The sequence below is a fragment of the Scaptodrosophila lebanonensis genome, unplaced genomic scaffold (assembly GCF_003285725.1).
Source record: "Scaptodrosophila lebanonensis strain 11010-0011.00,11010-0021.00 unplaced genomic scaffold, SlebRS2 tig00000098-arrow-pilon, whole genome shotgun sequence".
NCBI lineage: Eukaryota > Metazoa > Arthropoda > Insecta > Diptera > Drosophilidae > Scaptodrosophila > Scaptodrosophila lebanonensis.
The window spans coordinates 1,665,798-1,809,976 of NW_022060568.1; the positions used below are offsets into that span (position 1 = coordinate 1,665,798).

General features: G+C 39.5%; 10 protein-coding genes and 1 long non-coding RNA gene across 15 annotated transcripts; 4 read left to right on the forward strand and 7 right to left on the reverse strand.

Moving 5' to 3' along the window:
- Positions 1-5,364: 5,364 nt before the first annotated feature.
- LOC115627961 (nucleoporin Nup37-like) lies at positions 5,365-6,363 on the forward strand. The gene has a single exon (XM_030523854.1). It carries the CDS (start codon positions 5,365-5,367, stop codon positions 6,361-6,363), a length of 999 nt encoding a protein of 332 aa, XP_030379714.1.
- An 8,160-nt stretch (positions 6,364-14,523) lies between these two features.
- LOC115627962 (DNA N6-methyl adenine demethylase) lies at positions 14,524-78,244 on the forward strand. The gene is made up of 8 exons (XM_030523856.1): positions 14,524-14,599; positions 14,657-15,247; positions 25,839-25,886; positions 38,181-38,413; positions 74,104-74,278; positions 75,804-76,494; positions 77,866-77,947; positions 78,023-78,244. The coding sequence occupies exons 1-8, from the start codon at positions 14,524-14,526 to the stop codon at positions 78,242-78,244; spliced, it is 2,118 nt and encodes a 705-aa protein (XP_030379716.1).
- On the reverse strand, positions 51,833-52,528 carry LOC115628043. Its single transcript, XR_003995736.1, has 2 exons — positions 52,251-52,528; positions 51,833-52,184 (listed from the first exon to the last, which is right to left on the reverse strand). It is a non-coding gene; the product is annotated as an uncharacterized LOC115628043 (long non-coding RNA).
- A 3,201-nt stretch (positions 78,245-81,445) lies between the features above and the next one.
- Positions 81,446-87,012, forward strand: LOC115628036. Of its 2 annotated transcripts, XR_003995732.1 has the most exons (4): positions 81,446-81,464; positions 85,713-86,408; positions 86,487-86,734; positions 86,794-87,012. XR_003995732.1 is itself a non-coding variant. In XM_030523981.1 (3 exons), the coding sequence occupies exons 2-3, from the start codon at positions 85,733-85,735 to the stop codon at positions 86,495-86,497; spliced, it is 687 nt and encodes a 228-aa protein (XP_030379841.1). In that variant the 5' UTR covers positions 81,446-81,464; positions 85,713-85,732; the 3' UTR covers positions 86,498-87,012. The 2 variants fall into 2 exon arrangements, 1 of the variants encoding a protein (XP_030379841.1); XM_030523981.1 differs by having other exon boundaries at positions 86,487-87,012.
- LOC115628032 lies at positions 81,537-83,343 on the reverse strand. The gene has a single exon (XM_030523974.1). It carries the CDS (start codon positions 83,293-83,295, stop codon positions 81,724-81,726), a length of 1,572 nt encoding a protein of 523 aa, XP_030379834.1. The 5' UTR covers positions 83,296-83,343; the 3' UTR covers positions 81,537-81,723.
- On the reverse strand, positions 83,663-84,654 carry LOC115627963. The gene is made up of 2 exons (XM_030523857.1): positions 84,436-84,654; positions 83,663-84,368 (listed from the first exon to the last, which is right to left on the reverse strand). The coding sequence occupies exons 1-2, from the start codon at positions 84,633-84,635 to the stop codon at positions 83,663-83,665; spliced, it is 906 nt and encodes a 301-aa protein (XP_030379717.1). The 5' UTR covers positions 84,636-84,654.
- A 1,123-nt stretch (positions 87,013-88,135) lies between the features above and the next one.
- LOC115628033 (N-chimaerin) lies at positions 88,136-90,403 on the reverse strand. The gene is made up of 5 exons (XM_030523975.1): positions 90,350-90,403; positions 90,154-90,255; positions 88,897-90,042; positions 88,727-88,832; positions 88,136-88,671 (listed from the first exon to the last, which is right to left on the reverse strand). Exons 2-5 carry the CDS (start codon positions 90,209-90,211, stop codon positions 88,512-88,514), a joined length of 1,470 nt encoding a protein of 489 aa, XP_030379835.1. The 5' UTR covers positions 90,212-90,255; positions 90,350-90,403; the 3' UTR covers positions 88,136-88,511.
- A 1,126-nt stretch (positions 90,404-91,529) lies between these two features.
- Positions 91,530-94,727, reverse strand: LOC115628037 (myosin-2 essential light chain). 2 transcript variants are annotated; one of them, XM_030523983.1, is made up of 3 exons: positions 94,620-94,727; positions 94,450-94,477; positions 91,530-92,518 (listed from the first exon to the last, which is right to left on the reverse strand). In XM_030523983.1, the coding sequence occupies exons 1-3, from the start codon at positions 94,620-94,622 to the stop codon at positions 92,106-92,108; spliced, it is 444 nt and encodes a 147-aa protein (XP_030379843.1). In that variant the 5' UTR covers positions 94,623-94,727; the 3' UTR covers positions 91,530-92,105. The 2 variants fall into 2 exon arrangements, with proteins under 2 accessions (XP_030379843.1, XP_030379842.1); XM_030523982.1 differs by lacking the exons at positions 94,450-94,477; positions 94,620-94,727 and adding an exon at positions 92,611-92,698.
- Positions 94,728-95,451: 724 nt separating this feature from the next.
- Positions 95,452-97,810, reverse strand: LOC115628034 (protein will die slowly). Its single transcript, XM_030523976.1, has 4 exons — positions 97,665-97,810; positions 97,066-97,348; positions 96,369-96,994; positions 95,452-96,303 (listed from the first exon to the last, which is right to left on the reverse strand). The coding sequence occupies exons 2-4, from the start codon at positions 97,319-97,321 to the stop codon at positions 96,115-96,117; spliced, it is 1,071 nt and encodes a 356-aa protein (XP_030379836.1). The 5' UTR covers positions 97,322-97,348; positions 97,665-97,810; the 3' UTR covers positions 95,452-96,114.
- A 1,488-nt stretch (positions 97,811-99,298) lies between these two features.
- LOC115628035 (E3 ubiquitin-protein ligase RNF185-like) lies at positions 99,299-104,224 on the reverse strand. Of its 3 annotated transcripts, none has more exons than XM_030523978.1 (5): positions 104,055-104,224; positions 101,989-102,835; positions 100,727-100,744; positions 100,400-100,566; positions 99,299-100,302 (listed from the first exon to the last, which is right to left on the reverse strand). In XM_030523978.1, the coding sequence occupies exons 2-5, from the start codon at positions 102,654-102,656 to the stop codon at positions 100,202-100,204; spliced, it is 954 nt and encodes a 317-aa protein (XP_030379838.1). In that variant the 5' UTR covers positions 102,657-102,835; positions 104,055-104,224; the 3' UTR covers positions 99,299-100,201. The 3 variants fall into 3 exon arrangements, with proteins under 3 accessions (XP_030379838.1, XP_030379839.1, XP_030379840.1); XM_030523979.1 differs by lacking the exon at positions 104,055-104,224 and adding an exon at positions 103,765-103,783; XM_030523980.1 differs by lacking the exon at positions 100,727-100,744 and having other exon boundaries at positions 104,055-104,223.
- Positions 104,225-115,799: 11,575 nt separating this feature from the next.
- On the forward strand, positions 115,800-119,808 carry LOC115627964 (transcription factor btd). The gene is made up of 5 exons (XM_030523858.1): positions 115,800-116,533; positions 117,162-117,968; positions 118,182-118,420; positions 118,508-118,581; positions 119,785-119,808. The coding sequence occupies exons 1-5, from the start codon at positions 115,800-115,802 to the stop codon at positions 119,806-119,808; spliced, it is 1,878 nt and encodes a 625-aa protein (XP_030379718.1).
- The last annotated feature ends 24,371 nt before the right edge of the window (positions 119,809-144,179 follow it).

A 144,179-nucleotide genomic window follows, 5' to 3' on the forward strand; every position in this document is an offset into this window, starting at 1 on the left:
TATTCTGAAGAAAAAAAAAATCAAGTCTTGTTCCTCCCCCTCCCTGTTGTATTCCTCAAGTTTCTTAGAGTTTCTTACATCATCGTAGCTCCGATCTAGCAACCGAAATTGCCTTCAACCCATGAGGAATTGAAGGCTTTTCCCATTCCATTAAACATTTCATTTAGTGTAGTATTTATTTTAGGAATAGGCTCCATTGCACATTCTTCGTCACCTTTGTCCTATCAATAGCTGTGAACATTGATTGTGCTTCCTGAAATCCTTGTTTCTCACACTCGCCAGCCTCTTGGCGGCTCTGCGTTTTGTGTGTGAAACACTTGCCATTATTATTGCATTTCAACACTTTCTGCTCAATGGCTCATTAGCAAAGCCATAAAGCAGGCAACAACATCAACAATTGTGCGAAGAAATGAAATAAATTGAAAGAGAGGGAGCTTGAAAGAGAAGCTTGAATATTTAACGAGCAACTCTCCAGCCCGATGTCAGTGCTCTGGCAATTGTGGGCCCCATTGGCATGTCACAGCTTGAAGGCGACATAATCAAATTTAAATCATGTCGCACTTCAGCACCACCAGCCCCACCCCCTTTTTGCAACCCAACCCATCTCCATCTCCATCCCCATGCCCATGCCAATGCCTCTACGCACCACGAATGAATTTGATTTGAAAATTAACAAATAAAAAAATGCCACAAAAATATTTAAATGTGAATGAAAAATGTCAACAACAAAAAGAGCGCGCGCTTGGAATAAAACGCATGCGGCGCAGCCATTGACATTGTATGTGCGTGTGTGTGTGTGCGTGTGTGTGTGCGTGTGTGTGTGTGTGCGAGCATGTGCAAGCGAAGTGTCGTTAATAAAAAACTCAAGTAATAAGTAATGATGGCAGCCGCTGAGCGCGCCGGAAACGCCTGCAATTTGCCACAATTGAAAGTGGCTGCCGCCGCCGATGTTGCCACCGCCCATGCCCATACCCATAGCCATGCCAATGGCTCTGCCCCTGCCCCTGCCCCTGCCCCTGCTCTGACATTGCCACGTTGCCAATCCTGTGTCCCTCGCCCTGCGCCCGCAACCGAGCGCACAATTGTTCCAATGCATGAGGCTGCTGGGCTGCCATGTTTTTCTTTATTTTTCTGTTTTTTTTTTTTAATATTCTTTTCGGTTTGGCATTGACGCGCGCCCCTTTTTTGGTTGGCTGCGGTGTTGCACCCTCCTTGCCACCATTAGTGGCAGCAACAGCGACATCAACAGCCTCATTGTCGCTGTCGCTGTCGCCGACGACGCGTCATCTAATTGAAGTCATTGCTGCTTTGCATAACGGCTTGAAAAAGCAACACCCTGCTGCCTGCTCTCGGGGCGGGCATTCTGCCTCATGCCTCATGCTTCGCGCCCTTGTCCCATGCCTCGTTATCAAAATAACATTATGAAGAACAACAAGAACGAACAGTGGCAACAACACAAAAGCTTGCACACCCTTTGAGAGGCTACAACAAAATTATATAATGTGATTAACTTGCTTGTCGAGCGTACTCTCCTCTTCCCATTAACATCCTAATGACCATCACCATCATCATCATCATCATCATCGGCATCGGCATCACCATCATTAGCGCAAAGCGGCGGCCACTTCTCTCCTTACACTTCAATTGCATTTCAAGAGTCGCGCGCGCGTTCCTCGATTCGCAGCCATTTTGGAAATGTTTGCAGCCCTCGTGTCTGTCGCTTAGTTTTTGTTACGCAAACTAATTTTTCACACCCCTATGCCGGCGACCGATCGACCACCACCACCTTAACCCTCCCCTCCCCCTTCCCTTCCCTTTCCCCATCCACCATATTTAAATGCTAACAAACCTTCAAACGCTCGTCAAACACTCGCACCGTGGTGCAACATTCAAATTTCATTTTAAAGGACTTCGATTGTCATTCAGAAAACAGAAAAAAAAAAACAATCATTCAATCCTGCATGCACTCTTCAATTAAATGTTTTCTGTTGAGGAACATTTGTTCGTTAAATTAACTTTATTTCACTGTAATTGTAAAGATTATTGACATTAAGACGACTAAAGATTGTTATAGAGAGAATGGAACAAATTAAACTCGTAAGCCAAAAACTCTGCTCGCGGAAATTTAATAAAAATATCGTCTTTACTTTACTTTATTGCCAGTAAATCAGGACAGGCAATAAAGTCAGTTCTCCCCTGCCCTAGAAACATGTTTTGAAATCAATATTAGTCTAAATTCCCACTTCTTTACGTTCACGTCTCCCTCCCATCTTTTAATCCTTTAACATGAATAATAAGAAACATTATTTGTTCCAATATCTAGTACCTTTGTCAGCTTTTTTGTTTATTGGCTTCCGCATTTGTCTTAACCTACTTCTAAGTTCTCCAAATTGTTGTACTCTAAAATGTGTCGAGAAAATGTTCGCACTTCAACCAGTAGTCCACGTCCAGTAGTATACTTGTATGTTTCCAATTGCCGATATATAGTATATATCTACGTGTTGGACAATTTTTGGGAAAATATCAATATTATTGCCACAGACATGGATATGGCTGCGTACATTTGTTTGGCTTTCTTCAATGAGTCAACTGAGAACTATAATTTATCTAATTAACATTTAATAATAATCTCCATCATATTACTATATAACATGTCCTTTAATCAAAAGTTTTTGATTGGTTGTTTGGGTGTTGGGCTTTTAATTGACTTCGTATTAAACTTGGGACCACTGTAAGTTTCCAGTTTATTGTGTTTTGTTGCTGTTGCTGTTGCTACTAATTTGTTTTTGTTCTTCGCTTAACAACCACCAGCAACGGCAGCAGCACCCCTCTGGCTGTATTTGCTTGCTGTTGCTTATTTTCTAATTTGCTTGTAAATGCCTTCCCAGCCCTAAACTGCCTCAAGTCCTTGGCAAAAGTTGGCCATAAAAAGCGTTAGCTCGCTTGGCTCGGTTGCTTTCAATGCTCGCTCGTATCTAGTGTTTGCTTTTTGGTTTGTTGAAGTACCTTTTTAGCACCCGTCCGTCCACCAGTCCATCCGTCCATCCGTCTGTGCGTCCGATCATCTGCAATCTGCCCTGCCTGGCCGGGCTGTCCTATAAATTGGTTCGTCGTCGTCATTAAGCACACACTTGGCCACTTCGTATATAAGTAGACTTCCATATAGACACACACATACACACGCACACACACACACACACACGCTCACACACACAACCCTTGTCAAGCGCGTCCTCATTCAAGTGTTCTCAGATGATAAATCATTTTTCTGCCCTTCCAACCCGACCCGTATTTAAAATTCTCGTCAACTTTTTTGCTAGTTGTTGTTGTTGGGCGACGAGGAAATTAGAGCAAATAATCCTATTAACATATTTAACCATAATAATGGCTGTGTATTGCAAGGTTTTGAGGACGGATTGCTTGTGAATTTCCCCACTAAAACAAATAATTCGCATGCGTTTTTTTTCTTTCTCTTTTGTTCAATATATTTTATGAGGTAAACTTTTCCTAAAATGCTGACAAAATCAACTTTGAAGGAGTATTATGAAATGGCAGCTAGCCCTCATTAGAATCTAACCAATGTTCGAAAAGTTGATTGACATTGATTGACCTCTGGCGCATGCATAGAAAGGCCATTTGCATTCCACAGTACCAGCCTCAGTATCAGCTTGGGTCCGCCTGAATAACTCGGTGATGATTGTGCTCCAAAGCTGGGGTTTCTGGCGTTTGTTCTTGTATTGGAGTATTATTGCTGCTGCTGTTGAAGCCAGCCTGAGCTGCCTGAGCACTGCAATTGGAGGACCATAAGGACATTGACTGGAGAACGCTGGATGTGGAGATCTGGCTGAACTGGGGGCAGTTCTAAACTGACCCGATGTGACCTGAGAGCAGTTCTAAGCTGCGAGGGTAAATGTTCAAGGTATAGACGAGTGAGGTACTAGATGAATTCAAATCTCAATTAGGTACTACAATACAACAGAAAATACGAGTCTGGAAAGCCAATTTTCTAAAGCAACGACAAATTCCATTGCTTGATTTTATATCTTAATCTGAATTGTATGTGACAATTATTATTTAATATTTCAATTTAAATATATCACTAATGTGTAATAAATTAATACATATATTACATGTGCTAAGAAAAAGCAAGAGAATGGCTTTAAATCGTCAATAAATATTACTGTATGTGTGATTATAATTTAAAGTAAATATACAGTCATATCTGATTAATATCTGTTTAATATACTCAAGTCCTCTAAAAAAAATGTCACAATATGAAGTCGACCACACAATTTATTAATATAACGCACAATTTCGTCTTCAAATGGAACGGAGTTGCATTTGTTGAAGTTTTTCCATGGATCATATGCATAAATTATTTTGTAATACAAATTTGTTATTTCATTAACCCACCCCCCTTCGGAAAAAGCTGCGCATGCCCTTGAATATACTTTTGTTCTTTTCTGTTCTTACACGGTAGATTGCATCATTGATCAAATGTTATTTTAAATCGTGCTAAAAGGAATAATGTCGTGTCACCATGTATAAAATTTGTAATTTTCCAACCGTGTAAAAAAAGAATTAAGTGTACACCTACTTCTGTTTTTACACGGTAGATTGGTTCCAGAAACAACCGTATAAAAAAAGACATTGATTATATTCAAAAAATAGCAATACTTGTATATATGAAATTTTCAATTTTCAAGCCCTGTTATATAAAAATCGTGTAAAAAAACCGTTTAAAAACAGAATTAGGTGCACACTTATTTCCACAACCTTGCTTCTGAAGAGCGGAACTAAATTTCGTTTGAGCTGTGAATCGAACTGGTTCACATTTTCAAAAATGAAAGCAACGGTTTAAGAACCGTTGAGGCAACAACGCAAGCTATTTTTCCAACTATGCCCATTATCTGTTCTAAGCGTGCAGGCTTACACAAAACACAATGCGCACGAGCGGGACAACAGTATGTATTAGGCCACCTGCAGCTAAGGCGACAACACATGCGCCATAGCAACTGATATTGAAATGCACTTGTAAAGACATCTAAAGACGACTGTACTGATGAGTCAGGCAAAAACAAAAATTTTCTTTCGGCAATATAATGTGTATATGTATGTGGATTGAATTATCGAGTGCATTGCTGCATGAGCAGCAGCAGTTTGTTTCAGTATTGGAAAATTCTGCAAAACCAGAATCCTATTGTGGAGCACTTGCGTCGCGTGCATTTTTTCTTGCATTTAATAAACGTATTAGGTGTGGAGTTTGTGCCTAGTAAGTATGTTTGCAGATGATTTGAGCTGATGATGAGTGTTAGTTAATGGCTGATGTACTCCTGCAGACATTATTTATGCACATTTTGCAGCATGAAGCACATGGGAACTAAGCCGAACCACATCATCTATTTGACTGACACGATTATTAGCCAAGCGATTTGCAGAAATGAGGCAGCTTACAATCTGATTTGTGTTGCTTTCGAGTCACGGCTCTCGCTTTTGTCGCTGCAGCTGCCGGAGGAGAATGGTGATGAGTTCAATTGGAAATATGTGCAAGATATTGAGCTGCTGCCGCGCGGCACCCGCTGCCATTTGATGACCTTCTCGCCAGATACTTCGCTCGTCGACAACCCAAAGAGTGTGACAATTTGTGCTGCCGTTGATTTGTGCGAGCTAAGGATCTACTACACCGACCTGGCGGGTTCCACCCGTTATCAGCTTCTGAAGGACCACACAGCCTACATTAATGACATTTCGTGGGTTTGCGGGGGCCGGGCGATTAGCTCGGTGAGCGACGACTGCACCTGCAAATTCTGGAAGGTTGAAAAAGACTCGCCTGCAGTGACCTTTACCACATTCTCCCTAATCTCAGCTGCTGTGGCCGTTAGGCCCCATCCCACTGATCCCGAGATAGTACTGGTGGCCGAGAAGCAGGGCTTTATTCACATATATAATGTGTTGAATAATCAATCGATGTTTACGGTTAGGACGCCAAATTATCCGCTGATGTCTGTGGATTGGAGACATACCCATCGCTCGCTTATAGTTGCCATGGCTGACAGAAATATATTCATCTATGATATGAACCGACCCCCCAAGCCGGTCAAAATAGTTCCTGTGCATGAGGATATTGGCCGCATCGTTCGCCTGGCACCCGACCCCAACCGTCTAATGTTTGCCAGCGTCGGGAGCCCCAACTCCACAATGAAGGTCATGGAGGCTAACTCCACCGATCCTGTGTTGGACTACGAGCTACAGCAGTTCAGCGGCTTAGATTTCCATCAGAAACTGCCGTACATAGTTGCACCGTGTGATAGGCGCATATTCTTCTGGAAATTGAACTTGAAGTCGATTCCCACCAACTTCTAGTCATGAATTGAACTTCAACAGTGCCTTAAACTTTTATTTTGATTTGTTTTTAATACCGAATCGCCTAAAACAATAGTTGATCGAAGAACATTTTTAAATGTTATGTTAAATATGCAAATTTTTATATATATATTTATACATAGCATGATATCGGCTCACAAATTGTTTAAATATCATTTATACACCAAAAGCTAAAGAAACACAAGTCTGTAATAAAACAAATACCAAATGTGTTCATTTCAAACCACAATACTTTGCAGTTATTTCCAAATCTAACGGCTACAGTATTTAGTGAGCGACTTAAATTAGTGACGAACTGAATTCTTGGCAGAACTATAGCTTAAAGCAGCCACTAACGGTAGTCGCTAATTAGCAAACTTTTAATTAACTTTCAAAATGTATGCTGCTCCACTAGCGAAGACACAAACCAGGCGCTTGCCGCGCCGAGGACGTGTCGATTGCCCTGCTAAATTAGCTATAAAGTGCTGTAGGCGCCATCTGTTGGCCTAAAACAGCACAACATGATAAATTGTTGCATTTGAAAGAAAAACATGGCTGGAAAAGAGTTTTTTAAAAATATACTTGTATGTATTTATTCAACAAATAATCAAAACTAAAATATTGCAAATAAAAATAACAACAATTTGCTACACATATAAAAAATATAAAAATACATACATATGTTTGTGTGCACAAAAATGCAGTCAGGCAGAGAATTAAAGAGTTAGCTTTTCGCCAGAAATCCGCTCTTAGCCTTAGAGGTGGACTTCAGCCGTGCGTGATACGAAGAATCACGAATGGCAAGCAAACAAGAAAGAAGAACTCTAACAATAATTCGAATTTCCTGCACTAAATTGAAATATTGTGTAAAAATTGATGTTACTGTTATTTCATGGAAGTTCTAGAAAATTTGGTTTGAACGACCTCGATGAATTGGTTTAAGTTATTCAAATTTTAAGTATGTTCGACTCTTAAAATAATATAATATTTAAGTACGAGAGAACCAAATATTTAGAACTACATATATATATCATTCATAATTTCGAACTATTTTTGCAGATTATTGCTATAAATTTATTACATGCTTGTCTTAAAGAGGGTTGCTAATAGTTGGGAGTTTCTATTTGTAAAATAATATAATATTTAAGTACGAGAGAACCAAATATTTAGAACTACATATATACCATTCATAATTTCGAACTATTTTTGCAGATTACTGCTATAAATTTATTACATACTTGTCTTAAAGAGGGTTGCTAATAGTTGGGAGTTAATTAGTTGTGTATTTTCTTACCATTGTTAGAAAAAGTAAAGTATTGTGTATTGGGTGTCTCATTTGCTTTTCATTATTAGTTGCAACAGAAAGACGCTACATGCCTACTACAAGTATATAAGTACATATGTGTATGTACATAGGAGTATGCATTGATTTAAGGGGCAATATTTTGTCTATCCATAGGTATCGTAGGTTGCGGGTGCGCGTGTCTAAAGCTCGATCCATGCACAGCACTAACCCTGTCGATCCTACTATATACATAGGTATGTATGTAGATGGGCACAATAAATTGTAAGCCTTTTATTGACCGACTCGATGGCCAACTGGCTCGAGTTGAAGCATACGAGTATAATGTGTTGGCCGCCTTTTCTCGTTTTAGCACTTCAACTTTCTATTATCTATGCGCTCCAACTTCGAAGATAGCTGTTTGTCACGACTTTTTTTCGACTCTCCGTTCATTTGATTTATTTGTTTTTCATTTTTTTTTTTTTTAGGCGAGCCATTCACCTCGCTGGTAAATTAATTTTCTCACGTTACCCAACCAGAGAGAAACAGCGACAATGGCAAACGAATAATGAACAACAATAATAAATAATAAACAACAAATAACAATGCTCACTAGCTTAACAGCGCAGGCGAAACAATTAAATAATTGAAAATTAAACTTGAAATCGGCAACAACAGCAATAGCAACAATAACAAGAATAACAACAATAATAATAACGATAATAATAATAATTTGGCGGCTAATACAAATTTGTTCAACACTTGTACGGTAAATGTAATGTTTTCCTATTTTTTCACCTATTTATTGTTTATTAATGTTTGCCATCATTGTGCCATTGTGCGGCAATTAAGGCCTCAGCCTAATCACAAGACAAAGCTGACAGCAACAACAACAACAGCAACAACAACCAGTCTGCCTGTGACAATAATATTGTGTAAAAATGGCCAGCACTTGCAATCATTATGTTGTCGGTGTCGGACAACGAAACAACTTAATTACACAACAATGGGCAGCAGCAACAGCAACAACAACAACAATAGCAACAATTGTGGTTTTGGCAAGTGTTACAACGGTCTTTAAGCCATTTGACAGTCAAGATCTCAAACGCCTCTCCCCGTCCTCCTCCTCCTCCTCCACCATCACCCTTTTGGACAGCAATCGCTTCAAATGATTGCCCGAAAAATACAAAATAGGCAACAAAGTAACTGAACTGTAATTGCTCATAATTAAGTTTGTCGGATTGTGCGCTTTGCAGTGCCTTAAACAATGCATAATAGGTAAATAAATAAATCCATTCAAAGACACGCTCTCGACACTCATAATTGACATTCGAACACTCTGGTCTTGTTTTTCTTCAATCGCCTTCTCATATACATACCTATGTGCATATGTATAGTATGTATATATATTTTTTTTCTGCCTTTATGGGGAGCTCGCAGCGCGCAACTTTCGCACTCCACATGGCCACTTGAGGCGGCAGCAGCAGCAGCAGCAGCAACAACAACAACACATGAACAAAGAGGTGAACACATCATAGCCAGATAATTAAATCATTCAACGGCTTTGGCTGCCACAACTCGACTCTGATGTCAGTTGACTCGCTTACCAAAAACAAGACTGCCACGTCTGGAGAGGGGCTTGGAGAGGGAGAAGTACTAGTGTCACAAACGTAGAGCGAAATGCGTTCCAAAGGATCTATCCATCTCTAAGGATAAAGTCTAAAGTTGACATGACTCTATGTCCACTGATGTCGAGAATTGTTGGAAGCAGCTGTCAGGTCCTTATGGCTGCTAAAAGCACCTCATATAAATGTTATACGATTTAATTGTCAATCGGATAAATAAATACACTGTTTTTATTTGAAATAGCTTACTAATAAGGAGCGCAGAAATGGATATCCAAATCGTTGTATCACATTATTAGAAGCTGTAGTCTATTGCGGTTTGAGATTCGAAACAATAAGCCCTAAATACAATTGTAAACAGAATTATAATATAATGTATAAATTTTAATAAATTATGATAAGTAAGCTATGCATACACGTATAGTTCAAGCGACCGTTTAAAAAGTGGTCTCTAAACGTTTGAAAGGGGATTCCAATTTTAGAGACAACAAAGCCTAACCACACATACAAGTATGCACAAAATACCCAATTTCTTCGGACCATCGTAGTTGTTGTGGCTTTCATTTTGAGTCGATGGCTTTCTATAGAATATTTGGGTGTGAAAGAAAGGATTTGCAGTTATGAAATGAAAAAAGCGACACCGTATTGCTATTTTATCCAAATAAGAAATTAAAATGTTTCTTATTTAATTATATAAGGAATAACTTTATACAAGTCGTCTACTCCTTTGAAGCAGGCTTCGAAAATCTTGCCGGCCCCCATCTAAAGCTTTAAATGGCTCCGAACAACTCAAGTGAAACCTTGGAAAAACGAAGAGTTAAACAGAATCTTAATTATACTGCTATTTACTGAGACTAATCCAAATTATTGTTAATGGTAGTTCTATGTTCTTAGTGAGCAAAATTTCCTGCTATTCAGCATAACCTTAAGGACTTTCCTTGTAAACAGTTCAATATGAACAAAATAAAAAGTAATCTAATCTCTAAATTTTACAAACTTGCTCTTATTTATATCAAGCAACGCCAATATTGAAGCCACTCTGAGTCTTTAAAGCTACATCGCTTGGATAATAATGTTGCGACAGCATTTTGTGCCTATCACAGATTAAAATATTAAAAATAGACAAGACACTTTAGCAACCAATTAAATTGAAAAGAAATGGTTGCATTTCATAAACATTGTTTGAAATATGGACAGCAATCCTATACAGCTATTAATTGAAAAGCTTTTGGGGCATTCGACTCCAATTAATAACTCCATTGCTCCGAAGAAGACGTTTCGGTCTTGAGTTATTTTCGTTCTCAAGTAAGGACAGAGCTGAGAGCACAACAAGCCCCCCTTTTAAAGCTGCTTTTTGTTGTGCGATGGCTGCAGTCGATAAAATGCACCCTGTATCCAGGATTTGTTGTGGCTGGGCTTGTGTGAACAATACGTCAAAATATTGGCAAAACAATGATAAAAATATCGCTCTACCTAAACGCGAGCGTGAGAGATGCTTGAAAAGGGCTTCGAGTTGAAGGACATTTGGCTGTCTTACGAATCGCAGGGCAGACAGCGAGGCAATGCCATTCTTTTTGGAGCCGTGCCACTTATTTGGAGCATAAACTATAGATACTGCCTCTCTTACAAAACTAGGCCTTACAAAACTAGACTGCTGCTAAAAACACGAAACTATGTCAGCGTATCGCATTACGAATGTGGATCATGGAAACCCAATATTTATTTTGACAGCTATAAGTTTTCTTAGTTTCCTTTTTGTTGTGGACTTGTGTGTGCACCATCCTCGTCCTGGCATCATCGTTTTATTGGCAATGCGCAGCGCAATTGTAATTGCAAGTTAATTAACAATAAAAATCAGTAAACGAGTCGGTCGATCGAAGAAATGCGAAATTCGCATTAAAAATCTTCCCTCTATGATTCATCGTCATCCCCACAGAGTCTACAAAAAATATCGTATTACCCAAACAAGCGAATTCCTGCGGCACGCATCTCAATCCCATACCCAACCAGTCTCTCTACCTAGCGGCGCGACGGCGATCCCACACGATCGAGCGACGGCAGCGCTGCCTATTCCGCGCTCTCTCCCTCTCTCTCTCTCTCTTTCTCTGTATTGCTCTCTTAGTCTGCCTCGTTGGCGACTTGCCGTGTTCATGGCAGACTGCGTGGCCGCCGTCGCGCAGCTTCTAAAGCCATGTGCCCCTTGAATAATTATTAAATTATTCCGCTTTACGATTATTTATCCGCGCTTTGACATTTTAATTGTTTAATTGCGAATGGACGGACGGACGAGACAGGCGAGACTGACGATTACGCCGAGGCCTAAAGTACCGCGTGGGCCGCGTGGCCGCTCTCGAGAGACAGAGATGCGTGAGAATTCGTTCAGCATTTGTTGCCCCAATTGGGGGCAGAAGTTCCTCATGGAACCTCGCTTGCCAGCCACGACAATTGACTTTGCCATTTGGGGACTAAAGAATATAGAAAAGAATCTCTTAAGTTGACAATAACTATTAGAAATAACGTTTACTTAAAAAAAGTAAGTATTTTGTAATGAAAACAAAACTTCTTTAACTATGTTGCTGAAGCATAATGAATTATATAGAATTTATTAATTTATTTTAATACATATCTCAACTTGGACGTGAAGTCCAAGTCGTTCCAAGTAATAGGAAAACCGAATACAAATATTTTCGAGTGTAAAACAGAGACAAAAATAGTGTAGTATTCCTAAGTCGGTTGCATATGTAAGCATATATCGTCGGCAATTCTATTAGTTATTTAAAATCAATGTTGATCTGTAATTATCAATAGTAACAGATTTAAGCGGAAAACGACTCCCCAAGCAATGGAAACATATATATAAATAAAAAATATGTCCAAAGAATAGCAAAAAAAAGTACTTGTATTTACGAATTAAAAACAAATGTTTAATTGAATCGCTCAACATTTAACCTGAAATCTGGCAATCCCATGTAAACAATATCTTTAATGTATAGTTAAATTATATATATTTATAATGAGAGAAATGCCTTGAAACCAAAGGAGTAAACAACCGAACTGAACTGAGCCGACATGAGAGCCGTTTTGTAAAATCCATTAGAGGAAGAATCTTATGAGAGTCTGAGGAAACGAGCCGCCAGGAAGTGCAGATGAATTTAAAAAACAATAAAGCTATATGTGTGGTATATATTTTAAGCCATTTACCTATATCTACAAAACTAATAATTGCTCCTGAGTGAAATATTTGTAAAGAGAAAACTAAACTCAATATTGGGAGTTCCATAAAGTTGCTGCTAAGTGTAGATCCATTGAACAGCCCCACTACTTGTATAAACAAAATCAGACGATTGTTCAAAATTTGGCAAATTAAATCGAAGCCTGGCGAGCACACTCAAAGCTCCGTTTTGGCCAAAGAAAACTGCAAAGCTCTCTCGCAGCAAATCTAAAACATAGTCATAGATGTATATCATGTGTAGTAAGTATTTCTGCACACACACACACACATATGTGGACACAACATACATACTTACATACATACATTAGCTTCAGCTGCAGCCCCGCAGTTACAGCTCCTCTCGCCTGCCGCCTGCCGCCTGCTGCATTCGTGTAGCGCAGTGTGGATGCTAATTTACGCGTTTTAATAGCAAAAGTTCTACAACATTTTAATTAGACTGCTTTTTGTTGTTGCAGCTGTTGTTGTCGTTGTTGCTGCTGCTGCTGCTGCTGCAGATACTGCCACCGTCAACCCATACTCCCATACTCAAGCACCAGCAGGCAGGAGTGCAACAAAAACAACTAAAACAGCAACGAGAGCGTGTAGTTTTACTTACTACTCCAGCACATCGTCGAGAGCTTTGCTTTTTCCTTTCTTTTTTTTTTGTTTTTTGGCTATAAATTGGCGTCCTTCATTGAACGAGCAAGCGCGCGGCCCAAACTCTGTCTCGGGCTCGGGCTCAGGACTCTGCCTACCCACCCCTTCGTTGCTCACAAAATGGGTGCGCGCACACACACATGCAAAGAAGCGCTCGAATGCGACACGCACACACTCAAAAGTTGTGGCACGCACACTAACAAACAACACCGGCTAGCTGGAAGCATTCCAGTTCATATTGGAAGTACGGCATGCGTTCGAGCAGTAGTGCATGCTTGCTATCGGCAAACACTAGTCGCTCTCCTCTAACCACAGCGACAACAGCAGCAACAACAGTGCGCACATGCGCCATGTTGCCAATCCATGGCGGAGGGGAAATTCCAATGGGCGCGCTCTCGCTTACTCTCGCATGTCTGAGCGACGCAACTGATGACCGCAGCCGTTGCTCCGACTGACGCCGCCCATGCCGCGACCAGCAATTTACCGTTGCTGTGCTGTGCTGCTTTAGCCAGAGGCAGCGCAGCCACAGCTACGTCGACAGCAGCGTTGACGACGACGACACCGGCGCGTGCGAGGACTACTTAGAGCTTGCTGGTGATGCCTTTGCTGTGTTGCTGTTGCTGTTGGTGTTGCTGTTGCTGTTGCGTTTGCTCTGGACCGATGCCAGCGATGCCGTTAGCCAAGCGTTTTAGTCCCGTTGCCGTTGCCTGGCGTCTGTTGTCGTGCAACACTTTTTGGCTTGGCCCAACCACCAACGCAGCCATCGATGGCGACGACGACGATGACGGCGACGACGACAAAACTCTGGGTGCACATTAAGTCAGGCAACAGTTTAACGTGGAAATTATTGCGAATTTGTTGTGTGTTTTTGCGACAAACGACAAGCGCGCGCCGTCACGCAACAGCAGCCCACAAAACGGCGAGTGTTGCATGCAACAGCCAACAGCAGCATTAGCCATTTGCCATTAGCCATCAATTGCACCAACAATTGCAGTAACTTTAATTTTTTTCAGTGCAATATTTTATAGTAAAAAGAACGTGCGCCTATAAGCGGCATACAAAACAAAAACATAACTCTCACGTACACAAAGCACACACACACACACACAAACGCACACACACAGCCATGTACATACACAAATACGCACACGCATCATACGAGTACACAAACAAAATGCGCTCACGTATGTATGTTTGTATGAGCTTTTAATTGAGTGTGAGTGCGAGTACAATGTTTGGGCTCCCAAAACTGTGTAATTAAGCAAACAAAGAGCGGAGATAAGAGCCGCCGCAGCGGCAATAGCTAATACGCAACTGAGCCTGTTAGTGCGAGCGCGCGTGAGAGAGCGCGAGCAGGCAAGAGAAAAAGAGAGCAGGAAGACAAAATGCCGCAACGTTCACCGTTTGCCATACAGGAGTTGTTGGGGCTGGCTGTGGCGGCAGCGGGAGCGGGAGCGGGAGGTTCCACGACAACAACAACAACAGCAACAATAACCACACCAACAACTGCTGGAACAGCAAGCACATGTGAAGCACCAACCGATCTGACAACAACAACAACAACAACGACGGCAATCGGTACAGCAAAATCAACAACAGAATCGCGGCAAACGCCAACACCGCCGAAACCAACGACAGCAACAGCAACTGCAGCCACATCTTTGGCTCAATATACAGCAGTTGCCAGTTCGGTGGCAACAACAATAACAACTTCCAGTCCCAGCCCTGTCCTAAAAGTGGAGCACTATCGCGACCAGCAACAACAGCAACAGCAACAACAACAACAACATCATCAGCAACAGCTGACCATGGCAGCGGCATCACGTATGGCCTACTTTAATGCTCATGCAGCGGTGGCTGCCGCCTTTATGCCCCATCAGCTGGCGGCCGCCGCAGCTGTGGCCCAACAACAACAGCATCAGCAGCCACCGTTGCACCACCAACACCACCACCATCAACATCTTCATCAACAACACCACCCAGCGCATCACCCACACCATCATCATCACCACCAGCATCATCATCAGCTGCAAGGAACCACAGTGCCGGTGGTGGCAGCACCACCGCCAATGCCGCCGCACCCGCATCATCCGTTGCTGCATGCACAGGGTAAGCTTAAACGTGTCGAATGCTAGACTCCCGCCCGTCCAACTCCTATATATACATATATATGTACATATCTATATACTCACCACTTCGTTATATAACAAGCTCCTTTTTTTAATTTTTTCCACAAGTTTGTTCTTTTAAAACCTTGTTCCGAATTTTTTTAAAATTGCTTTTAATATTTATGGATGTAGCTTTAGAGTAATTCTCATAAGCTTGTCCTTCCTGGTACTTAGGAATTCCTTGATACTGAGTCTGGTGATTCTAGCTCGTTTACTTCGTGAGATCCATGCGTTGACTGATTGCAAAAAAAAATAATAATTTGCGGGGCCTGCCTCTGAACGATTTCATAATAGCATTATACCCTTCGGTTACAGGGTATTAAAGCCACCCAACCACTACTCCGATCCACTAAGCCACTGAGTCACAGCCACAGCAGTTACAGTTTAAGTCTCTCTCCACTCGTGCAACGCAATTAGCAGTCGCAACTGGTAGACTTTGTCACCTGCCATCCGCTTAGTTTGCATAAAAAATAAATTAATCAGCGAACCATCGACAATGCCCGGCCTGGCCCGGCCCGGCCCCGCCCGACCTGGCTCCGACTCCGACTCGGGTTGACTCGATTTGTGGTTCGGCCATCCAGCTCCCAAATCCACTCCATTGCCACTCAAGTTGAACTGCTAATTGCAATGGCAATTGCTGTACACACATACACACACGCCACACTCACACGCACACACACACACACAATAACACATCGAAAATGAATGCAATGAGTATGTGCGTGTGAAACAGCAGCAACTTTACCGTGGAACATAAGCGATTTGATACGGCCTGCCCTACGCCCTTCTAATGGCAAACAAATTGCCAGCATTTTGTGATGCTCGTTTGATAGTTCAAATTCTCTTGGCTGCATAAAATTCACTCCACAAATCTGTATTAACATAAATAACAATAGATTATTAATGAATAATTTTGAATTAAGGATTTATTCTTATTCACAAAATATTATAAACATATAACAACAAAACTATCCAAATTCAAACTTTCGAATATAATTTCCCCCTACAATATGGTAGAATAAAAGAGCGCAAGACAGTTGGAAAAGTGAATAAATATATTTCATTATAAATATACCAATTATGCTCTTGGTTGATGTATATTTTCTATTACTAGAAGAAACCTTGCCTAGTCATGTCCAAAGTCCGACACCCATTTGTATATAGTTCTTATCAGTTCCGACTATTTTTACAACTTGAAGCATAGACATGTATTTTGGATATTTTAAAATTATATTGCGAATATATTTCTGAACATCTTTCTAAGTACTAAATTTGGATTGGAAAAGTTGCCCATATTGAACAAACTTCGGCTTCTTGTTTTCAGTTAGCCTTAAAATACTTTTTTCTCAATATATTGATGAGATTATGTGATAGTTGGTAAAACATTTTCCTTATTTGAAAAACTGTAGTTGATTCTACTTTAAGGCTTAAAAACAAATACAATTTTACGAAAACCTGTTTTTTTTTAATCGATGGAAATCTGTTGTTTCGTTAATAAAAATAGGGGAATGTTTATAGTTCACTTAGAGTGATTAAAATTCTGCCGAAGTTTTCTAAAATCCATCATTTACAAGTATTGATAATTTGAGATCAATTCGAATTTAAAATACACAAACAACAATTTATTTTCTGTAATGTAATGTATTGTATTACATATGTATTACATATGTATTACATAATGTATTACATATTTCATTTGAAATTATAAAAAAAAAACAACATATTATTTATAACAAAAGCTTCATGAAAAATATATCTTTTAGCTGTTTTAACTATTTCGTAGTTAATATTTTGGTTAGCGAAAGGCAACATAGTTTTGTTTAGTCAAACATACATATAAACTTAAGTTTTCTCACTCCAATTCAACTCGCAACCAAGCATATGAAAGAAATATAATATATCGATATAGCTTCATTACAGAAATAGCATTTCTGTAAGTCGTTCTGATAAGACATGGAAGAAATTATGCATACATTCTCAATTCTAAATAAATGTATGCACTGCTTGCTGATATTAAAATAAATTCAAGCTCACTGCCATCAAAGGGAAAACCAAATAAAAGCCAAGATACTTGTAGATTCATTAAGAAATATCTGATTCGTTTTCAAAGCTTAATGTTAATAATAAACTTTGAACCACAGTCGGCGAGGTGCTAATGTGGCGATCGGCAGAAGGCGAACAATGTGAAGCTGGAAATGAAGTGAATGAGAGGGAGAAAGAGTTAGGCAAAGAGAGAGAGAGAGAGAGAGAGGGGGGAGAAGAGGGGGAGAAGCTTAGCTTGGCGGCTTATTGAATTGAGAGCAAGTGGCAATATCAGCAGAGGCAACAACAAATGAAGCTCGCACAAGCACACAAACACATACGCGTACATATGTAAATGGGGATACATACATACATACAGATAATCTTGCGGTTTAAGTGCCGCGCACAGCTGTTGAGTTTTCTGCTGCTCTTGTTGTTGTTATTATAATTAGCGTGCAAACAAGCGCTGGAAGTTTCTGCGTGTAATTATGTTTGTGCCCCACTGTGCCTTGTTGTTGCTGTTGTTGTGCATCTCAGCTCAAATTAAAATAGCTTTTCTTCGCTCAGCTCAGCTCACACACACACACACACATATATATATAAATACGTACATACTCGTACAAACAATTCTTAATAAGTTCGTCGTTGCGCTAGAGTTCGATTTGATTTTATATAACTTCCGTTTTGACGGGATTTTTTTGTTGTTGTTTTTTTTTTGTATTATTATGAATGTTGTGCGGGTGGGTGTCGTATTGCTTTCTCTTTTGCACCGCTGTAATAAGTCGGCTTTACATTGTTGCTGTTATTTTAATTATGTATACACATGTATGTATATACATATGTACGCATATATGTATGTATGTATGTATATTTTTCTTTATTTGTCTACGTATTTATTTATCGCATTTTCCTGCGCCGTCGCGTAATTTGTTTAATAAATGTGAGAAAGAACTTTGCGCAGCTTTTTTAACTGGATTGTTGCGGTTGTTGTTGGTGTTGCTGTTGTTGCTGCTTTTGACTTTTTTATTCGCGTCATCTTATTTAATTTTGCATATTGTTTGCTTGCTGCGTTGCCCCGTTCTGCTTTTGCTTCTACTTTTTTTTTTTATTTATATTTTGTTGATTTTTCCCATTTTGCCTTTCGTCGCTGTTGTTGCTATTGTTGTTCTTGTTGTTGTTGTTGTTGTCGCCGTCAATTAAAGCCGCGTCAAGTTTTGGCAACAACAACAACAACCAAATAATAATAAAAAAAAAATAAAAATAAACCAGCGGATTTCCTGCCAAGTTGACCAAAAAGGGGCCAACAAGCCACCCCAACAATTGGCGCCTCTTGTTGCCGGCAGCTAGCTAGCCAGCCAGGCCATTAAGTGCCTTTGATCTTTTACAGAGTAGCAGAAGCAGCAACACCAACAACAACAACAACCACCTTGTTAAAAATAGCGTCAAATCGCCAAATTGGTCACACACACACACACACACACACACACATTTCTTTCTTTATTTCCTCTTCTTTACTTTCTGTCACTTAATTGACAATTTTCACTTTGGCTCTCTTTGTTGTGACAGTTATTTTGATGTGTTTGCACAATCACTCACCAAGCCCAACCACAGCACACCACACACGCACCTTCACACATACATATATACATGCGTATGTATGTACCTATGTGTATACATACATATGCAAATGTATGTAGTATGTATGTTCGCCTATTTGCTGTGCACATCGATTGCCGACGCATCTTTCCTTTCTTCTTTTTGTGTGACAAATTACTTTTAACTGTAAATTAACCATTTAGTGCGCCACATTTTTGCAATTCATGACGCCACCTGGTTGTGAAATGTTCGCAAAAAAAAAAAACAACAACCAAACAATCGCAGCTCAACTATTAGCGCTGCACACATGACTTGATCGATTAATTGATCTAGTTTTATCTTAAGATGTGGGCGAGTGGTCCGCAATTATTTCGTTGATTAGGTAATGAGATCATTGGCCATGCCTAGTGACAAATTCGTAAAGTGGTAACTAAATTAGTATCCAAGCGAACTTTCGGGAACTTTAACGAAACATCTTTTGTCCTACAAACTTGACTGTTTGGGTATTTTTGATGATTTGTTTAGCTTCTCATTCCCACCTCCTGCAGATGCGATACACTTCGACTTTTTGACCCAGTCATCCATTTTCTTTCCTTAAAGTATAAATGCAAATTTCGACAGGACTTGATATTGGAATTTCCATATACACACGAATATACAGCTATGTACATAAGTAAGAATGTAAATCCTCTATTTAGATCTTATCGGCTTTTCCCAGAACAAAGGCATTTCTGTTTCTTATCCTCCCATACCAAAGAAATGGTGCCATCATAAAAACAAATCAGATCAGATGTTTGAAAAATGTTTTATTAATAATGTTTTTCATACTTAAACGGATGTACACTTACAATTGATTAATTTATTAGTTGACTTATCCTCTTATAAGTATCGTACGCCTAAAACGGTTTGATGATGTCAACAAATTGTTTGTCAAATTAAAGAGGCTCTTAAATAATGAAAATGTTTTAACAATGTCGATTGAAAAAAGTACAAGAAATGGTAATAAAAGAGAATGTTCGCCAAACAACTGTTAATTAAAAGGGAATAGGAGTATCTCTCTGCACCCTCTCTTTTTCAGTTATGGAACTTATATTATAGATACAGATTATTATACGAGACTAGCGAGAAAGAACTCTTTTGGCTACCATATGAATATATATACATATATGGCTACCAAAGAGATCATTTTTGAAATTCAGTTGCAGCTTTCATACTCTATGTCTGCTTGAGAAGATACTTTTTTCATAGCACCTCTATTTCCGCAGCCCTTTGATATTTGAGCCACTTTGCTAATAGCCCCTGCCTGCCCATTACTTTTTGTTTTTCCTGGTCGTCGTCATCGTGGTCGGATGGAACGACCTCCATGGCATCGTTGATAAAAATATTCTTAATTGAATAGTTTTGAAGCGGTTTTGAATTCATATTCCTATTCAGCGCACTGGCAATGTGGGCGGTCGTTCGCGGAGCCCAGACCCTGAGAATATACAAAAAAAAAACCAAAAAAAAAAAATAGAAAACGAAAAAAATTGTACCTCGACACTCGTTTTTGTCACTCGAGTTTCGCGTTTGCTTTGATTTTGCGTTGACGTAAATTAGAAAAACAAAATTTTTCTGCTCTGTGCCACACAAAGCGTGTGAGCAGAATGTCCACACGCCACCCCCTTAACCCATTGAACCCCCCATTGCCCACGTTTTATAGAATAGCCGGCCACATGCCACTTGTGTTCATTGTCTGAGGTGTGAACATTTTTGACGACGTTGTCGTTGACGGCTTAACGCGCCACGAGTGCAACATCAGCAGTTGCTCTTGTTGTTGTGCTTGTTGCAGTTTCTGTTATTGCTGCTGGTGTTGTTGTTGTTGTTGTTGGCTGCACTTTAGCCCCGGCACTTTGTCACACTTTTTCGCTTTGATTTTCGTGTACTTTTCTTCTTTCTCTTTTATTTATTTTTTTTTTTTTTTGGCGAATTTAAAAGTCAATTAAAGCAACTTGACGTGCCTGAGTGCCACTCAAGGGGTTAATTTTTTTCAATCACTCTCACCCCCTCCCCGCCCGCCAACACTCTGAGAGTGTACTCGTATGTATGTGTGTGTGTGTGTGTGTGTGTGTGTGCGACTGAGCCAGAGGCGTGCGCACATTAAACAGAATTAGCCGCAATTATTTTGAATAATTTTCAATGCATCAGAAATATAAAATTGGAAGAAAGAAAACATCAACAGACACATTTAGGAACAACGGAAAATAATAACAAAAAAAAAAAACCATGATAATGACAAATAAGCGAAATCGTGGTCAGTCAAATATAAATATGAAATTTTCTGCCTCGTCACTGGGTTTGATCGCCGGCCAAGCCTCGCACCCCAAGCACCTCACCTCCCTCTCCATCGCCCTCGCCACACAAATCCCAACAACACCAATCAGCACACAATCGTATACTATAAGCTGAGCTCAAGCTACAGATATATATACTTAATATATGTAGATACAGATACAGTTACAGTCAGAGTCACAGAGAGATAGACAGACCTACACAATTGAAATTCGCATTTGTAGTGGTTCCACTTCTCTTCCCCTGCCCCCCGCTTCACCTCTCGAGCTGACTGGACTTGGGTCTGCGCTAATTTTATAACAAAAATAAACACGATTTGGCACTTGAGCTTGTCGGGTGTTCGACTATTCCTCTGCTTCTTCAGCGGCTGAGTGAATTTTGATTATTTCTTACTACACAATTGCCATTGCCTTTGGCTCCACTTGCCATGCCCTGCCAGACTTTCTTTCCGACTATTACCTGTTAACTGTTACCTGTTACCTGTGCCTGCTAATTATTCATACATACATACATACTCGCACATAAATAAGTGTACATGCATACTCGTATTTCCACTCTAAGTGGCCACTCAGTCGTTTGCCTGCTGATTAATGACAAAAACCAGTTGAAAACTATTGAGAAATTAAGAGCAGAAGCTGAAGATGCCTGAAAATGAATGAAGGGCTGGCTAATGAATGCACTCACTTGTGCCACACATCTACTCAAATCAGTGGTTGAGTACATTCAAAAAAAAAACCTATACTTCCCTCACTATTCACATTTATTGTAACTCGAAGAAGCGCATTTGGTTATGAATGTAACATAATATCGTTTATTAATCACAAAATGATTCAAAAGCTTAATAAACTAATTGAATATACTCTACAAATGAATAGTTGAGTTTCGTCACAATTAACAGGCTACGAATGGACTTAAATGATTAAAGTAGAATTGCTTTCAGAAATAAATATTTTTCTTCTATAATGAAAGATTACTTAACGTACTAGAAATGAATTACTTTACATATTTATAAAAATAAAAGTGTTCTGTGAGTAGATGAATCATGAGTATGAATTAATTCAAGTGAATGAGCATCTCTTTGTAATATATTTCACTAACTAGGTTCGAACAGAATTACACCAAAAGAATGCATAAAATAAATTTGTGCGATTCGGAATATCGATTACTTCTACGATAATATATGAATGCATTCAACTGAAGGCCAAGTACTAAAATGTTGGAATAAACTTAGCATGCAAGTATTTCATTTATGTATTTGTTTGTTTTCATACGATTCACTTATATATATATTGCATACTTACAGCTTAATTTTTTCATAGATGTATTTTATGGCATTTTTTGCTTTTTTGCATGGAACTCACTTGAATTGTATATTAATTATATTATTTATTCGTACACTTCAGGAAAAGCAAGTACTGGTGATTCACACTCTTCACTCTGATTTTTTAATTCTTTAACTGTTTTAACTGATGAACTTGATTGGTTGATTTCCTATCCCAAGCTTGAATCATTGCTGCACTCATCGAAACCACAGCCGTGACCCAACAGGTGTATTTTGATTTTCTTCTCCCCCCTCCCTCCGCCACCATTCATTGCACTTGTTGGGGCTACTTTGCATAGCTCCGGGCACATAGGAAAGCAATCAACTATTATGAGTATACAAGTATTCTCAGTCGCCCTGTGTGGTCGCTTGAAAGGCGAGCTAGTTTAGAAACTCAGAGACTCAGTCTGGCGATAATTTTGAATTCGAATGACGAATTCACTTGGAAAATTTTTTGTTGTTCATTAACTTTTGTTGTTGTTTTTTTTTGTTGACCCAGCAGCCGGAGAGCCCCAACCCAAGTGCCGGAGACGTTGAGCGACCCATATCAGCTATTGTTTAACGTTAATCAGTTTATAAATACATCGTCACTTGCATTTTCTCTTCCGCTCCCCTCCTGCTGCCACCAGTTATATGATGAAACGGCTCTGTGTGTAATTCTTTAGAGAAATTTTGCGCAATATCAAATTTCAATTGCGCTCAGGAATGTGTGTGTGTGTGTGTGTGTGTTTGTGAGGAATTCTTAGTAAAGCTGTAGTTGGCTGATTGCCGCTGACGTGCCTCCGTCCCCTTCCCCTCCCCCACAAGCCCCTTTCAAGCCGCAGTCACTAAAAGGGGAAAGCTAATAAATGTACTCGTAGTTTGATGTGATGGTGATGATGATTGTTGTTGTTGTTGTTGTTGTTGCTACTGCTTCTGCTGATGCTGGTGCTGGTGGTGGTGTTGTTATTGAAAATGAGCGGCGCTGACGACGCAACGTCCTCATCATGTCGAGCATATGTCGCGTCATCGTCATCGGCTCGAAATCCCATTTGATTTTATTGTTTTTGCAGAATTTTTGAAATGCGTCAGCGTGCGCGTTTGCCGCTTTAAACAATTGAAAAGTAATGCCATAAGCGAGTAGTAGTCGACGTCAACCCCTTGGTTTAAAGCTGTGAGTGCAGCAACCCAGAACTTCTGCCTTCCCATCCCATTCGGCTTTGGTCGGACCGTCGTCCGTCAGTCAGTCAGTCAGTCAGTCAGTCAGCTGGTTGGTTGGCTGGCCGAACGAACAAACGAACGAGCGAACGCCTTGAAACAATGAAACATCGAGCAGAAATTAGCGCGGTTGTCTGTCAAATTTGATTTTGCTTTGATATGTCACTCGGAGGCGAGTCGAGGCAGTTGCCACAGCCACTGCCACTGCCACAGCCTCAACCGCAGCCACCGCCAGAGCCGCAGCCGATTTGCATTTCTGATGTGCACTCCAAACAGCAACAGGAGCGATCAGACGGGCTGGAGGGGAATGCCACCGCTTTTGTATGGCTAATAAATGAGAATGGCAAAGCAAGTATAAAAATTATTTGCTCACCAGTATAGCGGTATCGGTTCAGGATTTGCCATCAGAGGCACAAAAAGACAACAGCTGCACTGTACAGGCAGTGGCAACCAATCTCCAAAGCCACTGTCTTCTGAATTGAAAAAAGGGAGACATTCTATAAAAGCATAACGTGCATATATTACGCTTTATTGAAACATATCATACTCGTAGTATATGAAATGAAATGCTGGTTAAATGACCGACCATTTCTGGCAATGCCTTATGGGCAACTATTAGCTGGGCTTGGCACTAGAGATGTGCGCGTGAAAAAACTGTCATTACAATCAAACAAACTTTTGTAAAATTTCGTCTTTTTGCAATCATTCAAAATTATGGCTTCATTTCTATTTATAAACCATCATTATTCCTCAAAGATGTTGGTTCTTATAAGTTATACTCAAAACTAAAAAATAAAAATCGTCTTAGACCTCTTCAACTTTACGTATCCAGCATACATATTACGTTTAAAAAGCACACTTCATTAACGTCTTAGTTCGTGCTTACACAAGTTGTATTTATTTATGTTATAAATAATATGTTATGCACGACATAAAACACACGAAATATGCATTCGAATATTTAAAAAATATTTTAAAAACACGAGCGAATAGTTTTATGCAACAGTTTCGAGAATTGGTGAAAAGGAGTCCACGAATTAATCGGTAGCACACGATACCAGCCTGAAGACTTATAAGAGGCATATAAATATGCCCTCTCTGGGTTATGAAAGTTGATTTTTTTTTCCAATTATTAACAAGTTTTCAGAAAGCCACTATGTAATTAGACATACTTTATAGTATGAACTTCAAAATATATATACTTCAAAATAATATAACACTTTACAGAAGTTTAAGCTTACAATTAATTCAGTGGAAGCTATCTAAAGCTCTCTCTCTCTCTCTCTCTCCATTACTTTTCCAACAGGAAGAGGCTCGTTTTTATGTAAGCAGTGAACTAAAATGGTTTTGTTTGAAGCTTATATTAAAATTATAGACTGGCAAGCTTGTTCTCCGGAATTGCATAAATCCCTGAAAGAATATGTAATAATCAGCCACAAATCAGCATTGAAGAGCTTAAGACGTCAGCTATTGCTGAATGGGCTAAGCTTGATGTCAGCCTTTTGATGAACTTATCTGAATAAAAATTTTAAAAAACGCCAAAGACGCTTCTATTGATTACTCACTCAATTACCTGCAAAAAAAGTTGAATCGACAATAATAAGTGTCTCATTAATTTACAAACTATCTTTTATTCTTGCAACATACATTTATTTTCCTTCAACAAAAACCAATCTCTTAAAATCGCCGAAACTTATTTCATCAATAATTTTTGAATATCACAGCAGAAGGTTTGATATTATCTCTTTATTTTACCTCTCAGAGATTATTCGCTGCCTCACTTCACTTCACTTAAAACGAACTTCAGCGTTGAAATTACAAAATTTTTGTCAATTTCGGGCTATTCTCGGTCATCATAGCATCACACAAAATAATGTTGTCACATATAATTTTTCTTTAAATTTCTTATTTCTTGCTTAGCCTTCTTACCTATGTACATACTATATATAAACATTAAATGCCTTACTTCCCCCTCCTGAATTCACTCTGAGTTGCCTTAGTCTTACTAAATGCCATCACTATTAATATTGCTTAACAATACGATTTTTTTGTGAACTATTTTGCACAGGATTCCCGCAATTGAAGAGCTTTGCAGGCGCTGGCACATGTTTACCTGGTAAGTAAGGCCCAAAGACTGGCCCCTATCAAGTAATTAAGCACACGCCTAAAGGTAGGCAATGCAATGCCGCAAAAGGACATGCAAATTAAAAAGCAAACCTGCCCGGAAATGGCAAGAAATCGAATTGTCCAACAGAGGGCAGCACCTGAATGCGAGCACATGTGTGCCTTTGTGTGTGTGTGTGTGTGCGCACGTTTGTATGTGTGCTTGGGAAGGGGAGGGAGAGCCCCGCAACACAACGCTAATTAATGGGAATTCCTGCGCTTCATTTCGTTTCCTGTAGGCGTCAAAGGGTTAAATGCGTACATTTTCCACACAGAGGTCATAAATTTTCGAAATTGCTAATAAAATAAACAATTTAGCTAAAAACAACAAGTGAATACAGCCAGAACAAAAAAAAAAAAAAAAACAAACAACACATGCACTTACATGTGTGTGGTTGAGTCTGTGTTTGTGAGTGTGTGTGTGTGTGTGTGTGTGTCGGCAAGTCAAATAATGAAATTTTCATTTTGTTGCATTCGCAACGGATAATAAATATTTTCAACATACGCTTTTATACGCAATTTTCACGCGCATACATCTCACCACTGCTCGACAAGGACATGCACACACACACACACACACACACACCAACACATACACAGAAATACACGTGCGCGCACACACACAGACCAGTTAGGCGAGCAGATAACCCTTTCGTCACACATACGCTCAAAACAAAAGCGAAGGAGTGCGGCCCAGCCGAACAGACAAACATAAACTTGTCTAATAAGAAGAGCAAAGCGACTATCCGTCTGACTGCCACGAGTGGCTGTGTGGCATGAGTGGCTGGGGCAGCATTAGGGGCTGGGCTGCTGGCAGACACCGTAATCAATTGCAGTAACACGCACAACTGATGTGATGAAAAGGCAGAGGCAATAAATTGAAATGTTGGCCTAAAGCCGTGTCTGAGGTGCGATACTGTTTTTATTTTGCAAAGGAAATTCAAGTGGAATATACTTGTAGACTGTATGGCAGCTGATGGAAAAATGATCCATTTCAATCTACAATATAACAGATATTCAAGTGTTTTCTAATTAAAATTTCAAATACCTACAACTTAAAACTATTAAAATACCTTCAATAAAAAGCAAAGCAAAAACATTTAATGCAGCGTTGTTGGAGAACTCTCCTAATGGTTGGGCAATATTTTTTTATTTATGATCAGAAAGTAATATTAGTGCTTAAAGTTGTTATTATTTAATTCTTAAACCATAATCTTGGGGTGAATAATCAATTTGTAATTGCAATCTGAACTCTCGGCTATTAATGTATTTGAACTTTAATATCTTTTATATTTATTTAGAATAATCGATTTACTAAATAAATATGAAAGTATTGCTTGAAAACATGAAAAATAATCAAATATTGCTGGCAAGCAATCTAATATATAACTATTTTTTAGCAAAGTTATAGCAATTTAGTAGAAGTCTGTAAATGCAAGTGCAGTTATATTTATACAAGGAACTTAAAAACTAAATTATTTCTCACATCCATTGAGCAGTTCTTTTTACGAGTATATAGAATACATTCAAAGAATGTGTCTATTGCTTGCCTTTGGCTTCATATAACTCAACTATTAACAAATTATCAATTGAAGCACCTAAAAAAATAAATATATTTAATGAACACATCTAACTACTTGCGTCTATTCTGCCTGTTTTTAAGCCTATATATCGACCCATAGCCGACGATAATAGGGTAGGCGTGAAAAAGCTATTTCTGCAGAAGAAATTTTATATGAAAGTTCTATTCATTTAAGTAATTCCACTTAGGCTTGGAGTCTGCAATAAATATTTGGTGTCAATTGTTGCATTGGCTTCCACAAGTTTCTACAAAATTGTTGCACGGCACATACATTTTGAAATAGCTTTTCGATTTGCCGCTCCAGCAAATATATTCGATCTAGCCTTTGCTGTGCTTTCAAATGGCGTTACAAATAGAATTTCGAACGATGCCATTTCTGGCCATCTAACTGGGTTGGTAAGAGGGCTGTGTGCTAATTAAAGCTGCTATTTGGCTGTTGCAACAAAATTATGCTGCTGTCGTTTAGTTAATTGGCTCTTTTACGCGAAAACAGCAACAAGCACGAACTTGGCCAACACTTGCAATTGCATTCTTTGCCATTCTGATGTTTTTATGAGAGAAGTGGCCTGCTTAAGTCTTTAGTAGCAGGCCACTTCGCTTGTGCATTCTTATGCAGCAAGAGAGATAGGACTGCAGCAGTGGCAGTGGCAAAGGCAGTGGCAACTTGAGGCAAGTCAACAGCGATGGCAGCAACGAGAGCCACAATAACAACAAGAAGAAGAAGAGCGCGAAGCCGAGCCACTTTGAGCCATTCAGTCTAGAAGATTGCAAGACGAGATTACACAACAGCAGAGACGCTGCAAAAAATGAGCTGAGACTGACAAGTGAGGCAATTTGCTTTGAAAGTCGAGTAGGCGACCAGACCAACCCAAGAAACTCCCACGGAACCGCTACAAAGCCGCAAAACCACCCAACCGCCCACACAAATGTCTATTTGGATGTGTGCGTGTGCGTGTGCATGTGCATATGTATGTGGCAGCTTCTCCTTGTCATGGCTAAGATTTTAATTGGCATTTTTCCCCCCCACCCATCTGAGAATCGACGAGTCACTCCGTTGAGTTGGCAATCAGACCTGCCCACGGCTTTAACCCTTACGCTTGCATGCGTGTCTAAGTTTTATTTGCTGGCCATGGCGAATGCACTGCCCCACATACATGTGTACAAGTACATATACATAGCATGTATGTATGAATGTGGCCCTTAATCCTCATGCCACTTCCCTACCGCTTCATTGCCGCATCTTTGCGTTTAATTGAAACACAGCAGCCCAGCAGCCCAGCAGCCCAGCAGCCCGGCAGCCCTGCAGTCCTCCAGCCCTTGGCATGTCACAAGCCTCATTCATGCCCAAGTATTCACACATGTGTTCTAGATGCCTGGAACCAATCGCATTTCGTAGCACCCGTTCGATAAAAGTCAGTGTGATGAGCAGGGAAGGAAGGTCTGATAGCGGGTTGGGGGCTCTACATTTTGGCAACCTGTGGAGAAATGGAAATGGTAGTGAATTGAAAGTCATTGTAATGCCGAATTTGCCGAAAACAATAATACTATAACTATCAGTTTCCACTCGTTTTTAATTTATGATCATCACATTGAATTCAAATACAAATATTAATACAAATCAAACTTTCTACATTTAAAAATGCAAGCTATTTCAGTTTATTATGACAATTTATGTGAAAATTAATGTCAATAATTTTATAATTAAGAATATAAAAAAGAAAATCAATATGCAATACATAAAATGTACATGAGTATATATTAAAAATAATAAATTTAAGCAATGTTTTAGAAGCGGAGAATAAAAACATTCAGTTAGTTTATAGGGAAAGGTAGGTGCAGGTCCTTGAACTTCTTCAGTTTTGATTGTTGTCGACCAGGCTTACGAGTGCCATCCGCAAATAATAGTTGAATATAGTTGTAGATCGTTGCTATGCACAGATCCACAAAAGAAAGTTGACATATTTGGAGCGTGATCTGAAAGCAGGGACTACAAATAAAGGGACTACAAATGAGGAAGCTACTCAGAAATAGACTTACCTGCACTTTTTATTTATTTATTTAACGTGAATGCTCAATGTATTAATGATTCATTTCGCGTTCGCTCACAAAAATACTGTTTTGTATAAATATTAAGACAAATTTTAATAATAATTCATTGCTATTGCTTTAACATAAATTGGGGAAAAACTATGAAGGGGCTATTATCGTTCACTTGCAAATTCTCGAAATACTTCTTCCCTTCCTCTGACTAACAAATTCAGTTTTTTTTTGCCGTCTGAGAGGTGAACAGATCGGTGGACTACAGGTAGTAGCATAGTTTCACTGGGGAGGTAGACTTTTCTGTTTCTTAGAGAGTCTCTTGGCCTTAAGAAAGCACTTGCTCGCTGCTCGTCACTCGCTACTTCCGGCCAGGGCATCCGTGTTATTTCCTGCACTCGTTACCGCAACAGTTTTCAAACGAAAAAGTGAAAGAGCAAAAAGTTTAGTGCAAAAATTGCGCCGCTTTCGTTATCGTTGTTGTTGTTGTTGTTGCTAGTGGTGTTGATGTTGCTGCTATTGTTGTTGTTGTTGTTGTTGTTGTTATTGTTATTGTTGGCTCAAAGCGCTTTGCACTTACAGTTCGTGCGTTGGCTCGGTCGGTGAAGCGGAAGGCAGCTTGAAACAATTAGATGACAGAGCGAGAAAGAGAGAGAGAGAGAGAGAGAGCGGTGAACACGGGCAGTGGCAACAGCAATCACGTTAACCAACTTTGACACAAAGCTGGCTAAAACGCTGCAGTCGCTTCAAATGTTGCGGGGAAAGGTGTTCGAGGTGGAAGCGTCCTCATGACAATGGCTGCTCTGCTGCCACTGCCACTGCAGACGAGAAACGACAACGAAAGGGACGTTGCGGATGAGGACGAGGACGAGGACGAGACGAAGTCACACGGCAAGCAAGGAATCTAATTAACAATTTTCCATTGAGTGCGCAAATTACGATGTACAGCAAAGCAGACATGGTGGCAGGGAGGGACGAAGGGACGGCTCCGGCACCGTACTGGAGGACTCTGAAATTGTGCAGCTATGGGGAGAAATGGCGGCGTATGGCTGCTGGGGCTGATGCTGAAGCTGATGCTAAAGCTGGGACTTCGTTGTCAAAGCGAATTTCGGTACACAAATTTGGGCAGACAGGCTTTTCAGCAATACACACAGCGATATAAAACTTTTTATAGGGTACATCGTATACACATACAAAACTGGTTGAAAGACAAGCGAAGCTCTGACCTAGAAAGCTCCGAAAAGACAATATGCCGGTTGAGCATCTTCAAGCTGTGAGGGAGAAGAGAAAAGTATATTCTCGTATGTAGTATTTCCAATATTAGTTACAACTTTGAAAGAGGCTTAAATACGAGTACATATAAATATTAGGAACGAGACCTGGGTCTACAAGTAATATTGCAGTTCAAATATAAACATTTTTTTCTTACATTCATTTAGTCTAAATGATATCCAAACAAATTTTAGTAAGTTCTTCTATTATTCCTATTTCTTTATGATTTGAGTGTGTGAAGCACATCGCGTCGCTTTATAGCATCCTACGATCAGTACGTTCTCAGGCAGCCAAAGATATGCAAAAGAAATAAAATTGATTGACTTAGATACTTGTACAAATAATAATTTCATCTCATTTATAAAAAGGACAAATGAACAATGACAAATAAACAACAAATAAATCTGTCGACTTACGGTTAAAATGCGTTACAATTCCATTTGAAAGCAGAAAAAAACCTGATAAAAATCTAACAAATTCAGTTAAATTCAGTCACTTTCGCTTTCTATATTAAGTTTATTAGTATTTGCAATCCTTTCTTTTTAAGTATGACCACGTTCTTCCCCAACCTTTTGCCAAACATCGTCCTTAATATGGGCCAATTGTATTATCGACACCTAATGCTACAAATATGACTGAATTCTGTAAAGTAATGAAATATATACTTATATGTACTTATTAGAAAGATCTTTTTTCTGCAGCCTGCTTACTTACTTTTTGAAGAGACTTTTAACGTTGGTTCCTGCTTGCTTCGTCTTTCCTATTAAACAAAAAATAAAAGTCTGCTTAGCATCAAGAAAGCCTCTCGCGAAATTTGGTAAGAGGCAAGAAGCGTTTTCAATTTTTAAAAATCAATGTACTTTTAATGCATTAGTGGTACAATCAGTAGTACAATCAGTTATATCAGTGTAACAATTTTTATGAAACAGAAAATATAATAGAAAACAATTCATCATATACTATACGTACATATTTGTGTCTTTCTTTAAAGGCCATAGCGTAATTGGGGAAAATAATAATAAACATTTTCATCTGCAGCCTTTGTACCGAGGATTTAGTTATACTTGTAATGAAGCTAATTACTGAAAATTCCCAATCAGCATTAAACGTACTTTTCAGAAAGGTTTGCTGCATAGCTGTCATCTGACCCGAACAGACCACTGTAGATAGAACTATTTGTAAAGTATAATTCTGTTGGAACTAAAAAATGTACAAATATTTATATTTTAAAATTGCAATAATTGCCAAAAGATCTCCGGTTACAAAACTACATAATTGAATACATAACTGCAGCAAACAAGCCCCAATCACAGATGACTGTATGGTTGTATGGTAGGGGCAGGGGTTGTGTTGGGGGGGGGGGGGGGGGGGGGAAGGATAGGGGTTAAGCGCTTTGCGTTTCTTATACTCGTATGTATTTTATTGCTGTCGCTGTTCCCATTTTGGTTTTTGATTTCTCATGCAAATAATTAAATTAAATTTCTAATTGGGGAAAAAAGCAACGAATGCAAATAAATTCAAATGGCAAATAAAACCAACTCATGCACACACACTCGCACACTCACACGCACACACACCCGAACACTCACACCCACAGCCACATGCACAAAAACGCAGCCACTTTGGTTGCTAATGCAAATCGCAGCAGTCATGATGCTGAAGCTGAAGCTGACTTTGCCGTCGACGCTGACGCTGGCGTAGACGTCGACAGCGCGTTGGCAACAACTCAGCCACTTTATTAGCGTATTTTGCCTTGCAACTGTTTATGCGGCACACACACACACACGCACCCACACACACTCGCGCTCACACATGTGCCTTGAATTAGTCATTTTGTTGGTTACTTGATGCATGTTTCTTTCTCACTCTCTCTCTCTCTCTCTCCCATACTCTCTCCTGCCTGGCTGTGTGTGTGTGTGTGTGTCTGTTTTGGTTGCTTTTAGCAAATGCGCATATTCTAAGCATAAAATTAACGCACGCCCAACATAGAGAATGGAGCTCTGGCTCCGGGTCCGGGTCTGGGTCTCGAACTGAAGCCAACAAAAATGGCGTGCATACAAAATGAACAAGCAGTGCGAAATACTTTGTTGTTGTTGTAGTTGTTGGGTTGGGATAAGGTTGGGGGGCAAGAGGAGCAACGAAGCAACGGAGCGACGGCAACATTTTTTATGCGCTTTTGAGCAAATTAGATTTCCTAATTAAATTTTCTAGTGAAATGCGCATAAATTTCATAAAATTCTCTGCTACGCTTCGGCGTCGACACCATCCGGACGGCAGGACATGGACGGGGACGTGAACTGGTACGGGTACTGGGACTGGGACTAAGACTGTGACTGGAACTGGAACTGGAACTGAGGCTTGGGTCTTGTGGGTCTGGGTGTTAGGTTTTGGGCCACTGTATTAAAACTTGCAAATGTACAGCGAACGAACGACCTGGACACACAAACACACACACACACACACACACACACACACACTGGATGCCTTCAACTTTCATTTGTGCGACATTTTTAGCTGTGGAATTTTTGCTGACGTTGCCCCAACTGGCTGTTGTTGTTGTTGCTTTTGTTTGTTGCCGCCTGCCGCATACCGCCCACCACCCGCCCTCTACATTGCCACCATCATCATCAACATCAGCAGCGTCGTAGTCGTCGTCTGCTTAAAGTAATTAACTAAGAAAATTTTAATTGCTAATATGTTGTGATGCATGTGTGTTTCTGTGTGTGCGTGTATGTGTGTGTGTGTGTGTGTGTGTGGGCGTGCTTATGTGGGTGCTCCTGTTGTTGCTCTTGTTGTTCTTATTGTTGTTGTTGTTGTTGTTGCTGTGTGCTAGCATTCATGTTGGCATGCTGCCGTTGTCGTCGCTCTCGACAAAACTTTCAATAATCTTGCGCGTGCTTTTAATTCACATACATACTACGAGTATGTACATACATATATAAATATATACGTACAATTTTATCTGAATGATTGCGTTAGTTGTGCGGCTTATGGCTCATTAAAAGCAGCAAGCAACATAGTACTAGTAACTAAAAAAAAAACATCAACAATTTAGGACTCTCTACAGAGAGAAACACAATTTATTTCTGGCTTAAGACGCTAAGCGAAAGAAACTCGTAAAATGTCCTTTGAAGCAAATAACATTTCTCCAAATTATTTTACTTGTTGACTAAATGGGCTTACAATATAACCAGAAGGTCGTCAGTAATGTGGCTTTTCACTTATTAATTGGCTGGAGTTCCCGAATACTGGCCTCTTTTCTACTTCTAAGATCTTTTGAGTGCTCAAAGATATACCCTACGAGATATCAAATCTAGTGAAAATCATTTTAAATAAGTATCCAGTCCAAATTATAAGCAAGCCAGTTCCTTGCTGGTCAAACCCATTGCTTAGAGTTTTATAAAACGTTGATGTTTATTATTGGCAACTGCGATTTCTAATTCAACACTCACTGATTTCTCGACGATTATTAATTATGATCCTTCCATTTAAATAATACAACCGCACTTATGGCTGGTGAGTGGCAAGATCTGGGATTGTTTCTATGGGTCTGTCTGTGAATGAATGTGCCTGTCGGCTCTTGTAATTTGAAACGCCAAAAATCGCATTCATTACACGTTTTCACTTCAACGCTGCGCATCTTGAAGATATTTTCACGCACATTTAGTGGAAAATAAGTCAGTCGATTTACAGGACATGTACATGCGATGATTGTAATGATGATTGGAGTGAGATGATGATGATGATGATGATGATGATGACAGCGAGTACGAGTACGACCACGACGACGAGGATGACGACTACTCAGCGCCTCATCAGCAGCTCTCAATGCACTTCAATAGCTTGAAGGGACCGCAGAAACTGCGGCGGTGGTGGCGGTGGTTTGTAAAACAGCAACAACAACAACATCTAGTACTTCTACTTAATTTTTCATATCGAATTTCAATGCGAATTGGTTTGGTATTATTTTTTCTTAGCTTGTTTGCAGCTTGTTGTTGGTTTTTGTTTTTGTTTTTCTGTTGCTGTTGCCGTTGCCGTTTGTTTCTTGCACTTTCCCAAACTGCCTGCCGATCAACGCACGCCTGACAACGCAACGCAACGCATCGCAAAGATACGATGATGACGACAACGACAACGACGTAGACGTTGAAGTTGCATCTATAGAGTGGCCGAGGTTGTTGGTGCCATCGCTTTTACGTCTGCGTCTGCGTCCACGGCTGCCGTACTACAGTCCACTCCACTCCAGTCCACTGTACTGCATACTGGTTTAAAATTGATTGTTTTCTATATGTTGGCCTCTGCCTCTAGGTTGAATTGCTTCTTCTTTAGGCTGGTCCACGGCCATGGCAGAAAAATCAGCTGCAGTTCTTTTCATTCCATACTTATTTATTTTGAAGCACAGCAATTGTAATAAATTTCATGTACTGCAACGTGTTTCCAACCAAAATCCTAACCGCTCAACATTTGGTGACCCCGTTCTAATAGGCGCTGGAAGATCCAATTAGTTATTGCAAATCTTTACAACTAACAAATTGGCAACAGTCTGTTATTGTTGATGAAAAATATGCTTATACATTTTGAAAAAATATATTCTTTAAGTTCGATATTAAACAAGAATGTTGACAGTTTAAGTGATTTTCACAAAGAAACCAAATTAAAATCCCGCCCATACCATCCACAGTCGAACTATATAAATCTGGAACTCCTAAATTTGCCTAAAACGAAGCCCATTAAAATGGATTATAGTGTGTTTTTCAAAGAGCTATTCCTAATTTATTGCAGTGGACAATATTTATTTCGTATATAAATTGTTCTTCAGTTAGGAAGGTCACTTCTCAAACTAACTAAGTAGGAGTGCCCGCACGTCAGTCCGAATATAAGGCTAAATAAATAGATGAATCTATCATCTAAGAAATATACGAAATTATATACTCTTAACTTTTTTATGTCATCCCAAATAAATAAAATATAATAAACTGTACACTGTTTTAATGTTTTAAAAACTGTTTCGCAGCTGTTTATTATTTGTATTTACCTCGCAATAGCTATTGCACCCCATTTTAGTTATGAATCGCGCCGAGAGTTTGCACAAACCCCATCTTAATGAGAGTATCTTTGCGTTTTCTTAGTTATCCTTCCAAGATGGACGCTAAGAAACGCTGCATTGCTTGGAAATTCCAGACTTGCTTTTGGTCCTGCCACATTAAGTTACATTTATACCTTCTTATCCATAGAAATCTAAATCCCTATTCATTGACTTCTCAACCACGGTGCGCGGCACTTTATACGTGTATGCATATTAATGTATATATGGTGTATGGCGCTCGGTGCTGTTGATTTGTGTTTTCCGGGTACTTGAAGACGTTCGCGAGCCTTCTTCGATTTGCCTTTCAACTGCATTATAGTAGTATAGTATATTAACGCATCTTCAGTCCTCAGTTTTAGCAACATCTTGAAAATCCTAAGTGGCGATTTGCCGATTTGGCGATTTCGCTGCTCAAGTGTCAAGCACCTCGTCCATTTGTTTTGGAAAACAGGTTACTAAATACTGTATTGGAGCGAAGACAGCTCCTTAAATTATTTCGTTAGTGGCCTCACCTCACATTCCGGGCAATGTCGTTCATCCAAGTCTGTCAACAGCGGCAGCTTCTTCATCTTAAGATGGACTGAGTTACATTTTTCCTCTTCTCTCTCTTAGAGGAACTAAGCGCTTTCACTTTTCCCAGTCAGCGCATGTGGCTTGACAATGTCAAGTGGGGTTTTCCTCAAAATCAAAAATCAAAAAATCAAAAAAAAAAAAAAATACGACAAAACAAAGGAAAAATATGCAACGTCTCTCGTTCTTTAAAGAAAATTGATGTGCGATGACATTGACAGTGAAATAACAACACAAATGAGGAAGTTGGAAACTAGATACAATTATTAAATATTTAAAAAAAATAGAAAACATATTTGATTGCCAGACACTGTCGACAGGCACAACAACAACAACAACAACATAGCAGAGCAAGCCACTTGAAGTTGCGCTTCAGCGCCTACTTAGCCAACATGTGGCTACAGCTATACGCATATACTATATATACATATATATAAGCAACGATATATGCTGTGTATGCAGGGATGCAGGGAGAGGGGTAAATGAAATTGTCAACTAATTTCACGATGACAAGGCAAACGATTGAAAGGCCTATGTACGAGTATGTATGTATGTACAGGTATATTAATGATTGCATGATTAGGGGAATCGGGCCACACAACTTAATGCTAATAGTAGGTAATGCTTTATTTGAAACTAATTTGGTACTGTGTGCAACCGATATAACCAATTCACTCAATTATCCATCGTTTGTTTTATCGCAAATCATAGGTATATCTATTTCAATTTGTTTTTGATAATAAGACTAGTGATAAGAAAACAGTTACAATAAAAATGCAATACAAATTTACAAATATCTGCGTAATTTCCTTCTCTTTTTTTAAAGAAGTAAGACACTCGAATTTGCACTTTTACTTTTATGTAATATGCGCACCCCTTATGTGGATGTCGAATCATACTTATTTAAATGATATAAACAAATTTGATTGAACTACATGAATTTTATGAACTTTTTTTAATGATTGAATTAAAATCATAGCGCTCATCCGCTTAATTAATCACATATTTGTACTTTATATGCCAATATTAATGTCGCTTGGTCTGGGCGGAACAATTGTTAGAAGAAATTATTACTTATTTAGTTTAAAATTGTGGAGTGCGTTTTCTTTGTCTTAAAAAATCAGACCAGTTGTTCCTGGTTGTTTCTTGTTGAGCGATATAGCGATTTAGATATATAGATATAGCAAACTACTTACTATATATTTAAAATGTTTCAATAAAATGTGCCCTTTCAAAGACATATATTTCCAAGTTCTTATTAAATAGGAAGTAGCAAGATTAATTTGCTTAGCAGTCAGCTTCCTCAACTAAAATGCCCTTTCTATACTTATAATTATTCTGGCAACAACTTACACATTTATCAACAATTTCTTTGGATTAATAATAAAAAACATCAAATTCATAAAAACTATTGTCAATTTGTTTTTGTAATAAATTTACAGAATTAGAATTATGCTTACATCTAAATTGTCTGCATTTGTTAAACCTTTTCCTTAAAATCTACAAAAGCATATAAATTCTTAACAATACACAACAACAATAACAAACTGTGCTGCATTTTATAGGTGCAGTATTCTAGGAGCCTTTGTAACTGTCCAATCTATAAGCTCGTATTAATATCCTAGTATCCTTGTATTTGCACTCACCTTTGTGCCCTCATTTGCTTACCACACCCAAATACATTTCTTAAATTATTGCAGGCTCATTGGCTGCCAAAGACTTTGCCATGGATGGCCTCAATGGCTTTGGCGTGGCTGTCGGCGTTGGTGCGAACAGTAAAAAGAAGAAAAAGAAGCGTCGCCACAGTCGCACCATCTTCACCAGCTATCAGCTGGAGAAGCTCGAAGAAGCCTTCAAGGAAGCGCATTATCCTGATGTGTATGCGCGCGAGATGCTGTCCCTGAAAACGGAACTGCCCGAGGATCGCATACAGGTGAGTGAGCAGATGAGTGAGTACCTGGTAATTTGATATCATTATTGTTCCTCGGTCGACCGTTGGCAAGCCGAGAGCAGGTTTCCAACACAAGTACTTATCTCTAAATGGGTTTGTTAATGAATTAACGAACTAATTACATCCGCCGCGGCTCTTGAGCTGTCGACCAACTGCTTAAAAAAAGAGAGGGACAACTTATGGCAAGGTGTTTGCTGTTGGCAAAACACACAAGATTGTCTTGCCCCCCCATTTCATACTCGTATCGTGTAGAGCGCAAGGAATTTGCATTTCCTCCTCTATGTGTGTGTGAATGCCTGGATCTGCTGCTGCTTTATGATGGGCTTTGTCTTTTGCCCAACTCGACAATTGTTTGGATTTTTGTGCTCTGATTTTTCACACCTCTTTTTTTTGTTGGGCTCATTCACTTGCAGCGAAGCACTGTGGCGAAAATGCATTTCATATCATTTGTAAAAATTTATCATGAATATAAAAAGCTTATCTATTGAGTCTGCCAGATATTTTATAAACATATTTAAAACATTTGTCAGCAAATTTCAATCACTTAAAAGCCGATGCTCATTCATTCGTTAATATAAACAATTACCTCTTAAAGCGCTTTGAAGCTACATTTATAAACTTAAGTCATGTCTTTTGTTTCTAAATTTAATACTAACGGGTGATTCATAAATTCTATTTTGGTATGGCTTATAAAAACGATTTAAATGTTGATCGCCAAATGCAGCCAAATTTTGTAAGCAATACATTGCGTATTAAGCATAACAATTATGTCAACTGGTGTTTACTTTATAAAAATTTAACAAATAAATATAATTTGATATTGGTTCTTAAGTGTTTTAAATGAAAACTAAACATTATACTGTAAGAAAGTTGGTGAGGATATAATTGATAATTGCATCAACAAATATAGGCCTTAAGTAATTTGAAATATATGCGCGTACTTACTATTAACTAATTTGCTTAATTGTTTGTTCTTGAATTGTTAAAATTGCCAAATGGCTTAAAATCAATTGTAAGCCACTGTGCCGATGGCAGCTCCAATTTGGATTTGCATGCCACTTAATGGCTGCACCACCAACCTACCCCCTGCCCCACCGTGCCCCCTTCCTTTTCAAGCATCAACCACATGCTATTGTTTGCTCTACATTTGCGTTAATAAGCAATTTGAGCGCCAACTGCTTGGAAATCAACTTCAGGCCAGCCCAGCGCAGCGCAGCGACGACAACGGCAGCAACAGCAGCAGCAGAAGCAGCGGCGTCGACTGTCTCAAGTGGTGCGGCGGCTGCAGCGCTGCGGCTGAGCGGCTGAGCGAGTGCGCTGCTACGACCACAAAATCGTCAAGTCAATGTTTTCGTCATCGTCATCGTCATCGCCATAATCATCGGTAAAGCAATAACGTGACCCCCCAAATAGTTCATTTTGCTTTCGCTTTAAAATTACGCCAAAAGTTGTACGAGCAGCGCAGAAAGCAGCAGCAACGGCGTACAACTGCGTAGACGTTGGCGTCGGTGTCGGCGTCCGCGTCCGCGTCCGCGTCGCTGTTACCGTCACGCTGGGCGCTCAGTAATTACTGGATGTTGTCTGGAGAGGGGAGGACGTGGAGCGGGTAGATGCTGCTGAAGTTCGACGACAGCTACAGAGCTACAGCTACGCTGAAAAAATAAGCTACGTTTGCGAATTTATAATTAAGCATTTTAATGGCCGTTATTGTTCTAGCCAAACGGTTCTGCCAGCGAGTGAGCAGGACGGGGCGGCGCTGTCTCACTGCCAGAGCAAGGGAGAGAGAACTACACTGTGTGTGCGTGTGTGCATTTCAGTCTCTCTATGTGTGTGTGTGTGTGTGCTTTCATCGAGTGAACTTGAACGCCGCCAAATTGCCACCCTTAAAAAGCGCCCGATAAACTGAGAAAAAAGTGTGTTGCTTTTGTTTTTGCTGTGCGCCATCGTTTGTGTGTGTGTGTGTGTGTGTGTGTGTGTGTGTTTGATTAGCAAAAATAAAAAAGGCAAAAAATGAGTAATTATGGCGTGGTTTCGTTTGCAGCCTTAACGCCACATCAAGTGAGCCACTCACGTTCTGGGTTCGTCTGCTATCGGTCCGGATAAGTGAGTAATGAGTAGACACTGAATATCGCCCAATAGATAATGGATAATGGCAGTATCTGCGCCCCCCACTGTTCTAGCCGCTTTCGAGTCAGGTTATGAAACAAAAGCTTGGCTTAGATGGGTTCTATGGAAGTTAGAATTTATTTCAATACTTTCAATCAAATGGAGCAATGAATAATGAAGCTCGATCAGGGTTATTAGGGCTTTAAATAACTGTTTATAAGACTAACACATAACCCTTTTTTCTAAAATAAATACAGCAGGGACTCTTAAACACGTTTATTTCATGCTCTTGTAATCTTTTTTGTATGGGTCTAACAATGCAAAAAATCTGAAGAGTCAACTTATACCAAAATCAACTGCTATAAGTAATTCAAGGCATAGGAAAAATCAGAGAAATAAAGTACTTTGTAAATTAGATTAAGAACATAAAAATTGGTAATCAATGCTGCTGAAGACAAATATATATAAAGAGACATAATGCTCACTATTCTGTGAATGTTGTATTTTGTTGTAGTTTCTTTTGAAATAGGAGCCAACATAAGCATACATACTATATTCATAATTCTATAAAGAAAAACTACATTTTAAATCAAAAATCTATTCAATTCCAAATTCTTTTTAAACATAATCTGGTCAGCAACATACATATGAATCCTTAATTCTGTGCCATTGCGTTTATTCAGAATTAGGTGAAATTCGTATTTGCAAGATGAATGGAAAACTTTTAGCTCAATTACATTGTATCTGGAATTCAATACCCATGGACTGGACATTTTTTGTAGTTAACTTCAATTATATATAATAATACCATGGAACTGCAGCCCTAGCGTTTGATCGTCTTTTGTCGCAGGACAATGCATCACAATTTTCATCGACAAATGTTGTAATTTGAATTTCTGTTCAAAAAGTATTCGACACAGTCGCATTCTAATCCGTATTAGCCAACAAATTAAAGGGATTTCATTCATTTAGTAAATTCATAAACATTTGAATAAAGAGAAGATATAATTAATCGTAGAAAATGGATATAATCCGCAATTGTCAGATAATCTGGAATGCAGCTATATTTATTTATTTACAACTAGATCCTTAACAACTAATGCAATTAATTACAATCAGATTGGAGTTCATTGGTATCCCTAATTTAAATAGTTGACATTTCCCCCCAAAAAGGACGGCAGTATTTTCAAATATCGTATAAATTTTGCATTGCTTGCAAACATACATAATTAACAATCGATAATTGATAATGAAGTATTTCCATAACAGTTGCACCTAAACTTTGCGCTAATTAAAAGTTATATTAAGCAGCTAATGCCAGCTAACATATTCAAATGTCACTTACTTACGCATACTCCAGTTGTGGAGGGGCCTCAGCTCCTTCGATGCATCCACTCTCCCATATCGGCGCATCCTTACCAACAACCAGCAACCAACTACCAACATTCTATCCTGGCATTGAGTCTCAACGATGCTACTGCCGCGCTACTCGTAGCTAAAATTGAATTTCGAGTGTGTCAAATTTTCCAATTATAGACTTTGGAGTAGCACACACACACACACATACACAAATATATAGACACACACACACAGAAATGAAAACAGACAGAGTAGAACGCGTAAATGGGCGAGTGGGGAAAGCTGAAGAAGCCTTGCTTTCGGTTCGGTTTGTTTCGCCTTGCTTGGGGCCACATGACGCGTTGCTAAAAGCGGGTCCAATTAGTAGCATTACTACTAACACTTCAATTCTGGGCGAGGTGGTGGTGGGGCTGCCTGCCAGGATGTGGATGTGGATGCCTTCTAACCGGCTCTCTAGCTCATTCGCTTGCTCTTCAAAATGCTCCCTCCTAGTTTCTCGGGCTGTCTCTCTCTCTCTCTCTCCCACACACACACACACACACACACTTTCATGTTTTCTCTGCATTGTGGCTCTTTCGGCAATAACGGCAATAGTCATCAGCAACAACAACAGCAATAATAGCAACAACGATGGAGACAACTGACTAAGGCAATGGCGCCAAAGTACGGCCATTTTGTGTTTAGCTGTTTGTGTGTGCGTGAATTTGCATTTAAGGTTGTGTGTGTACATTGCTAGTGTTGCTTTCGAGCACGTGGGTGTATACACACACACACACATTTATAAATACACATATGTGCGTGTGTGTGTGTGTGTGTGTGTGTGTAGCTCAACAGTTAGACAACCACAAAATACTCCAAAGACCGAACGACCGCAACGACCCGAGCTAGCTACGACCCCAACATACACTCACACACATACAGATGCAGTCTGTAAATGTCATGCAAAATAACGGCACTATTTGCGTTTTTGTGTCTGTGCGTGTGTGTGTGTGTGTGTGTATGCGTGTGCGTGCGTGTCTGCAAAAAAGCTTTAGAAATTTGTCTGATGACAGCGGCGCCCAAAACCTAACAACAGCAACGGCAGCAACAACAACGATAACAACGACACACCCATAGAAACCACAACAGTTAGTCTATCCACACACACACACACACATACATAGCAAGTTGCTGCTGCTACTGCTGCTGTGTCGTGTCGAATGCATTGCATATTTTCAGGCACTTAAGCTATTTTCATGAAATGTGCACACAACAGACACACACACACACACACGCACACCTACACGTGACAGGCCAAATGTATGCGCATGCAGATTACCTACCCCGCCCCACCCGCCACCCTTACAAGGCTCGACCTCGACCACAAAACACACATACACTCGCTCACTCACTCACTCACACCCACTCACAAGCCATCGTCCTGTTCATCGTCGTCTGTGCGTTGCTTTTTGGCTTAAACCGAAAAAAGCACTCGGTATTGATTTTAATTGAAAAATTGTTAATTTTCCATGCCAGTAGCAGCAACAACAGACTGCCACGCCCACACTCACATGCTCGTACGCCTCGCCTTCACGTTTCGTCACCGTCGTCGCACAGTGGCTCACTCAAACGCCAATTACTGCAAACAATTTGCACAAATAGGATTTACACTTCATAGATATACATATTATTTCTGAAAGGGTATTAAATACTTAGTACGGAATGTAATTCGAGTCGTACTTAGATCATCTTTTGAAATCGCTTCTCTAAAAAAGTACTTTATTTTCGAGCTTTCGATGCACTTTCTGTTAAACAGAAATTGTTCTGCTTTGAATAAATAATATTTTTCTGCAGATAAATATGTAAGTAATAATAGATTAGTTATTTCAAAATAACGAAAGCTCTTTCCAACAAATTGTTGGTACATATACTAGCTCGCAATATTTTTTGTCAACAGCCTCAACTTTTATTTTTACAAAATATCCTAATAGCATGCGTTCTGAGAGCTACATTATATTAGTATTTTTTCATTCCCAACTCTTTTTATTACTATTGTTATTATTATTATTTTTGTTGTTGAGAAAAAATGCATTTCCAATTAAAGTCTATGTCGATTCTAAAAGTATTAAAAAATCATTTTCCAAATCCAATTTTGGGATGCACTCTTAGGCGTTATTGCTTAGTTTTATTATGATACGATATTATTTACTTTTACAAAGTATATTTTTTTTACAATTTTACAAGCAATTTATATTATTATGCAAAGAAAAACACTGACTTATTGGTTTTTAAAAGTGGCTAGTAGGATAATAATGGAATTCTAGATACAAGTGAAAACTTTTCAAACCATATGACTCAATTGTTTTCAACGGAAATTGAAATAATAGACGAAAACATGTCTGTACCATAAAGGATGGAATAACAGTGATAGTGTCCTGTATTTCAGTGAGAATTTTAAATACTATATGTATATAGTAAAAAAGGGGGAATTGAAATTACAAAAGCATTTATTACCTTTTCTTTTTAAGCTTTTGCATATGACTGAACATTTATTTGTCATTTATAATGCTTTTCAATTAGGTGTAGGGAGGTCATTTTTCCGTACTTTTCTACCTTGATGCTCTTTTATTATGTTATGTTGAAAATCGATTAACATTTTTTCTACCTGCAAGCTCTTCTAAGGAAATTGAATTATTGTGACGAATCTTTCTTGTCGCACTAGGAACTAAAAATAAATAAATAAAGAAATAAATAAAAAAGAATGTCTTTATCCATGATGCATCCATCTCCTTTATTGCATTTCTCTCAGCTCTCCTTTGCGCTTCTCATGCGAAACATTTTTGAAATATCACCCAATTTAAAAATTTCATCCGATTTTTAGGGCCTGCCGAGCCACTGTGCGTCGTCGCAACTCTTCAACTTTACCAACTGAACTTTTTGTGCTGCCAATTTTGCATATGCGTGTGTGTGTGTGTGTGTGTAAGTGTCTCTGTGTATGTGGGTTTTACGTTTTGGCATGTGTTTACTCATTCGTGAGTACACACATACATATACTTGTATACACGTTTATAAGTATATGCGTGTGTGTGTGTGTGTGCTGCTGCTCTTTGTTGTTGTTGTTGTTGCTGTTGCCTTAGTATTTGTTGCTGCTCTGCTGTGTTTTGTGTCTGGGTAATTACACGTTTATGTGTGAATAATTTCCAACCCTGGAGCACACACAAATTTCATCGCAAATTCGAAAATGTTGTTGTTGTTGTAGTTGTACTCGTATTGCTAGAATCGTTGCGGTTGGCATTCACATCCATATTCACATTCACACGATTTGTGCTTTGTAGTCTGTAAGATTTAGTTTTGTAAAGTTTTTGTGCCGCACATGGTGAAGGATAAAAATCTTAGAGTACCCTCTCCTAGGCTTGCGACACTAAAGGCCCAGCTGGTCATCCTCAATTTCAATAAACTACGGAGGCTGTGGCGGCAAACGAATGAATATTCTCCAAATGGTATTTGGTTTATTAGAAATAAATGCGTACGATTGGGTGGATACACATACTTGTACATATGTAGTGGCTTTAAGTTCAATGCCCTACAAATGTTTAAAACAGTCGCTGACATGCTCGTTTGTTTAGTTCTCGTCATCATTTGGCGCCTATCCTGTTAAGTGTGTAATGGACAGTTATTATTTATATCAGTCCATTATGAGCGCTCTTCTTGCTTCCATGGCAGATGGATTCTCCTTAGATTTCCAAAAGTACGTAATGCCCGGCAGAGCTACTCTTGCCTGTCTTCGTTTTATGTTGGGCCATATTATTCAATATCGATTCCTTCCAATCTTTCCATCGAGTTATATTATTTTACGTGCTCTTTAAAGTTAAGCAACTGTCTGGGTCTTTTTTCCTTCACAAACTAACTATGGGATATAGCTAATGAGCTATCTAATGAGCCATACGTCTAATTATTCCCGACACGTGTAATTTCGGCTATTATGTTCACACTATAAGGAGTTAAGTCACTTTCTTTCGTTTAAAAAGCTTTCCCATCTCATTAGGTTATAACTATAGTTATATTTCATTCGAAACAGAGCATTACAAAAATTAATTATTTACTCCAAAAACCTTTTCTGCATTACCTTTGCTTTTTACATTTCACTAATTAAGAGCTTTTTTTTGTAATTTGGCAATTTTATTTCAGTTTTGCATCAAATTATTAACTTAAATAGTCTGCCGTTTGAGAAATAGTAATAGCTTTTGGAAATAGTTCACACTGTTTCTTAGAGTTTTACTTATATACTTGTATGTATGGTGTTCAAAATATTAAACTAGATACAACAGAGATAGTTTTTGTAAAAACCAGAGACAAGCTACTCTTGAACCTGATTCAGTTTCAGAAACCCCTTAGCTTAGCAACTGCTTTAAGCAATGCCAACAAGTTATACCTTTTAAGCATACAAATTATATTCAAATTGTCTTATTTTTTAAACTTCCTGCAATTCTTATTATTATCAATTGGAGCAGCAAACGGTTCTTCTTCGGAACATTTGGGAAAGAGTCTTTATGCAGCAATTATTCCTTCTATTCTAGTGCCCCTCTGCCCTTCTCACGTGTAATATTGTGACTTAAGCAATATTGCATTTAGGCGGCAGCTGAGAAACAAGTTGAATCTAAGCTGAAGCCACAGGTTCTGCTTCGCCCAGTGTTACAAAAGTTATGGGGCGGCCTACAAGTTCTACGAAACTAATTTAGTGAAGTGCCGCCGGGCCGGACAATCGATCCGCAGCGAGAACATGTGCTTGACAATGGCTGTGATGGCTGATGGCTCTGACTGGACGACTGGACGAGTGGACGGGTGGACGGGCTGGTCCAAGCATGGACGGGACTGAATGAAGTCGCTCGCAGTCAAAGTGAATTCGAAGTAGAAAAATGTGCAAGCGTCATTGGAATTTTGGAGTAGCTGCGGTCCGATTGGCAGCCCCAACCGTGAACGCATTGAGAGCAAGCCTGGGAACCGCACGCTCACTTGCGCTTCAATGTTTCAATGTTTCAATGCTTCGATGCTTCAATGCTCCACTGTTCGATCGGGCATGGGGGCTTTCGGCAGACGGCGAGCAGACTTATGGCAGACAAATCGACTCGCTGATGCTGCCACTTGACGCGCAATGCCGTCTGCGGCAACTGATCAACGGCCGAGATCATGTTACCTACCTATGCACACGATCTTCCCTTCCCGTCCCTTCGCCATCCACCTCCCATCAGCACTCCTCCGCCCAACACCTCAACACACCGTTCCACATAAAAATAACTCGTTCGCTGCTGTATGCATTTTCTCATGCATTCGCCAGTGGCTCATCAACATCAACAGAGCATAGAACATGCATACATATGTACATATGTATGTTCTTATATAGTATATGTATGTATGAGAGATATACATATGTGGCAGACGTAGACGCAGACGAAGACGAAGACGATCTTCACGATCGGTTCGCCTTGCTGGAGAACTTCTTCATTTTGTTACCGTTGCTCAAGTACCAATTCGTTTAAAATGGTATCAGTTCTAAGAAAAATATTATTTTTTTATAATTTCTCGAGTGCGTTAATCTGTTGAAGAGTCAAACGAGCGACCGGCAGATCGACTTACTCTGACTCTGGCTCTGACTATGTGAGTAGTGAGTGGCTCGACTGCATCATTTGTTTGTTCGGTCGGGGCATTATGGCGAGGATTGTGCATAATCACTGACGTAGCTCCGTGCCCCACAACCCTTCTATTGAGTGAAAACACACATCCATCCACAAAGAAGATGATGACGACGACGACGCCGAAGACGAAGACGTCGACATGGTTGTTGGCGTGTTGACGTGCCCAACAAAATGAAACGTCAATTTCAAGCGTTTTTCCTGGTAATAATTAGTAGCTGAGGTGGGCATTTAAATACTTGTTAAGCAGTCCTCCTCTGCCACATTTCTCTCTCTCTCCCCCTCCCTCTCCCTCTCCCTGGACCACTCTCTTCAGTTTTTCAATGTTGTTGTTGTGTGTATATTCCGCGTATTTATGTAAAAATATAACAGCCAAATAATGCATATAATTGCATTTTAAGTAGTTGTTGCTCTCCGCCCATCCCACGCCGCTCGGCTGCCGTATTGTATTACCCATGGCTATGTGTCAAATCTGCCCTCCAAACGCAATTTGTAAAATCTTAATAGACATAATTTCACGACTGTGCGTGCGTGTGTGTGTGTGTGTGTGTGTGTGTGCACCTACATTTCATTATGCTCGGTTGAAATTCCGGGAATTTCGTTTTACAATATGTGGAAATGCGAGGCCAGAGAACGGAAATGCGCTTTGTAAATGGGTGGCTTGTGTTTGCAACAAATTAAATGGAGTAAATTGTTTCTTTCGAATCTGCCGCATAATTAGTGCAGTCCAAGTTCTTTAGCTCTCTCTCTTCCTCTTTCTCTGATAATAACTGCTCGCTACTTGTATATAGAACAGGTGAATTGAAATGAAGAGGGTGAATTTTTAGGGCAATCAGACGACCCTTTGAAAAACAAGAAATTGTTAAAGAAACTCTAGGAATTTCCGAATTTCTGTATTTCAAAATTTGCATTTCATTGCAATTTATCACGAATGGATAGCATTTGAATAAGCAATTTTCGAAAATGCTTCGCCATCTTGTTCAAGTACGAAGCAATTGTTGTAGGCGCATGAGCTTCAAATTATCATTAAAAATTGTACGCTACTCGATTAAGAGTCAGACGTAATTCGAATGAAATTAAGTCATCCGTTTGGAATAATTTATACAAGTATGTATTCTCATGTATTTATGTACATAAATGTCAAATAGTCAGTAAATAGCTTAGAATTGTTGTTGAATTGCACATTCAGTTGATTGCTCCAATAAAATCTGTTGTAGTTCGAATCAAAGCCCTTCAACGTATGCGCATCGAAAAGAAAACATAAACTTGTCTTTTCCCAGACTTGGAAGCATATGCATACCAAGTTTGCTGCTGATCGGCTTAATACTTCCCGAGATACTTGCGTTCATACAGACAGACAGCCGATCTATCCAGATCGATTCGTCTTGTCGAAAAGCTGAATGATTTCTTAATATTTTTTTTTAACGTCATCGGGTAGCTCTGGTATTGACATTAATATTTTCGAAGCTTTCAGAAGGCATTCGGACTTAATTATATATTAAATATACTTTTTCACCAATACCAAATTCAAATGACGATTTGATGCGGCTTTCGGTTTAATTCCACAAAGTTTAGTTTTCTTATTTAAACTCAAAGTTTTATTGAGTTGAAGGGATTTTACTGTTTTCTAGTAATGCTAAAACAGTGTGCTCTTTGGGTGAGATGTGTGTATCGCTATTCCGGAAAACTCCAACTGCTTCCTGATCAGCAGGCTCGGCTCTCCATTGACTACAATCAATTCCCGAATCAGTTGGGAATTATGGCTAAAGATTTGTGCAAAAACTAAGCACATTTTTGAGCCAAAATATTGTGTTTGCTTTACATATGCTAATGCAGAATTAGAAAGGTCTCTTCACATTCCATGATGGCAATAAAACCTGCAATAACTGAAAGATCTAACTAATTTAAAATTAAAGAAGCAAGCATCCAAAGTGTTAGATCAAACCATTTATTTGCCCAGCATTATCTCTGGCCCATCAACTTGGCTAAGCAGCTCATTATTACAATAAAAACTATGACGCGTGTGCCTCTCTCTCTCTAGGATATACAATGCTTGTAGAGCAAATCAAAAAAAAAAAACTGTGGACAGGGGTGTGGGTAGGGGTGGGGGTCGAGGTGGGAGTTGGGCCATGCTCAAATCTGCTGAACACATGTAAAAGTCAATGGCAACAATGTTGTTGAACAGCCCCAGCCCCCGCCCCCGCCCCAGGCGCAGAAAGCTGTGTGGTTTGTTTCTGAGCCCCTGGAATCAGATACGAATATGCGAGTATACGAGTGCGTTTATGTTTAGATGCGATATATAGGCCGGGGGTTGATTGCTGGCTGGGATGGCAAGTGCGTAACAAGTTTTGAAAGGCCGGGAGCAGACGATGCCATCGATGCTGTTGTTGTTGTTGCTGCTGCTGCTGCTGCTGCCTGCTGATGATGAGGTTGCTGATGACACGTGTAAGTGCAGCAACATTGTCGCAATTATCCTTTTGCGGTGGCAAGGCAAGAGGGCGAACGCCTGCCACTCCCCTGATGGATGTTTCTTTGCACATTGGGTGGTGGGCACAGCAAATTGTTTTTGTTTTTGTTGTTGTAACTGCTACTGCTTGTTGTTGTTGTTGTTGTAGTTGTTGTTTTTGTGCTGCTGATATTAATTTGTTGCGTTTTGTTTGTTGTTTATTTCGAGTGGATTTCTTTACCACCCACAGCGTGAAAACGTGACCTTAGCGCATTTCGCGCGCCCAATGATAATGATTTTTGCGTATGGCCGGCCAACGACCCACTACTACAACAACAACAACAACAATAACAATGGAATGTTGCTGTTGTTGTTGTTGCTATTGCTGTTGTCGTCGTTCCCATTGATGCTTTGCGGACTTATTAGCGCTAAATGAACACCACGCACACTCATTTTGATCTCATGAGGCGAATTCGTCATCATCAACGCTGCCGCTCGAAATATTTTCGTGCGCTTTGCTTTGCTCAATACTATACATACATATACAAGTATACATACTTATACTTATAAAAGTACATATATATAAGAGTATATAAATTTGTTCATTTGTTGCTGTTGCTGTTGTTGTTGCTTTGTTGCTGCTGCTACTTTTTTGTGCTTTGAAGTGGGAAAGTAGCTTGTTAAACACTTAACGCTTCCATTGGCAGGCATTGCGGGAGACGGACCCAAATTGTGGGTCCGGGCATTGGCCATTGGAGTGTAGTACTATGTAGCCCGAGATCCGCTCATGTAGAAATTGGTTTTGGCCATTGATGAGCATGAGCCGTCTATGCCATGCGTAATTGAGGCAACAAAATAGCGCAAATACTTGAAAAAAAAGTTACAAACACAAACTTTACAACCTTGATTAATAAACGATTACATAGTTCAAGTGTTAGGCGACGAGTAATTACTAAAGTATTAACTAAATAAAGAAAGAAACTGAATTTTGAAACCCGTTTTTGGAGATTTACTTACAAAATATCCACAATTTTGTTGAAAGATTTTAAGCAAAACTCGCGATATTTGAAGCTTAATAATACATTTTTAGAGTATCTTTAAATAGTTAGTTTATGTTATGTAGGAATTGTGAACTGAATTGGAAAAACGTCTGAAGAAGAGGAGGGAAAATTAGAAATAGGGCATAGGAGAATCTACATACGAAATCCGGACGTTCATATTAACAGAAAGGACAGATGGACATGTCTGGACATGTAAGAATTTAACAAGTGTGTTTCCAATTTAGTTTGACTTTTTACCCCTTAGGTGCTGGGCATACAAATCTTTTAATTTATCTAGCCTTTATCTTCTTTCAACAAAAGCGAAATCTTTAATTTTCTTGATGTTTATTTCCTGCATTTCTATTAAATAAATACCTATTGCCCACCATAAAATATTTATTCTGCTTGGACATTCCCACCCCATACGGCTCCTTAATACAATATTTGTGCTGTAATAAATACTACCATAAGGTTTTCCTTACATTCTTAACGTCAGTCGACCATAAACTAACCACAAATTGTTCAGCATACTTGCCATATATAGCCAATATCTTTCAATAGCCTTTTAAATCTAATATTTTCTGCAAATTACTTTTTTATAAGTGCATGAAGCAATGGCGATGGAAGTGCTTTGCAGAATGCGTCTTTTAATATTTAAAGAAATACTTACGCTTCAATGTTATGCATAAATAAGTAATTCATTTCACCTAAAACTTCCCCATTCTGCCTGCAGTGCTGTCCTGTAAAAGGATCTCAAAAAAAAACAACAAAGAGCTTGGAATTGGTTTTCCTTTATAAATATATTTCAACCAGCTTCAACAACACAGGAAATCAAGTCACAAATGTTCCTTTCGCTCAGCCATGTCTATCGCAAGTCCAATCCAGTCTATTCTGTGAACGCCTTTCCCCGGTCCCCGTAGTCGTCTCGAAATAGGCCATTTCCATTCGTGAACATACCCACCATGGTCGAAGAATCGCAGTAAGTCGGTGAACAGGTTTAGGGTATCCTTTTAGTATACAGAAGATGTTCTGCGAATACTACGACGCAAGGTTTTCAATTCTTTGTCCTTTGTCCAATTCTGGTGCGCAATAGTGTATAAAATGTCGGATGGATACAAGTATCCAGGCATTTGCTGTCAATTATAGTAAAACGTTAACAATTGCACAAATTTTGTCTTAACTCTGTTATATACACTTACAATGTTAGGAAGACACACTTAGAGATTAGAAGTTCGGCGAATTCTCAAAGTCGCCAAAGGAAGTGCTAAATATTTGCATTGCTTAAGCTGCGAACTGAAAATTCGAGTTTGTAGAGAAGATTTTACTTAATTTCCTATGCCTTTTCCATCACATACTCGCCAGCAACTTCATTGTCTTATGGGGACATCATTCTCCATAAAACATCTGAGCTGCTGTAGTCCTGTTTTCTGATTCCCTGTGACTCTCCGACCATGGCGGATAATAGTCCATCTTATATTTGCTATTTTTCGGCGACTACGTAGACCGTGGAAGGAATTTCAAAGAGAAAATTTGACGAAAAAACACATTTACAACATTTTCCACTACAAATTTAGCATTTCACTTTTTCACAAACAAAGAAATAAATGTTTTACATATTTTTTAAGAGACGCCCGACCCGGACGAGGAGCTGAATTAACTGAAATTAATGTTGTGCAAAGTCAGGCACATGAATTCAAACGCCTACTTTGCGCCCAGTGTAGAAATATTTCCCTAGTTGTGACAACAATACGGACACCTTAACTTTTAATCAGAATTAGATAGTAGTCTAATAGTTGATTTCAGTTCTACCAAATATTCAGTGCATTTGTCCGCCTTGTTCTACTCGGATTCTAAATAACTACCAACTCCATACGAGTGTGTGTATTGAAATAACAGCTTAGTCAGCTCGCATCGAATGAAGTGTTGCTTGGGTTGTGGTGGAAAGTACAAATTGCATGAAGAGGCAGCCGTCCCGAACAATTGACTCATCCAACCCACAATAACGATGAAAATAATTGAAACACTTTTACACATTTTGATTTCTGGAGGCCTCCAAATTGAAAACAAATCAAAACTCATCAAACAATTAGGCCGGGCTAACAAGCTGCATGTGTAAAGTGCTGTCATCATCATCATCATCATCATCGCCATCAGCCCCGACCCAAGGAAGTGGGCAATCTTGAGAGGAACGGCAGCTTTGAGCGGTGGCGCGACTCAATGAGGCCTATTATCGAATTTTGAAAAGCGTAATTATCGCATGACAAATCAAACGGAATGTGTTATATTTACTCAATAAACATTATCGTATTGAGTTCAACGAGATCGCGCCTGGGAACCCAAGCCTCTCTCCGTCTTATTCCCAAACTTGTATTTGTTTCGCTCACACATCCAAAGTATTATTATTACTCGTATGAGTTAGGCATCCGATCGCCCTACTACTCGTATAATAAATGAGTCATTCGAAAAGCGTACTACCTACTTCCTGTTGCAGTGCCCAGCACTATACTTTTGATTACTGAAAAGTAGGAAGTAATGGATAGCAATGGCAAATTTTAGCAAATACTTTACGTAATAGCAGTAGCTGGCATCGATAAATAGTTCGATGAATGTAAAAATGCAGCTGTTTGAAACCTTAACCCTTAACTATATTGCAATTGATTTTCATAAATGATAATCTAATACATTCAACTAAGCCCCAATGTATTTAGATTAGGGGCATTTAATTGAATTCCAAGCAGCTTCAATTTGCAGCTTGCAACTATCCAGACCATTTTAAATAGTCCATTTAAATAGTTATCAAACCTATCATAACATCCTATTCAAAATAAACAGATATTAGGCTTCTTCAGTTCTTCAAGGATTTGTTCCTTTGTTAAATGGAATCAACGACTTGTGCCGAGAGCCGACTATTTGAGGGGAATTTGCTCTGCAAAAATTTAGTTATAAAATTACGATTATATTTACGATTTATATTTGATTGTCGGCAACAAATATTCGTCAGGAATGGCGTTTTTCTTGGAGCAACTATTTGATTTTCGGAAACAGGAAGGTGTCTCAGAAAGCCACATCTGGCGAATACAATGGCTGGGTTTGGTCAAAGATTTCGCTAAAAATCATGCTGGAATGTATCGTCGCATTATCGTGATGATTAATCCACTGAAAAAATTACCTCATTTGCCTCACGACGATTTATTGACAGAATATACTTTACTAGTCCCATATTTTTCTTATTAAACGAGATGGATACACGAAGAGAAGTTTCCTACAACCCTTACTAAAGTCTTGATGCCACTCATCTCCCGATAGAATAAAATATTTCTGCAATACTTTCCATAAATCCGTACGAACTGCGGGTTTCATTAAAAATTTAACTAGCTAGCAAACTGCTTGTACAATTTTGTGTCCATTGTAAAAATTGTCTACCAACTTATATAAGTAACACTTCTGTATTAAATGATTTGTAGATGCTGGTCACGATTCAAAGCGTTTTAGATTAACAGCGTTATTCCACCAATAAAAATCAAATAAGTCTGTTAACAACTATAGTATGTGTTCTTTGATCATTTTTGAAACACTTGAGGCTAATTATGCCAATGGGTAACTGTTATAGATCGTGTCTAAAAAATGTAATAAGTATGCTCTAATTAAGCACAGAAAGCTAAAAATATATTCATACTTGTATGTATTTGCTATTTATGGGACCGACACGACTCAACAGTGCATTCAACCTAACCGCTTAAGAGACAACCGGCAAATGAATAATAATAGACAGGCACACATCCATACATATACAAGTATGTACATACATGCATACATACATACTTATACATATAAACAAAATGAAAATAAAGACCAAAGCCTTAGCTAAAGCTTAAGATGAGCAAAGCGGGGGCACAAATGCTCGAACAAACACACAAAGATGAATAAAATGAATAAACGGCCACAATACACGAACTGTGCACATAACAATAATAATAATAGCAATAATAATAGTGGATTGTCATGATCAGTCTAATTTCGCGCTAGTGTTGGCGTCAACCGCGTACTCGTAATCGTATGTGTATGAAAAATACAAATTTCGGTTAATTTGCAAATCGTCCAACAGCCTTTCACTTTTTTCTGCCGTCGCATTGCTGTCGCATCGCAAAATGGAGAGGCAAAAAATGCAGGCAGACAAACGCACACACACACACACACACACATGGATACATATACGAAAAATATACATAATTAAAAAGGTGTTATTATATTTTCACGCCTCGGCAGTGCGGCAGCAGTGGAAAAATCAACACGCTAACCGGGAATCGGCTCGCAGAGCAGCGCTCACAAAAAACGTCAACGACTTGGAGCGACCAAGCGACCAAGCGGGCAACCGTTTGACCGTTCGTCCGTTCGACCGTCCGACCGACCGACGAATTATTTGCAGAATCATCAAATTAAAGGTTTGATGTTGATTTCAACAACCTCCGCAAAGTGAGCGCGGGCGGGCGGCCATAAAGGGGCACTCGCCTCAACATCAGATCCCGGTCAGCTATGAAACTGGAAAGTCATGCGCTGCACCGCAAGCGGCACTGCTGCGCTGCTGCTTCTGCTGCTGCTGCAGTGGCAGCTGACTGCACCACCGCGCACAGTGGCTTAAATAGTACTTATCCAATTCGAAAAACTTGCAACAGTACAAACATCATTCTCCCAGTATTCAAAGCACACGTCCACTAATTTTCGCTTTAATTTGAAAAACGTAGCAAGAGCTTTAAAAAAAACCTCGCGAGACTCCTAGCAGTGATACCCACTATCCTGAGCGGCTCCAAAACAGTAAGTGATACAAAAGCAGTGTTGATAAATGCTTTTTGAATGGGTCTAACTTCAAATCGTCACAAACATTGGTGATCATGTCGAATGTAATAGCCATCGAAAACTTTGAGATCTCCGTACCCCGAACAACTTCGACCATAGTAGGAATACAGAGAAGAAGAAGAAAAAGTATGTACATAGCTTACAAATATTGGACATTATCGACGAAAGCCTGTAAAAGCCTGGTGAGGTGGAGAAAAATAAAGAAAATGGAATAAACTCGCGTGTTCCCTAGGGATAGGTTTGGTTATTTGCTCAGCATTTTTTTTTTTCATTTTAAGTTTGAAAGGATAGTAGTTTGCGTTTTAATTTCGCAAAATCAATTGCGATAGTAAAATTAGCGGTATACCTGCTTATAAAAAAGGTGTATTCTAATGAATTAGATAAAAATACAGTATGAGATATCTCATAAAAAATCGATTAAGACGTTTAAGACGTTTAAGAAAGGTCCACTTTTTCCACACCGTCTTACATGATTATGGGTAGTTGATTATTACGATAACGATTACGACAAAAAATTGACAAGAATGCAAATATGCTTAAATTTATAAGCAACAATACTTCTTCAGATTCTCGTATGCGCTTTTTATATTTATGTAAATGCCATTTCTGGTAAATATATTTCTTTGGTGCTGATCAGTTTTAAATTATATTATATTACAATTATACAATTATTCGAATACTTGTATTAAAGTCAATTCCTATCCTATTCAATCGTAAAAATAGAAATCACTTTTCATATTTTTAGATTGAATTTAGTCCTATTTGAGTAGCACTAGCGGCTTAAATATGTTTTCAGTTTATTATAATAATCAGATATTATAATAAATAAATTATTGTAGTAAAATTTAATTCAAAGCCAGCAACTCATCTTTTATATTTTATTTGCCTGATTTTATATCCAAAGTTTCTGCGTCAACTCCAAGGTCAGTCATGCCTTTTTTGTTATCGATAAACATCGATCTTATATTTTGTACCAAATAAATTTTTGTAGTAATATTTTGATCGAAGCCAACAACTTATCTTTCATATTTTATTTGGGAAATAAAAATCCTAAGTTTCTGCGTAAATTCCAAGGCCAGTCATGCCTTTTTGTTATCGATAAGCCCAAAATGAACCACTGTCATCGCCGTCATCGCTTTCAACACTTGAACGGCGAATGCCACTTTGGCTGCTGATGCGGACCGGGAACGCCGAACAGACACCGACGCGTTCACGATGAACAGTGCAGGGCTGCGAGTGTCTGTATAATTTTCGTTCGTTTTCTCGAATTGGCTGTCATAAGTTTTGAGTAGAAAATTGGTGTGCAACAAACAACAACAACAACAACAGCTATGTTGACTGAGCTGGCAAAGCAGTGCAACTGTTGTTGTTTTCAAGTGTAGCACAAAAAAAGGATTTCTTGATTGCGATAATGAGTTATACTTAATTTTCAAGCCAGCACCAAATTAAACTGGAACCAGCGAACAATTCAGGGACCACTTGACACAGCCCAAGGGTCAGGATTGGGGTACACAGAAGATACCTTTGACTGTGACCAAGATAACAAAAAATAGACAATGAATAGACAAACAACAAATCAACCAGGAATCAATTTAAAATGAACGCCAAACTACCTTCATAAAATCTCCCTAGAAGCTGCTTAGGGAACACCAAAGAAACTACGAATTCGTATATGTATTGTGGATTGAAATTCGGTGGCAGTAGTTGAAAAGTTGATTCTTCAAAAAAACAAAAGTTGTTGTCTTATAATTTTGAATCTTATTTGTAAGGCCCGATTTTAATTATGATGGGGGGAAACAAATAATGAACCAACACGCTTATGTTGAAATACATTTTTGAATTTTTTTCTACATAAAGACATATATAAAGACTCGACTCTTTCGAACAGTTCTTTAAAATGCTTACAACAAGCAACATGGTCGCGTTGCGGCCAAAGCCTTTTAGACACGCCTAAAAGCAGGCTACACAAACGGATGTATGCCATGCGTCTTCCTGTTCATGTGGCAACTTTTTATGTTACACATGTAGAGTAGTTGCTTTTGTTGTTGGCTGATTGTTAACCATTTGTTGGAAAAACAAAGAAAGAAAAACATGCACGTGAACTGAAGAAAAATTAAGCATTTTTATTGTTTGTCCAAAAGGGTTGCAATGTTTCGGCCACTTTGCATGAACAAGCCGTGCCCAGCGACCTCCATCCGTTGTCCTGCGTCCTGCTTCCTGTCATGTAAAATTAGGTGCGCCCGTTATGTAATTACGACCCAATACGTAGTGCTCTACTCTCGCTTTGATTGATGGTCGAGCGCATTTTCTCTGCTTGTGATTGATTGGTTTGTCTGTCTATGTGTCTGTCTCTCTGTCTGACTGAATGGTTTTAACAATTTTCTCCCTTTCATCTGTGTTGCGCGATATCCGTTCCTCTTCCAGTTGGCAAACTAATCTACACTTTCCACTTTCATCTGCGAGCCACGAGCCACGAGCTGCGCGAACTTTGAGCATATTTTTCAATTATGGCTAAGCTGCATCGAAACCACAGCCATACAATTGACATTATAAATCGCATTTCACGCTAATTTGCAACAACAAGTGCTGTCTATTGCCGGTTCCATGCCCAAGCCCATTCCCATTTAAAAGGAGCTGCTGCTGCTGCTGCTGCTGTGGTCGCTTCGTTTGGCTTTCGAAACTGCTGATTAGTGAAAGCAACTCTCGAGCCACAAAGCAGTCCCCCATCCTTACGAGTTCGAGTATGTACAAACGCTTCAAATTTAAAGCAGAAATATTTTACAATTTGCTGAAAATTTCGCTTTTAAGCATTTGCTGTGCGCCCAGCGTCCCATGGGATTGAGCAGTACTCGTTCATTCATTCATTCATTCCGTCCTTCGTTCAGTCATTCCGTCATCCAGTGAACTAAATAAGTGGTTACTGGAAGGAGGGCGTTTGGCAAACAAAACACTCGACAACAAGGCGCAAAAAGATTTGGAGAAAATTAATTTTATAGATTAGAAATGTTGCCATTGTCGGCATTTGTTGTTGTTGTTATTGTTGTTGCTGTTGTTGTTGTTGCTGCTGTGTGGGCGTGGCAACATGCAGTGATTGCGGGTGTTGCAAACGATTGTAAGCTCCTTGAACCGCTATTCTAAGCCTACGCCTGACGCAATGAGCCTTCTCAGACAAACACCCATCCCCTTTTCTCACTCTAAGTACAAGTATATACATATGTACATACTTGTATGTACGCATGTATGTATGTACTCGTATATAGATGTTTCCCCGCCCCTTCCTCTCGTACACTTGCTGGCTTTATCAACATAATTGAAGAATTGTCAGCGAATTATGTTTAATAATAGGCACAGCATGTGGGGCCTGGGCACGAGGCCAGCACAGATGAAAATACATTTAAGTTAACCTCAAAGTTGTGCACTTTTTCGAATTGTTGCAATATTGGCGCATAGGCAGTGGTGGAGTGGTGGAGACGGCCAGTCGAAGCGGCCAGACGGGGGCTCTAAGGGCTGGCGGCAAGTACGAGTGTAGCGAGTTTTTTGGCGACGCCACGCGGCGCTCTTTACTGCATGTGTTTGACACTTAAATTGGTTTGTCGCGACGCGTGCAAAGACACAAATTCGACAAACAACCACACACCCAACATTTATGTGAAGAAACACAAAATTTACATACTCTTTACGATCAGTAGAGTATAATTTCACTGATTGAAGAAATCGGCCAGTTGGTAGAGACTCTTCAAAAACTGTTAACTACTATTGTCTTTAACTATAACTATATCTATAACTATATCTATAACTATATCTTTAACTACATCTATAACTATACCTATAACTATATCTATGACTATATCTATAACTATATCTATAACTATATCTTTAACTACATCTATAACTATATCTATAACTATATCTATAACTATTTCTATAATTATATCTATGACTATATCTATAACTATATCTATGACTATATCTATAACTATATCTATAACTATATCTATAACTTTAACTATATCTATATCTATAACTATATTTATAACTATATCTATAACTATATCTAAATCTAATTACCACTGTTCGGTAAAAAAAACCATCGCCATATTTTTCCACAATCAAACGAGGCATCTGGAAATATATTTTTATAAAATAATCAGCAATGGATTCTAAATAAATTACAATTTATTTAACGTTAATTATATTTTGATATATTATAATTTGTAATAGCTATAACAAAAATTTTCAATCAAATCCAGTAACACGGTTGATGAATTTTTTTTAGTAACTGAAGCATCTTCTTTATTCAGAACATCGATGATCATCCGGTCTTCTTATTTGATCAACTAACTATTCCTGATTAGCGAAGTATATCATTTAAAAATACGTCCCTTTACAAATGCCGCTAACTTAATATCTCCTTCAAAGCAATACACATATGTACTTGCAATCTTGAAAACCTAGTTTGAAATAACTACTTAAGTCAGCTCATCAGGTTTTCGGAAATCTCTTCAAAAACTTAAGGGTATTGCGAGACCAGCACTCGACTATATGCCAATATTGCTAGCGCCTGGTAAGCCAACGTCATTATTGAGAGTATTTGGGGTTGCTGGCGGCAGAGGAGAGGGGGACGGAGGGCAGGGGCTTGTCGATAGTGGACCAAATGGGCACACGTACACGCAAATCAGACAATTTGTATCCAGCGGTGAATATAATTGAAAAATGATTGGTTTGCCAACAATGAAAATGATGACTACAGCAAAACCAGCAACAACACTGCCGCTGTTGTACTAACTGTTGACAAACTGACGGCCTGATGAAATGATGAACTAACTGATGCTGCTGCCCTTAATGCTGTCAACCACACGCACCTGTGCTCCAACCAGCACCAAGAGGCTGCTTAATTTGCTTATCCAGTTCATTCAGTCAATGGGTCGGGAAAAGTTTGATAGGCATTCGAAATTTTGTGGTGCTACCCTTTTATTTACCCAAAAAATATGAAAAGTAGGATTGATGTGAAGATGGATGGAAAATAAACCAAAACAGGAAAATTAAGTTATGCTCCATTTTTACATATTTTTCAATTAACTTGGAGACGTCGAACATAGAACAATTAATAATATAAAGCAAATATTCGATTGATGACACAATAGATGAAGAGGATACACCCAATAAAAATTGTAGTACACCAAACAGGCAAGAAAATATCTTTCGAAACTTGGACTACATATCATGTTCTGAAATATACTTTTAACACACAGAGTTTATATTTCAATTGCTTCAACGCAGTAAATACATTCAGAAAGACTGAACCAACGCTGTTTCGACAGCATTAGAAGCTTCAGTATTCGTAGAAAAGAAATAATATTATAAGTAATTAATAATTAAAATCATACATTATTCAGGGCTATGTTTTCAAAAATTCAAAAAAACAGCTAATATAGAGTAATTTGTATTCTTTTCTAGAGTACACAAACCAAGTTGATGTTATTCGAATGAAGAAGGTCGTTTTTAAACACACTTTGGTACCCGTTTTCCCCCAAATGGCGATCAAGTTTTCCAAGCCCCTTCAGCTTTCTAGCTCGTACCGTTTAGGCTGTACGATCAGCAATCATAAGAATTACTCTTATTATAATTAATCAAATGGGCAAGGAATTACAAACGTATATTATTGTAAAGAATTCATAATTAAGATGAAATATAAGTTATTTATTTTAAATATTCTAAGCATACAACAAATTAAACTTCAAAGCTTTTGATATCAAGCTCAATATCATATCTTACAAATAAATATATAATAATAATAATGGTTACATTATTAAATAACTATTATTTAAGCTCAACAATTATTAATTTCTTTATTGGCATATAGTGTAAAGAGGCTGAGTCAACAAATTCAAGAACTGCTAAGCACTTTTGGAAAACTGAAGAAACACATGAAATGCTGAGATGTACATTAAACAGTGTTCAAATATTTGCAACAATCTGTAACTATCTCACCTCTTTATTTATTTCTAACATATGCCTACTGCATTTTAGTAATTTCCAACATTAAGTATAACGCTATCTTTTTACAGGATTGGAGGGAGTAGCTTTCCTGATTTTGCCTAGAGCTTTTCATAGAGACGAGCAATCCACTAATTGTCATTATTTGCGTACCTTTTAGCTGTTATGGTTGTTTTGCTTTCACTCTCTATCTCCCTCTCTTTCCCGCTCTGTCTGTGTGTCCCTCCCTCCCTGTTGTTTTCTATTTTGAGTAGTTATCATCAAATTGGCAAGTGCACGATGTGGCGGCTCAGGGCGGCCGCTCTAGACGCGTGTCCTCGCAGCAGGTTGCCAATGCTGTCCATTCCCGTGCCCCCCTTCCAGCCGTTCACTCCGCGCCCAGCGCCCAGTCGTGCTCTTTGTGTGAGAATTGTTGCAATTTGTTTGTTATGAATCACGCATCCGGATCCGGAGCCACACCCGCACCCGCACCCGTACCAGCAGTCTCGTTAAACAGTTTGCACCAAAACGAAAATACTTTGTAAAGGGGTTGCTGTTTTGGGAGACACACCCCACCCCCTTGCTCGGCTGTTTGTTTATGATTAACGCGCGCTAATTTCATTCATTTTGGACTTGGATTTGTCGCCCATTCGTTTGGTCGTTTGGTCGTTTGGTCGTCGTCCCAGTCTCGCGAGACCCTGCACACTTATGCTTATTGGATTTACGACTTACGGATTTATTAGGGGTTACTATCTAGTTGCATTTCACACGACTAGCGACCGCAAATATCCAGGCAACTGACTGGTGGCTGGTAGCTGGTGGCCGGTGAGCGACGTTCGCATCCATGGTGCGGAGTCGCGGCCCATTTGCCGCTGATTAGAGTTGACTTCCAAGTGTCAAAATACAAGCCACAAGCGCCGTTCGTTCCGAGCGCGCCCGATTATTTGATTATTATACTCGTATAGTCGCATGTGAAGCGAACGTATTGGCACTTGGCAGCCAGTGGTATTTTGGGCATTTCGTCCATTTCTGCGAGTGCACAAGCAGAAGGCGTCACGTCATGCCGCCATTCCCGAACTAATAATCTTATTAGAATGAATATAAGAATTTCCAATTTCAACACAAAGCGAGCCAGCCAAGCACGCCAGTCCCAGTCCCAGCCCCAGCCCCATTCACTGGGCATTGCAACGCGCACGCGAGTAGTGAAAGCGATTTAATGTTAATAAGGTCTAAACGCCAATAATGCCGAGTGCCTAGGCTAAATAGGAATTCCACAGAGGACGTGCAGCAATGCGAAAATCGAACGCAGTGGCGCAGCAGCTGACACAGATTATTAGATGAGTGAGCAGCGGCGAGCTTAGAACTTCCACTTGGTGGTGTTTGTGGCAGGGAAGGCTGGCGCTGCCCCAGTCCAGACATCCTTTCCTCCCCACAGCCCCCAAGCTAATGAATTCACGCAAATATAGAGACTCGAGTCCCATACTTGTATTGTAATAAAAAAAAAGCAGCAGACCATCTTTAATATTTTATACCAAAGACACATACTATATACGAGTTGCTCAGCACGATATTATTCTTTTTGTTCATTCATTCATTTATTCATCGACAAACAAGCTGTCTAGGCACAAAAAAGAGCACAAAACATGTGTAAAACTGTTTTTCCAAAGCCATAATTTATCAAAAAAAAAAAAAAAAAAAAACATTGTATCCGCGTATCTCCATTTGCAAGAAAGACTTTTCATATGTTTTCTATTTACATTTTTGTCTTTTTCATGAGAATAATCTAAACAGCTAACAAAAATGATCAGATTTTCAAACATTTTTGTGTTTTGTAAAATTAAAGAACAGTTTAAATTGTTTAATCAATTTACAGGTTTCTTTTTATATAATTTCATTAATATTGTATGCATAGAAAAATTTGAATTTCTGTTTTTAAAGAGAACTTTTATTTTCACATCAACAGAATATTACAGCAATTGCTTTAATTTTGTTTTATTTTGATCATAAAATGTATGTAGATTAATACCCCAACAGTAAATAGTGTTCTTTAGATTAAAGTTTGTATTAAAAAGTTATTGTTTTATTAAATACGTAAATTTCGATGTAAAAATTATTCCTAGCTATTGGTGAGGAACTGTAGAAACCCCAAAAATATCTAAATTAATATTAAAGAGAAATACATTAAATATCCCTAACGCAAGCACTTAGTGTGCAAAAAGATTAAAGCATTAAAGCAGAAATGTCTACTCTACTAAGTATTTAAAGGTATACAGACAGTCTTTTCTCTTTTCTACGTTTCCTGTCCTGTTGGCAGACAGAACTTTTTTATACCCTGCACCCAAAGGCTATAATAGTGGGTACCGGGTATTTAAGAGTTGAGCCCGCTTGACCCTAGCATATTCCTTTCTTGTCTATTACCTGTAAAATGAAACCTTAAACAGTTAACACACTTTAAACACATTAGTCGTGCAGTTACTTCTGATGAATTAGCATTATGTGGAGGGTTCAACATGTAATGTAAAAGTTGCATCATTTTCGACACCAATTATGAACGTCTGCTCACTAATTATTTAATAACAATTCCTTGCCAACTGAGCCCCGAGAAGCAGCACAGGTACGAGTAGCTAGCCCATTACTTAATGTAATGTTTACAACCAACTACTAAGTATTCCGTAATTCGTAATTGTTAATTGCCATTTCCATTTCCATTTGAGCATTTCCAAAGATTGCCTCAGTCGTCTGACATTGGCATTGTCTGATTGTCCGATTGTCTGTTTGTCTGATTGTCTGCCTGTCTGTTTGTCTGTTTGTCTGTGCCGCCCCTTGCATTTAGCCACCCCCTGGATGCGCTGAGTTGGCGCGCAAGTAATTAGAAAATCGGCAAACATTAATCATGTAGCATTTAAAATATCATTTAATTGTAATTAATAGTCAACTGCAATGGCAATTGCTCTGCCGCTCAATGTCAAGCAAAGGTCATTAATAAAACGTCTAGTACGTATGAGTATATTATTTTAATCGTGCTCGTTTAATCGCTTAAATAGTTTAGACGAGTGCCACACAAGTTTCTGAGTTTCAAAGTCAAGAATTTAGTTCCGTTTGAGCGTTTGATTGACAAACAGCCACCACAACAACAAAATGGAAGTAAAAACGCCGCTCAAAGCAATAACAATAACAGTACCTTGTATTTATATTTTTAATCGAAAAGACGCGATGAAAAGGCCGACAGGTTGTCAGTTTTTCCTGCCGCCATAAACAAAAGGGCCGCCCGATAAACTCATATGGAAATTGGAATTGCAATGAAAAGGGCGGATCAGGGGCAGAGGCAGAGGCGTTAAAAAACTGACGCGAATTGCTCGACATGAATGTCAATTGAATATTGCATATACATAAAGGCTCCATCAGAATGGGCCTGAGGATGAGGATGGGAATTGTGAGGGATGGCTTCGGATGGGATGCGATGGTTGCGATGCCGTTATGAAATTTCCACACGCTGCGAATGTTTTACAGACTGAGTGACTAACTGACGGACGGACGACGAACGGACGGACGGGCGGACGGATGGATGGACGGACTGCCAGCATGTCGAGTTGATGAAGTAAACCAATAAAGGCCGCATGCCGGAACCAGTTGAAAGCCAGACCAAATCCTCTCAAACACACACTCGCATTTGTGCAATGAAATGCGCTGCATATGTCACAGCCTGCACCTGAAAAGGACGAAGCTGCATACATCCTCGCATATATACTCGCAATGCATATGCAATTTGCGCAATTTTGCAGCACGAGTGCGCAAATATTTGCCTCACACACACACACACACACACACACACACACACACACACACATCTATTCATGTAGTCCTATACTATATACATATACAGATGTATATGGATATTGACGATGCAGCTGCCTATGGCATATTGACTTGTGCCTGAAATTGGCGACTGCTCGTTGCCAGGACCTGCCCATTTAAAAATCGTTGATTGGTTACCAATATTTTAATTATGCCGCATTCAATGTACACCTTTACTTGTATGCACATCCGGCAGGGAGGCATTAATCTGGTCTGCCAGTGCTCGGCCGCAACTGTTGTGATGTTTATAGACAACTTATGCTCAGTACTTGTCAGCTATTTACAACCCGGGAAAGGAGTAGCAGGCACACACGAGTAGCTCGACTGGTCATAGCCATAGCCCGAAATGAAACAGCATTTACATTAATTTGCAATCCACAGCTATTTGATTTGAATGAGGGAAGTGCAGTTATGCGATGTAAAACATATTAAGCAATGCATTGAAAATGGTTCTTTTGCGACCACATTGAAGATCCCAGATATTACATATAGTATGTGTAAATGAGTTTTCAATCTCTTAGAAGAACTCTTTGAAAATGTATTTCAAGATACCTGATATCTGATCATATCCTTATTATTCCTTAAGCCTAACTAAAGAGCTTAATACAACATACATATTCCGAAAATACACCCAATTTCTTTTTTAAAACTTTAATGAAAAATTTAACATTTAACACGATCACATTTTTTTAGGTTTTTTATTTATATATTTAAACGTAACGACGTACGTTCAGCATTGGTTTATGCATCGAGATGGGGGTCACCACATGTTTAAGTTCAATACTTAACACTCCTCCCTCTCTCTCTCTCTCTCTCTCTCTCTTGATATTGGCCATGCCTACAAATTTTAATGCTAATTTAACAAATGTTTCTAACAAAATTGAGAGCAAAGCGTCACTTATTATACAGAAAATTTAATCAAAAATTCACTTTTTGCACCAGACTAAAAACTAAGGTTAAAGGCAAAATTAAATGTGGAAATAAAAAACAAAAATAAACAATGAAAATGGGGTAAAAACATTGACTCCATTTTATGCTATGCCACCAAGCAATCTTCATGAGAGACTCGGCACGTAAATCTGCAATGCTTGCTTCAAGTCTAGTGCAATAAATAATGAAAATCAAACTGAAATATATATATGGAATATATGTTCCAAGTACAAGTAATCCACTTACTGACTAGCATAGAATAAATTACAATTAAAAATTACAATAATAATTCTACCATTTTTGGGTGAAATTGGGCCTTTAGTTTCCCCTTAAAATGTGGTCGCTAAATCGATGTACAGAGTGGCAACACATAAGTATAATTGTTCAGATACTTGGTATGGAAATTTCGTAATTATGTTTGCCCTATTTTGAGGAAGATTCTGTATTAGTTCGGTGGGGTGCCTTTAAAGTGAGTCGATGCGTACATATGCTCGCATTACTCGTAAATGCTGCCGCATAAAACAAACCCTTAAGTAATGGCTGTCGTAACATTTACCTCAATCTGGCAAAGATTATCGTTACCATCAGTCAGCTGCTAGCCAGTAAACTGTCGCAGCTTAATAAATGGAAAGCATTATAAGTAGATACGAGTACTCATACTGGGAGGCGGCTGATCAAGTGGACTCCAGTGGGCGTTGCAATTGTCAGTCGCTGCCTCGTAGCATCTCACTGAAGCGCAACCAAATTGTCTCGACTCGCCTGGCCTGGCCTGGCCTGGTCCGGTGCGGTCCGGTGAAGTCAACCACTTTCGGCAAGTGACGTTGCCCACATCGGGGGGAGGGTTGTCTGTAAAAACGCCCAAGTATAATAATAAATTTTCAATCAGCAAATTGATGTCGTGATTCCTGCCGCCGGTGGCGACGCATTCTGGCAAATCAAATGGTCAAGTAATCATTTAACAGCATCGTGTTGTTGTTACTTCGGTTGGTTTTTAACTCTACAAGTATATTCCTTCTTCAACTTCAATGATATAACATTTAATCAAGAACCAATCTGGCGATGCTGATTAGTAATAAATGGAATGACAGAGATACGTATACACATACATCATCATCAGGCGCATACATATAACGAAAGAAAAGTACACCTAATTCTGTTTTTACACGGTAGATTGGTTCCAGAAAAAAAAGTGTATATAAACCGTGTAGAAAAAGACGTTGACCATATGCAAAAAAAGGTGATTGGTTCCTTACCTCTAAAACCTATTAAAATCAGTGAAAAATAAGGATTTATGTTTGTTTTATACATAGGAATGGTTTCTAGCATTTTGTCGCCATATATAAAATTCAAAAATTCAAAGTTATCATCAAATTTAATAATTTTCCAACCTAGGACAGATCTTAAATAAAGAATAAAGATTAAAACAAAACAAATATCTATATTTTTGGTTTGAGTTCTTTCCAAACTATACCAAATGGATTTTATACTCCAAAATTGTTTATTTCAAAATTTAAAAAGTTCAACAAACATTTAACCAAAGGAGATTTTCCACAATTTCATGATTGTAAGCCATTTAAAAACAAAAAAGATGAACTTTTTGACTTAATGTAACATGTTAATGTACATGCGGCTTATTATTATTTTATCTTTTGCCTCCATTAACATTTCGTAAGCAAAACATTGCTTACATTGTTGGGCAATGTTTTTATGTAAGTTATTTAAAGATTATCCCTTTTCAAGAGTATCCCCAAATCAATTACTAAAGTTTTCTTATTAATTTTTTCAATTAACAATCTATGCCAGCAGAAAATATAACCAATAAGAAATGGTTTGATTTCTTACATTATCCCAATTGGTCATAGTTTGTTCTGCAAAATGTTAGCTGAAAAGGGCTATAGAGGTCCTAAATCTTTGAATACACTTATCGAATTTGAAACATTTTTTCAAATCTAATATCTTCAATTGTATTTAAGCCACTATCTCTGTATTCCAACATGTTGCCCTTTTTTTCGTTTGCCAATTCATTTAATTGCATCTCTTGGAGAAATGAATGGGGATTAAAAGTTTTAAGAATATTACCAAATAGTACGAAATCTAAGAAATAAGCTAGCCTATATATTATTATTATTATTATTATTATTAAGTTAGTTCTCAAATAAAATATATAACCATAAATGCGACATAATTGTAGACTTATGATTTATAAAAATATACAACATAGCACCATTATATAACATCAATAAATATTTTATTAGTTTAATTTAGCAACTAATTAAACTTTTGATTGAAGCCAAAAGAGTTTTTATTCATAAATTTTAATAATAAGTTATTTTTAATCTTACGGATTGCAAATTTCTCGAACTACCCTTCGAAGTGGAGAAATACACATGCGACGAGCACTTATCTACAAAAATGTATGAAATGCAAGGAAAAAGCTTTGAAAATTCAATATTTGATTAACCAGTTCTGTTCGAGGGGACAGAGCTCCGGTCCCTGGACAGATATGTGTAAATGGTGGCACCTAGACCGCAGAATACACACAGAAAGTCACAAACACCGACACTGGCAAAGCACCGAATTTCCGTTTGGAAATTTATGGCATTTCCTATTTTGATTTCCGCACTCAAAATGGGCAGACAGGCTGCCTGAATGGCTGGCTGGCTGGATGGATGGATGGTTGGTTGGTTGGTTGGCTGTAAGGCAGATCGGCTCTTTGGCTCGTCGACTGGTTGACTGGTTGACTGGTTGCCTGGCTGGGACGGGCCGTTGTCAGGCCCATGGTATCATAATGACGATTGAATATTAGGGGCAACGGAAGGCATGCACGGATGGATGGAAGCGACAGCAGCTCGACCCGAGCCCTGGTCCGTGCGAAATTGCAAAATGATATAATTCAATGAGAGTTGATTAAATTATCAATGCTGCTTCGGCTGCTGCTGCTGCTGCTGCTGTCGCCATGCTAGGAGCAGCGGCGGTCCTACATTCGGATGATGTTGTTGTTGTTGCTGTTGTTGCTGCTGTCGCTTGTTGGCTGTTCGCTGTTGCTTGTGTGTCTTGTTAATGAAATTTTCCGCTCCTTTAGCAGCCGCCCCCCATTTGTGTGTATTGTTTACATGCCTCTGCCAATGTGTGTGTGTGTGTGTGTGTGTGTGTGCATGTGTGTGTGTGTGTGTTGCTGTTGCTATTTATTATTGCAAATTGTAGCTGGCGTTGCTGTTGTTGGGTCTTTTGTCTGTTGTTGCAACTGATGATGATGACGTTGACGTTGCATGATGAAATAACAAACCGGATTAATTTGATTTTGAAGCCAAGCCGAGGCAGTTGAAAGCCGCTTTGTGAGCGCCCCCCCCGCACCAACGTCTTCGCAGCGACTTGGAGAGAATTGTGTTGTCCTCATTGCAGTTAATTTTGTCATGTTTGTAGGTGTTTATATATATGTATATATATATATGTGTGTGTGCCTATCAAATTAATTTAGCAGCGATCAAGTTGCTTGATGCCTTCATTTATGTTTTTCTATGTGGGAGGCAATTTCGGCGACACCTAAAACTAAATATCGATTAGAAATGCGGCAATCTTTTGCACAATCTTTGTTTTATTTCATCCATCAATTAACCATCAATAGCACTCTTTGACACACATTGTTTACTGACTCGATAGGTCTAAGCAATTGCAATTAGGCTGGCATAAGAATAAGCCAATCACATAAGAATAAACCAGAATCTTCGTAACGCATTCATTTTAGGAAGTGTCAATTAAGTTGTAATGGATGGGTTCGATGCATGATTCAAAAATCCTCGATAGTTTTGTGCGACACATCGACCTTGTGACAGATTTCTTAGCCGATTGGGCGTAGATCTCAAAATCATCGGAAAATAAATTTCAAACCAGATAGAATACAGCAGCAAAAAGATGAAGAATGGTTTAGTTTGTGGGCCTAGTGAATAATTTAAGCAGCTTTTAGAATTGTGTGGAAAGTATAGGCATATTAAAATTCTGTAGCGAGGGAAGGGGAAGGGCATCAATAAAATAAAACTAGTGCTGCCTGGGGCTTAGAAAAGTCTACTTACCAAGTTTGGCTTAAGTGGGCTCAGCCGTTTTCGTAAGCCAAGCGCCCATCCAGACAAACAAATTGATTGCCATCGTTACGCTTATTAATACACAATATTTAATTTATGACTTCACAACTTAATATTAGTAATTCCATTACAAGATATTGGATTGTATTGAAAAGTCGGCGACAAGCTAGAAAATAGACTGCTCCCTAAAGCTATGGTCGGACTGCCAAATTTTTCAAAGATCACAAGTATGTGAAGAAATTAATGTTTCTTCTCTTAAAACCAATTCGACTTATACGACCAAAATGAAGTTTTCTGCTTTGAACAACTTCTCTGGGAATTACTTTTAAAAATCAACTCTATACTATATACTGTATTCAACTTTAGGCGCGCGCTTCCCTATTGGGCATATATCATAGCACTTGCATTCCTCGTCGGCTGACTGGGCTGGACGCCAAGTAGTTGTAAATAAATTTGCTGGGCAGCAACGAGGCGTACTGAGTGGCTGCAGACAGCAGGCTGCCAATCTCTCTCTCTCCCTCTCTGTCTCTGTCCCTGCCTCGCTCTCATACGCTGTATACGCATGAGATTTATGGGCCAAGACGAAGGCGCTTTATGGCAGTTATCAGTTTGCCAATTCGTGGGCACCTGCCAAAATGAAATGGGAATGAATGGGAGATGAATAAAAATGGCTGTGGCAAGAAAGGCAGCCAAGCCGGTTTCTCTTCGCCTGCGCCCCCAAATGGCCCCTAAGTCTCCACTAAACGCTAGAGGAGCCCCACCCCCTCCGCAACTGTTCTTGCAGCCAACCAACCAACCACTTCACTTAACCCGCACGATTTGTTGCGATTTTCCCAATCTCTTGCACATGCCTGCTGTTTGACTATATTGCTGCCAGCACCGAAACCTACTCCCCCCAAGCCATCCATCCCTCGGGGTCCACCCTTTCTTTTCGTGACGAAGCACCAACTAAGTTATTTGCTGGCTTTGGCCCGTGCCAAAAAGAATTTCAAGAAAAATGTCGCCACAAGCTGCCTCCCCATAGACTCCACCCATCCAAGGCATCTATGTAGACATGCCTGGCCAGCGCTGCTTTTTTTTTTTGCTGCCTTTCTGCTGCCTGTTTTGCATATTTTGCTTTTTATTATAAATTTTCCTTTTGCAGCTTTCGCCACTGGCCGCCATAGCCACTTCACTCTTATGTCGTTGGCGTTTTTTCTTCTTCATCTCCTGTCCCTGACTCCTGCATCGTTGTCGTCGTCGTCGTCGCCGTCAACATCCTCGTCGATTTCACTTTAGTGGGCAATTTTTGCCGCCCTTCTTTGTCCGCTCCCCCTTTTCCATAGTACATGACTAATAGCAGAACTAAACGATTTGATGGACCAGAAAAATGATGACTTCTTTTTCGGTTCAGAGTGTCGGCGCAAAAGGACTGGGATGAGCATAAGGAGGGGGTGGCTACCAGCTCGGGCTCGAACTCGAACTCGGTTCTGTCTCTCGCTTTTGTGTGCGTGTGTGTGTCTATCTGCGAGGGTTGAAGTCAAAGTTAAATCCTTTTGCTTCCATGCCTTCCATATAGTGGTTTGACTTTGTCAGCCACTAGCCACTATGCATACAGAGTGGTTCCCCACCCACAACCACACGCACACCACCTCCCTCAACCGCTGGCTCTACCTCCTCTTTGGCTCGTTCATGTGCCAAATCCTTTTATTGTGACAGTTGTTGTTGTTGTTGTTGTTGTTGCCGCTGCTGCTTCGTTTTGTGATCAACATTTAATGTTTTCTTATTATTGTCAGGCTGTTCATTGTTGTTGCTGGTGTTGCATGAAAATCGGTTTAATGTTTTGGAAGATAATCTAATTTGGTCACTTATATGCGAATATGTATATTATTTGCTATTATGTGAGTGTGTGCGTGTGTGTGTGTGTGTGTGTGTGTGTGTGTCCATCTAAGCCCGTCTGTCAGCATTCAAGTGTGTGTGGGTGTGTGCTTACAACTCAATGGGGCATCACTAGACCCTGTATTAGCATTTAAAAAACATTTTATTTACATTTTTTCAATTTGAACTGCTTTTCATTAAATAATTTGCAATTTGCATTGGAACCTTCGGACCAGAGACACAGACTGGACGTCAATGGAGATGCTGGACCCTTGAGGTCCTTCTTTAACAGACTTAGTGCCACTCATTGCACTTTATTCCGTTTGGTTAAATAGACTTATGTGCCTTTTAAGATGTGTAGTTTCTTACAAAAAAAAAAAAAATAAATAAATAAATACACCGTTCTTCTTTTGTGCAATCCCCATAAACGAAAGCCTCTGACTTTACTTTTATAAACCAACAAATCAATTTAGAGGCACTCCACAGCAATTTTGTGTTAAAGATTAGCAGAATAACGAATACTCTACTACTCCCACTCAGACAACAACAAAGGGACTTGGATTTGTAAATTTTTGTTACCGCCGTCATTAGCTTGTCGCCTTTTTTCCAGCTCCACTTGGTGACCCGATAATAAAGCAATAGTTAATGCTACCATATCTTGATTCGATACCAAATAATTTTAATCACTGCTTCAGACCGGTAAGCTTTTGGAAGATGCTACAATACAGTGCCTACGAGTAGAACTGCTCTCCCTTATTTCTACCTGCCATGCAAATCTCTAGACACAGATGAATCAGTAATTACAAGTATAATGCTAGTGGAAGGTATTGAAATGAAATATACTATAATATTCAAATGTTATAGGCATGGGCTTGCTTCGATTTTGGTCCAATGTTCGTATCTTCATAAAATGTTTTCTTTAGCCATTCCTGCTTCAATCTAATTCAAGCATAGAATGTTTTGATTGCTCTCTGCTTCGTTTTTATTAAAGAACAATAACAGAAAGGCGAATAACAGGCAAATATTGCAGAAAAGCAACAAATCGTTGGTAGTAGTTTTATTTTTAAGAAAAACAATAACATATATGCATGTATTACGTATATACATAGGCCTTGGTGTTCACTATAATTCCCGTCAGCCACCGTCTTAAGATTCTTCTTGCAATCGGCAAGCTCTCGAACTGGCAAGAAATAGAGATTCCTGTTGCTCCTTGTTTTTAAACAAATTTACCGCATAACTGTTTCTAGAGAGATGCAACGATACAGATCTACAAGTATATAGACTGCTTGGAAAGACGCATAAGATGTAACATGTAGTACATATAGTATATTATTTCAAAAACTGTTTTACTTTTGTGATCGATATTTCGATTTGTTTTCGATGCTGCTGCCTAATGGATCTGTATAGATGCTGTCAGAAATATTTAAATCGCCACAACTATATACATACTTGTACATGTACATACATACGAGTATATTTTGCATTTATATTGTATTTGCAGGTGTGGTTCCAGAACCGACGCGCCAAATGGCGCAAAACCGAGAAGGTGTGGGGGGGCAGCACCATCATGGCAGAATACGGACTCTATGGCGCCATGGTGCGTCACTCGTTGCCGCTGCCGGACACTATTCTAAAATCGGCCAAGGACAACGATGCAGTGGCACCCTGGCTACTAGGTATGGAACAGAAATGTAAATGCAACAATCATATCGACAACTAAATGCCTAAACCTATACACACAAACATTCACATTCAATATGTAGTATACTTGTATTTATTTCTCCAATCCACACAATAATAGGCCAACTGCCGATTTAATTAAAAGCTCTGAGTGGTGCTAAGGCGCCAGCTTGCGGATTATAAAATGGCATACTTATATGCCAAGGGGCCGACTGACCTTAATTTTGTGAGCATATTTGGACGCCACTAGTCGTCATATGTTGCGTGAAATTTCCTCAATCCTACGGGCATATACTTGTACCAGAGACAGAGTTCTCATCAATTGCGGCGCGCGTTCGAAATGACTTTGCGGATTAGCAGGCAAGGCAGTTAACAAGTGCCTGGCAGATAGCTAGGGGGTGAGGATTGAGGGTAGCAAGGGTGGTTCTGACTTTCCGCATACTATTTATTTGTTAATAATCGCTTAATAAATGCAAAATGCACACGCGACCCCGGCCCCGGCCCTGGCCCTGGCCCTCTCTGGTCCGAAGGGGATGCACAAAGGGGTGGATGGGGTGTTTGATGAGCCGGCTGCTGCTTTATTTGGCATTCATCGTTTATCTATTTCCATTGTTCGGTTCCGCCGACACATCCACTACACATCCAAATGTCGGGCATGCCGCATGCTTGAACTGTTGACGATTTTCCGTTCATTCGGATTAGTCTGGTCCTTGTGCAGTAGTACGAGTAGTGCATTGCCAGTTCGTCCTTGCCCACCCCCCCTCCAGTTTATCGGGCACTTGTCTCTGGCCTAGAATGCAGCCACTGCTGCGTTTTAATTCTCTGGGTGTAACGCAAATTAATTTCCGAGTAGCCCATGACGTGCCCGGCAATTTTAAGTGGCTTAGCGACGGCTTAGTTGGCAGCGGAAGTGTGAGTAAGATTTCTAATTAAATATGTCAAATTAGTTGTGAGAACTTAGAGACACCGCGGCTTCTCATAGCTCCTACACTGCATACACTTTTATGCCCGTTTTTAGAATGCTTTGTTAACCAATTATGTTAACCAGCTAACACTATTATAATGGAAAGGGGAAGGCCATAAGAAACTTAATATTTCATTTTCTCCGTTTTTTCTATAGCTGAGCAATCTGATAAGGTTCTGATTATGACTCATTAGTCTTAATATACTTATCAGTTAATATACTTGTACATATGTTCATCAATGTTTCTCTCACTTGCATCTTTGTTGTATTCCCTTGTCTTTAAATACTTTTCAATCCTCCATCTCTACCTCTTGTTTATTTGTTTATACATATTTTTGCTTGATCTATTAATGTTTATGTGACCTCTCTCTTTTAATCTTTTATCTTGTTTATCCCCATCTTATCCAATTGCTTCTCGTTTTATATCACCTTCCGTGCTCTTCACAAGACTGTCAGCGTTTCAGCTTTAATCTCCACAACACTCTTCCCATCCTTCCACTCACTATTTGCTACTCATTTTGTTTAATTGTCCATTTTGGTGACATTCTCGCTCTCAGGCATGCATCGCAAGTCCATTGAAGCACAGTCCGCCCTGAAGGACGACAGCGGTGTTAGCGATCATGAGGACTCTGCCGGCTCCAAATCGGTGCATTCGGATGAGCTGCGCTCACATTCTCGCGCCCTCAGCTCCTCTACGGAATCGCTGAACGTGGTCAGTCCGGCGCCAAGCAGCTGTCCCACCTCCGCCTCCACAGCGCCGCCAACCACAACATCGACGCCGCACGGCAGCAGCGGCTACGCAGGCGCCACACACTCCGCCTCCTCAGCCGCCACCACGCCCACGGGCGCCTTGACAAACAGCTCGGGTTCCCCACATATTGAGCTGAGCACGCCGTCTCCTCAGCACCCGCAGCCGCAGTCACAGCTGCCCCAACAACAACCACACCATGCCCAGCTCTTGCCGCACGCCCAGCAGCAGCAACAGCATCCACATCCCTATTTGGGCAGCGCAGTCTCAGCGACGCCCTCCTACCACCCACTGCTCGATGCGGCAAACGCAGCCGGCGCCGGGGCCGCTGCCTCCAGCAAGGACTTTCACATGATCATGAACACGGCCGTGGCGGCAGCAGCGGTCGCTGCCCAGCAGCAGCAACAACAACACCCCCCGCACCACGCCCTGCATGCCCATCACCTGTCCGCCGCAGCGGCAGCCGCGGCGCTCATGGAGCACGATCCGGATGCGTTCAGGTGAGCCTAGCGTGTTCAGACAACCAAAGCAGGATGCTTATTGTATCTTCAACAATGTTTTGTTTCTTTTCTTTGCTTTTATTGACACTAATGATTTTAAATCTGGTTAATTTCCTCCACTGCCAAGTAGAAGGGTGCAAGGGAGGAAGAAGGAATGCGCGACCAAGTGTTATGGGTACATATGTACATACATATACATACATATATGTATATACATACATACATACATACATACACACATACGTACATACATACATACATACATACATACATACATACATACATACATACATACATACATACATACACACATACATACATACATACATACATACATACATACATACATACATACATACATACATACATACATACATACATATATGATCAGCATGATAGGTCGAGCCCAAATCGCGTGTTTCAATCTATTTGGCACAGACAGGTGTCGAGGCCGAGCTGGCCAGATCTCTATTTCAAGTACGGAGCTGCCAGTTGTTTAGTTTCGTGCGTTGGCAACCCCAGCGAGTCTGGTAGACTACTTTAAAGTCAGTCAGCTGTTGCTGACGGCTGGCTTAAAGGAGATATTCGAAAAAAAGAAATCGTCAAAGTTCTGTGGCGCCCCCGATAGAAACGTTACGATTTTAAAATAAATGTTGCATCCTCAACTGGTTTATTTTTACAGAGATGTGAAACACAACTGATTATTAACAGTGTATCCATTGAACGAAAAAGTGTAATTGGAGGTTGTACACAAAACAGAAAGGTAGTTCTATCCATCAATATTGGCAAGAAGGTCCCTTTTGCCCCAATGCGCCCAAATCCGCTCTAGCTATTGATAGAATGAAATAGAAAGATACTGGACTATCGTGAAGGAAAACTGGGAATAAAGCAGAATTTTAAAGACGTGTGCAGAATGAAGAGAGATAAGCAAGCAATTCGAAATGAGAGAATAATTGTACATCATTGTAATCAGAAGTAAATAATTATATAATTATATTCTTAAGACAAAAAGGGGTGATTTTTGGCAAGCTTTGATTATAAATAACTTAGATGGGAAGCAATTGTGCTATTTCTTTAAATTCAAAGCCGATATCTTCGGGAAATCTTCGGACCGAAATATAAATATGAATATCTGTGGCTTCTCAATAGATGAGATGCATTTTTTGTAGTAAAATGCAGAGAACATGTTCCAGTATGATTTATTTAGACAAACGTTTTTTTTTTGAATCAACACAACACTTTCTATATATGTATGTACATACCTATTTGTTATAGCAGTTACAAACAATTTGTGCGTAGATAAATAATTATAGGTTTTAAAAATATACATACATATGTAGATTTTACATAGTTTTTCTTTGGCATCAACAGAAACAACTCAATCGCCTGTCTCCGTGCCAAGGCGCAGGAGCATCAGGCCCGTCTGCTCAACAATGGCGGCCTTTTTCTGCACGTGCGCAGCTTTGCGGCCCAGGCCCAAGCTCAGGCGCATGCGCACGCCCACGCCCATGCTCAGGCCCAGGCCCAGGCCCAAGCCCAAGCCCATGCCCAGTGTGATATTGCCAAACCAGATGAGCGGATCAACAACAACAACAGCATAGAAAGTGATGTTTATGGGGCAAGTGGAAGGACCCAAGTGGCGCTACCAGCCGCACCAGCCTCGTCGGCACATCCACCGGCGCCGCACCTCGTCAAAATGGAGCTGACGTCAAGTGGGGGCAGCGTAACGTCGTCCTGCGAGGACGTCTGACGGTTCTAGGCAATACATATGCCTATTTTCCTATAACAGGAACATACACACACATATATGATTCAAATAATAAATTACACGATTGTATAAATACATACATACATACATATGTAAGTAAATATTAGCGCTAGCTTTTTTTTCGATAGGCCTAAAACATTTACTGTCTTATATCCACGTTTAAGCTTTTTTTTTGTGAAGCGCAAAGATTTGATCTATCTATTTTAAATCTCGTACGGTATAGCTAAGATCATTTTAAAATTCTAGCTGTACAAATTAAAATGTAATATTTTTAATAAATATCCAATTACTTTTTTTGCAAGCACTTCAAACGGTGTTTCCTTCATTCTTCCTTTCAGCAATTCACGCCTTCATTGTAGCCGATCCCTCCCTTCTAGTACAAGTGACGAATCCATGTCTTATCCATGCATAAGATGGTTATGAATCGACGGCTTTATGTGAAATATCGCCAAACACTGGATTGATACATTCTCAAGACGCTGTTTTTGTTCCAGTGTTGGCAAACGCTCCAATTCGTCTCTCAATATGCGATGTACAGCACTTTTTGAAATTACACTTAATTCGGTTTTTACACGGTAGGTTGGTAAAAAAAAGGCATTGATCATAGGCAAAAAAAGGTAATCGGTTCCTTATAATTTATAATGTGCATAACGATCCATATCAGAATGGTTTCTAGCTGTTTGTCATCTGTGTGTATTTTTATTTATTTATTTTGTGTTATTTTGAATCGTGCTAAATGGAAAAAAGTCGCGTAACCACATATAAAATTTTTAATTTTCAAACCATGTTAAATCAAAACCGTGTAAAAGAGACCGTGTAAAAACAGAATTAGGTGTACTACCAATTCTGCTATCTTACTTACTTTCTATAGGCGGTCATCCACTACCACTTTGTAGATTTATTTGACCATTTCTAGCGTTATCAGGATCAGACAATAATATTATGATAATATAATTAATAATATGAGGAGTTCCTAATTTAATTAAAAGCCAGCATCAAATTTTTGTTCAGAAGTATTTCGGATAAAGAAAACAAGTGGAAGAGCTTTGTGCTGTATAGAGTTAAGTCAAAGCAGCAACAACAACAACAACAGTTGCTGGCAAAGCTTATGCAGAGATTATTTTTAAAGCTACTATAACTTCCTTAACAATTTGAGCCTAGGACGTTTTGGAGGGGAATGAGAAGATAGAAAGCATCTGTCTCTAGCTTTTATAGAGAGATCTGAGATTTAGCTGTTCATATGGATGGGCGGACATACACACAGACTTGGCTAAAGAGACTCCTTTGTCATGCTGATCAAGAAGATATATGTACATACATATATGTTTTGAAAGGTCTTCCACGTCTCCTTCACTTTGCACAAATCTTGTGCGCCAGCCTGGCAGCCTATGTCTAGTAATGCTTTGATATCTTTTGTATTAGAGTACAGACATCACAATTTGTATACCCTGTACCCGAAAGGTGAAAGGTCTCTCATGTTCGTATGAACACCGATATCCTTGAAACCATAACAGCTAGGGACACTCAACTTGGTACGTAGACTCGTCTTATCCATACGCAGAGCAAGCGTATCACGAGCCGTACACTCAATATTTTATTTAGCACCGAGTGTATTATTTCAAGCAGTATAGCATACATCGGATGGAAAACTCGCTGATGGAGATGAAAGCTTTACTATAGACCAGGTCTACTCTACTACTAGTATAAGAAAATTTCACAATATGAGCGATAGGTGGCGCCATTAGTGGAGACGCAAACCGTCGTAAACTTAACGCTGCTAATATAAATTTGTTCTTCTATTGTCTACGCACGAACACCGCGCCGCTCGGTACAAGAATTATTAAATGCAGATTTTTTCTGTTGTGTCGTCTTGGGAATTGTTGTAAATTTGTATTTTAAATTGTAATACATAATTGATATTGATAATTATCAAATTGGAACAAAGATTGCAACGGAATACATGCATTTTAAAAACTGTGGTTTAACAACTCGCGCAATATTCTAACAGTATATTCTATTACACTTACTTTTAGTTTTTTAATTATTATTTGCATGTGAAATGTGAAGATTGCTTAAACTTATTAAAAAGCAATATACATACAAATGGAAAATCTAGAGTCGAGTGTCCCAACTTTGAAATACCTTGTACCCATGTGTACATAAATTATGTAAATTTAAAAAAAATAAACAGAATGGAAAATGTAAAAGTATATTAATTTTAAAAAATAAACAAATGTGAAAAAAAGACAATAAACAAAATTGTAATGAAAACAGAAACTACATTTTAATCTATTCTCCTTCGGGAATCGAACTCACGTCAATGGTATCTGAATACAGTTTTACGACGGGGTTGTGTCTATGCGTGCAGTGCTGCCATTTTAGCTTTTCCCCGCTAGATCTGGCTTATTTTAAAATGCCAGTGCGGGAAAAATTCGAAAATAGCGGGTTGCGGGAATTCTATCTTTAAAAAAATGTATTTAGCCTTTTTCTAGCTTTACTTTATTTTTCACCATATAATTTCTTCCTTATGTTTGTCAACACTTAAAATCGTGAATATAAGCAATGACTAGCGACTTTCGATAATAAAATCGATCGAAATCACCTCCAGGATTGAGCATAAGCCGTTTTTTTCTTCTTCGCTGCGTTAAGATATGTGTAGAATTAAACAATTTTAGCTTCAATTTAATGTGAATTTTCTATTATTATTTTTACAAGAATATAGAATTAATATGAAAACATTGAAAAAGATATTTCCCCAAATTTTAAGTGCTTTTAAAGCCGGCTTTTTATTGGCAACAACAACAACAGCTGCTGACAGAGCTTACCCATAGATTACATTAATGACTGTAACTTCGTTTAGAGTAGACCTAAGTAACATAATCAAAAGCCAGACGGACACACAAACAACCGGAAAAAAATGCCAAAAAAATGTCCAAAAATTATCAGAGTTTTAAAGAATCCCTAACAGCGTGGTAGTGGGGGAAGAAGAAAATTTAATAAATATAAATAAGAAGATAGGCGCGGCTGGTGAGGAAACAAATGTTTAAGCTTCAACAACAACAAATGTTTCAAAAGAAAATAATTTTGTTCAATTTTCTTCGTCGTTTGTAAAAATTGTGAACATTCGAGCTCCAAGAGGATACAAGTATAACCAAAATTTAACACTAATCTGTATGAAAAAGGAAAGAGTTTTCATTCATATGTATGTATGTATGAATATCATATCATTCAAAATTGTTCCTATCAATATCATATCATAATTTTAAAAGAAAAATTCCGCATACCAGAAATATTTTATTATCTTAGTACAAGTATTAAGTATTATTAGGGAAATTAATTTTTCAGCAAGAATTTCATGTCGATATAATTTTCAGAGCTTATACTAACAATATTATTTGGAGACAGTAATTTCAGAATGCTCAAATACAAGTACTATATGATGAATAAGTAAAGGAGATATCTCATTCATTCATAATCGTCCGCAGAAATAGCCCATAATTGACCAGGCCCTGCTGGTTAACCATCTCTTTGGTGAGGACGTGCAGTTCCTGGGGTGAGAAGGTATCGCCACTGCGATTGAGCACCTCGAGCAAGTGTTTGAAGTTAATAAACCCTGTTCTGGCGGCATCCCAGTGGCGCAACTCCTCAATAAAGTCGTCGCGCCTCTGCATGTCCAGGTCTAGAGCATTGCGACCCAGGGCATCCAGATAGATCTGGGCCTGCTGCAGCTTTTTGTCTAAGTCGCCATCCTTCTTGTACATGGCACGCACGAGCGCCTTATAGTTTACATTTCCTTTCGCGTCCGTGGCGCTATCCAGCAAGATGGCCACCTCCTTGTCGTCCAGACGCTCACCCATCGTGGTGAGCATGCGTCGCATTTCCGCATAGGGCAGTACACCCAGGCCAGTACCATCGCAGGCGCGCAAGCCCTTCAACATTTCCTCGGGATCCTGTTGCTCATTTAAATTGGCCAGAGCGCAGTAAACGATAAGGACGAGCTCAAAGGTAACGCGTTCCTGTCCATTTTTGGAGATGCGATCGTCGATCGCTTCAAGGCTGGTATTAAGCATAGACTCGGTGGGATCGAGACCCATGGCGCGCAAGCATTCTGGCACATCGTTTATATCGATGCGCCCACAACCGTCCCCATCGTACAGCTGAAAGGTGTGCCGCAAACGTGCCACATGTGGCAACATCGCAATCAATTCCTTACGCTTCCGAAACGAGCCGAAAACGAAGGTGCGCTTTTTAGTCCGTGGGCTTGCCAATTGCTGTTTTAGACTCGGTTTCGATTGCAGAGAAATTTTGGGTTTTTGGTTCGGCTTTGGCTTCACTAACACCTCCTCCTGCTTCATTGACCCTCTCATCTGCTTCACTGGTTTCTCCTGCTGCATCACTGGCCTTTCCACTACTTGCCTCACTGCCTCCTCCTCCTGCTTCACAATTTTTTCGCTCTGTCTGCGCTGCAACTGCTGTGCCAGCCTAGCTGCTTGCTTTTGTTTTAACTCCTCCATTAGACTGTCTCCTGGCTTCTGCTGTAGATTTGGGAATGGTTTCTTCTGCTTTAGGTCCTTATGTGCTTGCTCCTGCCTGGGCACTACATTCTGTTTCGCCTCCTGCTTTATCTTGATCTCCGCCTTCAATTGAGGCTCTGGCATTACCTTTCGTTTCGACTGCTGTGCTGTCCTTTGCTTCGGCTTTCGCTCCGGACCTTGTTTAGGCTTTAGATCCTGCATTGACGTCTGCTTTATTTCCAATGTGGTCCTCTGTCTGGATCTCTGTGGTGGTCCCATCTTTATTTCTTTTACTATCACATCTGGAGTTGGCCTTTGCTTCATTTCTAGAATTGACTTTTGTTTCAATTCTCGCAACACCTTCTGATTGAGTTCTTGAACGTTCTTCTGTTTCATCTCCTGGACTGGTCTCGCCTTCGTTTCCAGTGTCAGCTTCTGCTTCACCTCCACAGCCGGCTTGCGCATCAGTTCTGGCTTTGACTTTTGATGCGGCGAGTGCTTCTTGGCCTGGCGATTCATGATTTTTTTTTTTTAATATCCCCTTCTAAACAATTTTTTGGAAAAGGATAAAGAAAATTTTAACAAATTTTGCGGCAAAAAGTTTTAAATTTGAAATATCAAATGAAAAAATACTTCCTTTTGACGTCGAAAGATGCAGCTGAACTCGATTTATAATGCAAACGTCAACTGAATTGTCAAATTTGAAATCTCCTTTCAACAATTGAGGGTAACGAGTCGACGAAGAATTTTCTCAATAAATAGATGATTTGGAAATTATTATTAATAAGTTCTGTTGTATTATCTTCTTCAGTAAGTAGTAAGTATTTTATGAATTAATTAACCAGCAATATACGCGACAGGCAATATACGCAGTGTATTAACAAGATTACTCCTCGGGCGCGTACTCAATGAGATCGTCGAAGGCCAGTTCGCCGTCATCGACCGCCTGAACCAGATAGGGAGGCTGTCCTTCCTGTATGATCCCCTCGACTTGCACAATTTCTCCAAGTTCCACATCTTTCCTAATCTCTTCGCCATCCCCGCCGTCATTTCCGTCAGCTGTCAGCTGCATGCCAGCCACCACACTATCATCCCGGTGTACCACGTACATGGGAGCATCGCTGATGTCCAGGCTGATCCTGTCATTGGCATTGTAGTTGACAACGCCGTCGCCACTGCAGAGCAGGACTAGTGGACCATCCTCAAGCGAAATCTCGCGCATGTAGTGGCCGCTCAGTGCCTTCGGCTCCTCCTGAGAGGCGCAGGGCGCATAGCTGCCGTCGTCCTGGCGCACAAACACCTGCTCCTGTTGTTGTTGCTGCTGTTGGAGTAGCATTTCCTGTTCGAACTGCACCTGCTGGCCAAAAAACTGCCAGTGATCAGTGGCCGTTCGAATGTCCTCTTCGCACAGCACCTTATCCTCCTCCACCTCCTCGGTCTTGACGGGCTTGCTGGCAGCCTGTGGCACTGCCTCGCCCCCCACGCCCGAGTCGTCCTTTAGGATTCGAGCTAGCATCATCCCCATTCCCTCGTCTTGGTGGTCTGATGCAGATGGAGGAGCATTGATATCAAGTATCTTGCTGGTTGTGGGACTACAAAATACCAGCATTAGACTAAACACCAAAAGGGGGAATTTCACAATTCCTGAACCCAACTCACTTGTATTTGGCATAAAGTGTGCGCCTCAAAGGTCCAATTTTTAACTTTTCGTTCGAACTCATCTGCTTGATCTGCGCTAGAGAAGTATTTATGTGCGGCATTAATCTTTTTCTTAAGGTCATGATGCTATGGGTTTCGCGCACAAGATTTATGCGTGGAAAGTTCGTCTTACGATCTTTCAAATTCAACTGCGACGACATTTTCTATCCTGATTTTCGCTTTCAATGAATTTTTTAATTGAAATTGTCGAGTTCGCCCGAACTTGTCTTTTCCGCAGTTACTTACAGCTTTGACAGTTTTTATGTGGCGCTCTACAGTGACTGACAAGTGCAGTATCGATATTTAAGCTGTTTCCTTCCCATCGATACGATTTTAAAACTTAATGGTTTCTCGATACTTTGTTTTCAAAAGCAGCAACGTTTTCCATCAAATAACATGAAAATGTGAAGCATGTGAAGAGGACTTTCTCAACATAGCAAAGCTTCCTCTCCTTCATACATATATGATCGATTATTTTTATAGATATTTTATTTATTTTATTTATTTATCCATGCAGTCACATAGATAGTTAATAGGTATTATTATCTCGACAAAAAAGGAAAACAAGTTTTCTAAATGAATCCTGAATCATTCCAAAAGCTATCCTCCAAGATCTTGTTATTCTACTTTTTATATAACATTAGACGAAGAAAGAAAAAGTTTATTTTCCCAAGCCCTTGTCATTCTCCGTTCCAAATTTAAGGTATCTTATCACAAATTGTAAGTGAAATCCGATAAAAATAAAGCTTGCACATCAGCACCTTTTTTTAAATATCTTTATTTTTAATGAACAGGTATTCTTTAAAATTTCTTCTTCCATACGCAAGTTTTCAAATAAAACACTACTCGAATGCTGATACTACTACTATATCACCTTTATAATTCCGTGTCTGTTTAAAAGATTCGTATTTTCAACAACAATCTTTTTTAATCAATATTTTCTCCAGTAATATATTGCCCCTCAAAATATCAATATCGAAAATTCCAAAAACAAAAAAAAAAACCAAAGCAGTGCCATTTCATTTTCTATTGTAGTGCATAGAGGCTTTCATCGGCCTGTGCGATCGGTCCTAGAGCAGAGATCTGCCAACTCCGCGCAATTAAATATTTACTTGTTCGCAAGCTTTCATCTCGGCGCGGGCCTTTTTGTTCCGTAATTTAAAATTTGTCTTCCAAATTGTACATAAATTATCCGCAGGCTATCCAGGTTCTAATTATATATATACATTAAAAAATAGGATAGTTCGAAAGAAAAAAGATGGCCAATGCGCATCGCCAGCACTTGTATTTAAAAGCCGTCGATTTCTTTGACGGATCTAACCCACAGGGCGGTTTCTTCCAACTGCGAGAAATAATACTGATGAACGAGGAGATGAACGATGAGGAGCGCGAGCTGTGGATCGATATTGTACGCGCCATTGTGAGTTTATACGTCGATACACAGGAGTTGCCCACTACATTGGAGTTGAGGGAAGAACTCAAGGTATTTTTAATTGATTGTATTTACCTGCTGGAGATGCACCTGCTGCCCCTTTCGACTGAGATTACGGCCGACGTAAAATATTATGAGGAACTCGGAAACAGCTACTTCTACATGTCAGCTCTCACCGAGGGTGTGGAGGCCAGCATTTACAGCAACTTTTCTTTGAGCAGCTATGTTTACGGCTATGAGTTGGCATTGGAAGTATTTGGTCCATCCTATCCCCTCACTCTGATCAGCGCTGATAATATTGCACTTCTGTACAGCGACGTCTTCGATGACAAGGAAGTAGCACTAGAAGTAGCCGAGACAGCCGTAGATGCCGTCCACCTTGAACAGCACTTTACGGACAACAAAGAAGAAGAGGAGTTTGTGAACAAGATGTTGAATAAATTGGAGACCCATATTTTAAAATGGACTAAGGAATTGAAGCAAGGAAATTTGGGAAATACCAGTAAGTATACAGCATAGCATTGTTTTTCTTTTCTTCTTTTAATTTCCCTCAAACGAACTCCGTCAATCCCCCATTTAGATCTTAACTAGTGGAAACACTAGCCAGCAAATACAATGTTTCTTACACAATCACACAACAACCTGATAATGGAACAAACGTCCATAATGCTTCGAAAACAGGAACAACTACAAGGGAACACATACGTCTCTGAAGACATCTCTCAGCTTTACGGCAACACATTCCAGTAAAATCTTAACTACTGGAAACACAACGTTTCTTAGAGAACCACACAACCACCTGATAATGGAACAAACGTCCATAATGGGGTAAGTGGTGACATTCGTCTTAGAGCAGTTCTAGTTATACCTACATACTTCGAAAACAGGAACAACTACAAGGGAACACAGACGTCTCTGAAGACATCTCTCAGTTATATGGCAACACATGGCGGTTCAAAGTTGTTTACCATAATTGGGAATCGTTTTGAATCCAAGAGGGTAATTAACATAATCACTATCAATAACCAAGCACGGGGTTACACAACTGATACTGATGCTTATGAATAAAAGAACAATTCAATCTTAGGATAATGACCTCCACTAAACCGCCCTATATGATTAAATGTTTTCATGCACATAGGTCTGTCAGCCATCTATAAACTATCGAGATTAGATTACGAAAGCAATTGTTTGTATCGTTTGGTTTGCACACAAAACATCAATGGAAAAATAATTTATACTGGTCAATTTATTTTAATTATATCTATATATGATATTTTAAATATATAACTTCCATGCGAATTGTACCTGTTAAGTAGTTTATTTTGAAGGAGACGTTACTGGGCTATTGTGATATTTCTAACCCCGTTTCTAAATGGATATGTCAGCATAGAGGATAGATAATAGTTTTAATACCCTATATTTTTAATGGGCTTGGCAGGACTAGTTAATACAATCTTCCGGCTGCGCAGAATATAATACAATCAGTACTGGAAGTTCAAAAAGCAACGAACAAATACTCGTACATTTTTGTCCAGTTTTGATGAATTGGAAAATATTAATCAAGTCTCTAATCTCCAATGGCTCTAGAGAGTACCTGGGCTGTAGAACAACTGCCTATGCCAACAGAGTTTTTGCAATTCTTCAAGAAACAAATATCTAAGTAGAAATATAAGAAAGGTAATATAACCCTCAATATATTGTGGTATCTGGAAAGAAAAACGCCAATGCTTAGTTGCCCAAAAAATAATAGAGATTATTCGGTGTACGAGTATGTACATATATAGTATATATGATACGTTCAACCGACTTTGCAATATATGCTATTTGTATTGATGTAATGCTAATAAGTTTACAATCCCATTTATAGATCCTTTGGAATCCATTATGATTTGAAGCCGAACTTGCCAGCGTACATACGTGTATCCAATAAAATAAATGGAAGTATAGATCTAATTTGTAGTATTATCATAAAACCGATCTAGAATTCTTCAAACTACCTTCATTTATAAAATCTCTATGTTAAAATAAATAGCAAGTTCAAAATCTAAATGTAAATGCAATACTTTATTATTAATTATTTTCTAAAATTGTTCCAAATGTATGTAAATTCGTACGTTAATTTTATACAACATCGATAAAAAGAAATGCGTGTCTTCCAATAAAGAATTCGACATACATTTACGAATTACACGTGAATGCTTCAGCTAAATATTTATTTTATAAATATTATTTGTATTAATATTAGCGTCCTTCTCAAACTACAAAATTGTATATAAAAACACTTTCCCTTACTGTACTAATTGGTTGGCGTATAACATAAAATATGTAAGTGTTTGCGACACAAAATAAGAATAAATATATAGGTTTTGTATGCCGGGCAGTTTTTTGATTCGTAACTAATTAAGGTTTTACTGATGGATCGATCATTGGTGAACGTAAATTGTTTGACAACTGGCCCCAAAGCATTCTTTCTCTTGTTCATTCGTGCTGATTTTCGCTCTCCCTCTCCCTTTCTTTTTGTCTGTCTCTTTCTAAATCCAGTTTGTGAGACGGATGCTTGTGATTTTGGCATGGAAATCAGAGAAATGTGTTATTGGCCGTCTCAGGCAAAGATTGTCTTGCAATTGGTTATAAGCGTGGACAACATGAAAATTTCTTCGGTGAGATTCGTCAGATGCTGGGGCGTGGCAATCAGCGTGGGCGCAAATACAGTGGCAAGATTGTGCTCGTTCATTTTGTTGACGGCATAGTGCGAGGCAACTCTGTGGACCAAGAGTTATATTAATATGTGGATTATTTGTAGCCAGGATGGCTTACCGCTTCAAATGCTCCAGCATGTATTTAAGGCAGTTGTAATGCGCAGGCGGCAGACGTTTGGCTGCCTCGGCCATCAGCTGCAGCTGCTCGTTTAAGCCAACATTGCCTGACAAAGTGCACATAAACATATAGAAAGGATTTCATAATCTCAAATGTTACAGGACACTTACGCGCTGCAGCCATAAAACTGGGGTATGCCTGAAATGTGATGAGCGGAACAGGCAGCAGGCGCAAATAGAGCTTGAGGGTGCTGGCTATGACGGTCACATTGCCGTACGCGGCCTCGGACATGTCAGTCTTCTCACCATCACGATCCAACGCCAGCTTGAGGGCATCGATTTCATCGGCAAAGCCCGAGACCCGATAGATGCCCTCTTGCAGCATGCCACGCGCCTCCACCTCCTCGACACAGCGACGTACCACGAAGGGTATGGTGCACTGATGCAGCTGCACCATTGTGGTAAGATCGGTGCCAAAGACGCCGCGTATGCGCTTCAAGTCGGGCATACATTTGGGCGGCACCAGCTCCGAGCATTTGGAGTGAGCCACAAATCCGCAGGCATCGCATTTGACGCCCTGCGCCGTAAAGCCCCACAGGAAGTTCGCGCACAACTCGCACCAGTTCAGGCCCTTGAATGTGTGCACCTTGAAGTTGTGCGGCTTTTCGTAGATCACAGGCATCGGATCTACAGCGTTGAGCGGTTGTTGGGCTTGTGTGATGTCATTGTCTTGTGGATTCGCTGTGACGCCGCTGGGCGCCAACTGTTTCTGGTCCGGCGGCACATCGTTAGCCAACTCATTGGAGAGGGCACGCAGCTTGCGCCGATTGAGAGTCATGTACGGACTCTGCTGGTAACAGTTTTTGGTTTGTTGATTGATCTGCTGTATGATTGGGCCGGCACGCAGCTGCATATAGAAAGTAATAAGTCCGTCTGCGACCATATCGTGCACAGTCTCATAGTGCTTGGCCTGATCGCGCAAATAATGTCCCTTGCCAGGCTTATAGAACACCTTGAAATGCTTGGTCCGCTTATTGAAGCGCACGCTCAGCGTGTGATAGTCCCGAGCCTTCGGACTACGCCGCAACATATAGCTGCCGTCGCAGGCATTGGCCAGCAGCTGTTCCGCCTCGAGATGGCCCATCACGCCATGATATACCGATCCATACTGACTCACCGCCAAGGCATCTTCGTCCTTCGTTCGCACTCCTCCTCCACCATCGACACTGCTTTCGTTATTGGTGTCGGTATTAGTCGGAAGCGCCCATATGCAACACAATGGCTTGGGCGCGGGTGCCTCTAACTGTATTTTATACACTAAAGAGCAAACGAACCATATGCTTCAGATATACATATCTATGTTCATATATGCGAGTGTATGCATGTATATACATATGTGTGCGTGCTTGTGTGTGTGTGTGTACTTACGCTCTGGCTTCCAAACTTTCTGGACTGGCGAACTTGGTTCTTGGATTGCGGCACGCATCGCTATGTGCCCGTTGCGTTATAGCGCTGCAGAAACGCTGAGCGCTAGTTTAAGGAATACAGCTTAGCACGGTACTTAGCTCTTAGGCTTAAAAATACTTAAATTATGGCTATGTGCAACATATTTGCGTTTGTTTACCTCAGCTGCTGCACCCACCATATATACAAAAATTTGTGGGCGATGACTGTTCCACTTCGATAGGCAGCGCATATGCAACCGATAACAGGCTACAACGATAGGCAAAGGGTATTCTAGCAACTAACAAACAAATTTTCCATTTCTCATACGAAAAGTTTGATATGGCGGGAAACCAAATCGCAATGTCGTCTATCTGTTTCAATGAATACTCCCTTTGCAATTATAGAACTATCGCGTTTTATTTGATGGGCGCAAAATAGAATAGATAATAAAAACTATATATAGACAGAGGGTTTGTATGAAAAACTAATTTGTTTTTAGGATAATGGAAACAAATTAAAAATTGAGAATGTTGTCATGCCCGAGTATAAGTACCATCCACGTTTGTGTCAATAAAATTGGCATTCCAGAAGAAAGAATTTAGATTTCATTTAGATTAGAAGTAGACGAATGACATTTTAAAAAGTAAATATAAGTAGTATGTTCTGAATTCCGTTTGTCAGGCCATATTATTCAATAGCTTTGTGGTCTTCAGAATTTGAAAAAATCTGACAACATACTTGTATGTCACTGCAGTTGATTGCTTTCTAATTTGAAAGGATGTTAGCCCAAACGCCTAAGCCGTTTTACATAAAAATCTGATTCAGGGGATTAGAGGTTGTAGGAACACCCATGCTGACAGAACAAAGCCGTTGCTGAAAAACCCCATATTGAATCTGTTGCATTCATAATGAAACAGAGGCACATATATATTTTAAAGTTGTTTGAAATTCAAACAAACATTCTATTAACATCAATTCAGTAATTCTAATCATATTTAATAACCTACGCACTGATTGATTTCCGGGCACGCCCCAACTTGCTAATAAAACAACAAATGTATTGAATCTCACTTTTAATAACATTAAGTACGTTTCTTTTGTAAAAAGACCTACTTCACTTCTCATTTATTAAATACAATATTAAAACATTAAATTATTGAAAAAAATTAACACACACACATGTATAACTTCAAAGAATGCGCTGTAAATTAGAAGTGTTTCCATTAAACGCTAAAAATCCCCTTTTGTATAAGAATGCATATATAGTATGTATCAAAACAGAAACTATAATTTAGAAATACTTTTACGATCTCGTTGTCGACTTTAGTCCTTAGAAAATACATGGTACAAAAATTTCATAATAACTGTTCTTTTTTTTTAGAATAATACGCAAAGGTATTAGATAGATAGAGAGATATATGTATGTATAGATAATAAGTTATCGACGCGGCTATATGTATGTACGTGAATTTTGATATTACCCTGCATCATATACATATGTAACGTTATTAATATATTCAAAAAACGACTTGATATTACTGTATTAGTTAGTGTTCTGTGGTGTTGTTAACAGGAATAATTATCAGGAATATTACATATTTGCACAGACGGGCTTCTAACAATTCTATAATTTGTTCAAAATTCATTTTGAACATTGAACTGAGCCGAACCCAACACACTGAATCATTTTCATTGTGATTCACATTAGTTTAGAAAGTCGGAAGGGCTTGTTAGATTTTAGCTACAGGTGTTGTCGAGCTGTTTTCTTACAAAAACAAAAAGGAAAAAACGTGTCGTTGTTATAATTGAAAAAAATTGGAATTGGAATTTGCGGAATGAACGGCTAGCTAGCATGGCAGGTGAGTGTTGTTGTTGCTGTCGTCTTTTTTGCAGTGGCTCTGCTGTTCGCTGTTAGTATTTGGAGCCGTTGACCATTAACCGTTCATCACCATACGCACAAACTCCTCATAGTTTATGTTACCCTGCTGATCCTCCATATTGGCCAGCAACTGTTCGACCTCCTCGTCGGTCAATTTTTCGCCCAACGTGGTCAAGAGATGACGCAGCTCGGCCGAAGATATATAGCCGCTGGCATCCTTGTCGAAGTGGCGCAAGCCCTCGATAAAATCGTCGGCCGTGTCGCCGGAACGTGCCTTGGAAATGGCCTGGTAAATAGGTAGGAAGACCTCGAATGAAATACGCTCATCCGACTTCAGCTGATGCGTGCACTTCTTCACATCCGACTCGGTGGGATTCTGGCCCAATGCTCGCAGGCATTCCCCGACCTGGCTCAGCTGAATCTTTCCATCGCCTCTGTTGTCGAACAGACTGAAGGCCTCCTGGAATTCTGCAATTAAAAAGGAAAACATTCTTAGCTAATAAACATATCTCATATCATGTAATTTGTGCCCCCCTTTACACCCCCCACTTAGAACAGACCTTCAAGCGTTGTAAAAGTGGGCTTCACATGAGCCGTGTAGTAGTACATTGTGATGAATCGAGTCGAAAAGGCGACAACTGTTTATCTTGCTGCACTAACTGCTACTGAGCCGAGTTGCATTCTGATTGAGTGCTCACAGACGCTCCACCGCATTGCCATTGTTAGCTGCACAGTGGCCTCAAAGTGGCAGCTCATACGTACATAAGTACAACTCAATATATTTGAAAAATGATTATTAATTTTAAGACCTCCATTATTTCGTTTGGATGACAACTATTTTCCCCATTCGAGGGCTAAATACTACACAACTCCTTTGGAATTGTGTTATTTATGAGATCTCCGATATCTGCTCACACAAACTTCAGCACAACTCTTCAAAAAGTATCTGCATTATGAGTCGATCAGTGACAACAATAACGGGTTTTAATGGAATACTTTAATATAAATTTAAGAAAATCTGGTAAACGATTCAATTGTTAATTTTGTAACTGATATGAAAACCCAAGTATTATCTTGATAAGCCAGAGAATGAAAAGAATTATGAACACCCAGGTATTATCTTGATAAGCCAGAGAATAAAAAGAACTAAAACCACTGTGCCGGGTGCCTTGAGGCTCAGCTCAAGCGGACGGACAATTGTTTTGCTTTTGGAATGAGCAATGCAAACAAGTGGCTAGTAAGGTGCTGGAGCCCGCAGCTGTTTTTGCCTGTTTGTTATCAAGCGGCATGCAACAGCCAAAAGCAAAAGCAGTTGCTCGCCATATTGGGCACAAAAGCCAAAATAAAAACGTCAGCGTATTTGTCCATTTAAGGCAATGCGGTCAGCTGACGTCAGAGTCATCGTCGTCGCCGGTTGTTGAAGCTACTCAAGTAAATTGGTGACAGCGAGAACCACAGCTTGATAAGCACACACACACATACACACAGACACACACACGCGCGTGCAAAGTAACACGCACACACAAAAATCGCAACTATTTTTATTATTATTATTTTACTATAGTTCTGCAATAAGCAATCGATTTTGATTAAGTTATCAGAAAAGGTTGAAATGCTCAAGCAGTTGCGTAAAGATTCGTCTGAGCGTGCAGGGAGGCAGGCTTTTGACCCACAAATATGTATGAAGAGTCTGCCATTTAAGGCGGATTTCTTGTTCTACCAACATGGACATGACATGCATACACACACATACTCGTACAAACAAATGGGCATTCGTATTGATCGGATCAGTTGAGAAGAAACATTGACTAGCGTTGAGGTTCACTGCATGTTGCAGCTGCAGTCCAGCGGTGTATCTGCCCCGGAGCTGACCACGCGTTCTGGTCCAGTCCCCAACAGCTCTTCTCAACAATATCATCAAATGTCGTCAGCGTCGTCTGCCGCGACAATTGCGCAAATAGCGTGGAATTCAATACGACACGATACGATTCGATATTGCTAAATTGCGGTGGTGTTGTTGTTGTTGTTTTCTCTGCCTCTAACTGACTGACTGACTGGCTGGCTCGCTGAGGAGGGTGAGTCATCGTTGCCAACGATCGCCGTTCCCGTTGTACGCCTGTGGCTGGTAGCTGCTGATTTTGCCTTCCAGTGCCCGTCGTATGTTTATTTTATGAATGATTCACTCAGTGATTCACGCAGCAAGCATAAATTTGTGTAAACTGTGTCTTCTGGCTTGCTTTCTTTACATTTTACGCACACAGAAAGATGCACTAATATGAGCCAAGTAGCCAGCTATTTGTGTATGTTTCTAAAATGTAGGCTTACCGTTCCAATACCCGCACCCAAACCACATAACTCGCACGCACACATGTTTACATAAATGTGTAGGCAGTACTTACCAGCCAATTGATCTTCGGTGTAAGCAGCCTGTAAAACAATGAAAAACATGAAACATAAAACATAAATTCACATACGCATACATAAATACATTTGTTGCACATAAAAACAAGTGTGTAATGCAACTGCATTAAGAAAGGGCAACAACAAGCAGATTGTGTCAAGTACTTACCATATTATTAAATCTTTGAGTTCTTTTATTGAATAAGTTATTAATTTATTGTCTCTTTGCCTCTTTTTGCCGTCTGTTGTGCCTTTTCGGCCTCTTTATCAATCGTTGCCACCTCGCCACCAATCGATTGCAGCAATCGAATGATAATAAAATCGAATACTTATCAAAATAGTGCCAACAGTGCTGCCATACCGCACATGCTAGCGTGCAGCCATATCAGTAGAAGTGCCCACGAAGTGACGTCACAAAATGAATTCAAATATTTGAACACTTCTGCTAATATATAAAGATGAATTGAAAAAAAAGTTATAAATCTTTACTATTTTAGGAAAGGAAACCATTTTTTACAAAATAAAAAATGCTATCAAAAAACCTTTAATGCCATGATGGAACCAAGATTTTAATTTAAAATTCTAATATGTTTCTGATTTCATTAAAAAGATGTATTAAATAAATTTTGTAAGATTTCTAAATACATGGGAGAGGCATATGTATCTTTTTTATCTTCTGGGAAAGCAACCAACTCAGGAAGGTATGGAGTGTAGTGCTTCCCGAGTAATTTGAATTTTCGTGTTTTTCAAGAAAATATTACTTAAATGCAATACAATTTTAAACTTATGTTTTATTTTCCCATTTTTAAAACGTCTTAACATTAGTTTTATAATTTGTACTAGGCGTGAAATTTGATGATAACGCGTACATATTCAGGAAATCTAATTAAGGATTGGATGTCCGTAATGTCGTAGCACTTACTCTTCGGGCGGTACAGTTCTTGGGACTGTTGAGATCTTTGCCAGTAATCGTACCCAAAGCCGAATAATTGACGCTTTCATTTCTAGAAATTACAAAACTGACTCGCACTTAGGCCCGCTCAATTCGAAAAGGACTGGAGTCAATTAGCGAATTGAGCGCTCCTTAGGTAAGCATCGAAAAGTTTTATTTCAAATTTACATTACATGTATTTTGTGTTCTTCTTTCTACGCCATCTGCTTATATATGTGTGTTTGTGTGTGTATTTATATATTTTTTAGTGTTTCTCATTTGTAATTTTACATTTTTTTTGTTTGTGTTTTTTGAATTTTTTGTGTGTATACATTTTAGGGTTTTACAGATCTGTGGGGCTTCTCTTTATATTTGTAGAGGGTGTGTGCGTGTGTGTCTTGATTGTAATTCGTATTGCTTCGTCCTCACCAAAAAATATTAGCTAATATTTGCAGTGTACGATGCCTAAAGTTAAAACCTGCCTCACTCCACAGCTAATTTAACATTATTATTAATTTTTCGCGTTTTTTTTTTTGTTTTTTTGTTTTGTTTGTTTAAGGTTTGCCCTCGCCAATGAGTTTTCAATTGTGATTCACGAGTGGTTAGTGTGGATTTTAAAAAAATTTTGGCATTTAAATTAAATATGTTAAATATAAAGTTAATTATATTATAAAGTTATGTGTGTAGGTGTAGGTGTGTGTGTTTGTGGTGTTTTCGGGTCAATCCGAAATGCCTAGGTATCGCTCTTCCATAACTTGATGGTCTTGTCATTCTCCAGAGCGGCCGAGGCTATGATATTCTCTGTGGGATGACAGGCGGTGCAGAGGACGGTGTCGGTATGTCCCTGCAGTTTTTGTACTACCTCCTTGCTCTGTAGATTCCAAATGTACACCATATTGTCCTCGCTACCAGAGACAATCCACTATTCCATGAAAGAGCAGATGGTTAAAATTTAAGGCATTTAGTAAGGCAGTGATTGGGGCTTACCTTGCCGCCGGTAACGGAGAAATTGGCGAATATACAATACTTCTCGTTCTTGTGTCCCGTGTAGGTTTTAAGGCATTTACCCTTTGAGTAGTCCCACAATTTCAGCGTATTGTCCAGCGTGGCTGCCAGAATGTATTTGCCATTTGGCGAGAACTTGACGAAGCTTACTGGTGGGTTGTCGTCATCAATCAGCGTTTTCAGGCACTGACCACTGGCCGTGTCCCAGATGCGGCATAGCCCATCATAACTAGAGCTGACAATCAGAGAGCCGTCGCGATTAAAGTGGACGGCCGAGACGGGATCGGAATGGGCGGGCAGTGTCTTCAGACATTTGCCGGTGCGAACATCCCAGATGCGAACGCTTTCATCAAAGCTGCCGGACACAATCAGATTCGATTGCGGATTAAAATTGCAACAGAAGACATAGTTACTGTGACCCTTCAAAGTCTTCAGGCACTTTCCGGTGCTTAGCTCCCACACTTTCAGGGTCTTGTCATCGCTGCCGCTGACTAGCAGGCGCGAATCGGAGGACCAGGCCACATCACTAATGCCCAGCTTGTGACCAGAAATGGTTTTCTCAAACTTGCCATCGTAGGCGCCCCAAATCTTGATGAGTTTGTCGGCAGCTTCATAAGTAAATGAATAGAATTGCATGAGATTGCAGCTATTCAGTGATAAATGCATGATAAGTACTTACATGAGCTGGCCAGCCATTCGCCATTGGGACTGAACTTGACTGCGGATACGGCCTTGGTGTGGCCGGCAAGCGTGAACTTGAGCGTATAGTTGGGCTTAACCGACAACGAGCTCTTGTTCGATGGGGTATTTGTCGATGTCGATGAGGCCGAGCTTGGCTGCAACGTGTTCGGGCCGCTGGGGGCTGTCGGCATTGGTTGCTGCTGCTGGTGCACAACTCCGGGGTGACCGGCGTGTACGGCTCCAATGGGCACCATCACGTTCTATTTTTTCCACACTTTATGCTATAAACACGAGGAAAATAAAATGCACACACTTTTCAATTGAAATGCAGTATCAAAACGAGAGCAAACAAACAACAACAACAACAAGGGCAAATTAGCCACGCGGTATCTCAGATTTCGAGCAACCAATTGGCAATGGAATGAAAACACACGCTTTCCTTGCTCTAATGTTGCAATTTTCACCCCCTCTGCCCGTTGATGCTGTTACTGCAACAGCATGGCTTGTTATGCTTCTTCTTGCCGCGTGTTAATGTTGGTTGCCAGTTTTGTTGATTGTTTTATTTTCAGTGAATTGTGCATATTTTACCGACTTTACCTTTCACTCACGTGGTTGCCGTTTTGGGAGCAAAATCCGCCACACTTATACGTTGCTTTTGCAATGCTGCAATTTGTTTATCGTGCAGCAGCTCGCTTATATTTATTTATTTTTTGTTGTACCTCACACTCTTTTGAAGCGGCGCTAGCGCTCGTGTTTTGCAGCACAGCAAAAGTATGGCGTTCTGACAGCTGCAGTCACATCTCTGTTTGCAGTGTTGTGTGAAACACTATTCCGGAAATTAGACAGCACTACTATCATTCGCTCTGCGGCTCATTGCTTTGGAACGCAAAACGCGCTCAAAAGGCTACTTTGAATAAGCGGGTAGTCCGTGCTAGTGACAAGCACCACCTACCACCATGTAGTGGCGAAAATAGCAACAGCGTATTTCCAATTGCAGTAGAAACTGGATTTAATTAAAATACATTTAGGTATAAATGTGGTTCGTAATCTATGCTGCCATTGCAGTACAATCGTATGTACATATAATTCATGATAAAAAATATAACTTTAAGATGGTTTTCTTTTAACAAGTCATGTGTCCGTTTTTCCATAGTTTAATTGGTTAAATTGAAGTTTTTATATGGAGCAGCTGATAGGTCGATCAAATCCATAGCAGCAATCAAGAATACCTTTGTTATAACCACAATTACAAGCTACTTACAAGATACAGTGCATTTATGAATAATACTGCGCAACAACAATTAAAACTCTTTTTTTATACTTTATATTATGTTTATGCAAAGCAACAGGAAGAAGGAAGCATCTTCGACTCCATAAAGTACATTCTTAATCAGCATGACGAGTCATCGATACAGACATGCTCGTCTGTTTGGATGAACGTATTTGAAAACAACTAATTCCACATTGACCAAACGCGGAACGTAAATTTTTTTTATTCCCAGGCAATCCGAGCTTATTTTATTATATTATATAAGGTGCTTGAACATACCTACGCACTATGTCCAAATATTAAATTTATTTTATTTTATTATAAATTGTTTAATTAAGCGAAAATAAAGTCCTGCTGATATGGCAACACCATTTTCCAGGCGCGCAGTCAAACTTACCTGATTGTGTGAAACACATGAGTTTGTGATTTTGGCAGCAATTTTTGGTAAACTTTTAGAGAAGAGTACCAAAAAACAATAAGTTTCATAATGGAAAACGTTAATCAAGGTATGTAAAATTATAATCCATAACGGTTGAAACTATGCATATGAATGGATAGTGTATCGTTCTTACATTCGATAGATTTTTTATTCCGTTACCAAATTCGATTATAAATGTCGCAATCGATCAGTAACTAATTGGAAAAGAACTCGCATTTTATAATTATCTTCAAAATAAGCTTGATCAGTAGAGGGAGATCGGCAAAGGACTGGTTCTGAGAGGTCAGCATTCAAGGCGCAACTAGCGAGAACTAGCTTTTAAAGAATTTAACTCGTTATTTGATAGAATCAGCCACACAACAGTTTCTTAAAGTCCCACACAATTGTCATTTAATTGTTTTTATTTTATATGAAACACAAAAATTGCACACGGCATAGACGACAGTTTTATATATGTATGTATGTATGTTTGCACATATGTATATATAATTGAATAGATACTATATATAAAACCACTATGCGTTATATGCTGGGTTGTCTTTTTTATATTTTCCACATTCGTTACATTATGTTTGTATATATTTATATAGTTATGTACGTTTACACAATTATATTTAGGTTTATCCGCTGTTGCGACTAAAGTACAAGGTAGAAAGGATTAGGATCGATTCGGCCATGTAAATACATCAAATTTAAATATATATATATATGCGTGTTACTTTTCCGAAAATGTTCGAACTTTGTTGACTGATTATAATAATGATAGGCTTGCTCCGCGTTTATCAAATCGAGTACAAATTTTGACAATCCTTTCCACATTGTAGCTATTTATAATACACAACAAATTAAAAATTTATAACTATAACAATATAAAGCAGTTATTAAAATTTGCTTGGGTGTTGGTTTGTTTCCGTTTCCGTTTAAAACAAAGGAAAAATGAACGCAAGTTGAGGAATAATCACAAAGAAAGATCCAACGACGATATCCAATGATCCGTGATGTATTCATTCAAATATTATTTATATATATGCGTGAGTTAATATTTAATGTTATTTTTTGATTGACGACGTTGTTTGCTGCTGCTCTGCGGCTCTGCGGTTGTTGCCTGTTTTTCCGTCTCTTCTTTACCGCTTTTTGCTGCTGAAGGATACGAGGGCTTGCTGATAATTTTAGTTGATGTTGCTTTTGTTGCCTTTTGCTGCTGCTGTTACTGCTATCGTTATTGTTGCTGTTGCTGTTACTGTTGCCGTTGCTTTCCATTCGTATTCACTTTACTTAGTTGTTATCCATATTGCCCCCGAAATGTTGTTTGTAGTTGCTGTTTTGTTTGCTTCTATTGTTGCTGCGCTGCTGCTGACATTGGATGTTGCTGTTGTTGTTGCTGCGTTGCTCTTATGTTGGAACAGTTGCGGAACCCAGAAGTTGCTAGGCGAACAGTAGCCAGGCGATGCATAGAAAGGCCAAATAGAGAAACAGCTTGGATAGGGTCTGTTCATCGTCGTACTGTGTGGTTCCACGATTGGCCGCTATACAGCAAGAGAGCGAGCGAGCGAGCGAGAGAGAGAGAGAGAGAGATAGCATTACTGGCGGTGGTTGAGAACGCTTGTGTTGAGTGGTGCTTACCAGCCGGGCGCGGCTCGCCAAAGTTAAGCGACGATGTGAAGAAGCCAAATGGAAAAGCACCAATGCCAAAGGACATGTGAAAGCCATCGCCAAAACCAAAGCCCGGGAATCCAGGAGCTGGCTCGGGCTCTGTGCGCTGACCAGCGGGTCGTGGGGGCACCTTGTTGCTAAAAAATAAAACGGAAACAATTACAGAGGAAAAAATAAACGAAAATCCATTATTAATTGAGCATACACGCATGTTGTCGCTGTCTGTCTCTCTGCAGAGAGGACTAACCAAGAATTAAAACCGAAACAAATTGTTGAGAACCACTGCAAGGTACTTACCTACCGGTAACCCCTTTCCTTAATATTATTAATTACCGTTTCGTTTTGTTAAATGGTTTTAAAAAGGAAGAAAATCAAAAGACATTTTATTTACAACATTTGTACAATTATTTAAATCGAAATCTCCACTGGAAACTGTGAACTCTGTGGCCGGCGGCTCTTCACGCGGATTAACAATTATTTCAGTCTACAGATAACCTTTTTACTAATATGCTCTTGTAAATTGAATTTTGTGCACACAATCGTTTCTCTCTGCTCCTTTGTCTGATTCATAAGTCGAAAAAAGGTTATCGGTTTGCCAAATCCCACAATTTAGGTTCCAGTTGTGAGAGTCAAATGAATTCTTTGCGAATACGATGATGGTTTTGTTTTCTAAATGCCTCAGCTCTCAACTAGAGTTGGGAACGACACAGCGCTAGCTTTTAGCACTTTAACAATCAATTGCTATTCTTTTTATAACAATTTTTTTTTTAAACAAAGAAAAATTCGATATATAGTGCATAGATAGGGATAGAGATATCCTAAAGAATCATTTACGTAGATTTAAATGGAAGCAATTCTCCTATTTTTAGCCCCAGCCCTCGAAATAAAAGTTTTCTATTGCAACAAATTGTTAGTAAAACATACTTTGCGTGTGAAATAATGTTCTGGCTTCTTAAACGATCTGGGAAATTGGAAACATAGATTAAGTAGTTGGCAGATCTGACTCCTACTTCTTCTCTCATCAAAAAGTGTTTAACAATTTTAATACAACTGGATACTCCGAGTCGAAGCCACGAGCAGGTAGGAGGAACATTTCGGGGACAGTTAAGCTAAAACCAAGCACAATAGTTTCCCAAATTGACAAAGAAATTAATACCAGCAGTCAATAAAGCGAAACAGTGTGACGGATTCTGCATATTTGAAATTAAGGGCCGTAAAAAATTGTTCCATTAATAAAGTGTATTATTAATAGTTCAAAGGTTTGTGGTGATATCTTCTTTTATATAAACTAGCTTGAAAAACTTATGCATTACAATGTACGCATTAAAGATTTCAGCTAATAAGAAAAATTCTAAATAATAAAATAGAAATCGAAAACTAAAGTATGGAAAAAAGAAAAAAAAGGAATTCGTGCGTTCTCTTTTTAGAGTTCGCAACCATATTAGTATTAGAATACTAATTCGAAGAGCAATTATTGTTGATAGATGGGTCACTGCATCGTTTCCAAATCTAAGTTTTGGCTGCAGGTGGACTTTTGGCGACTGAGAACATCAACTTACCGTGGATCCTCCTGGCGTGTGCTGTTGCGTCCGTAGAGCGGTATGACCTTGTCCTTGTCGACGGCTGCCTTGCAGACGGGACACAATTTGCGATTGGGACGTGTCTGGAGCCATTGATGCAGGCATGGCCAGCAGAACAGATGTCCACACATGCTGACCACAGCATCCTTGGCGGTGTCCAAGCAAATGTTGCACTCGTATAGCGAATCATCACCCTGCCTTTCGCCACTATCTGTGGCTGTGCCATCAACTGGGCTACTGGCGTTCACATTTTCTGTAGCATTTATCTGCTCCTTCTTATTGGTTATATTACCGCTGGCCAGAGCGCTGCCCGTGAATGAATACGCTGTGCTCGATGTTGATGTATTCATTGCTTCTCCACCGCTGCCCGATGCTGTTCCCACGTTACGCTGACGCAATTGTGAGCTGTTCTGTTGACCCTCGTCGAGGGTGGCGCTGTTGTTGTTATCTGCTGGCCATTGCCTTCCCATGTCTGTGTTGCCGGTAGCTGGTGCTTCATCAGTAAACCGATTTCCGTTCTTGCATTGGATCCAGCCAATGTTGTCGGGATGATTCTGTTCATTTGTAGCTGTGCTGGTGGTATTGCTTGCTCCGCTCGATGTGCTCGGGAGCTCTGGCTCTCCGGCCAGAGTTGCTGTCGCTTCCATCTAAATGTTTGGCTTGAATATGTGCGTGTCCTATACTTGAATGCGCTATCCTTTTTGTTGCAACACCCGTTACCGTCTGCCTATGGGTTGTGCTTGTTGCTGTGGTTTTCTTTCGGTTCTTCTTGTTATAGTTGTTGTCGTTGCGAGTTCGACGTCCTAACGTACATACATAGACAAACCTGGAAAGAGCCAAAGAATAACAAATGGTTAAAAATAACATGGTTGGGGACAACAACAGGCGGACCTAATTAGTCTAAATGGGGCGATGAAAGCCCACAAATGTGCATTGTATGTATGCCTGTGTGTCTCTCTTTCTGTCTGTGTGTGTGTGTGTGTGTGTGTGGGTATGTTCCATGCAATCAATAGAATAAGAGACCTGTTCACTAGCTCTAGCCCCTCCTCGCCGCCCACACCACACTCACCTCAAATGTTCGCCATGCCGATTGCCATTTATTTATTTACTTATTTTTTATTTAAAATTTTGCATTCGTACTCAATGCGAATGAAAAACTGAACTGAATTTCAGACGCCTGCTGAGTTGCAAGGAAGAGGCGGCTATGGGCGTGCCACAGCTACTGTTGCAGCACTTCTAGATACATACATGTGAGCTGCATGCACATATGTACATATCTACATACATACAAACGTGTATGTATGTCTCTGTATCTTCAACCTTGCTCAAGCTTTTCCGTACGCACTTTTATCGCTTATCGCTAATACAATAACAACAAGCGATTATATTTTATTTACGAAATGTTGTCGTATGTTTTGACAAGTGACGTCGATGCATGCATATGTGTGCGTGTGTGTGTGTAATGTGTGTGTGTGTAATAAAGAGAATACAAACAACAGGCATTTACCGTGTACGTGTGTATGTGTGTTGGAAACGTATGGTCAGGCAGGTGGTGGCGCTTCATTTTGTACCCCATTGCCAGTCATCATATTTGCTAATTAGTTGAACGGATGGAACGACCGATTATACGAACATACGAACATATGTATGTATATACATGTGCATGTACAAATGTATATTTTCGATTCTAAATCGAGCTTTCGACTGATGTGTACTTTGGCTTCCTCACACACACAAACATATGCACATTATTACCGTAAATGCGTTGTTGTTGTTGTTTTGCAGCTCACATGATTTCATTTATTGTTTTCTTGATATTATTTTGTATATTTTTTTCTTGGCTGCCCATCTCATGCAAAATTTACGCTGCTTCATAAATATTTTGTACAAATATTAAACACATATACAATGTTTTTTTTTTTTGTTTTGCCAAGGCGAATGCGAATACTTATACATATGTATGTATGAAAATATATACACACACATTAAAACGCAATCAGCGCACAGGTACAAATACAAATGCACAAATATACATAGGTACATACCTTTGACAGCCCTTTCGATGCGCGCACACAAGTGAATTTTTGGTGTAGAGCTCCACAAACTAAGCGCTTAGCGGATATTTTTAATTGTATCTAGTAGTATTATAAATTAACAATATTTAATTTCACGTATTTTTCTTCTAATATTTGACCAGAGTTGCGACGCACACTGGTATTGGTGATTTTATGTTGATGACTGCGAAACAAATAAGTTGGTAGTCCTCAAACAACACGACAAAGGTACAAAATACTAGCGCTACCACTTGTCAGAAATATATGGGCCTGCTGCGAATTGTTATAGCTAGTAGCTTTTAACTGCAGCAATATTAACAGTCGCGCCATCTACTAGGAAATATAGAAACATTAACATTATGGAAAAATGCGAATAGCCCACCTATCGGGCAATGGAAATGACAATTAAACGGTTAGAATTTCAAAATGCGATGCCAACGAAAATGTAAACATTTCCTGACTGATTCTTGAGATATATTTGATATATATGTATATATTTGAGAGAAAGCAATTTAAAATAGCATAAATTTAATCCGCTATTGGCACCCCAAGTGCATCGGTTAAGTGTTTCGCATGCGAAGCACGGATGAGGGCAGTCTTTTTAAATACATTTTATTTTAATAATTTGTGCTTCCTAGAAATAATTTTGATGAAAATACGTGTCAATGCTGTTTTAAGAAACAACAAGAAGGTTGTAACATATTGCTCCTAAGGTAACCATGTGTCCCATGGTCCCAAACATTTTGCAGCACCATTGGATAAAACAAAAGACTATTATACTCATTGCGGTTTACTGATATGTTCAGAAAAACAAGTTTTTCACCGGATTGGTGCTATGGCAGCTATATGATGTAGTGATGCCATCCGACTGGATTTCACAAATAATCTGCTTGCAGGAATCAAATGTACAAAATTTCAGCGCGAAGCCCGCCTGATTCTGGAAGTCACAAATATCAGACCAAATGCTATAAAGTACTTGCAAATCTTAAATTAATGTTTAGGATTACATTTAGGATAAGATATCTTAATAAAGAAATAAATTATGCAACAATGAGTGATTTCTGGGTGCTATATAAAATAATGAAGAACCATATATGGTTGGCAACAAACTTGCTCTGCGTATGGATAGGTCTAGATACAAAGTTTGAAGCCACTAGCTGTTATGGTTCAAAAGTTCTAATGTTCATATCGATCGGACAGACATGCTGATGATAACTATCGACAGTAGAGTCCATCGATGTTTTCGATAGTTTTGTATGAATCCATCGATACTATCCATAGTTCCATCTAAGTTTGAATGCAATAAAAAGAATGAAAGAAAAACATAATTTATTTCAAGTCACGATCCTGAACAATGCTGAAAGGCTGCTTTAACCATAATTTATTACTGAGAGGATATATTTTTGTACATGTTAGTGGGTTGAACAAACGTATTTTGTTGTCAAGGCTTTTTTTCCTTAAAATGTTTCCCCATTGTTTCTCTCTTTGCTGTGGCGCTTTCAATTTTGGGTTCAGAGACTGTTGTTTCTTAAAAAAAAGAAGGAAAACACACGTTTTATGAACACACGACTTACTCATTTAAGCACGTTAACTTTCACTTTTGAGAAATTTGTCCACTTTTTTTCCAATTCCAGCCGCAGCCAACACCATCAATCGACTTCCAGAAATATTATATGGATGTTAATTAAAGAAATATTAATAAATTACCAATTTTCTGTATTCCTTTTACTAACTATCGATGGTGGCCATAACTCCATCGATAGTTTCCAAAATTTTAATTCCAATCTGCGGGTAGCTCCCGCTGGAAACACTTAATTCCACATTTTCGACTGACCGCAGTACGAAAATGAATTCAATTCAGTGGCAATGGATATGGAAAAGGAATTCGCAATTAATTTTTCGCTTACCTGCCCAACCCCTTGGCCAACGCCATCTAACCCTCGTGGAACAGCTGGCCAAATCACGAAGAGATCTCACCCTTCGGGTATTATAGTACTTGCTCGGTGGCTGTTGTTCCGAGAGTTGCGACAGATTGTGCAACAGGGCCACATGCCTCAGGGCCACATGCCTCAGGGCCGCGCCCCCCAAAAGATCTGCTGGACGGCGAGTCGGCGCACTTGTGGTCAATCATTTTCTCAATATGTATGTATGTATGTATGAGTGGTTGTATGTATGTATGTTTATAGAGGTTCCAATCAAATTCCATGGAATTCTCTAATCGAGCGGCTTTGATGCAAAAAATTGCTGCCACAAAGGCAACAAAACAAAAGGCAAAGACACAATAAATTTCAATAATAATTTACCAGCAGCGGAGCGAAGCGTGCGTAAAAACTGTCTAATATATATAATTTATTGACTTCTAACTATACACAGGAATGTACAAATCTATGTGTGTGTGTGTGTGTGTGCGTGTATGAGTGGATGGCTATTTTCCAGAACCGCGAACAAGATATTAGAGAGCTGGCCAACGACCGGCCGTCAAGCCGTTTGTACATTTTGCACTAAAAATGTCAACAGCATCAATTTACAGTCGCTCGACAACAACAACAACAACAACAACAACAATAACAATAACAATGACAGCATAAAGAGTGCCGCAAAAACGAACACAAAAAAAATAAGAAGAAAAAAAGAGACAAGACAAGAGGAATCTAACACTTCCAGAGAAATCACTTGGATGGACGCGACGCACTTGTTCGGCTCGGCGTTACACACGAGAGCGAGAGAGCTGGAGGATGGGGTGACGAAATGATCATCGGGAGGGCGCCCCGCAGCGGCCGCTTCTCTGATCTTATACCGCACGCCCCGCTGCGACGAGCGACGCATCTTCGGTAGCTGTTGCTGTGCTGCGTGCGAATGCGCGTGCAGGTGTGTGTGTGTGTGTGTGTGTGTGTGTGGGAGAGAGAGAGGGAGCGAGAGTGCCAGCAGTGACAACAACAGTGGGAAAAAAAAATCTGTTGCCAAAAAAGAAAATCAAACAAAACACACACCCCAGGCCGAAGGAAGCGCAAAAAAGAGCAGCAGGGCCGGCCAAACAAAGGAGCTCTAATTAGTGAAGTTACAAATTGCAGGTCGCGCGGTGCCTTTCAAGAAACTGCGCCCCGAGAACACTTTTATGCACAAAACAATCGATTCGATCTCAAATGGGTCGCTTGCCAAGCAACTAAAACGAACGAACTGCAAGGAAGAGTTCCCCAAAAAAAAATACATTCACAGATCCCACTGAATCCCCATTCGTGGCGCCAAATTCCTAGTCCTAGTTACATATCCTTGTGGCTCCCATTGTTGCCATTTCTATTCAATTCCTCCTGAATGTAATGGCTTTTTGAGACAACTTCAAAAACACGCCTTCGATTTCGATATCGGTGCAACCGAAAACCCACAGACTAAGCCTCCATTCCTCCTCATTCAGTATTTGGGTCCGTGGGAGCTCTAAAGAATAATCTCCTGGGGAAATCTCAAAAAGAAATCAAAACACATTTGCATTTCATCCATTCCACTGCTTAAATAAGCTTAAACTTTAACAATTAAAATCCAAGAAAAAGCAACAAATTTGAACAAAAAAACGTAAAAAAGCTACATTTCTTTAAACAAGACATGCGTAGAAATATTAATTTTTGAAGCTTTTCTATCTACTTGGTGAACATTTTAAATAATGTTAAGATAAAACTGGTTTAAACTAGCGGTGTTATGGGCAAATATTGTTAAAGAATATTGATGCCAAGTTTTCTGTTTTCTTTTTCTTTTACAGAAATGTTGCCAAAACTACAAAAAGGCGGAAAGAAGCTACATACTTACATTTATTGTATAAAAGTCAGAAATCCCGCAATTTCGAATTTCATTCCGCTATTTGATGTCTAAAACAACCACATTTGACGGGAAAAAAGCCAAATTGTGAACATTGTTGCAGCGCTTTCAGCATGAACATTATTTTTTTATGTCATCTATTCTGGCCATCTACGGGACCGTTGCCCCCCCCTAGAAAAAATTTTTCCATATAAAGTCGACCACACGTTCATTATTATGACGCACTATTTCGCCTTAAGATGGATCTGCGTTGGATTTGTTGAAGTTTTTTCATCGATCATATGCATAAATTATTTTTTAAATGCATCGGGCACCACCCTTTGGTAAAAGCTGGCTACGCCCTTGACAGTTTGTAAAGCATTTATTTATATATCCCCGAATCGATATTTCTTAGGAACTGTATGAGTTCCTCTCCCAGGAGTGAATGTTTCGACCAGTTTGTGGATTACTTTTCATTTCACAATTAATTTACACACAGAGAAAGATTAAAACTTGTTTGTTTTTCTGAAGGTGTTTCACTGCGAAATAAACACCCACTAAGATGCTAGGGAAGTCCCCGTTTTCTTTCTCTCCACGATGTAGTGGCGGCTACAAACTTAAGAATCTTTTTTTTTTCTGTAGTTTCATCTATTATTGTCTGTATTGTTTTGATTTGTTTCTTTTTCTGAAATCGACGGCACTGTTTGTCGATAACATAAATAAATACATAAATAAAAATCTGACAGCTTTGGACTTAAGTCGGGGATCATCAAACCTGTAACACTCTAATGGACGTAATACAAGTAAATTGGAGAAAAAGCAATGCAAAGTAATGTGCTTGCTTCAGTGGGACATTCCTGATTATTTGAGATGAAAAGCCACTCTTTTAAGTTATAAGACTCCTTCAACCTTATGGGCCATCAGTTCATTGCCGTGTGAGTATGAGAAGCAACCCCAACTGGCTAATCAATTGATTAGTAAGTCTCGTGCCCACCAAACATCGACACAAATCCAACAACATGAGACGATGGACACACCCTTCGGCCGTTCGGGGGTGCTTAGCGAGTCAGGTATCGCTGACTCCAGCGACTGGGTGCGAGGATCCGCGGATATAGTCGGGGTAGGTAGCGAAAGTTTGACTTTTGCGCGTTTAGATGACAAAAATGAGCAAAACAAATGATCAATGCTGGCTGGCTTGCTTGAGTTTTCTGGCAAAATGAGCGGCTAATCCCGGCCAGAACTGGACGATGGATTTGGTGCGCGACTTAGCCGGTTGGGTTGTCCTACCTGGTCGATGGTTACGCTTGAGCCACAATTTGGGTGCCGTTCCGTCTAATCCAGCGAGCAACGACCATCGGCCACCGAAATTATCTTTTCTTTCTGTCTTTTTTTTTAGTTTGGTGGTCTCGGATTAAACCGCACCCAGCGTTACCATCGCTGGTGAGCGACATCGCCCACGCCGCTGAGGTTGTGGGGTGGTTGCCAGAGCCATAAATGCATAATCCACGTTTTACGATCGCTTAGCAGGAAAAGTCAAAGGATCGTCTGTGGTAATCCGCAAGCAAAGTTGTGCATCACCCCTTTGGCTGTTCCGTGGACAGGGCAGGTAGGAAGGACTCTCCAGCTCCCTTTCTCACCCTGTGGTGTGGCTCTGCAAGTGGTCGGTCGGTTGAGACATTCAATTGAAATTTCATTAAATTTGCATGCTATTGGTAATCCTTTAACCCGTTATGCAGCTTTATGTTAATTGGATTTATGGGATTTTCGCATGCAAATCCTTTCACTGTCTGCAAATATTTTGCCCTTTCGTCTGTAGACTTTCCAAGATTACGGCGCATAATCTGGGGGTTTTTTCGGCAATTGACTTTGAGCCCAAAAGTCACGACGCTTACCAGATTGTTGCTCACACTGCAGTCGAGTCAAGCCCGAGTCTAAAACAAGAGGGCCATAGAAACTCTACCAAAACATGATATGCACCGAGATACATATGTACATACCTATTAGAAGGACATTTTCTAATTAATAAAAAAACACAAGGAAATCGAATATTGCTCCAGTCCTTCTGCTGGCTGCTAAGTAAAATAATTAAACTATATATGGTTTGCAATACACTGGATCTGTGTAGGACTTGCCGGACTGGCTTTCAAATTTGTTCCCCGCCGGGTTGCTCTTTCTCTTTGTGCTTAATTAGCGGTTAAGTAGAATTAATTTTCCTTCTGTACTCACTATATTTTTTTTAGCCTGTTAGGTCTATAATGTGTCTGACCACATATGGCTGTGATTTGGGGCATAAAATTCCCCCAACGGGTCGGAGGCATTAGCAGACGTTATTGTATAGTTTCTCTTAGGCTTTCTTATCTTTTATTTTTATACTATAATATAATTCATAGCTTTTGTATTTGCGTCGACAGCACTATTTGTCGATTTACTAAATAAATAAATAAGGAAGACCACTCGACATGCCAAGTCTTGTAACCCTAACTGCTATAGTTAACAAGTTTTCGATGTTCATACAGACGGACATGATTCGTCCCATCTTGCTGATAGTGCGTCTAATATGGGGCTTGTCACGTCTACTTCTGCTTCTGCGAAAGCTCCTAAGACTACAAAGTACTTATTAGTATTGAGTGGAGTCTGTTTATGATAAAAACAATTATTTTAAGAATATCGCAATATACTAAATTTACAAGTACATATATAACTATTTTCCCAGACAAGCATAGTTTCCAAGGGTCGTTCAAATAAAACCAAATAAAAAACGTTTGTCTGAATTATAATAATTTGGTTAACAAATTAGGAGTAGAGACTAAGAGTCCACTAATTACAACAATCCTAATAAAATACATAGCAGATAAACCAAAAACACTTAGTTACAATTTATATTTATAAAAGGCATTGTCGAGTCATTATGGCAATGCCTAACGTTTATTTGTCTCGATCTCGAAGACTATATAGTAATAGTTAGGAACACCAGACTAATGTTTAGCATTTTCTGCGGCACTTTGCAGAAGTTTATCAAATAAATTGAATAAATTTTGGCGAAAATGGTTTCCTCCAAACTATCAATTTATAATAAATAACTATCTATAATAAAATATTAAAAAAGTGGAAGATTAAATCAAATATGTAGCTATCGAGTCCAGTAATAAATTATAAGCAGGGTGCACGAAGTGAAAAACACAAATAAAATAAAAGTAACCTAGATAAAAAGAAGGCCAACACTTTTTATATTTAACTTGGAAGCTAAGCGCCTTAATTGTGCTTCGCAAGATATTCAATGGCATATTGATTAATTTCCATATGGATTTATTGTCTGATTTCGAGCTGTTTGATATTTGTTTTAACTTTTAAGGTTCGTTGAAACGTTTTATGTTTTTATGAACTGCCGTACAAATAACTATTTAATGAAAATTCCAAATTAAGATAATGCGATTTAGTTTGCAAAAACATTTATTTTATTTATTGCACGTGTGTGCTCGTGTTTGTCTGTATGAACGTCTGTATCTCTGATCATAAAAAAGCTAGAGACATTAAAGCAGGTAGATGAGCTTCCCTTATTCACGTGTATGTTGAGTTCCTAACAATTCCCGAATGTTAGCGGCTTATATTTCTGATTAATGTCTAAAAATATTCAGGAACTACAACGAAGGTAGAGTGCTAGTGGGACTGGCTTACAAATAGGGAACTTGGAATGGGTTTAAAAAGTTTATTTGAAGGTCAAAGTTCTACGTATGAACTAGATATGGACGCCAGCACTTTCTTTATGCTAATTGTCGGTGTAAAATAACATAAAATAAGGAGTTCATTGCCATGGTCATGGCTGCCACACACACACGCACACACACGCACACACACGCACACTCATACACACACACACCGACACATGTATCTACACATCAATACAGCAATATCATCGGGGGTGGGTGGGGAAGAGGATGAAGAGCAAGCAGCCACATTACACAAATGGCCCAACGCAATATTTTGCCATCTAGTGGGTGGGGCAACAAAAAAAATGTTGACCTAGTAGTGTAAAATGGGCGGGAAGGTGGGTGTGGGATGTGGTGGGGTGGGGTGTGAAGCGATGACTGAAGCCAGAAGTAGGAGGAGCAGGGGGAGGAACACAAATGCAATGGGCGTATGTGTGTTGCTGTTGTTGTTGCTGTTGAATGCTGGCTTCGCTGCACAGACAACGCAAACATGTGCCAATAGAGAGAAGAGAGGGAGAGAGAGTGGGAGAGCAGGAGAGGAGCGTAAGTGGAAAATTGTGCGAGAGAGGGAGAAAAAAGCCAAGCGATAAGGAGCATATTAATTGATTAACACCGAAGGCGTTTGACAAGCCAAGGACAAGGGCAAGGACAAACGGAAAAGAGCAAGAAGGGCGCGCAGAGGGGCGGTGTGGCAGGACGGCATAATTCGAACTACCGTTGCATTACAGTCGCTGTAAGCTTGGCTAAAGCTGATCCTAAAAGTCAATAAGAAAATTAATAAAAAGAAAAACGTGAATAGAGGATATAGGCGCGTACATATGCAAATAAATAAAAAGAGCAGCCACAACAACGGCGGCAACCAAATCCAATCCAAAAGGATGCGAGAAATGTCTTCTCGTCTCCTTTTCCGTTCTCATCATTGTTGCTGTGATTTATACGCACACTCTCACACACATACACACACTTAGGGCGTGCGTGCTTTGTGCGCGCGCGTGTGTTTGTGTGAGAAAGAGCGAGCGCGCTTACAGCTGCTATTGTTGTTGATGTTGTTGTTGTTGTTGCTGCTGCTGCTGCTGCTGTCACTGCCTTCGCCTTTGCCTTCGCCATCGTCTGTGCGTCGTCGTCGTCGTCATCGCCGCCACCGTCGCCGTCGCTGCGACCGTCTCTGTGTGGTGTTTGGTTAACGCCCCTTTAAATACAGTTATTTCATTGGGCCGCGACCACAAATTTATTAGTTTTTATTGTTATTGTATTGATATTTGAATTATGCGTTTGCGTCTGCGTCTGCTGCGCTGTTGGCTCCGAGACCTTTTGACGCTTTTGGGGTGCAGCGTTTATTTATTTGAATTTTCCACATTTGTTATCATTTTCTACTTATTCGATTACTTTTATTTGCAGGTGTGAGAGCTCTTGAGGGATTAAAAATGTGCAAATATTATAAACATATTTATTTCCTTGAAAATACAATTAGAATAAGTTTAGTTTAATGCATATAAATATATTTTTTCCTTGCTTAAAATTAACATTTTGATTAAATAATGCACGATGCATTTAAAAAATACCTTATGCATATGATCAATGAAAAAACTTCAACAAATCCAACTCAGATCCATTTTAAGCCGAAATAGTGCGTCATAATAATGAACGTGTGGTCGACTTTATATGGCAAACATTTTTGTCGATAGTATATATTTGTCGACATAAAATAAATAAAATTATTATTGTTTTCCAAATAAATTCACTTTATTAAAGTAGCCCGGATCAAATGGTTCGATTTGTAAACCTCTGTCCATCACTCGAAATCATTAAATTGGCGAGACAAGATATTAATAAGTGCATTTATTTACTAATTATTATAAACAGCACTATTATTTAGCGATTTGGATACTAAGTATTTTATTGAGTTTATTGAAGTTTTTGGTTATTTATAAAAACATCTCATTTAAAATTTACTTTAATTGAGTTACCTAAGTAAGTTAAAGTGGTGAAATGTTTTTTAAATTTAGCCTCCATTTGAGATAAACTTAGTGAAAAATAAGTGTCTTTCATTTTCAATCGATTTTACACAAGAATGCAAACTTTTCCTAAAAAAAAAAAAATTTTTTTTATATCATAATTTTGGCACTTTAAAGAAACATTTCTTCTCTTACATTATACAAGATAGAGAAATGTGCAAAATGAAGCACTAACTGTGCGTCTCTCGAGTCTTATCTTTTATTCTATCCTATTTTCTTTCGTGGAAAGCATCAACGATTTCGGAGGGAAAACTTTATGCCGAAGTTGGCAGAATCGGAGACTAAACAAATAACCAGCAAAGCTTAAAAGCTTATCGAACGTGAAGAAACATGATTACGAAAGTAGCAGAAAAGATAACTTCAAGTCCGTTAAGGAGGCTCTAAAAATCGAACTCCAATTATGGAAACCGTTCGGCCTCCATTAAGAGAACACAATTTGTATTTTCTATTGATATACATAAAATATAAATATTGGAAGCACACGTATCTTGTAACAAGTATTTCTTACAAGTATGTGTGTACATATCTACAAACTATGTTATCAAATTAAAAAAAGTAGAAACCCATATGCTGTTGCCGCTATAAGTTAGTTTGCTATTAAATTAGTAAATAGCCTATTGCGTATTAGTTGAAGGTGCTAAGTGCTTTCATTTGGCCACCTTGGGAATTAAAGGTGTCCTTTTAAATTTGTTGGACTTTGGACTAAATAGCCGTCAGCTAATCCCAAAAGACAACACCGCAACACACATATACATATGTAGATGTGTACATGCAGAAGGACTGTATGTGTGTGAAGAACCAAAAGTAATGCTCACCCAATTGCTGCTTTGACACACAAACCCACACATAGAAATTAAAACAAAACGCCTGCAGGCGCAGAGGCCCAACAGCACTACACAGTAGAAGGAGCAGAAGCAGAAGCAGCAGCAGCAGCAGCAGTGGTAACAACAATAAGCCGAGTGTGAGTTTGTGTGCGAGTGAGATGGAGAGAGCTGTTACCACCACCAGCAAGAGTCGTGAAGACAGCCAACAACAATAATGCCGGCAGCAGTGGTTGCGGCTGCAGCAACAACAACAATAGCCACAGTTATGGCCATAACAATCACAATGTTAGAGTAGCTCAGCACTAGCTAGCTGTCTAGCTGGCGCGCACACACACACACACAAACACCCATGCACACACACAGAGAGCGACCAACAGCAGCAGCAGCAGCAGCAACAATACATGGCCACATACACACACGCACACGCACACACAGAGGCTGCAGCGCTGCCGACGCCGTCATCAGTGATTCGTTTTGTACGTTGTTAGACTCTCTCGCTGCGTTTTGGAATTCAGTCGACAACGATAATTACCGGTGGTTGTACCTCGAGCGCAGCGACCGAGACCGAATAACCGAACTCTGCCCGCGCGCCCTGCCCGCTCCTAAGAAAACAACGAGCACTGCGACCACGACAACGAAAACAGCAAGAGCAACAGCAACAACGAACAGCCCGACAAGGCAGCCTTGCAGCGTCGGAATTATATATACTTACACACTTTATTTTTTTGTACAAGTTTGTGCCACTGTGCAAATTATTGACAACGGTAGCAACATTCGTTGGCAACATTTTCCTGCCTCTCTCTGAGTGTGTGTGCGTGCGTGTGTGTGTGTGTGTGTGCATGCACAAGCTAGTGTTTGTGTGTGTGCTTGTGTGTTGCATGTGTTGTTGGCCACGCCGTGCATCGTAATTATAAAACAAAAACGAAAACAACAACAAAACAACAACAGCAACATCAGCAACAGCAACAATTTTTGGTGCGTGCGTTCGCGAACTTTTGTACAATAATCATCAGAATTTTTTTTGTGTGGTTGTTGTTGTATTCCATTCTTGTACTTGCCCGCGAGGCGCATTTGATAGACTATAATTATAAAAGCGCATATTAAACTAAAAAGCGTGCCATCATTACAATAACAGCAACAACGGCAACAACAGCAACAACAGCAGCAGCAGCAGCAGTAAGTGGTTTAATAACCATAATCAAAAGCAAACTAAATCAATAAACGCGCAATGTGTGAAAATTGCTGAGAAGTGGCAACAGCAACAGCAACAGCTTCAACAAGAGCAGCAACAATAACAGCAATTGCAGGGCAACAACAGCAACAACAACAACAACGAGCATTAAATAACAAAAACACAGCAACAACTATTAATCAAAGTGAGGCGCACGCTTACAAATTGCCAAAATGATTGACGCCGCCTGCAATTATTTGAATCCCTATGCGCATCAGCAGCAATTGCAACAACAACAACAGCAGCAACACCAGCAGCAGCAGCAGCAGCAACAACAACAGCAGCAACAGCAGCAGCAACAACAGCAACAGCAGCAGCAATTGCAGTCGCATTCACAACCCCACCCCCACCTGCACCCGCACCATCAGCCACATCATGATTTCATTAGCGCCACACTGCTGTCGGCCTCCACAGCAGCATCCTCGAGCTGCTCCACCTCCTCCTCGCCTTTGGCACTATACGGAAGCAGCAACATTAATAGCAGCAGCAGCAGCAGCAGCACCATCAGCAGCAAATTGCCGCCTGCTTCCTGCACAGCCCTGAAAATGGAAATGCAATATCCGCCACAGGCATCATCCACAGGCACCGTGTCCCCCAACTCCAGCATACAATCGGCTCCCTCATCGGCCTCCGTATCGCCGAGCATATTCCCCTCGCCGGCCCAATCCTTCGCCTCCATCAGCGCCAGTCCGCCAGCAGCGGCTGTGGCCGCTCACCACGCCATCTCACCGACGGCCAGCACTCCCAGCAGTGGCACACCAGCCAGCTCCGGCTCCTCGTCCGCATCCTCTGCAGCTGCGGCCGCCGCAGCAGCAGCCGCCGCCGCCGCTGACTTGGGTGCAGCAGCAGTCGCCAGTGCCGCCTATGGTTGGAACACCGCCGCTGCCTACACGGCCCTGCCCACAAGGTAAGTGTCTGCTCCATTCCTCTATTGTTTCCATTATTTATCTTAGCTCGGTAAATTGAATAAATTAATCATTAACCAGAATGCATTCTAAATCAGAAAGAAAAGATCTCTAGTTCTCTTGTAATGCCTATTGTTGCTCAGAGGGTTTTCCATTTGAAAATAAATCTGAAATCGTATTCAAACTGCTCTTGAGATCTTTAAGAAGAAATAGAAAATCTGAAATTGTTTGCATAGACAGATGCTGGAACATGATTTCTAAAATGTAATTTCAAAAGTTCTATTCGAATTATTTTGACCGAGGTTGGAAACTAACTTTCTTGTATTTTGATTTTACGCTGAACAAAAAGTCGAAGTAAAAGCTGAAAAGATTTCTGAAATTATGAATATTTTTGAAAATTTGCAAAAATCTGTGTTCGCGTTAAGAATATTATTGACATTTAGTCTTCTACTATCGTAGAATCAGTGAGAGTTGCTGAAATTTGTTTGAGCATTTTTTGATGTAAAAGAATCCTAGTTTTGAGAACTAAAACCCTTTTTCGGAGCATACCTCATTAGTTTTTTTTTTATAAATCAATCCATCAGCCCACTCATAGTTGTACGTTTTTCTTCTGTTCCTTCCCGTTTTTAGAACCCAATTTCCTTACGCACAGTATGCCTCGGATTATTATGGGAATGCCGTGGGCATGTCTGCGTCGGCTGCGGCCGCCGGCTGGTTCTCCCAGGATCGTCTGTACCAGCCGTGGTCCTCGCAGAGCTATCCCAGCTTCAATTTCGATGACATCGCATTTCAGACGCAACTGCAACGGCGTTCGGTGCGCTGCACGTGCCCCAACTGCACCAACGAGATGAGCGGCCTGCCACCGATTGTGGGTCCGGATGAGCGTGGCCGCAAGCAGCATATCTGCCACATACCGGGCTGTGAGCGCCTCTACGGCAAGGCCTCGCATCTGAAGACGCATCTGCGTTGGCACACTGGGGAACGGCCCTTCTTGTGCCTCACCTGTGGCAAGCGCTTCTCACGCTCCGACGAGCTGCAGCGTCATGGACGCACTCACACTAATTACCGTCCCTATGCGTGCCCCATTTGCTCCAAGAAATTCTCGCGCAGCGACCATTTGAGCAAGCACAAGAAGACACATTTCAAGGATAAGAAGAGCAAGAAGGCATTGGCCGCCGAGGCCAAGGAGCAGGCTGCGGCCATTAAGCAGGAGAAGGCAGCAGTTGCGGCCGAGAAGGGCGGCAAGAAGGCGCCAAAGACGGATGCCACGCCCACCAGCATTGCTGCCCCGCTGCAGTTTAAGACGGAACAGCCGGAGGTGCCGATTGCCGGTTACGCTCATCCCTACAGCAATCTCTATCAGCAGAGCAGCGCGCTCTTCCAGCCGCAACATCAAACATCGGCAGCCGGATATGCCGGTCAGCAGCAGCAACAGCAGCAACAGCAGCAGCAGCAGCAACAACAGCCCACCTTGGAGCTGTGGAACAGTCAACGTAGTGCCATTGAACAGCAGCAGCAATCGTCGTCGTCGTCGTCAGCCTCGTCCGCAGGCGCTGGCAACAGCAGCAGCAACGGCAGCGCCAGCAGTAGCAGCAACAGCAGCAGCAACCAGCAAACTACCTCAGCCAACAGCAGCAACGGCAACACCAGCAGCAGCAGTAACAACAACTCTGGCATACAATCCTCGAGCGCTGCATCCGCATCCGCATCCAGTTCCATTTCGATTTCAAGCTCGGCAGCGGCTGTTGCTGCCGCTGCGGCGCACCATCAGCACCAGCAGCATCATTACGCAGCACTGGCCATGCAGAGCGAATCGCATCTGGCCGCCGAATATGGACTCACCATGTCCGGGTTGGCCAGTGGGGCCAGCGATAGTGGCAGCAACAGCAACAGCTGTGGCGCCTCCAACGCCAACGGCACCCTCAATGTCAATGTCAATGTCGGCGGTGGTGCTGGTGGCTACTCGGGCCTCATCGGTCACATGAAATCCGAGTATGCCAACTATGCGGACTTCGCTCCGAGCGCCGGCTACGGAGCCTCGTCGGCAGCGGCAGCCGCCTTCCATCACCACCACCATCATCATCATCATGCGCATAATGCGTGGGCTGCGGCGGCGGCATATCAGCATCCGCATGCCACCGCCTAGGCGGCGTCTCCAAATTCTTGTTCTTGTTGTTGTTATTCATTATGAACAAATGAGTTTTTTTTTCTTGTTGCGCTCGGTTGAAACCGCCATATAACACGGCTTTTATATATATAACGAAAAGTATATAGTATACACACACATACTTATATCATTCTATATAAAGAAGCATTCTAATCAATCCTAACCGTAGACCGATGCCCCTCTCTAGTTTTGTTTTCTTAGTCGCTAATTGTTGTTGTTAAGTAAAGCAGAAGGAGCTGAAGTAACCCGAAGAAGAAGAAGAATAAGAAGAAAAACCAAGCACAAAAACAAAATCGAAAAAAAGTTATAGGTATAAGTATAGTATAACAAAACAAAAAAAAAAACACATTTTTTTTCAATTTTTTTTTTTCAATAATCTAAGATACAAAATAAGCATAGTCAAGCATTTTTTTTTGCATGTATGTATATAACATATTAACAATATATAACTATACTGTATACATATATATAAATATATCCCTCTCGACTATAGTTGTAATATATATCGAAAGAGTCGTAATATTTGTTAATTGTCTATAAGATAAATGATGTGCACAGGAAAGTGCGCAAAAATACACACCACAACAAAAAAACTATAATAAAAACCAAAATATATTGAAAACACTAATCTAGCAGTCTTCTTCTAATGGGTGGGATTCAATATTTATGTGGATTTGAAACTCGAAATCGAATTTCGAAAAAGGAGTACAAAAAAAGGAAAACTATATTAAATGATACACAAAATTGGAAAGGAAACAAGTTTGAAATCTTTTTGTGTTTCAAAACCTTTTTTTGAAAGCAGACAAGGGGGGGTGTACCGATTAAAATTTGGAAAATCTGGATACCAAGTCTGGTTACTGTAGCTCTTATAGTTTCCGAGATTCTAGCGTTCATACAGACAGACATTGCTATGCATATCGACTCTTCTTGTCATACTGATCTGGAAGGAAAATACATGAATACTCTCTGTCACGACTTCTTCTGTGTGCTAGACTAAACTAGTATACCCATTTCCCAGTTAAAAATGGACAAAATAAACCGAAAATATCTCATGTGTAACATTCTTTGAAACAATTTTCCACTTAGGAACAATTATTGGAAATAGAGTGAACTCTCTCTGCAAATACAACAAGAACAAAATATTCTCTTTTCTTGACAAGTCTGCTAATTTCTTTCGATTTCTTGAATTATCTTGAATTATAGTAAACAAGGATGTCACCAGGTGTTCCTCTCCATTCGAGCTACTGGTATTTAAAAACAAAGCTAGACACATGGGAAGGGAACGTAAAAAGTTGAAATGAGTCTCAAATAAAATATAGAAAAGCAAATTGTGATAGTTTCTGGTGTTTCTGGTCCCAATGAGTACTGCAAGTTATTATTATTCGTTCAGCCAACTAGCTGGCCAACAGTTGCAAAGTAATCTGAGCTTGTTTTTCCTTTATTGGCTCTTATCTTCAGAGATCTATAATGCTAATTGACTGGCCCGTCTTGGCCTGGTCGGATCCCAGTCACCATTCTGGCTTAATTGTGAGCCACCCCTCGTTTTATAATTAACTGCAAGTTGTCGCAGAGCCTTCCAGAGATGCAGCCATGTTTGGGGAATTTGCGGTGGCGATGGCGCGAAGATTGCAAAGCAATCGCCTGCGACGATCGATGGCCAATATAAAATATTGATTTATGCATATGCCAGTGTGCGTGTGCTTCTATGTGTGTGAGTTTGTGTGTGTGTGTGTGTGTGTGTGTGTGCCATCAATCAATTTTCGAGTTGAGTGAGCGCCGTGCCCAGCCCATGAATCGCCGCCTGTTTTTATTTAGATTTTCCCCATTGGTTGCGGTTGACACTCTGCACACACACACTGCACCGATTTTCATTAGCAGAGTGGAGAAGATTGCGACTGGAGATGCTCTTCTCCAATAGTTGGGCCAGCCTCACCTGTAAGGTGTGATAAGGCTGCCCAACAGCTTCACACGCACGTTAATCATACGCCGCATTGACCGCAAAACATTTTGTTTCAGCTTCGGGCCAAATGCTACGCCCCTCAGAAAAAAAAAACAACTGAAAAAAATAAAACATCGACATGACTCTTCTCCCCTCCCCCCTCCCCCCACTCCTCTACTGAGCTCTGCATTACTCCCCACCCCTTTCGGACAGTTCCCTTTCGCTACAGTGTCTGCTTGAATACTAAATACCAAAAAATCTGATTGATTTATAACTAAAGTTGTGTGTGCGCATCATTGTGGCTTTGGCTATGGCTTTGGGTTTGGATGTGGACCATCAGAGGGCTGGCCATAGGGTCTGGCTATGGGTAAGCAGCAATCTCTGGACATACGATCCGTATGGATGGATATACAAGTATGTAGTACAGATGAAGAACCAGCACACCGTGTGGCAAGCAAGTAAGCGCCGCAGTTTTGTTGCGACTCGAGTTAATGATGATAAATGATGATGTTATGATTTGTTAATTTTTCTTCAAGTCTTTTATTTTTATTGCGTGTAAAATACAAATACGAGTACCCACTGAGGTTATGTATCGCTTTTTTTCTGTTTCTGTTTCTGTTTTTGTTTTGTAGTTGTAGTTGTTATTGCAGTTGTTGTTGTTGTTGCTGTTGTTGTTGTTGTAGCATGCCTTGCTTTCTGTTTTGGTTGCTGTTCAGTTAATGGTCTGAAAATATTTCTTTTTCTTGCTCTCGTCTCTCTGCTCAAAACAACAGAAAAATCTCGGCCCGGGCGAAAGTGTAATTTTAAGTATGGGCTTCAAAACTACACACACACACGCACACACACACACACACACACACACACACACACACACACACACACACACACACACACACACACATACACACGCACACACACACACACACAAACAGCATGGCAAGCTGAAGGCAAAAACAAATGATTTAGTCATTTAGTAGCCTCAACTCTCTAAATGATTTCGTCTACTTCCATACCTCGATACGCTGTTGGCCAATTGCCTTTTGGCCATTTGGCGGCGCGCCTGTCAAGCCACGCTCATGCCTGGCTCATGTTTTATGGAGCCCGCAACTTGAGGGACAGACAATTGACACCAACGCCTCACCGTTGCCAATCCAGACAGGTGAAGCTTAAAGGCATCTTCTATGCCTTGAATCTAGTATGATTCTCACTGCTCAGAGGTAGAAAATATGGGAGCTACACAAATATATTGGATGTGAATTCTTAAAGCAGAGTATTTTGAATGCTAGACGGATTTGGATTCTAAAACCAAGCAGAGTTCCAGAACTTTAGGTGGCATTTTATTTAAGCAGCTAATACGTACTTGATAGTAAACACTAATCACTTCACTTTTGCAGAACAAAAGTATTTCCATCATCTTCCGATTCGAAACTCGATCTATTATTGTACGATACAATAGAACTCTCTAATTCGCTTTACATTGGGAGCCTTAAAGTAGTAAATACTGCAGTAATAATCAGTTTGCCAAGACGCGGACCATGTCCGTCTGTATGAACGCGAAGATTTCGGAAAAGGTAAATCAACCAGACATGGAACCAAGCTCGAGCTGTAACATTCTGTCTTCTTCACTAATGCTGACAGCACATTTTTTCGGAATTATATTAAATACATATCGAACGAATAAACTAAGCTCGTGTTATCTAGGGATTGGGACAGGGATGGTGAGACGTTTCTGAACTCGATCTTATGTTGAAGTTACACTTCATACTCTAAGCTACTTCAGGCCGAACTCTCAATCTCCTCACTAGAAGCATCTGATGATCAGAAATCATGCAATCATTTTGATTTCCCATATATTTTCTATCATCTTTACCATACATTTTCTCTCAAAATGATTTTACTTCATCAACAAACCATCTTTTTCGAATATATATTATTGGGGAAGAGTTGTTGCCCATTTTTGTAACTACTTTCATTGTGTCTCTAAACTCTTTACGATACTCAGTCCTCTCTCATCTCTCCTACTACTGTCTAGCCCTTTCAGTCATCGTATGACCAGTTCAAGTGGAGCGACTACTGCACGCTCAAGTGACGCCTGGTTGTGAATAATTGCCAAGGAGAAGTCTATTTGATGCCCAAAGTTCTCCGAATTTGGCGCTAACCGACACCACCTACAAGTATACTTATACATATGTATGTATGTCTGCACTTGGCTGCGGTTCAAAATAATGTCACACGTTCGTACATGAGAGCAGATACTGTTCTAGAATATGATGAGGCATGTTAATTTAGATTTATGATCCTAACAAGCCTCATCTATACCTACACTCTCGCCCTCCCTCTCTCTCTCTCTCTCTTTCTATAAGTGAAAGACTTTCTTTGGGTTCAGTTGCTCCTTTTTGTTTCGTTTTTTTGGGTAAACCACTTGATAGCTCTAATTTTGATCAAAGTTGTAAATAATAAAAATGTTACACAACCACTTGACTCTGAAGTGGCTGGCTGGCAGCGACAGGGATAGGGACAGCGACAGGGATAGGGACAGGGATAACGACAGAGACAGCGGCACTAGCAGCTCTCTAAAATGTCAGCGGCAGTTGCCGTGACAAGTGGCGATCCTCGAGGCTCAATGCCCAAGGCTCGAGTCCTGGACGATGCTCGTACTTGGGCGCTGCACTTTGTGTTTCAGCTTACACAAGCGAGACCGCCTTTTTCCACAGAAATTGGTTTGAAGTTACGCGACCACGGCCCATTGCTGTTGTTGATCCTGCAGGACAGCAAATTGAGTTGAGATTATCGCTGCGGCTGCTGTCGTTGAGGTCTCTCCTCAGTTAGAGGCATCCTTTGTGCCTCTGTTAGCGCTAGATAAGCAAGCGTGTCCAAATGTCCAAAGGGTCCAGAGTCCGGCAGACGAGCAGACCAGCCGAACAGCCGAACAGCAGACAACAACCAACAACCGACGACCAACAACGTGACTTAACTAGAAAATGTTTAACGTTTGCATTTTTACTCTCGTCGCTTGGCACTTTGGTATTTATTAGTTTTCTCCTCATTTGCCGTTTTTGCTTAGAGGACGCTCCTTTTTTCCTCTGCTCATTTCTTTTTTTGTTGTTTTTTGGTTTTTTTTGCGGTCTTAGGGGCGTGTATGACATGGTCATCGGTGATTATAAATTTGTGTGTGTTGTTGTTGGTGTTGCTGTTGCTGTTGTGTTGTGTTGTGCATGTGCGTTGTGGGTCTTTTGTTTTATTTGTATGGCCATTTCGGAGCAGTTGCTGTTGTTGTTATTATACTATATCTTGTTGCGCCGCTTATTGTTTATTAGAAACTTATTACAACATATGGCTTAGTTTGCGTAAGTCGTTTGCTTGATCGATTGAATTGTTGTTGCATCGCGTCGGGTCATAACCTTGTGTGTATGCCTTTAGCATATGTTCATACATATATATGTATGTACATATGTATGTATGTCCACAAAATCAATCATATATGTTATGAACAAGTGCTGCAAAAGACCGCGAAGATTTTCAGCGAATTGGCGTTTCTTCGGACTTGTGGCTGATTGATGCCAAATGCGTTCATCGTTAGTGATGTAAAACGATTTATTGTATTGCATCAATCATTTCTGTCTCTTTCCATCAATTCACAAAAGAAGTCATCGAGATGATGAACTCAGTTTATAATCAAAATTAATAAAAACCCCATTCTAGTACTATGCTAATGGATGTGCAATATCATTTTTAAAGAACAGTTCCCTCATAATAAGTTCATTTGGAAGCGTCAATCTAATGATAATACTGACTAGGACTAGTCTTCTTCAGATGCAGAGAACGTTTTTTGGAGGAAACCATATATAGTCCCTTTATTTTAATGTTTTAATCGATTGACAATAGAGGGGTTCATATGAACGGTTCGTACAATCAATCATTTCTGTCTGTTTCAATCAATTTAAAAAAGAAATCATAGAGATGATGAACTCATCTTCATTAGCTATGCTCCATTAAAAAAATTGATAAAAAGCCCTTATCTAGTAATATTCTAAAGTTGTTTGGAGGAAACCATATATAGTCGCATTATTTTAATGTTTTAATCGATTGACAATAGAGGCCATATGAAGGGTTCGTACAACTAGGTTTGTTTAAGTTGATTAGCTGAATCGTGAAAAAGGATGGTTACAGAGTGTTATAGAGTCGGCTTTGACGTTTTACCCGTTTCCTTATAGCTTTATAAATCTTAAATCTTTAATGGAGAAGTTCTCAATTGACGTTTTGGTAATTAATATAAACAAATTAAAAATATAAACGCATTAGGAATAAATTAAAGGATTGGAAAATAATGTTTGTTTAAAAGAAAGGTGTTTCGATGCAAAAATGTTGTTCATCTAGTATTGATTTTATTTGCATTTAATAAATCAACCAATTGAGCCGTCGATACAGAATATAAAATAATATTATGTTATAATTTCAATTATAAATATAAGAAGCCTCAATAATAACTACGAGTATACAATAATGTCTGCTAATGTTCATTTTTTATTTGCAATTTGGCCAGAGACGTTATAAGCCCAACAAACTAAAAAAATAGTTATTGGGGGAGAAAACTTACTTCTGCTTGGGAGATAATGAGAAGTAAGAAGCAGAAAAAGGAAAAATGTTATTTATTTTTGTAAGTATTTATTTATTTTACCTAGCATTACAAGTATTAGGTTACTTTTGAGTTAGTACGCTGGTTATTAAATATTAACATCGATATCAATATTCCTTAACAATACTTATCGTATCTAATTCTTTTTTTCATTTTTTAGTTGTTCTCTTCGAAGTGTGCTTGAATCCTTATTCTAATACACTTCACTGCCGATTATTTCTAAATTTCCACAGACGAACAGCGAACATATGAAAAAGTTCCTTTCTGAGCACAATGGATATATATTTTTGTTTTTTCTTGATGATGTTAATGATATTTTGTTAACCACATAATTCGGTTCTCTTCAATTTATTTATTGATATTTGTGTCAACAAACATTGACTGTCGACATAGGAAAAAAATATATAAAAATTATAAACAAAAACCTCATAAGCTAGGAGAAATCTAATCAAATTTAATTAATATCTAATAATAATATTTAGATTGACGGGGGCAAGCTATGTCCCGATTCACAGCAGTGAGTGGTTAGAGATTTCTCCGGAGATAACTACAAAGGATAGCTTTTATAAAATAGAGAGAGAGAGAGAGAGAGAGACAGAGAGGGAGAGAGAGAGTTCTGTCGTGAGTAAATGTGAAAGATCATTAATGTTAATTAGATATTATAATTTGATTAGATTTCTCCTTCTTGGGCTTTTCTAGCCTTTAAGATGCTTTTTTTTTTCATTTTTCTATACTTTCCTCCTATCCTCCTCCAGTCATATGTTTGTTGAAATAAATAAATAAATAGATTGGCTTCTGATTTAAGTTCGAATTTGCCTTTTTAAGGACATACTCCATAAAATGGCGTAATGTGTGCATTTACTGCCCGTAGTTCCTGCTACAAATATAAATCGCCAAAGGGGCACACTTCACAAAGCTGCCCAATTTCTCCACTCCGAGTCATAGCACGTGACCCAATCAATGCAGTGCACATCAAAGCGTGACACGCACACACACACATAGGCACAGAGACACACATACAGATGTTAATACAAATGACCATCTATGTAGAAAATATGTGTATGGCTCGAGGGGCGCCCACTTAAGTGGTCAACAACTTAATTTCAGAAAAAAAGTTGGCATCTGCGTTGGACGAGGCCGCAAATTAAAATATAGTATGCATGTATGCATTGGGTATTGGTATTAGGGAGCGAGCGAAGGACGAGCCGAAGGACTGCGCACAGGACCAACCGACTTCAACCTGAGTGAAAAGTGCGACATATGTGCAGTCAATAAATTTTCCACATTTCATGCTGACGGCACAAAAAATGGAAAAGAAAAACAACAACACAACACACACAGCAGTGGTGGAGAGTGGTGGCAGGGAAGAGGGAAAGGGTCTCCTCTCCTGGACAATAAGTATGTGCGCTATGCGCTAGGAGCGCGCGTGCACTGCCAGCCTGCGATCCTTATGCATACTCGTATATAGAGACGCCGACGCTAATGGCTCCACAATGACCAGGCGCATATTTTTGACTACACACACATATTGTATATATGTATATATATATATATACGGCTTGGCTTTGTTATTAGAATTGTGTTTGTATCTCCTTTCCTTTGCTTGCTGCGTCCTCCTTTTTTTGACGCATTTAATTTGATTTCATTGTTCGCGCATTCGGCGCATTTGTTTATGTCAATTTCGATTTGCCGCAGACACACTTCATCGATATGCCACGCCCACTTTGGCGCAGCTTTATATGCACGCTTCCTGTTTCCTTCTTCTGGGCGCCACGACTCAACAAAACACAAACAACAGCAACAACAACAGCAACAACAATGCAGAAAAAAACCACACAAAAGAAATCTATTAAAATGCATTTAAATGTCTGCAGCGACGCCACCGCCCACTCATGTATTTTCTACACTATAGTTTCATGAAAATGAAACATTTTGACCACAAAAAGCGTTACGAATTGATTAAATTTGTCCGTGTGTTGGTGAGCAAGTAAGTATGTGTGTGTATGTGTGTGTGTGTGTGTGGCCACGAAATCGATTTGTTGCGCCTGCTTTCTGGTGTGATTTTCACCCCGTGTGTATGTGTGTGTGTGTGTATTGGTGTGTGTTGGTGGTGTGGGTGGCGGTTCTGCCAGTAATTTCCAATTTGTTATGTGGAATATACAGTAATAATCCACAAGGAGGCACTTGGCATAATGATGATCCTTTAAGAATAAAATAAACCCCTATTCTATTAAAAGTGATCGCAAAAGGATCCACAAAAGGATGTAGCTTTCAAAAATATTTACATTGGAAGCTATTGGATCTGTGTTGATAACACAAAGCAATTATGCTTTTCTCAGACTCTGAAATCCAGATACTTATATATATCTTCTGAAAAGAGAGCGAGGGAGAGGGAGAGATGAAGAGACAGATTTATAACACCACTCAGGAGCTGAAAATTTGTACATTCATTTCATTCATTCATCCTCAATGAGAAATAAATAGGTTTCAAAATGTGAAAGCATCAACAGTCTCTTCATAATATTTCATAGGACTCTTCAGGCGTTTCACAATAATATCTTGTACTAAACTATTCCTAATCCAAATATATGTTTTCTTATTCAAAGGCGAACTAAAAGGAAGAGAGCGTATTTTCCATCTGGTTGATAACTACATTATTTAAGTTGAGCGTAGCTTGGTTGCCGACTCGCATACCATCTATTATTGGCAAAAATAAGTATTATAGCTCCAACAAAAAATCAGTACTGTGTGTTTAAATACAAAAATTATTTCCTAACTGATTGATTTTCATAAATGTTTCGTTATAGTTTCGAGTATTTCAACTCTTTACTCATTAAAGCTTTGACGAATTAAGCCCAAAAGTGGGGAAAATATTTCTTAGCTGATTGATTTTTTTAATATTTAAAGTTCCCCAGCAAAATCTTGGAAGCCATATCGATAGACGATTATGGTAAAGAAATACACACGAATCATTTCTATAGAGCCGTTGTTCATTCTCAGAAATTTCCACTGTACTCATATGGATTTGTAACACTCTTATACTGGCTTGTTATCCTGCTGTGGTTTCTTTGTCTGTGCGGCGCCCACTTAGCAACCTTTTGTATGCGATTTAGTGCTACTTATGACTGTGGTTGCCTCTCTCGGATTTGAAATGTGTATGGATGTGTGTGTGTTCCTTCCCAATCCGATTTGTATTTTAGATTATTCCCAAATGTGTCTGCACTTAGCACGCAGCGTCTTTTTTTTTTGCTGACGTCATTGCGGCTTCTATGAGAAAGAGCTTTGGAAAATTAAACACTTAATGTTTTTTGCAATTATTATAAATCAACCTGCATAGCATGCATTTTGATTTACAAGCCGGCAAGTACAGGCAACAAAAAGCAGCTTCGACGCTAAAATATGCAAACATTTTATGACCCTATAATGGTATGCAAGGCTTTGGTTTTTATTTATTTTTATTTTGTTTTTTCGACCACAACAATGTCACAGCTTGTGCCTGGCAACCAAACACAAATGCACTTCGGAGTTAAGTTGTTAACTTGAGATATGGCTAAAGCTGCGATTTAGCTAAATATACTATCGGCTATAAAAAGTTGTTGCTGCTTGCCAGCTGAGCTATTGTGGAATAAATTGATTTGCGGCTGTCATTTAGTAGTTTGTTCAAAAGCGATTTGTTTAACACGAAATGGCATAAATAGTGATATACTATATAGTTATTAGAGTCCCCCTTCAAACAGGCAATGCTAACTCTGTTTATTACAACTCGGAAAATCGTAGGCGCTCTAAGAAGGGACTTGAATCATCATTTGTGAATGTGATTCCTGGGAATACAAGTATGTACAAGTGTCTGAATAAAAGACAATCAGGATATACTTTACGAATACTTGCGCCTATTGAGGGGCCATCAAAATGCCAATTAGAGGTTAAATGGTAGGGAATTAGAATCGAAATAGCACACGTCGCTTATTGAAATTTTTATTTAATTTTTTAAATCAGCTTTCAAGGGCTGATCAATTCAGTTTAAATTAATAAAAATTAATTTAATATGTATAAATTTAAGAGCAAATACTTATGAGGAAGAAGCCTTCAAATGTTGAGGAATTTATTTATTAGACTTCAGTTTTATTTTCTGCTAGGTAATGAAAATGTTATAGGTACGGTATATTAAGATCAAAGTACATGTCCAACTATTCGTATTCATGTTGATGCATCTGTTTGTCTGTATGAACGCCCTGCTTTCAAAAACATATCGAGCTAGAGCAGAAGATCTTTGCATTTTGCTTTTCTTTGACTTCTAGGTTCAGCAAGTTTAATTCAAATACTATATAATTTCTACATACTTTCAAACTGGTACAGAAATTTCCTAAAAACACAAATTATCAAGTATCGATTAGCTGCTTCCGAAAAAACCCACAAAACCTAGCAATTAAACACTATATTGATCGGACTATAACTAAAAAAAAACCTGTCAACTCTGCCATAAGTTCAGTTAATGGTCATGTCTTTACAACCACAGATCTTATTTGCCAGCCAATTGAGGTCCCAACTCACTTATCTCAAGTGCTTCTTTAGAAAGCATATAACTAATTACAAATGATAAAAGTAAATGTGAAAACTAGATATGAATACGAACTTAAGATAACTTGTAAATGTGTAATATGTTTTTAATAATTGATTTATATTTTTATTATAAACAATCACAAGTTTTATAGTGCTAATAGAATAATATTTGTCATTTGATTTAAAAGTTGTTCGGGTATTCTTCGTATCTGTGCTGGCCATTAGACCTGGCAATAATATTCTCGAAGCTGCTAGTCAGATTATGGCCTGATCCTTTCACTTGCTGTCCGACAGCTGACTAATGCTTCGCAATTGTAACTGCTACAGCAATAACAACGACAACAACAACAACGATAATAGCAACAACAACAACAACAAGCAGAAGGAAAAGAGCAGCCAGCCAAGCAACAGAAATGCTAAAAATGTTTCAAATACGATAAATCAGTTGCCATTACGCGTAAAGAGCCCCAAGGGCATGAAATATTTCAACTTCATTTTTATTTTTGTGCCTTTCTGCTGCTGCCGTTGCTGCTGCTTCTTACCATTTTTATTTCGATAATTATAGAGCAGAGTTAACAGGCACATAAAGCATAAATGGCATTTTATATGCAGCAGCAGGAGCAGACGGGCTGGCAGCTGTGTGGAATGAGGGAGGGCCAGGACCAGGACCAGAACCAGAGCCAGAACCACTGTCTGGCCAAGGGTGTGGGGACAAGGGATGCAAGGAATGCGAACGTCTTGCAACGCAAAACAAAAAAACAAATGCATGTCAATTGATATATGAAATATAACAAAAATAAACCACTATATACCTATGATTGTGCATACATGTGTGTGTGTGTGTGTGTGTGTGTGCACTTCCCGTCAGGTGTCGTCGTAATTCGAGCTGCCGAGCCGCTGCTGAGCTAATCAGTGCAGCGATAAAAGATACATGCGAAAGTATCTTATGGATTGGGGCGCGCAATTGTATCTGAATCTTATTGCATTGATGAGGAATTGCGCACAAATATGTGCACGTGCGGCTCAAGTGCCATTTGACAGGATATGTCAAGGATATCCGCTGCCGCATAAGTTTCATATTTGCGCTGTTTAATTTTTCCCGCCGTCTTGCCAAAAGTGATAAATGCGTTCGCTTCCAATATTCATGGCATCTTTTCATGGACCCTCAATTGAATGTCCTCGATGTCCTGTCCTCCTGTTCTCTACTACTCTGTTCTGTTCGTGCTGGTGATGATGCTGTTTGTGGCAATACAGGAAACTTCGCTGCCAGCTCTCAAGTAGCAGCGCTACCTCGCCCTCCCCCACACATACTGACATACGACGCGCTATCGATGAGCAGCAACAACAACAACAACAACAATAATAAATAGCAAACAAATAAAGGAAAAAGAAAATGCGACAAAATGCAGCAACGAATGTCCTTCCCCCCCATTGTTTGCAGTTATTTGGCGCTGCCGTATTCTCTGTTCTCTGTTTTTTATGCATTTTTTATGTACATGAGTTGTTGATGTAGTTGTTGTTGTTGTTTTTGTTGCTGTACGACAAGTTCATAAAAAATTCAAACATGCTGCTTGAAAATGAAATGTTTGTTTCCTCTTTTTCAGCTCTGCTCCTCTTTTCCCCCATCTTCGTTTTCTCCTGTTCTGCCCATTCTTGTAGCTTTGTCGCTTTGATTTATGTGCCAGGACATGTTTTCTTTTTTTTTCCGCCGCTGCTATATTTGCAAGCATTTTTGTTGTGAGTTGCTGTTGCTGTCGTTGTTGTTGTTGTTGTTGTTGCTATTGCTATTGTTGCTTTGCCATTAGTGCCAAGTCGTCGCCGCTCTTTATCGAGCACACTGCTGCTGACCATGCGGCGTCCATTTCCGTTTCCGCTTCATTTTTTCTTTTCCTGGCAACTTTTGTCGAGGCGCTAGCCTTTTCGGGCAAACAGCTTATGCAAATAGCTGGCGATATATGCTCGAACATATATAGTACATGTTTTTTATTTATTTTTTTTTATATATGCTCTGCTTTGTGGCATTTAAAGTGTAGAGACCGAGTGTGAAGGGTTAATAATCATTTGAAACACTTCGATTGCAGCCGATTGGAAAAATAAATTTTATCAAAACTATATGCAAAAGGATATAGCCAATAGTCCTCACATTCGAAAATGCCATAAATAAGCGTGAAAGCTTATTCCGCTTAAGAGTTATGAATGATTGAAGGTACATTTTATGCATTTTATGGCCCTCTTGAGAGCTTACCTCCTTCCAAACCCTGCTTTAATTTTTTTTTCGCTACCACAAATAGGTATATAATTTCTTGTATTTGTATATTTCAATTATGTAAGCATTAAGAATGAAATGTACTTTTCCCATTTCTGTGCTGTATGCATAGCAGACTTCGTTCTTTCGACACAACATCGGATCAAAAATAGGATAAAGGATCCACAGATATTTCTCTCTAAGATATTCTTATATAGCATGTTTTATATTTATTTATTTTTTTATATATAAATATAAAAAATTTCTGAAAATATAACACTACAAGTATATACATAAGTATTCTGATAGTTTTCACTTCTCAAAGAAATGCCCTAAAATGAAAGCCAGCATTAATTTTCTCTCTCTCTACTATACTATAGATCCTAAACAAACGGAAAATTCCTTCCCCCCCATCCCATCCCATCCGAGAAAACTTGGCTGGCAATATGCCTTTAATCAAGTCGCTAAAGACAAAGTAATTTCAATTTTCAAATTATTTCCACTAAGTCGCATGCTGCTGACGCCAACAAACGATGACAATGTGGCTGGGCTTGGCAAAGGACTCACATACACATACATACAAATACTAGTATGGTAAAAAAAGGAGTCAACTAGAGAGAGCTGCGCGTGTATTTAAATTGGACGCATATAATAAAGCCAATGAGTGATTTAGTTGAATTGCCAACAATTGAATAAATTTTCCAATTGCCTGAATTTTCGCATTAGCATTAGGACCGACCCCCCTCACGATGAATGCCAAAAGGACGAGTATACACACGCACTGACAGCCCATTTCTGTGTGTGTGTCTGTGTGTTTGTGTCTGTGTGTGTGTGTGTGTGTGTGTGTGTGTTTGTGCCAAAGGAAGTTCACGGCAACGCGAACACAAAACGCAAAATCAGGCACATGCGTCAACGTCAGCCTCAATGGTAAGGCACAGTGGTTGTGATTCGAAAACTAATGCAACAAAATGAAAATAGTTGGGTACAAACTCTTTTTTCCTATTGCTCCAAGGCTATACATCAAATATACTATATGTGGGATTGTTTAACATTAACTATCGAATGCTCTTCTGACCGAATCGACATTATCTTCATAATCAAACTTGAAAACTTTTAGCACATGTGGGACCCCATTTATGATATCATATATCTAGAGGTCCAAAAAGAGATAGCAACTTATACAACATGCAATGAAGATGAATGATTCTTAAATAATCAAGAAAAAGAAAACAAATAAATCGTCAAAATAACACCGTTTTCTGTCAATTTGCAGAATTCATACTACATATATGATATTTGTACAATACATACCTATTTAGAGAGAGAGAGAGAGAGGGTATAAGTAGCTTTGAACCAAATACGTTTTAATACTCGTACATATAAATTTAAATTTATTTATTAAATGTTCTCGCGAATTGCAATGAATTTGAGAAAATAGGATAGCTTTCGACTACTATAGTATACATCATCTGTAATTTGGAATATACTTGTATTATAGAACTTGCATTATTTAATTGTAAACATATTCTCCACTTAAAAAATATTGTTAGTTATTCAGAACTCGAATGAGTTCCTTCAAATACGATCGGAACTATACAACAAATGTTTGATGAGAAATACATGAACACAGTTGGAAGAAAAGAGCATACTTTTAGGTTTTACTTTTCAGTTTCAAATGCAAAGGCAATGCAGGAATTAAAAGAGCAATATAAAAGCTGAAAAGTATTTACAATTTAAAAATCACCTTTAATTTCAAATTGAAATAAATGATCATCTAACATCAGCTCTAAACAAATAGCGCTCTCTCTTCTTGTTCAGTTACGTGAATTTAAACGAATTGAGAAATGGAACAGTAACCTCCTTAAAGGCAAAATAAATCTGTTTCAAAATGAACTTAATATAGAAATACAAGTATATGAAAATGTGCAATTGAAAAATGTTTGCTTTGGTTCGGTTTGGCGATGAGTGCCACTGTGCGACGGTGCCGTTCATTCAAATGACGGCAATGTCGCCCAGCAATTTGAACCCTTTCGTGCGGCACAAGGACATGCAGGCAGTTAGGTCTGTGCTATGTTTGTATGTGTGTGTGTGTGTGTGTGTGTGCGTGTGTGGCTGTGGGGTTGTGGTTGTTGGTTATTTGAGTTTTAAAAGACTTTGAAGTTGGCTTTTTTCTCTGTCCGGGGCTTAACGCCTCACACGAAATGAGTGTTTGTTTCGTTTCATGCGTTGACACCCATTTTTCGAATCGCTCGACAAAGGCCCTCTCGCACACACACACACACACACACACATACATAAACCTATACATATATTTCTGTACATATACGTATATGTGCTTGATATATTTTTAATATAAAGCCAGGGCAGCATCCACATATAAGTAAGTAAGTATATATTCAAGTGCCCAAGCAGTTAATTTGAAAGGGTTGCGCTTTTTGACTCTTGGCTGCGCATTTTCTATTTTCTTTTTCCTTTTTTCTCTCTTCTCCACTGATTTGTGCGAAAAATTATTGTTGTTGCTGTTTTGTTGTGCGGTTAATTTTTTTTTTTTTCGTTTTGAAAAAGTGGGTGTTTTATTGAGAGTGGCGCGTTTGAAGACCAAAGAGTTAAGAGTTGAACACGAGCGCCTATCAAAGTCACTCATTCAGTCAGTCAGGCAGTCAGGCAGTCAGCCAGTCTGTCAGTTAGTCAGTCAATTGAACGCTGGCAGGGGGGCGAAGCCACGCCCAAATGGTTTTTATTTCTTAGCAATATGTATGTGGCATACGGCAGCGTTTGCTTTGACAATTCTTCTCCCCATTCGCAGTGGTTTTTGCTGAATTGTCGGAATATAATTTAAAATTTCATTATTTCGCTGACTCGCTGCTGACGAGGCGTGGCCTCATTTTGACAATTGTGGCACAATTTGCATAGAAAGTGTTTCGATTGAGTTGCGCAACAATTTGAAGGCATATTCTTTTGATTCTATTTTGTGATGGCAATAAATAATTAATTAATAGAATGCAACAGAGACATGAATTAGACAATTAAACATTGCTATTTGATATGACTTTGTTCAACCATTGAGTGTCGTTTTTGAACAATAAATAAAGAAATGAACTAAAACAGAATGCTAATCTCTGGATGACAGTACCACTAGCCGAAGAATCTTCTTATTTTTTATTCTTCTTATTTTATTATCGTCTTAGTTTTTGAATGTTCGGCAAGTAATTTATTATCGGTTTGATTATGGGAGCTCTTTAAGGGCCAGAAAACGCATTCTCATCAGCAGCGTATGTATTGTTGAAATAAATCGTGAAAAGTATCTGTTAGGAATTTTAGAAGAGACTAAAAATTAGAGATCTTATGAGAATACTTCTGAAGAATCGTAAATCTTCTGACTGTTATTGACAATTTAAGAATTTAAGGGCGTTTTAAATTGAATCAAAGGTGACATTCTATTTGACATTACTTTTTATTTACATCTGTAGGTCACAGTTTTGAAAGTTTTGCCATTCTTTCCATTTGGCTGCAGGCTGTGAGAAAACTCTAACTAAGCATTACGTTTGGCTTAATGATGATGAGCATGGATGGGGATGACGAAGACAAAGATGACGATGATGTTGCTATGGATGGAAGACGATGTTGCGTACGATGATTGTGATGTTGCTGTTGATGTTGATGTTGCTGTTGATCTTGCTGAGATAAGCGCGGAGCAGACAAAACTTTGCTACTTTAACTTGACATCAATCAAAAATCAAGACATGCCATGGCGCAGCTCTGGCAAGCTTCTGTTAAAAGACTCATTCGAAAAGGCTTTTAAGTTTTGCGAATTATTAAAAAGACTTTTTGTTGTTGTCGCTGTTGTTGTTGTTGTTGGTGTTGTTGTTTACAAGCCATAGCCGCTGATGTAAAGATGACCAAACATAATTTTTTGTGGCGTTTTTCTTTCCTTTGTATTTTTCGGCTCGGGTTTTAGTTTTTTGTGGCTTCTGCTGTGCCTGTTAATTTGATTTCAAAGACGCCGATGCCGATGCTGATGCCGTTGCCAACATGAGTAGGCAAATAATGCACAGGTGCAGTTTAGTGGCCACTACTACAACACCCACCTGGCTGGCTGACTGGCTGACTGACTGCCTGACTGACGGACTGGGTCCACTGAGCGGCTGCCGATCAAGCGGCCAAAGTGTTGAAATTACAATCGCTTCCCTGCGCCTAATTGAATGTCAGCCGTCGTCCATAAGCGTCTTAAACGCCGCTTTTAAGTTCATGCCGCCATGTCGTCGATCCGTCATTCCCAACGTTATCCGAAAACGCACTTAGAAAAACTCTACAAAACAATAATTCAAACTGATTACGGTTTTTTTTAGCAAATAAAAAAGGAGTCCGGTATTTGTTTTATTTGTTTTTCGGCAGCGCCCATCACACTATACTTACATACTTGTACAATAGCAAAATCGTGCTTCAAGTCAAAAAAAGACAAAAATATTGGATCGCAATAGCCTTTAGGCCCGGAGAAGACCGCACCAAAAGAAGGATATACCCAACGGCAGTTAAGCAAAAGAAGGAGAAAAATGTTGCTGCAAGTCTTAAATTTTGAAAAGAGCACAAAAACTGAAGTGTAGAGCATTGGAAGAAGGTGATTTGATTACGGAGAGATGAAAAGAATCTGAATATAATGACCGAAATTTCCAAACGATTGATGAATTTTTTTGAATTTTGGAAGAAGATACTAAAGGAAATAGATTTTTCGGACTGCTTTAAGAATTGGAAAAGCGTTAAAAGCGAAAGCGATTACAAATTTTATGTGTTAGGAAATTTTAGATTTCCTTTTTTTTAGCTTTCTTATTATTCTGCTGCTCTAATACGAACTTTTTGTTAGCATTTCTAAAAAAGATTTCCTTCTGAAATTTAATAACATTTCCATCTGTAAATGTTTATTTCGTAACAAATTTTTCATTTTATTTTTCTTCCATTTATTTCTAGAGGGTGTATTTTGTAGAAAATAAATAATAAAATGAGTGTACCAGCATGGAAGGAATGTTACAATTCAATAAATTGCATTAATGCTGTCAATGCGATTTGTTATTGTTATATTAATATACAATATATTTAATATATATTTCACAAATATTATAACATATTTGAAAATAAATTTCTTTATTCGGGTTCTTTTATTCATTTTATTTTGTAATCGTTCCTGTTAATGCTCACCTGAATAGTACCCTCGTATATATATTTTGTAAATTTCTAAAATTTGTTTATTTTGAAATACTTTTAATGGGCATTTTTTTTTTTAATTTTTTGCTGTTTATTGCTTCTTTTTGGAATAGCGTGGGAGTATTTTTCTGAGTGCATGGGATGGACACAATAGTGGACACAAGAATGGACAGCATGTCGTGGCACTACTGTGCGCATGCAACATGTTGCTGCAACATTCTGTAGTTGGCACAGCTTCCACAGCTGCCGTCCAGTCCGGCCAGTTTGTAAGTCCGCCAGTCCGCCAGTCCGTCTGTCCCCCTGTCCGTCTATGGCAGCTGCCGTGCAGTGGGCGTTGGGGCGTGCGCATTGATTGAACGAACGTTCAATTGAGCGCATGAACAAACGATCAATTGATGCGGTCGCTGCTGCCGCTTTGCTTTTACTGAACGATTTGGGTTTGATGCCTTGATTGATGGGTGTCAGCAAATTGGATGAGTCGTAGATTATGTTGGGCTGCCGTTGCAGGTTTTAAATGCAATTTGTCGACTGCTAATGCGCTGTTTTTATGCCACAAAATGTGCATCTAAATGCACGCTCACCAAATAACAGTTGAGTGCGCTATGGCGCAGAGCCTAAAAGCTCCCGCTCTCCAATTGTGTACAAGTAAGTGCGTGTGGCTGTTGTCGTGGTCATTAAAGGAGACTATAGCTATTGTCAATAGATTTCGAGGGGAATGAACATCCATATAAGTATATGTATTTATGTATATGCCAGCACTTACTACAAATATTTCCAAATGCAATTTACAAAATATGTTGTCTATAATTTATATCCAAAGCAGACTTAGAGTGAATATACTTTGCAAGCCAAACCATCCATAAACTGGTCTCAGTGTCAGCTAAAAATGGAAAGAAAACAAAGTAGACGAAGTAGTTCGCTGTGTGGAGCTGAGTGCTTCCCTCGACTGCTTTCCTTGAGCAGAACAAACGCTGGCCTTGGGGATAGAGCAGGGTGTTGGGGCATATATTCAATTAAAAACTGCTAGACCACAACAAGGGCTGTGCTTAGAGTTCTAACAACTTAGTGTTGCAAATGCAGCTAAAAGAAAAGGGTTCTAGAAGAGAATTAGAATATGATTAAAAAGGAAGTGTATTTCCATTTAAATTATATGTACTCTTAAGGTATATCGATGTCGAACTAAATATTTAATGACTTGGGTTCTAATTTAAAAGTAACCTAATACTTGTAACGCTAGGATAGAGATTACTAAGAAATAAATAAGTAAACCAAGTGATGTTAGATTGGGTTCGGGCTTATAAAACTATATACCAGTCGTCCTGGTAAGGAAATCTCCCAATTGATTCGGTATTAGCTTTTTAAAAGCTAAAATAAGAATCAAAATCGCATTCCATTTGTCTCTTGTAAATATGTATTTACTTCATTAAAGTGCTTAAACTCATTATACCAGTCGTCCTGGTAAGGAAATCTCCCAATTGATTCGGTCTTAACTTTTAAAAACTAAAATAAGAATCAAAATCGCATTCCATTTGTCTCTTGTAAATATGTATTTACTTCATTAAAGTGTTTAAACACATCTCGTTATTTAAGCGCATTGCTGATGTTGTTGTTGTTGTTGTTGTTATCTTTCTGTTACTTTGTTGCTGTTACACGAGCACCACACATACCGCAGAGCTCCGCAGACCTCAAGCCATTTCATACATAGCCAGATAAAAATCTAATAAAGTGCAGCGCGTAAACAAAATGCAGTCAGCTGCGAGAGGCGCGCGCTGCACTTGATGGTGCTCATAAGTGTGTGTGTGTGTGTGTGTGATGAAACACACATACTCTATGCATGGCTATTATATAGGTGTGTGTGTGTGTGTGCTGGCAAAGGGGTAGACTTGCGTTGTATTAAAGCAATTTCTGGAAATTATTTTTTAATAATTTTCCTTCTCTTTTTTTTTTATTATTGCTTTCAATGCATTTTTTGCTGCTTGATTTCTTGATTTTAGCCTTTTGCATTCTTGTTGCTTGTTTGGTGTTGTTGCTGCTGCTGCTGTTGTTGTTGTTGTTGTTGCTGCATGTTTGCGGCACACTTTGCACTATCGAACCGTGTGGATCTTGCGGCAAATGGCGGCGCAACTGCAGCCATGACACTTTGCAGGTGTGCCCGGCCAGCTGAGAGGAGGTGCTGGGGGAGGGGTGGGGGGTCCTCCAGACTGTAGCCCGGTGCTGTTCTTGTTGTGTTTGTTGCAGCGCTTGCGCCTTGCTTTGTCTTGCCTTGCCGTGCCGTGCTGTGCTGTGCCTTGCCTCATTTTTACAGATGTGCAACGCGCAAATTAATTTCATGTCTATAAAAGAATTTTTAATTAACTTACATGGCGTATGAGTAATATTAAATCATTGTTGTGCACTGTCTGGAGATGTGGAGGGAAGGGAGGGGCGGGGGTGGTGTTGGTGGCGGGAATGAAGAGAGAATGGAATAAGGCTCTTCTGCTTGCCAGTGAAAAGCTGAAAAACTTGTAAAAACCCTGCAGCAGCAATCATCATCATTATCATCCTCATCACCGCTGTGCGTGGACACGTGGCCAAATGACTGTTGTTGTTGTTGTTGGTTTTGTTGCTGTTACTGTTACTGTCCGCCGTATGACCAAATTATATCCTTCCGTTGGCGTTTGGCATTCAGCAAATAGAGTCTACAGACACATATCGCCTTACATGGGCGTCCAAATTGAAACAACTGTAGCAGCACTGATGAGGAGACAACCAACAGTGGTCTAATGTCGTACATAATTGCCACGAATTCATGGAAGAACTACACTTTAAAATGTTCACCCTTAGCTGAAAACCAAATTAATACAAGTTAAGCAAACTTCATATCTTAAGGTACTCACGCAGTACAAAATCGAACAGCAACTTATTGAAGCCAACAATCCTAAGAGTGATTCTTTTTGGCTTGCATTCAAGGCTTCATTTAAGCAATTAACTCGTACGATCTCCAATTAAGTGCAAATTAGTGGGTCTTCATGGAACACATTAATATGGATTTAAGAACAGATTATAACAATTGATTACAAATTGCCCAAATTTAAGACTTTGCTTTCAATTAACTTTATATCCATTGTTTTGACAGGAAACTAACAACTGTTTGAATACACATCACGAAAAATGGAAATGAATTGTGAAAAGTAAAGCTGCTTCTGTGGATTCGAATTCATTTGCTTGACTAAGCTGCAAACTAATATTTAAATGCCAAAAAAATTAACGAATGACTTTTATAATAATAGTTTCCAGATTTGAAAAACTCATTCAAGAACTTAACCTGCTTGCTTCTAAATAACTGAAGCACTGACAAAGAATTTGCACACAGATTTGTAAAACTTTGGATTTCAATTCAAACTTCCACACAAATTTGTGTGCAAATTGTTTGCACGTCTGACCGTAACTTGAAAATTTGCATAGTTATTTTCCAATGATCCTTAAATATTAATCTAAAATGAATTACAGGATTTTATAGCCATTCTTGTTTATATAAGTCTTATCGTTTTTATGTTCATAAAAGTTAATGAACGAATTTTCGAAAAAAAATTGTTTAATTAACCGAAAAGGATAATTTTCGTCAAAGACTATTTCAATTTCATTATTGGTTTGATTTGAAGCACTGTGCCAAGGGCAGTTTAAAGGGGTGGTGATAACGGAGAGGCAGCAGGGTGAGGTGAGGAGTGGAATGGAGATGGGGGGATGCCTGCACACAATTTGCACTCGTTACGCGGTTTCCACCACCAAGGAGCGAAGAAGAAGAAGCAGAAGAAGGGCGACGACAATCTCAGCACTATGTTGTGTGTCGAGAAGGATGCCATCGTCATCATCTCATTGTCGCTTTAAAATCGTCTGTGAAGTTTTCAATTGCAGTCGAGGGGAAGCAGGCATGGTGGGGGAAGGGCATGGGAGAAGGACAACCACCAACGGTTGGGCAGGCGGTTAGTCGAACCACCCATTGGGCTGCTCGTTTGTGTTTTGTCATTAGTTTCATTTTATAATTTATTGACGTCAACATTGGCGTACACACACACACACACACATAAGTAGACAATTTGCTGAACTGTTTTTGAAAAGCGTACAAGATGCTCGACTCATTATGTCATTGTGTTTGTGTGTGTGTGTGTGTGTGTGTGTGTGTGTGTGTGTGTGTGTGTGTGTGTGTGTGTGTGTGTGTGTGGTGTGTGGGAGGGTGTCGACTTTTGGCTTTAAATGATCAACGAAGCGGATGCACTTTAATTTGACAACAATTGCGTAAATTGCGTCGTCATGCTGTTTGTCCTTTGACTTGCCATTGTGCATGCGTCCAAATACAAATACAAATACAAATACATGCATGTGTGTGTGTGCTGTCCCAGTTTTCATTTTTAAAACAAGCCAGTTCAGAGCTCAGACAAACAACTGACACTAATGTGTCAAAGGTCACGTGGCATTCGTTTGCGACATTTGTAGATTTATCTTCTGGATCTGCTGAGGTTGTTCACTGCGAAGTGGGTGGGTGACTGAATGACTGGATGGTGAGTGTAAATGTGATTGCAATGGTTGGGTATTTGCTATTCTTTATTATAGATTGATCATATTGCTCGAATCAATTTAATTGTCTGAAAAAATGCTTAGAGAGGCAACAAGAGATAGAAAAGTTATTCGAATTAAATGACTCCTAAAAAGATTGCCAGTTGTTTTGTTATTCGAATCACATTAAATGGTTGATTATTGAGTTTTGGGAACTATAGATTGATCATAGAGTTTAAATCAACTCCAATCATCTGAAAAATGCGTCAAGAGCTACTCGTATTTAATGACTTCAAAGAAGATTGCTAGTTGTTAAGTTATTCGAATCACATTAAGTGTTTGGGAAATATATATTTTTCATATATACCATAAATCAACTTAAATGTCAGCCTTTGGAGAAGAGCAAAACTAGAAATCGCTAATATAGTAAGTTCATACGAGTGTCAGTTGCTTAGTTATTTGAATCATCCAAATTAATGCATTTATTGTTACCCATAATTTATTTTCAAAGAATTATAAAACTTGAGTTTCAATGGTTGGTTTGGTTCTTTTAAGGTGCTCTGAATTATTGATGAAGGAACAAAGCCTTGAAGACTCTATGGAAAATCATATTTATTTTAAAAACATCCGTTTGTTTATAGAACAAAAGTGTTATTTGATAAAACAATTTAAATTTAATCTTTCTTTTGAATGCATTCATTGCATTTACTTGAGATGAAAATATGAACAATCGTAATAGTTTTGAATATCACATTTCTTTATTTAGTAAGATTGCTATTCTAGGCGCTCGTTTTATATACAATATATAATAATAATATTAATAATAATTGATGCATATGCATAAAACATTCGAAACACTCACTCGTCCCTATGTGCGAGTGTACGAATGTTTGGTTATCGGACAGAATAAATGCTCAAAAGGTAATTTACTATCCACACCTTGTTAATATGAAATTAATGACTGCATTAGATAAATTACATTCCACATGCCACGACCACGACCACAACCGAGACGAGTAGGACGAATAGGACGACCAGGACGACGACTTGGAGGACTACACGGGTGCCTTATGATATTGTGGTTATTATTAAGTGACAAGCTCGACTCGCGACAAGAACATGAATGTGCTGAACAGCACAGGAGCTACAAATTGCCACCAATCATCGATAGTAATCAAAGCAGGAAGGTTAGCGCAGTCCTGACACAAAGGACACAGAATATACTGGCTGGTGAGTGGGTCCTAATGACACTATGGCCCAATGCGTTGCGGTTACTTGGACCCCTATGCCTATTTTGTTATTGTAATTAGCTTGACCCGTGGCCCATGTCATGTGATTTGCTTCTGTTACCTCGTTTCTAGCCCTAAGAAGGGGGTGGCACATTAAAATATTATTAACTTTTGCCCGTTTGCTCGTTGGCTCGTGGGCCCTCTTTCATGTTGGCGTCCTTCTGCCAACTGCCAACTAACTACTTAGCTAGTGACGCTAGGTCGTGTTTGTGTCTATTTAATTAAATTGAAATGCCTTGAGCGTTAGTCTTGGCTATCTTGGCGGCGTGTCCTTTTGCGCCTGCCTGCCTGCCTGCCTGTCCTGTCCTGCCCGTTAACTAATGACATTCAGTGTGTGGCAACACCATCCCCAGACCTTTTTCGTGGGGTTGTTGGTGGCCACCAAAATAAAAAAAGCAGAAGAAGAAAAACAAGCCACAGACAAATGAAAAAAAGGCGCTAATCTATTTTTTACGTGTTCAACGTTTACGCTTTTCTTCTGCTTCTCGGCATTGTCAGTTGTTGTTGTTGTTGTTGTCGTATCTAATCATAATTATGTGATTTCTGCGATACCTGCTGTCAAACCTTAAGCTGCCGCCAATTGCTGTAATTGTATTAAAATGGCAGCCACTACTTAGCCCTTGCCTGTCCCACATTTCCACTCCCACCGGCCAGCCCTCACCTCCTATCTGTCTATCTAACCGGCTACGAGTATCTCGCTGCTGGACTTCCGCCTTTCGCTGGCCAAGTTTGTGCGACGGCGGCAGCTTCTGCCCACATTTTGTTAAAAGGTGACAATTAATTTGTCAATAATGAAAATTGTCGCGACCGACAACCGACGACCGTTGCCGTTTGCCGCTTGTTGGTTGTTGGTTGTTGGTTGCTCGCTTTCGTGCTCGTGCCTCATTTTGTCATTATGCCTTTGGCCGTGTTTCTTTCGCACGTCCGTCCTACCGTCCCGCTCGCCCGCTCGTCCGTCCGCTCGTCCGTCCGCTCGTCCGCACGCCCGTACACCCGTCGTTATATTAATGATATATAGTCTAGCTGACGTTTGCCAACTCTGGCCTGCTATGCTGGGAGTTTTAATTATTTTGTCATTTG

Coding starts and splice junctions, on each gene's coding strand:
- LOC115627961 (XM_030523854.1), top strand. CDS start 5,365: ATGAAGCACATGGGAACTAAGCCGAACCACATCATCTATTTGACTGAC.
- LOC115627962 (XM_030523856.1), top strand. CDS start 14,524: ATGCCGCAACGTTCACCGTTTGCCATACAGGAGTTGTTGGGGCTGGCT. Junction 14,600..14,656: donor AGCGGGAGCGGGAGCGGGAG/GTTCCACGACAA, acceptor CTGCTGGAACAG/CAAGCACATGTGAAGCACCA. Junction 76,495..77,865: donor CACGATCCGGATGCGTTCAG/GTGAGCCTAGCG, acceptor TGGCATCAACAG/AAACAACTCAATCGCCTGTC.
- LOC115628032 (XM_030523974.1), bottom strand. CDS start 83,295: ATGAATCGCCAGGCCAAGAAGCACTCGCCGCATCAAAAGTCAAAGCCA.
- LOC115627963 (XM_030523857.1), bottom strand. CDS start 84,635: ATGTCGTCGCAGTTGAATTTGAAAGATCGTAAGACGAACTTTCCACGC. Junction 84,369..84,435: donor ACACTTTATGCCAAATACAA/GTGAGTTGGGTT, acceptor GGTATTTTGTAG/TCCCACAACCAGCAAGATAC.
- LOC115628036 (XM_030523981.1), top strand. CDS start 85,733: ATGGCCAATGCGCATCGCCAGCACTTGTATTTAAAAGCCGTCGATTTC.
- LOC115628033 (XM_030523975.1), bottom strand. CDS start 90,211: ATGCGTGCCGCAATCCAAGAACCAAGTTCGCCAGTCCAGAAAGTTTGG. Junction 90,043..90,153: donor GAAAGTTTGGAAGCCAGAGC/GTAAGTACACAC, acceptor TTTGCTCTTTAG/TGTATAAAATACAGTTAGAG. Junction 88,833..88,896: donor CAGTTTTATGGCTGCAGCGC/GTAAGTGTCCTG, acceptor GCACTTTGTCAG/GCAATGTTGGCTTAAACGAG.
- LOC115628037 (XM_030523982.1), bottom strand. CDS start 92,659: ATGTACTACTACACGGCTCATGTGAAGCCCACTTTTACAACGCTTGAA. Junction 92,519..92,610: donor CACTTTTACAACGCTTGAAG/GTCTGTTCTAAG, acceptor TTTTAATTGCAG/AATTCCAGGAGGCCTTCAGT.
- LOC115628034 (XM_030523976.1), bottom strand. CDS start 97,321: ATGGTGCCCATTGGAGCCGTACACGCCGGTCACCCCGGAGTTGTGCAC. Junction 96,995..97,065: donor CGAATGGCTGGCCAGCTCAT/GTAAGTACTTAT, acceptor TTACTTATGAAG/CTGCCGACAAACTCATCAAG. Junction 96,304..96,368: donor TCTCCGTTACCGGCGGCAAG/GTAAGCCCCAAT, acceptor TTCATGGAATAG/TGGATTGTCTCTGGTAGCGA.
- LOC115628035 (XM_030523978.1), bottom strand. CDS start 102,656: ATGGAAGCGACAGCAACTCTGGCCGGAGAGCCAGAGCTCCCGAGCACA. Junction 100,303..100,399: donor TGGCGAGCCGCGCCCGGCTG/GTAAGCACCACT, acceptor CTTGCTGTATAG/CGGCCAATCGTGGAACCACA.
- LOC115627964 (XM_030523858.1), top strand. CDS start 115,800: ATGATTGACGCCGCCTGCAATTATTTGAATCCCTATGCGCATCAGCAG. Junction 117,969..118,181: donor GGTCAGCAGCAGCAACAGCA/GCAACAGCAGCA, acceptor CGGCAACACCAG/CAGCAGCAGTAACAACAACT. Junction 118,582..119,784: donor ACGGAGCCTCGTCGGCAGCG/GCAGCCGCCTTC, acceptor TTTTCCACTTAG/GAACAATTATTGGAAATAGA.